General features: G+C 41.8%; 2 protein-coding genes and 2 pseudogenes across 3 annotated transcripts in view; 1 reads left to right on the top strand and 3 right to left on the bottom strand.

Annotated features, from left to right (window-relative positions):
- The window catches only part of Pdk3 (pyruvate dehydrogenase kinase 3), a 64,989-nt gene extending 57,953 nt beyond the window's left edge, over positions 1-7,036 (top strand). Inside the window, exons 11-13 of one of the 2 annotated variants that reach the window (XM_051142380.1) lie at positions 1,104-1,243; positions 3,229-3,302; positions 6,045-7,036. In XM_051142380.1, the coding sequence (XP_050998337.1) occupies positions 1,104-1,243; positions 3,229-3,302; positions 6,045-6,055 (225 nt within the window). In that variant the 3' untranslated portion in view covers positions 6,056-7,036. The remainder of the gene's footprint in view (positions 1-1,103; positions 1,244-3,228; positions 3,303-6,044) is intronic. The other variant, XM_051142381.1, reaches the window with a different exon arrangement.
- A 16,904-nt stretch (positions 7,037-23,940) lies between these two features.
- Pcyt1b (phosphate cytidylyltransferase 1B, choline) lies at positions 23,941-95,219 on the bottom strand. The gene is made up of 8 exons (XM_051142382.1): positions 94,962-95,219; positions 68,484-68,583; positions 61,694-61,810; positions 49,242-49,393; positions 46,842-46,920; positions 41,427-41,569; positions 37,705-37,893; positions 23,941-25,902 (listed from the first exon to the last, which is right to left on the bottom strand). The coding sequence occupies exons 1-8, from the start codon at positions 95,076-95,078 to the stop codon at positions 25,690-25,692; spliced, it is 1,110 nt and encodes a 369-aa protein (XP_050998339.1). The 5' UTR covers positions 95,079-95,219; the 3' UTR covers positions 23,941-25,689.
- Positions 79,335-79,746, bottom strand: LOC127185811 (60S ribosomal protein L32-like; annotated as a pseudogene).
- An 8,568-nt stretch (positions 95,220-103,787) lies between the features above and the next one.
- Positions 103,788-104,223, bottom strand: LOC127185812 (NADH dehydrogenase [ubiquinone] 1 alpha subcomplex subunit 6-like; annotated as a pseudogene).
- Between the last annotated feature and the right edge of the window lie 30,759 nt (positions 104,224-134,982).

The raw sequence follows: 134,982 nt of genomic DNA, 5'->3' as shown, positions 1-134,982 counted from the left end.
AAAATCTAACAAAGGAGCTGAACGTGGCAGTACATACCTTTAATTAAGCCTAGCACTTGGAATGCAGGGGCAGGCTAGCCTGGTCTGTGTAGAAAGTTCCAGGCCAGCCAGGGGATACATAGTGAGACCCCTACTTAAAGACTAGCAACAACAAAAACCTGTAGGAGATTTGGCTCTGTATTTATAAATAGGTTTAAAAATATAATCTGAAAGACATTTCAGCAGCTTAGTCTTCTTTCTTTTTTCAACATTTATTTATTTTATGTATAGTAGTGCTCTATCTGCATATACACTTGCACGCCAGAAGAGGGCATCAGATCACATCATAGATGGTTGTGAGCCACCATGCGGTTGCCGGGAATTGAACTCAGGACCTCTGGAAGAGCAGATGGTGCACCATTGAGCCATCTCTCCAGCCCTTACTTTTCTTTCATAACTTTGAAATGTATCTTGCAGAGCTTTCCACAGCGATTCATGTAGAACTGGCTCATTCCTTTTAACTGAGGCATAGTTTATTACTAGAAATGATATCACAGTTTTACTAGTTATTTAGATGTCAGCATATCTCAGTGATGGAGCCTGTTTGCTTGTTTTGGGGATGGAGCCCAGAGGCTCCTGCATGATACTAAACATGCTGTCTACCCCTAAGCTATATTCCCAACCCATAAATGATGTGATATTTAATAGCATTTGATGGTAAATGTTTATAAATCTGGTATGAATGAGATATTATTTCTTCTGGGGCTCTTTTAGGGAAGCAATTGCCTCTGGAACATGCTCCGGAAAATGCTTGATCTTAACACATACTGTCAAAACAATATTGAGTATCTCAAAGCAGTATTAACTGAATTATAATCTATTCTGTTCCTGTCATATTGTTTCAGTATTGAATCTGAGTGAGTGAGCGAGCGAGCAAAAGACTTCACTCATTTACAAAGGGTTCAGGATATTTTTCCTGGTCAGTCTAAGTAAATCTGCAAAATAAATTTTAATATTTCAAAAATAAACATATAGTTACTGGTGTTTAAAGGAGTAAAATCTGTGAGCTTCATGTGAGATCAATCCTGTCCTAGACCTTTGATGGATATATTTTTTTGTAACAGGCCCTTTCAAGTGAGTCCTTTGAGAGGCTGCCAGTCTTCAATAAGTCTGCATGGCGCCATTATAAGACCACTCCTGAGGCTGATGACTGGAGTAATCCCAGCAGTGAACCAAGGGATGCATCAAAATACAAGGCTAAACAGTAAGAAACCACTTTGATTTCCATTATAAAATATCTAATTTGTCTCCAGAAAGTACCAGGCAGACAATTGAACCATATTTTACATCATACATTCTCTGTTGGTTTTATCACTGGAAAAGCAAAGTGATCCTTAGAGAAAGATTGGAGAAAGACTTTTATGCTGAAAAGAACAAGAGTTGGGTGGCTAGAATTATCTTTTAAATGAAATTCCCTCTGTCCTAGGGATCCTTGCACTTTGGAGGTATTGACAGTGGACAGGGGCATACTCTACTGTGAATGTTGTTTTAAAACAATTAAGTTTTCTGTTTATTGTCAATCTTAGAAAGTGACAGAAAATTGTTGTGAGTTAAAACTGAAATAACGACACTAAAATAATCAAAATGTAGTTAATTTACACAGTGAAACATTTAGTCTTTGAAAAGAATGAAATTCTGATGCATGCTTCAATGTAGATGGATCTTGAAATAATTATTTGATGTGGAACAGGCCATACTTCAAAGGCACCAAAAAATGCTCTTCCATTTTTATGAGATATCTAGAGCAATGATTTCGGAGAGTCAGGGTAGAAGGATGGATGCCAATGCTTCGGGGGGGGGGTAGAGCAAGACATTGTTTTTTGTTTTTAAGATTTATTAAGTATCCAGTGTTTTGCCTACATGTCAGAAGATGGCACCACATCTCATTATAGATGGTTGTGAGCCACCATGTGGTTGCTGGGAATTGTACTCAGGACCTTTGGAAGAATAGGCAGTGATCTTAACCTCTGAGCCATCTCTCTAACCCAAGGAATTGTTAATGAATACAAACTTTCTATTTGTGATGATGAGAAAGTTCTTGATATAGGTAATGGTGATGCATATGCAGTAAGTTCTATATAATGGATAGTTGATCACAGTAAATCACCAACAATGAAAAGTTGTTACTCAAAGAACAGCTATCACTATTTTATGTTAGTAAGGATAATCTAGTCTTTGGTTTCCAATTTTTCAGTTAAAAGTGATCTTTTCTTAATTTGTGTGTTACAAAAACAAACAACGAAAAAATCTAGGAAACAATAAATGAAAAATAGGCGGGGTTACCAGGTGGTGGCGGCGCACACCTTTAATCCCAGCACTTGGGAGGCAGAGGCAGGTGAATCTCAGAGTTTGAGGCCAGCCTGGTCTACAAAGTGAGTTCCAGGACAGCTAGAACTATACGAAACCTTGTCTTGTGTGAAAAAGAAAGAAAGAAAAGAAAATTCCTGAAGTTGCCAAACTGGGATCCATTCCAGGACCACGTGACATATCTGGATAGTATGGATGGTCTCATGTTGTTTTTAATATAGAGACTGCTGTGGTTAAAAGACCATGTCAGAAAATATCCCTGCTCCTCTGAAGTATCATTTAGTTTGTTCCTTATTCCCATATAGCCAGAAATCAGATGTTGTTATAAAGGCTCTGAGTGGAGCTTTTTAATGTTTTTTTTTTCTGAATACTCCAACAGTACCATTGCAGAATTATATGTTTAGACTCGTGATTTCTGCTTGATCCATTGTTGGTGATGGTACACGTAGGCCATAATTTAGGTGATGGTTGCTTCCTCTATGGCAGTGGTTCTCAGCCTTCCTAATGCTGCTACCCTTTAATACAGTTCCTTATGTTGTGGTGACCCCCCAGCCATACAGTTATTTTTGTTGTTACTTCATGGCTATATTTTGCTACTGTTAGGAAACATAATATGAATATCAGTGTTTTCTGGTGGTCTGAGGTGACCCCTGTGAAAGGCTCATTCAACGCTTCTGGGTTGCACCTCATGGTTTGAGAACTATTGCCTTAAAGGCTGGGACATAAGTTTCTTGCCTTGTGTTTTTGAGCATTGTAGATTTAAGAATATTTTATTGTTTTATACATTATACTCAGCACTTTTTATTGAAGAATAACATATAGTAGGAATGTCTACAAATCTAAAGTCTATGGCTTAACAAATATTTACATCTCTATTTCCAGTACCCTGGAAGACTCCTTTATAGCCAGATTGTTCTCCTCTCTCTACTATAGATGTTTTCTGACCATCACCAGAGGTATTTTTTTTAAAGCAGAACAAAAAACACCTGTAAATATGCACTCTTGTCATCTTTGCCCACTGAAATCCATTCGTGATATTGTATGTAGCAGTCACTATCCTTTCTGTTGTTTAAATTGGGACACTTGGATATAAGGTTTATTTTGAGCTTGATTTTTCTGTGTTCTATTGACAAAAGTACATTAATTTTGGAAGGCCGTCCTACTTTCTTGCCCAACATGATATCCTAAGCTTATCTTTTACCCTCTATGCCGCTGTCATGGAATCAGCCACATTATAGTTCTTTTTAACAGATATGAGAGAGCCTCATCTTGAAGGGTAGGGGTGTTCATTAGACCTCTTCTAAGCCCTTTTCCTGGACAGAGGTTCTGAACATTCGCATATATGTGTATATGTATATACCTATATACATAAATTCATATTGATAGTTCATTTTATTTTAACATTATTTCACCCTGATATGTTTTCTTATATATATATATATTCATTTCATATATGTATATATGAAATGTGTATACACACACAAAGTTTTCTTATATAGTTCTTAACATACAAACCTTGATTCTTAGGATCTTTAACAGAACAGAACAGAAACATTTATGGGCAAATACCCTTTATATAGCTTTGCAATTTTATACCAGAAAGTGAATGCTGGTGTTTTCTAATGAGTGGATAAAGGATAAAATACATCTGTACTGCTGTTTAATCTTTCCTACAGAAATACATGGTAGATCTTCATATAACTCATCCTTTTTTTAAAGAAATTTATTTACTTATTTATTCACTTTACACCCTGATAGTAGCCCCATCCCTCCTCACCTCCCAGCCCCACCCTCCCCTCCTCTCCCTCTCTCCCCTCCCTGTTCCTCAGAAGAGAGGAGCTCCCCTTCCCATCCACCCCAACTCATCAAGTCCTATCAGGAATGAGCATGTCCTCTTCCCCTATGGCCTGGAGAGGCAGTCCCACCAGAGGGAAGTAATTGAAAGTCTGGCATGAGAGTCTAGTGAGAAAGTTGGAGGTGGGAGAAAAAAAGGACCTGGAGGGGACAGGAGCTCCACAAGAAGACCAACAGAGCTAACTAACCGGGGCCTAGAGGGGCCTGTGGAGACTCAAGCACCAACCAAGGACCATGTGTGGACTGGTCGTAAGTCCTACACATAGCTGTAGCTAATAGGCAGCTCAGGCTTCATGTGGGTCCTCTAGTAGGGGAGTGAGGCCTGTCTCTGCCATGGACTCTCATGCAACTCATGTTAAAACATAAAATTTAAAGGAGATTAGGTCATTCACCGTCAGTCATATGATAGTAGCAGGAAAGTTATCTCTGTTGTCCCCACAGTAGGTGATTTTTCCCAGGGAAGAGTTGTGCTCTGAAAGCTACACAAGGCTTATTTGCCTCATTCTCTTGGACACACACATGCACTCACGCATTTCCCATTCTTACCTAGTGGTAAACTGATTAGCTTGAAATCCTAGATCAGATCAGTTTCCTACAAACTCATTTTCAGTCTGTATGTAAGTCAAATATCTTGTTAGACATCAATGTGGCCAGTAATTCAAACTGTTACTCAGCTATGTAGAGTGCTTTGGAGAGCACCAAGCATCTTTAATAAGAGTCATTTAGAGTGTTGAATGATGGTTTTAACTGAAAGCTTTTTTCAAAGCTTTTTTGTTTGTTTGTTTTTCAAGACAGGGTCTCTCTGTGTAGCCTTGGCTGTCCTGGGTTCACTTTGTAGACCAGGCTGGCCTCCAACTCACAGAGATCCGCCTGCGTCTGCCTCCCAAGTGCTGGGATCAAAGGCATGTGCCACCACTGCTCTGCTCAAAGCTGTTTCTAGTTGGGCATAGTGGTGTTAGCCTTTAATCCCAGCACGTGGGAGGTGGAGGCAGATGCATCTTTGTCTTTGAAGCTACCCTGGTCTACATAGCAGATTCCAGGACAGGTAGAGTTACATAGTGAGATCCATAGTAACTAGCTTAACATATTTTATGCCAATTAAGGATTGGTCCTAATTTCCAGCATGTTCTTTTCAAACACATTTTAGCAAAAATGAAATCCTAAATAGTTAACTCAGCAATTTAAAATTGTTAAGCTCTACAAATAGAATAAAGGTTAAACACCCGGGGAAGGATCTCAGGAAAGAAGTAGAGTAGGAAAGTCAGTACTTATATGGAAAGAGGTCGAAAACTGTATTCTTTAGCTAGTTTTTAAAGTAGCAGTTTTATTGAGATATAATTCATACACCATACAATTTGTTCTTTTGAAGTATACAGTTAAGTTGTTTGGGGTATATTCAAAGTTTGCAACCCTTGCCACTGCTCTAAATTGAGACTTTCTCAGGCAAAGAAGAAATCTCATATGCATTAAGTCACTTTATAGTTATAATTGATTTGGGGAGACTTTTTAAAAACAAGGTCTCTCTACATAACCCTTGCTGTCCTGGAACTCACTATGTTATACCAGGCTTTCTTCTAACTCAACTAAAATCCACCTACCTCTACCTCCTGAATGCAGGGATTAAAGGGATGTGCCACCTTACCCAGCTTCTAATCAAATTTTTAATTGTGAATAAAGAACTGTTACAAAGTAACAGAATGCCACTTTTTCTATAGTGACTATAGAAAATAATCCTGAGTTACGGTAGAGGTTTTGAAATCGTTAATATAAATGTTCTGAGTACATTTTGGTTAAATTAGAGGAGGCTATACTCATGAGCTCTCTATGGATTCTTTTCTTCATAGGGACAAGATGAAGACTAATAGAACATTTTAGGAAAGGAGTGCTGTGATCGTCTCTGAAGAAAGATTATCTTCTGCAAGTCAACCAGAGACCTTTATTTCCACCTACTCTTATCCGTGACACTATTGTTATTCGCAGTGCTTGAATATGTTGCTTCCTTTAATTGACTCACTGTTTCAATGGAACCCTTCCTGTAGTTACTCCAGTCATACCTTTCACTAAAGTTGTAACCTGAGCAATTTGTCATGGTGTCTTGCTGTGGCATCATTAGCACCCGTCGCAAAAGAGCACAGAACCTCCTTAGCACTCTTGAATCCTATACTCTACCTTGTTAGGGAGTTTGGTGTCTGAAGTCTGCCCAGGGTTCTGAGCTCTTCTCATTCCAGATACAGCAGCAGATCTTACTGCTGCTCTTTGTGACCAAAGCTCTAGCTAGGGCCTGGGGAGTCTGGAAGTGGAAGGCATCAGTGGAACACATCCTGAATATTCATTCCCCGGTTCTTCCTGTCCCTGTCCCCTTCATTCTCTGACTTAGACTGTTGCGCCTTCCAGCTGACTGTATTGTCATGGTGAGGTGTGGTACTTTGATGTTAGAACCTATTCATCTGTAATAATTGGGCTTTAAGGTTCATTTGCATACTTCTGTTCCATTGATAAAAGCGCTCTAAAAGTTGTCTTAGAATTTCTTACTTAACACCTTGGTTTGAATTTTTTTTAAGTGAAAAACTACTTTCTAGTCAATATTAGACTTGTAAAGAAAGAGTGGGAAGTACAGGTGTGTGTTTCCGTGAAAGCTTCACTAACCTCATACTGTCTCTTTGCCATATGAAATTCCTCTTGTAGTCATCTTAGGACCTGGAATTCTGTTCATATATGATGTACTTGACTCACTATAACACAGATTGTCACATTATTTTTTTAAAATGTTATAGATTTTGATAACTTTCATTGTCATTGCTTTTGCCAGTTTTAAAACTGTCCACTCAATCTGATTTTTTTTGTTCATTTGGTTTTTGGTTTTTTTGTTGTTTGTTTGTTTGTTTTTGCAACATAGTTTCTCTGTATAGCCTTGGCCATCCTGAGACTCACTCTGTAGACCAGGCTGCCCTCCAACTCAAAAGTGCTGGGATTACAGACACACACCACCATGCCCAGCTCTCAATCTGATTTTTCTATTTCCTCTTGCTGAAAGTTAGTAGGAATTAGCAGAGAGCTTGTGGTAAGGAAAGAAATTGTGTGCTAGTTATCCTTCATAAGAGAGGCTTTCTGTGAGTCTTGATTCAAGGCAGGCCCTAGCTTCTCCAGTTCCCTGCTGTGTGTGTGTCTCCCTCTTCACTGTACCTTTTCACATACATATCATCCACTCTGACATTGGTGTCATTTACTGTGTAGAAATGTTTCTATCTACTTCAATCCTGAATCCACATTTAGAAGTTTTAGTTTGTAGCCAAGCAGGCTGGTACCCACCTGAAATCTCAGTACTCCAGATGCTGAGGCAGAAGGATCATGATCATAGCCTGAGCTATGTAACAAGACTCCTCTCAAAAAAAAAAAGTTTTAACTTTAATTATCACTACTCCTCTATCATTTCTGCTGTAGCATTGTCATCTTCCCCACTGCCACCCCAGTGAAGGTTCTGCGTCAGAGGCCTACTCTGGTTAGCTACACTTGGCTCGGTTGTAACTGTATGAATCCAACAGCATCTGATTTTCTTCGTTTCCTTATGTTGCCTGACTTTCTGGTGTCTCCTTTTGTCTTAAAAAGACCTCATTACAGGGCTGACAACGTAATGAGTCAAACATGAAGAATGTTGATTAACTTCAAAGAGATTGATGAGAGACTCATTGACAACAGGTCTAAGTCAGTATCCTGAAGGGCAGGCTATATGACTATTTTCTTGTGATGGAAAAGCTGTGACAATAATGTTCCTTTAAGTTTAAAGATCCAGTCTGCCTTATAAACACCAGCTAGTATGTCCACATCTTCTAAGTCTCAGACTCCAGCCATCTCCCTTTACAGTTGCAAGTTTGACGACAGGAGAAAGGAAGCCACAGGTTCGTACTGTGGCGTCTGTTGCCTTGCTTCCACACTTGTTTGCATTGTTTGAGGGTTGCCCATTGATTGCCACACTGCCACAACGAATGCCACATAAGGATTGGTTATGATATAGAAAAACCTTGTCATATTCATTGTCTTTTTGAAAACAAGCATCTGTTTAACTTTCTTAAGGATTTAATCTACAGTCCTCTTAATATTCTTGGGCTTGCCTCATGTCCATCTGAGCCTGGTGCATTCCAGCTGCTCCTGTCTTTGTGTCATCAATAATAAGAGTTTCAGGAACATCCTGCATTGTCAAAGTTTACTCTCCCCTTGACTGGAACGTTTATGTGTCCTTTGTGCTGATGGTGCATGGCCCTCTCTGCTTAAGCATGTCTCATGAGCGAGCGCTTTAGAAATTTCAACAGATATTACAAATTGATATTGAGCACTTTTCAGCTGAATTTATCCCCACTCCTCTGTAATGGCCTTCAATTTAGACTCTTGTTCTAGTTTAAGTAGTATTTGTTAGCCAAGTATACGATTTGAAACAGTACCTGGCACACGGTAGGTACTTAATATGTATTTGTTGACTCAAAGGATGAAACCTAATAGAAGTTGACAATGGCTGATGTGCAAACATCTAAGTTCTTCAGATATTGCTGACTTCAAATTGGTAATGATTCATGTCAAGAACTGTGGCAGTGCTGAATTTCTTTTAATAATGCTAAGAGATGGTTTTAAAATACAGAGCAGTAACAGGAATTAGAAGTGGATCTGTATGAGCCGTCTGATTCTGTCTCTGAATATCTAGCTTTGGATTCATAATACAAGGGCTTCTTTCTATCTGGTGATATGGTCTTATAGCCGCCTTAGAGATTCCAAAGAACTGAACATTCAGCACCCTGTACAATCCTTACAATGCCAGGAGGAGGACTGTACAAAATATTTTTTTCATGTGAATTCCAAAGCACTTAATGGCTTGCCAAGGAGACATGGAAAGTGAGTGGCAGAACCAAAGTCCATGCTTGGGTCTTCCTGTTCCTGGGCCCTTGCTCTGAACAATATGTCATATGGTTAGAATGATCTCTTAAGTGGAATTTCTTGGCCGTATTAACCCTCAATGATAATCCATAAATCAAATGTTTTCTGCAGTGCAAGACAGACTCAGGAAAGGTTTTCTTTGGTGTACTTCCATTCTGTTAGAGAAGACAAGTGGACTAGGCAGCTTTTTGCCTTGTAAAATAGAACTTTGGACTAGCATAGGTCATGACTAGAGTTTATATTTAAATGAGATCAGTGCTTGCTGCCAGCCTTTTTGTACAAAAAGTCTACATTTGGAAGTTGATGGTTTTGTGTTTTGGTGGACTCAACTATACCTTCAATTAGATGTTCTTGCAACTCTTTCTATTGCCATGACTTAGAATAATAGCTCAGTGGCTGTCAGAACCATGGGTCACATTCTTTCCCCTAGATCTTTAGAGACTTTATTGTCTATATCTGCTGGTGCCCCAAGTCAATGAGGACAGATGGGTTTTCTTTCAGTTTTGTAGACAACCTGCTTGCTTGGCATGGTTGCATGTTTATCCTTGATATTTTGTAACTTCATTTCAGTATAGCTCAGGATTGGTAGTTGTCTGTTGGCTTTTCCTGGCCCACAGTGAGCTTTAGCAAGTCCAATATTAGACCTTATTACATTTTGTATCATTTTGTACTGTCCTTCAGAAATTTATTTCTCTATCAGCTTTGTGTTATCCATCTTCCACATTTATCTTTATGGCTATCATCTCCTTGACTTCTTTCATGTGGAATTGTTCCGCCCTTGAGTCTTATTCCCCATCCCTCATTTCACCAACTTGCTTTCTACTGTTTTTTCTAGTCCTTGTAGCTTGCTTTCATTTCTGTCATGGCTTTATTTTTTAATTTACTTCTCTCGGCTCATTATGTTATTATTCTCTGATGCCTTATTTATTTGAAGACTAAGCCTTTTGGTCTAAATTTATGGTTTCTGAAATCATTCTTTTTCCAGAATGCATTCGTGTATCTTTTGCTTAGTATGTCAGGCACACATCTGGAGTCCATGGTACAGGATTGTGGCTTTTATTAATTTCATTATAGATGATTTTTGCTCAGTTTTTGGACATGTGTGCTGGCCAGGGGGGATAGAACACTTACACAAATGTGTATTTATTCTGCCGTCTTTCCCAGTGGTCCAGATGCTTAAACATTGACTTTAAAGATAATGTCCTTCATAATCTATATGTTAGTAAACAGAAGGAACCAATATTGCCAGCAGGAGAGTGCCATTAACTGTTTAATCAATACAGGATTTTTGTTTGCTGTTCTGGGTGAAAAGATAACTTTTAACTCGAGTTCCTGTTGTCACACTGATTAGAGATATCAGTACCTTCTGGTTTGAAAATAGGGGACATGTGAAATGTTAATGAACTTGACATGTTATCAGCCACTGACAGTGATTAATTAGTTAATTAAATATGGTAGAATACTTCAAACTAGGGCATAATCAGCTGTCAAGAGAAGTATAAGCTTGTTTTATTAGCAGTTTGTAGACATTATCGCTGAGGGTGTTGACCATTCTAAGAGCTTCACTGTGACATGTTTTCTTTCTTTGTAGTCAACAATTTTAAAATGAGGTTCATTAAGAAGGAGAAAATTCTGCTGATCCTGATGTAACTTTGTAATCCTAGCATGCGGGAGGTGAAAACAGGAGCAAGATGTAAGGCTAGCCTAGGCTACATAGTGTGAACCTTTGTGAAAGGAGAGTAGAGGAGAAGGAAACGAGAGAAGGGAAAAGAAAAGGAAGAACTAAGAGTGAAGAAGGGAGGGAGGGATATAAGGAAAGAGGCGTGGAGTCTTCATTGTGCCTTATTCTTGTTATTTACGAATACACATTCAAATCAGTTGTAGGTCTGGGACATAGCATAGAGGAACATGAGATAATGTTTTAAAAGTGTATTTGCAGGTAGATCATGAGGCAAAAGCTTATTTGGGATGCTTGTAGGATCAAAACTTCCTTGCGTTTGCAGCCAGAACATTCTAGTTGGCAGCCAACAGTGAATGGCATCACCTTCAGCGTTCATATAATGATCAAGGACCACAGTTGGTAGCTGTGCAGTGCCCTGAGGCCAGTCTTTGCCGCAGGTTGTATTGGTGTGAACTAGGTGATTGAATATAGGTTTTCCTCAACTAAGGAAAACTGGAAGTGAAGGTGGCAGATACAGGAGTCGTGGGAAGGAAGATGAAGTGCCGTCTTTGATTTCAATATATTATGTTACCACGTGCTAGAAACTATACTCACCGCTGGGCATGTGACAATGGTCAAAGCAGAGTGGTATCCCTGCCTCATGAACTTTCTGTTCTAGTACGAACAAGATAGAGTAATTTTGTGGTTCACTTGGGAAGCAAGTACTGTGGGGAAAATTAAAGACTTCATTTTCATAAGGGGTAGGGATAAAGGAAGTATTCATGAATTTGCAAGTTTCTCCTCTTAATCTATTGGCATGAATTGCGAGAGCCTGTCTTATGTGCTTGGCTCTTCACTGGGCTCTGCAGGATCCCTGCTGAGGTCCTTGTTCTACAGCTTCAATAGATAACGTGGTACTGGGCCGGAGAGGGTGGTCTGCTGAGAGGGGCCATGTGACAATCAAATCTCATGGAGTGATAAGGGCCTTAGTCATTTGATTCTTTGTAACAAAAGCTCACCACACATTCGGATACATCTTTTTAGGCGTTCAGAAACTATCATTTAAGGACCAGTGAGATGGCTGAGCTGGTAAAGGTGCTAGCCCCCAAGACTGATGACTTGAGTTCAGTTTCCATGTCCTGCGTGGTAGAAGGAAAGAACCAACTGCTGCAAGTTGTCCACTACCGCACATGTGCTGTGCTGCATGCACACTCTCGGACTAAGTAAAGGTAGTAGTGTTTTCATCAACAGTTTAGAAGTGTGTGGAGAATGAGGCTAGAGTTACAGTTCCTGCTTGTCAGAAGGAGACCCTGTTTAACACTTGAAATCCTTTCAGAGCTTGGGGGAAGGGAGCATCCAGGAAGGCTTCCCTCTGAAGCATACCAGTCGATATCAGCTGTATTAGCTTGCCAAAATGAAGGCAGCACTCCAGCCACTGAAGTCTAGAGAGACCTCCCCTTCTATGTTTCTGTCTTGTCTCTGAAGTATCTCCGTGATACAATTTGAAGTGGCCAGAATTTTGAAGTGGCTATTACTTCATGTACGGTGCACACAGCTTCCTGGCAAGTTTCACTTTCCCTCAGAGGGACTCTTAGAGCCACAGGCAGACTGGACCTTCTCCATACCCACCTCCCTGACTACTTGGGGCAGATCTGAGTGACTCAGCAGTGGGAACTTTAACTGATTGGAGAAAGGGGGGTTGTGTTTAATAGTGTCTGTAGGTAGATCCAATTTCTCACCCTTTACACTGCCCGCTTTTACAGAAGCAAATCACATTGGAGCATCAGGACTGAACGTCTGCAAACATTTGATAGTTATATACCTGCATTAAAGAAAATCACCCCCTAATTAAGTCAAGATATCTTGTATGTGTGTTTTACTCTACAAAAAAATTACCCACATTGCAGAATTAACCTCAGTTCTCAACATGCTTGCTCCTAATTGTGGGTGACTACAGGTACAGTTCCAACCAATTCAAAGTTGGTGGCATCAGCCTGTGATGGAAGTCTATTTGCAAGTCCCTTGGAAGTGAAAAGAAATACAACTTGATGTGTGGACTCTGGTCCAGTTAGGACTATGGGGTTTTTGCAGAGACTTTTAAAAAAGACTAGACAGTTGAGATAAATCTGTGGAGGAGCAGATCTGGAATGGGTACAGTAGAAAAAGGAGTATGAACTTAACTTGAAAAATACTTCTATAAATCTTTCAGTGACATTTGGATTAATCAAGCATAATTAAATGTAGTTAGGTTTTTGTCAGATTGTAGTTCAAAATAATATTCATCTATGGAGAGGGTAATATATTCTGTAGAAATTTTATTAAGCATTTTACTTAAGCAAACAGTAAGGAGAACAAAATCAGCCTCAGGAAGGTTAATTACTTAAAAAACACGGAGTATAGTAGATTATGTAAATCATTTTCATTTTGAATACCATGGCTTGAGCTTTAATTTACATAGAGAGGTATTTTGGACTTGTTTTTTACATTCTATTTTTCAAAAGTACCAAATTACACTTGCATTCTTTAAAAGTTCTAATCACTCCAGGCGCCCATTAAGCTTGCTCTAACTTTTTCCTATTATAGTTTGCAAAAATGAATTACACTTTCCTTCCAATGAATTCTCTTAGGATTCCAGCTCGTTTGTGGAAATGATGAGAAAGAACTATGTTTTTATTTCTTTACCCAACAGTGGCTTTGAGTGAAGTATCAGGGGAGAGTGTATGCAAGCATTCACCCAGACGTGCCTTTGTAGCAAGTGTTCATTTAAAAGAAAAAAATAAGATAAAATGTAGATCAAATTGGGTTTTAGGTGTTATTTCTTCTTGAGTAGAGACTTTTCTCTCACCTTGCCCATCTCAGGGAACAGGCTCCAGTAATATCTAGAACTGTTCGGTTCACATATGGTACTTGTCTAAATTTCACAGTGAGATTTTCAAAGGTGTTGTCATCCCAGCAATAGAAGCTTACCCAGGAAGCCCAAACTTGTCCTTTTCGCAAGAAGTGATGCCCAAATTTCCTTTGTGTAGGACAGAGACAGAGGTCTAATGCCCTCTGAGATTTTCATAGAAACCCCCTGCACTTTGGTTCTGTTTAGTCATTTGTTTAGTGTCTTTTTAGTGAAGAGTCTGTGTTTCTTTGGAACTGGCTTCTTTCGAGATGGTGAGCTTTCATTTAAAAGAACATCTCATTAAGTATTTCTGACTTCCTTTAAAAATGTCCTGCTGATTTAAATGCCCTGGATAACTTTTGTAAATGTCAAAGATTCCATATCTTTGGTAACTAAGAAATGCTGGCCCTGCAGTTTGCTCAGTAAAGAGATACCGAAATCTGGCAGGTGGGGCTGGTCTAAATGCTCTCCAGTTCAATTTAACATCACAAATTGATTGAAAATGGCACAGTTCCAACAGAATTCATATTAGTATCAGCACTGCTTCACATTACCTTTGGATTCTTGAGAGAAAAAAAAATGCAATGTTAACATTCAGTGTGAACTTCTCTTTTGGATATTGACACATGCTAGTCACAAGGAAATTGTGAAAAATAACTGTGATGACAAGTCAATGACAGTTGCCATTTAGCCATGCTGCATGTCATGTCCAGAAAGAATGTGTAAAATGAGTTAGGACAAGTATCAAATGTGATATTGTTTACATTGTGGAATCTCTTTTCATAGTTTCCATTTTATCTTTGTCATTTGAACTATGTTGAGATGCCTCAATCTTTATTTTAATTAAAAAGCATATATTTTTAGGAAGAACTGACTTATGCCTTTATCTTAAATGTTGAGCTTAATATCCCAAATGTTGAATTAAGATGCTTGAGCATAGTGACAACTGAAGCCTGTAACTATAGGGACATGAGAAGACTTGAGACTGCCTGCCACTAAAGAGGGACCAGGCTGGCTCTTGCAGCCTCACTTGGCAAGTCCTTTCTGGAGGCAGAATTTCCCAACCATTTACCCAGCATGCAAAAGAAAGTAGAAGGCCCAACAATAGGCCCTGTATCTGTTCCCTTTCCTGTGGGTGTTTATATAACTTCCTGGGGGAAACATCACAAAGTCATTTGGTTTCTTTTTACATCAGAAAGTTCTTCTTACAACTGACACATGATTTAGGCCAATGCACATCATTTTGAGACTAGTAAGTGTATTTTGACTCAGGTGGAAAGCAAAGGCAAAGCTTACAATCCGTAAAGCAATTGTAAGATGTGCTTAAGGACCACTGAACACTTCCCTGCCGTGTATGGAGGCCTGCCTTCCACCCCTAGCATTGAAAACAGGAAAGAAAGTGCTATGAGTTATATTACATGTTGCAGGAATTGGATCCTATTGTTTCCACAGTTTCCCTTCTGCTCATTGTTACAAATGCTTCTTTCTTAATGCTGTACTCAGAATTAGAGCTCGAATTGTGCTTGAGTTAGGCCTGGACAATGGCACTCTTAGAAGAAAGAGATTACTAACCCTAATCTCTGCTGAATTTGTGGTTTAACATTATTTGAAATCATAACTGCTGCTTAAGGTTTATAAACAGAGCGTTTGCTGTTCCAAGTTCCCACCCAAGTGCTTGCCGTGGAACTGTTTTCCATACTCAGAACACAACCTTGGAACGCCTAGGAGATGCTTGAACTGTGCAAGAGGCGCGTGAGGGAAAGGTTCAATGCTTTACCAAGGTCTCTTTGTAACTCCTTGACTTATTAGTGTTGTCTAAATGGAATAATTGCTGCTTTGATAAGAGACAAATATTAGCTTATACATGAACTAAATGTTCATTGCAGCGTTTGCACCCATAGGTACAGGTCTGACCTGATTCACTCTGTGCCTCGGTTGACTTTGTTACGGTAATGAATGTACACACATGTCCTCAGTTCCCGAGCAACCTTGTGCTTTGTAGAATGAAGCTTAGCCCCCATACGCTATGCTGTCATGAATGAAGAATGACTAGATGGGGTCATTTGTCACTCTGTGTTCCACGGAGAGAAGTGTGTTGTGACTGTTGGAAAAACACAACGGAGACGTGTGGCTTGGACCACACTCGTGAGTTGCTGAGCAATCTGTTGTTTGTCATAACCAGACCAATCCTGCCGCACACGGGCAATTCTGTACCCTGGAAACCAGAACAATAAAATGGCAGTTGTTATTCACAGCTCATTAGTGTGCTGTTTTCTCTGCTCTCTGTGGTCTGTATTCTCATCACTCTCACGTAGATAAACTTTGCCTTCTGTTTCTGAAATGTAATACATAAGCAGCAGGAAGCTCCTTGCAAGTTGCCTAGGATGCACAAGGACACTGACAAGTTCTTTTGATTGATAAAGGGAAAATCAACTCTGGGTTCTCTGGAGCAGAGAACATTGAAATCACACTTTAGGGACTATACATCCTGCTGGTAAAACACAGGAAATGCATAGCCGTAAACTGTTCCCATGACATCTTTCTAAATACGGTCCATGTTTGGGATAAAGTGGACCATATAATGTCCATTCAGGACACTTAAGTGAAAGGAACACGATTGTGTTGTAGACTGAGTAAATAGGTATAAACTTGATTGTTCTCGGCAAACCACCTACACCAGAACTATCTTGACTCTCTGGGCTCTTTTGACTCAGGTACCTGGGGTTAAGGTTCAGAAATATTAATAAATGCTTCAGGAGGATGATTTTAGAAGCATAAATTTAGGAGCTTCTGTAGGTGGCTTGGAGGCTTCAATTAAAGGGTCATTTGTTTTTGTGGTGTCTTTTGGAAAGTGGCAGGAGCCATACCACTGCCCCAAAATATATTTAGGTGCAATCTTGGGCTTCCTAGATAAAAAGATGGATTCTTTATTTTACTTAGCTGTATGTCACTCGTACTAAGGATTCAGTAGTAAAGGGGCGTTGTTTTCAAATTTATTTTGAAAGCCACATAGCCACTTGACTATTCATCTCTGGAAAGCAAAGGTCTCGAAAATTGTAGGCAAACTTTGTAGTTGATTCACGATTTATTACTAGTTCCGTTAACTGAGCTTTGTTTCCTCTATAAATCTATTTGTATTCATGTGTTCTCAGGCCCTTACCAAGCTGGATGTTTTGTGATACTTTAAAAAAAAAACCCAAATCCTAAGAGATTAGTAATCAACTATTCAGGCCAGGAATGGTGGGATGTGTGCTAATCCCAGCACTTGGTAAGGGCACGAGGATCAAGAGTTGAAGGTCATCCTCAGTTATATAGTGAGTTCAAGGTCAGCCTGAGCTGCATGGAATTCTATCTCAAACCACCAAAAAAAAAAGCCAGCCACTTTGACGTTGCCAGTTTTGCCTTAAGATTATATAACTCTTAGAAGTGAGTTTTGGTTTTAGGATTTTCCATCTATATTTTACCAACCAGTGACCCGTTGTACTAGGACGCATTCATGACTTGGACACTGCATTCTCATGGCTGCTGCCCCTGTCTTGGTTTGGAATTCATAAAAGTAAGTATAGTCCAGATTCTCAAAGAGACTCTTCCGCAGGAGACTATCCTCCAGGAAGCTGCTGCAGCACTTTACACTGCGATGTGCTGGGTTTTTTTTCCCTTGTCCTTCGTTTCCAGATCCTCCCCAAATGACTTCATAATGCATGCTCACCAGTGGTTATCTGCCGAAAATGGTTTCAGATGCTCACTTCATAACAACACATAGATCAACACTTTGATCACATGAATACATCATAAAGCAATGTGTAGAAGGCGTTGCCCTCTGCGAACAGTTCCTATAAACTACCCCCACCACTCAAACTCTGCATTGATGCTATTCTATCTATGCCTGTGCTGTCAGCTGTGTCGACACTGGCCACCTCAACAGCTCAAATGTGGTTAGTGCAACTGAAGAGCTTTTTTGAATTTAAATTATTTTTAAAAAGTAGCCACCTATGGCTAGTGGCAACGAAGACCCATCTACAGCCTTTTCTTCTGTTGGATTTTTAGAAACCCATTAAGCTCTTATTTTCACTGGCCTAGGTGTTTGGTGGCAACTGTCATTTCCAAATGTTCATCTGTCCTTTGCTTCCCTGAGCACTGATGACATCATCAGAATAACAGTCTGTCTGGATCAGGAAATAACAAAATAATACTTGATTTTTTTTCCCCCTTGTCGTCCTGCAGCAGAATGCGACTCATCCTTGCTCCCCCTGCCACAGATCTGGCTCCTCTGCAAAGCAGCTCCAGCCAGGCTCCCAGTGTTCTCTGAGATGAAGTGTTACTGTGGCCACAGGCTCCTGGCCTGGTTCCCTGTCAGAATCTCCGAGGCCTAGCCCTTACTCCAGGCTCACTTAGGAGACTCTCAAGTGCTGCACACACTGACAATGCACAATATAAAGTGGCCGTTGAGAATGGCTAGAATGTTCGCAGCAAACCCACCTCTCCGGCACAGCAACGTTACTGATGCTCTGTTTAACAGGTAATTGGACAGCTAAAAAGGAGAAAGGGTGTTGTCAGCTTGGGCTTTGTGCTTTGCTGCTTCCTTTTGCACAAAAAACTCTTAAGGTAGACTAACATTACTCAGTTACTATTCCCTGGCATCTTATCGAAACAGAAGTTTTGGTCCTCAATAAAAATAAACTTGTTAGTACTAGATGTTGAAGCTTTCAGCGATATTTTTAAAGGTTTACTTTTTATATTTATGTATATGTGTCTGAGTGTGTGCCATATGTGCAGATTCCCAAGGAGGCCAGAAGAGGGCATCAGAGCCCCTTTAGCTGCAGTTACAGGTAGCTATGAGCCACCTAATGTGGTTGCTGAGAACCAAACCAGCCCTTTGGAAGACCACCAAGTGCAATTAAGTACTGAGCCCTCTCTCCAGCTCCATAACAATTCTTTTAACAGCTTAATTAGCTGGTGTCATGTTTTCTAAAGTTAGGGATAACTATTGTTACCTTAGCACAATAATTGGAATGGAGCTTCCTATATGAAAACTGCTCTTCCTAAAACCAGTAATGAAATAATAATTTATAAAGATAAATGAATATCCTGTTATTCCATTAAGGAAGCCTTTCAGGCACTCTGTGATTTAAAAAAAAAAATCTAGGATGAGATCTAGGATGGGCATTTCATCCATAAAAGAAACTTTGGTCAATTCTTAGAGCTGCCTAGGTATACTTGCCAAGGTCCTCAAGGTCGTCAATAACTTTTGGGGCTCTTTGTAGCCTTTCTGCTATTTATGGGCCTAGATGTGAGATAATATTGCCAGTCTCCTTTTTCCAACAGTCTCAAAGAATGGTTTCAAGTAAGAAGTGTTTTTAAAATTTAGTTTTTGTATTTTCCTCCACTCTGAGTGAGAACTGGAAATCTTTGTACTCTACAGTTAGAGTACTCTATCCCAAAGAGATTAATAAAATTGGTGAGTTGGTATGATAGTTCTAAAATTTTACTCAATAGGATCAGAGTAGATTTTCATATGTTTGTTTTGAGACAGGTTCTTGCCATGCAGCTAAAGCTGGCCTGGTGCTGGCCTGATGGCCCAGACTGGCCTCAGATTTGTGGCAATATATCTGCCATCCTCCTATCTACTTGGATTACAGAAGTGCATAAATCAAAAGTTTCGTGGCTCCAAACACGGACTTCTCCTTAACAGCTCATTAAGAATTAAAAGTAAGGACAGAAGGGAGAGATGGAACTTAACCTGACAAACCATGCACAAAGATTGTATGTCCTAGGGCTTTTGTGTCCTCAACATGTAGTGACCCACTCAAATGTTTACTGACAACTTCTTGCTTGGCTAAGACATCTCCCATTATACCTGTCCCATTCACTCTTCCTTGTGGACATCAAGATTCAAGAAACATTGAATTATGCAAGGTCATCACTAGTAGTGAGAGCTAATAAATAAATAATCACTCTGCTTATTGTTTCTAACCAGCCAAAAGATTCACTAGTTAACAGGCATGGTAATGCCTGTTTGTAATCCCAACTCTTGAGAAAGGTAGAAAGATTGTGAGTTCAAGGCCACCACTTCTAGGTATTTATTATGTGGTTTCTTAAACAATTTGTTCACTGGCTATACTTTGATTAGCTATACGCAAATTGTACATACTATTGAAAAGTGTCACTGGATAGTGGTGGTGCACACCTTTAATCCCAGCAGTCAAGAGGCAGAGGCAGGCGGATTTCTGTAAGTTCAAAGCCAGCCTGGTCTACAGATCAAATTGCAGAACAGCCAGGGATACACAGAGAAACCCTGTCTCAAAAAAAAAAAAAAAAAAAAAAAAAAAAAAAAAACAAGACAAAACAACAACATCAACAAAAAGAAAACCAAAAGTTCCACTTTGGCTATCTGAATATTTTGTGTTGTCTCTTAAATATTCAACTTTAATAGCCAATACACATCCAGTGTAAAAGATGTGTGTATATAAATATTTTTGATGATGTACATCAGTTTTATGACAGAATAGAATGTGCTGGTTTTCCCTTAAGAACTTGTCTGAGGTATCATAGAAGTCTAAAAGAAACCAAGAACTTACTTAAATACAGCCTGCCAAGAATTTATATGATCTGTGTGGTAAATCCGAGTACTGTGGCCTATTTTAAAATTCCTTCCCTTACTGACTATATCCCTTGCTTTATTTTAGATCATATGCTAATGTTAACTGCAGTCATTTCACAGAGCTAACCAGCTCCAGATGGAGTTAATCAGAGCTTCTGAATTGAATGGGACAATGGCATGCATAAAACTCTTAGAACAGCCACAGCTCCTTTCAGTGTTGACACTTGGAATCATGATTTAGTGTCTCTGCCTCCATCTATGTGCCTCCAGTTGAATAAAGATGGAAAAGTAGTCGAATTGGCCACTTGCCAAAATCTAGCTATACTTGAGAAACATTCTATTTTCAGTTTTTGAGGAGCCGCCATACTGATTTCCATAGTGGTTGTACCAGTTTATATTCCCAGCCAACAGTGAAGAAAGGTTCTCATTTCCCTACCTCCTCACCAGCATTTGTTATTTGTTTTCTTAATGGTAGCCATTCTTACTGAAGTGAAGTGGCCTCTCAGAGAAGTTTTAACTTGCGTTTCTCTGGTGGCTAAAGATCTTAGACACATTTAGTAGCCATGTGTGTTTATTTTGAGAACTGTCCAGTTAATTCACTAGCCCATTAATTGACTGAATGATTAGGGTTTTGGTGTTTGATTTTTTTAGTTCTCTCTCAAAAGACAAACACCACGTGTTCTTTTTCATATGCAGAACCTATATTTAATTTTACATATGTATGTGTGTGTAATGTGTGTATATGGAGACCAGAGGTTGACATTGGGTGTCTTCTTCAATTGTTTTTCACCTTATTTTTTGAGTCGGGATCTCTCATTGGTCATGGAGCTCATACGGGGGGAGGGGGAAGAGATATAAAAGGGAGAGGAGAAATAAGAAACTGAATGGAATATATGGGACATAAAAGCAGAAGAACAGAATAGTTGGAAAGAAGATAGGCGAGCAGGGGAAAGGAGACAATAAGGACAACATAGAATCACACATATGTATAGAATTGCCATATAAGAAGCTAGAGATTGCACACTAGAATCCATGTTAAACAACAAAAAAGCAGATGTAGTGCACACATGTAGTTCAGCACTGGGGAGGTAAGGACAGGCAGCCTAGCTTACTGGTATGATCCAGACCAGAGCAGTGATTGACCCAGCCTCTAAAAACAATATGGATGACACCTGAGAAAAACACCAAAATTAACCTCAAGCATCCACATGCACACACACACACACACACACACACACACACACACACACACACACACACGTGTGCACATACATACAAATGAACACTCTACACACAAAACAAATGCTATGACATCCATTTATGCTAACTTTAGACATTAAAGAAAAATAGCAAGATAATAAAGGTAGATGGAGCCCAGGGGCCTTTTATCTCAATGCTGCAAATGTGGAAGCGAGATCACCGATGCTGCTGCCTGTGGGGGTCTCAGGAGGCCTACTTTGTGAGAAGTAAGCCCTTTCTCCTGGTCAACATGGTAGCTTGCAGAAACCCTGGGCACAGTGCAGGCTACCTTGCAAGTCCACAGTGCTTTATTGGCAAAGGAGATCTCAGAAGTTACTGCCTCAAAGCCCCATGTGTCTTATGAGAACGAACACTCAAGCTAGAGAAGTGACATTGTTGATCGAGTCCCAAGAGAAAGCAGGTGGTAAGACATAGAATTCGATCCTGGTCTCCTCTCAGCTGAGTCTGTTCCTAACTATCTTGTAAATAAAGATGTGGGTCATCTGGCAACCCCAACACTTGGCTGCATTCAGCAGACAGCAAGTGCTGTCTTCCAGCAGTTCTTCCAAGGGCTGCAGCCACAGCTGGGCAGGCGGTGGCCCAGGACAATTGCTACAAGCACGGTCAGCTTGAACTCCCAGATAGGAACACAGCAACACACAATATAACAGGACAACCAAATTGTGACTCTGCGTCCCTTTATTTATAAACAAGTTGGGAATACTGTGGTCCATTTGGGACAGGGGAAGAGGGTTTAGGGGTGTCAGGAGGAGGGGAGGGGTGGTTCCAGTAGTTTGCACTATTCAGCACCAGAGCAGATGCTTGGGCATAAGGTCCTTCTTGAATCCAGATGAGTCATCGTCTTATGTGGACAGCAGAATTTTAAGTAGATATGCTGTTCTTATGGCTTTGTCCCCAGACACACTGCAGTGACACAACAGAAAACTACAGAAGAGGAGAAGTCAAAAATATCTGATGACCTCGCTCATTATTCCCTCCCTCCCTCCCTTCCTTCCTCATCAGATGGTTAGGACAGGACTGGTGCTAAGCGGATGCCTGAAAACCAGGCTCATCTGTGGGGTAGGACTGAACATTAAAGTAAGTCCTGAAGATGGAGGGAAAATAAACTGTTCTTCCTGTAGCCACACCCACCAGGGTAACTGCAGTATCTAGGTGGCAGCCTAGGTTGTAGAGTAGCTTAGTCTCCTTCCCCCATAGCACGTCAGAAGCCAGACTGTCTGTCACAGGACTGGTTTGCCTTTGCTTCTGGGATATCCTGACAGTGAAATTTCTTGACAGAAATGGGCCAGCCATTCAGTGTTACTATCACATTACAACAGCACCCGTGTTGTTCATGTGAAGGGAGTCAGCACTTGGTTTCAAGGGGTATGGGAATTGCTAATATACCAACGAAGCCCGAGAAGCTGGGCTCCCACCTCCTGCACGGGGGTCCACTAGTCATGGATGTATACAATAGGCAGCCTTCATCCTTCACTTGTTAGGGGCCTAGTGGTGCCTGGAGGGAAAGTAGAAAATACAAATCCTCCCACACTCACCAATCAGTCTCATTTTCTTCTATCTTCCATTCCCAACCTACCCCATACCCTAAGTTGTTTCTTTCCCTTTCTGGAGCAAAAAAGAATATTTTTCCTTCCTTCCTGTCATTTTTTTTCTTACTTCTCCAAGCTTCTGGCATTCTTAATGCTCTCATTTGATCCTTAACTTGCTCTTGACCATGAGAGTTGACTGCACAACCCAAATAAGGTGCAACCCCAGCTCCTCCTGTGGATGGGAGAGATGAAATAGGGTAAGGGCTGGGAAAGACTGAGAGATGGGCAAGAAGGGCCAAAGGGTAGCAGAATTCTCCCCATTTCTTTGTGGAAGACTTGCGGCTTTAGGAAGGTGAGGAGACACTGTTGGAAACTGAGGAGGAGATTTAAAGCCACTCATGAGTTGTTTGTACCTGAAACGATTCAGGTTCTGCTCAGTTCGCATCATTCACAGCTACAGCGCACTCTCTGATAAGTCATGTATGTGGCACCTGTCAGTATGGTGTGTAGGGCCTGCAAGATTATAATTACCTGATACATCAACCCTGCACTCTCTGCCTCAGAGCAAGACTTGGGTAAAAGTGGACCTGTCTGCCCTGGCTCATGGAGTCAGAGCTTTTAAAAAAGGCTTCCTCAGGAGAGTTTCCATATATGCAACCTGAAGTGGCTGAAGACAGTAGATTTCCTTTTAGCTTTCTTTCCTCCCTCTAGGACCCTCTATTCTCCTCTTCTCCATTTGCTCAGTTGATGTTCCTGTCCCTTCACTGCCACAAGTGTCACATGGCTGAAATGGAAGGCATACATGCACAATTTGTCCTGGGTGCATGGTAGGAGGCTGAGGCCAAGCAGACACAATGGAAGAATGGAAGCCCTTGCCTCTGGAGACCGATGCTCTGAGAGGGCCTGGACTATGAAAAGACCTTCTCCTCACAGGTCGTGTTCCCAGCAATCCCCTGTCTTTCATGAGCACTTTAAGAGTTCTGGACAAAGTATCAGGAACCAGGAAGTTTCAAGCTGACTTCGCCTCACGGTTTTGTTTTGCAACAGTCACCACTGATCTTCGGGTGATGAGGGAGGTAGTTCAACTCCAGCACAAAGGGCAAAGACAGAATGCCTTTCTTCATCAGTTGCCCCCGCCCCAGAAGGCTTGTTCCCAATGCCTCTGCCTCTGCAACCAGAGGTGCTAGGCTCTGCACATCAGTTGCAGGTTCAGTCAAGCCTCACTCACTGCTGCCTATCTTTAGCAGAATAATCGGAAAATTCTATTTCCACCTTGACTGGACCTGTTCCTTCCTGCATGTGATTAGGGAACAGTGGTCCCAAATAGTTATACAGTCATCTGAGAGTCCCCATTGCATTCAGAGAAGCTAGGGCCAGAAATAACTTCCATGTTTCTTAGACCAGTCAGAGGATTGAGCCCTCAATTGTTTGCAAGACTTCAGAGCATCCCTTTACCCAAAACGTCACGGGTGAAGAACAACAGGAGTTTTCTGGGACAAAACATTTCTACAGGGATCTAACAGTTGATTGAACTTTTGACAAAGTGCCCAAGTCATGAGGGAACCAGATGGTTCTTGAGATCAAGCATTTCAGCAGGGTATCGGGCGGGGGCAGAGCAAGAGAGGAGTATATACTCAGACACCACCACCATATATTTATATTGCATATGGTATACACCCTGGGGTGGCATATTTGGAGGATACATAGAACAGATACGTGCAGGTAGCACCCCCTATCGGTATACTAAGTGTTTGTTACATCGAACTGTTGAGGACTATGAACTGTGGTGTGGTCAGAAAGGGAAAGAGCCATTCTTTAAGAAGCTCCAGGAGACAATTCTCATCTTCCACATGTGGAGCCAAAGCAAAGAAGCTCCTGCTTGGGTTGGTTATTTCTTTTTAGACAAGGTAAGTTTCCTTGTTGCGATTCCCATCAACTCAGGTAATTTCTGGAAAACAGTGTCATCATGCCAGCCATGAAAAAAAAAAAAAGTACAGCCAGAAGCATGCCAGGCCTTAGGTGGCCTTGACCTAACTGTCCTTTGAACAAGAGGTTCACACTTTTCTGTGCAGCCAAAGCGAAACTGCATCTGAGTCAGGGTCCTGGAATGGGAAGGAGTTGATGCAGGCCACCATCAGTCCTTAGTGGCTGAGTGGAGAGGGCTGGAATGTGTCTTTCATTTGCTCATTTTGGAAGCACTTGGCCACCTCAGTTGGAAGGGAATTCATTCTGGAGAGCTTGGGTGATAGGAGGCAACGTGCAAGGCTCTTAGAGGGCTGGAGATAGCAGGATGAGGCAGCAGCCACTTCCTCAGGTGGTTTGTTTGATATGGATGGATGTTTGGACCAAAGCAGAAGTCACCACACTTCATGGAGTACTCTAGACCTTTCCATAGCAGGGCTAAAGTGGGGTGATTCTAGGATGCTAAGAAGGTTTGCGTGGGTTTTCAGGTTGGAAACCTCCATGCCGAGCCCGGGCCAGGCTGGTTGGAGAAGGAAGAGGAGCTGGCCCCAGTACCTTCCCATGGCAGAACTCCCATCTCCCCACGGAGCTGCAGCTGTCAACACCACCCAGGTATCCCGGGACCCCATCCCGTCCTGTGTGGAGTGCCCTTGTTGGCCAGGCACCTTTACTTCTCATCCTCATCCCCCTCACTCATGCTGCTGATGGAGGCTGAGGCTGCTTTGGGGGAAGATGGGGGAGAGGTCTTGTTGGGGAGCCATGAGAAGGTGGGAGATGGGGAGCGAGAAGGGGACCGGCTCCGGGTCGGGCTGCTCACGGGACTCTGCTTCGGAGATAAGGCCTGGAGCATCCGGCTACTCCTCTCCTGGAACATTTGCTTCTAAAGAGATTGAGAGAAGATATCTGTTAGCACAGCAACTCGGGGTGCGGCTTAAGGAAAGGAAGTGCAGGATGGAGAACTGCTTCACCAGAACACCTGCTTGCTCCTGCAGACTTGACATTTCGTGTCGTCAAAGGCTGGCGTGGGGGGGGGGGCGTATTGAGTGAAATCTGGGGCCAGGGGCTGGAGAGATGGCTCAGAGGTTAAGGGCACTGACGGCTCTTCCAGGGGTCCTGAGTTCAATTTCCAGCAACCACATGGTGGCTCACAACCATCTATAATGTGATCTGATGCCCTCTTCTGGCCTGCAGGTGTATATGCAGGCAGAGCACTGTATACATACATAATAAACAAACAAACAAACAAACAAACAAATAAATAAATCTTTTTTTAAAACAAAAAAGAAAGAAATCTCGGGCCAGGAAAAAGTTTACACCTACGGTTATAATCCTTACTGATAAATGAGACTTTGCTCTTCTTTTACCTGTACAATTTAACCGCCAAAGTAGCAATGTTGTAAGCAGTGGTAGGGACTTGTAAAATTAAATGAAAACCTTTCTCCTCATGAATGTGAGGAGATATCACACAACAAGCAAAGCATGCGGTGCAGTAACTAGAAATGTGATCTATGAGGAAAAAAAGGCGAGAGAAGATGCCAAAGCAGGCATGGTGGCTCACACCTGTGTGCCAGCACTTGGGAGGCAGGAGGAGTTTGAGACAAGCCTAGGGCTACAAGAGACTATCTTTTAAAAAAATAATGTTACCTCATTGGGGCACTGGGCTACAACTACTAACGGTTTCCCATGGAAGGCCTCACTGAGGAAATGCTAGCTGAGCAAAGATCTGGGAGATGAGGGAGAGACCACCCCACCCATGGAAATCAGTGGAAAGCTGACCCCAGACAGACAGGCCTAAGAAGACAGCAAGCTGTGTGTCGGGAAGAGCAAGCTGACCATGAAGCTGGAGTGGGGTCGGATGTGTGGAGAGCATGAGGAGGAGAGAGTTGGATGGAGATCACCGGAGAGGTAGCAGGTGGCTGTCATGGAGGCTCTTGGCAGCCATGGTGGGAACTCTATATTTTCCCCTCTATGGAGATCCACTCAGGCATGTTTAAAGGGACAGGGGACTGGAGCAAGGTGAGAGAGCTAGAGGAGAGGGGAGAGTGGGTGGCCTGGGGGAGGGCAACCAGAGAAATGGTGTAGGGGATTGATTCACATAGGACCTTCTCTGGGCGTGGGGCGGGCGGGGTGGGAGAGAAGAGAAACTTCTGGAGAGTTGTAAGCACAAGAATAATACAATTTGCTTTTTTCTTTTCCAATGACCTCTCTAGCTACTGTGCTGGGAAGAAACTTATCATGAAGAGTGTGGACACAGGGAGATTACTGAGGAGCCCATCACGGCAAGAGTCTAAGGTTATGATGATGCCTGGCTCAGAGTGATGGCTGTGAAGATGACAAGGAAGAAATGCCGAGCACTTCTCTCCCACATTTAAATTAAGGTCTTACAAACTCTCTGTTGTGTGCGGTTCTACGAGCTTGACAAGCAGACATAGTTGTGTGACTCCCACCACGCTCTAAGCATAGGAGACTTCATCAGCTCTCAAATGGCCCTTTGTCATCGCCTCTTATCCCAGACTCTAACTAGAGATCTGTTTTCTGTCCCTTCGGTTTTTACATTTACCAGAATGGCATTAAAATGGAACCCTACAGAATATGGTCTAGTTGTAGAGCCAACAGGACTCACTGACAGATGGGGTGTGTGGCACACAAGGGGGAAGGTGTCAAGTGACTCTAGTTTCTAGCTGGCAATGCCATTTGCTGGGTTAAAGAAGACTGTGGGAGAGGATGGTTTAGTAATAAAATTGGATTTTTTCTGGGCTTTTTGGGGGGAGGGGGAGGGAGTCTTTTGTTTGGCTTTTTGAGGCAGGGTTTCATATAGCCCAGGCTGGCCTCAAACTCACTAGATAATTGAAGCTGGCTTTGGATTTCTGATCTCCAGTCCCTTTGCTGAAAGTACAGGTGTGTGCCTCTTTTAGTCTTTGAGACTTCAAGCATGGGGCTCTCCCCGCCCCCAGATTCAGAGGAAGATCTTGTCCCAAAATAAAAAAGAAAGGGAGAGGGAGATAAAGAATGGGGAGAGTGGGGAGTGGGTGAAAGGGTGGGAGAAAAGAAGAGGAAAGAGGAAAGGCTTAGGGTATACGTACAATGACCTGAACATGGCCATCCTCACTAGTAATCACAGGATTAGAATGAGCCACTTTATATAAACACCTTGCTCTAGTTAACGCAGCAAAGCAGCCAGGGAAGACCCACTTCACTAGATGAGATTGCTAAAGTTGCCTTAAATTGTAATGGTTAGTATGGATGAGGGTACAGGACAGGGGTCACGGTTCTGTTACTGCTGGGAGGACGACAAGACACAGCACTAAGAGCAAAAGCTTCTTTTTCCCTGAGGAATTAGAGGTGTAAGTAAATATTTATGAGCACAGCTGTTCTAGTGTTGTAACAGATAAAACGGTAAGCCTCTAAAATAAGTTAGAGAAATATTATAGAACTCCAAGGAGATACACTAAGCAGCTACCAAACAGGTGCTTTAATTCTTTTTCCTTTTATCTGATGTGTGTGCAGCTCATGACCAGCTGGTGCCTGAGGAGGTCAGAAGAGGGCTACAGATCCTCTGGAACTGGAATCTGGAGGTACAGATGGGGATGGCTGTGAGCCACCAGGTGGGTGCTGGGTCCTCTGCCAGAGTAACAAGTGCTCTTAACTTTTGAGACATTTCTCCAGGCATGAAAACAATTTCTTAAGGAATACTTAATAACATGAAAAATGATCTTGAATTTCAAATTTATTTTAGGATTGTATGGTCGTCATGACTTCAGCATTATAATTCTATGCAAAAAAAATGGTTTTTTTTTTTTGTTTTTTGTTTTTTGTTTTTCGAGACAGGGTTTCTCTATGTTATCTTGGCCATTCTGGACTCGCTTTTGTAGACCAGGCTGGCCTCGAACTCACAGCGATCTGCCTGCCTCTGCCTCCTGAGTGCTGGGATTAAAGGCGTGTGCCACCACGTCCAGCTAGAAGAAATGTATGTAGTGCTGCTGAAGATCTGTTCAAGAGAACTGCACGTGGGCTTTTCGTCTCCTTTTAGTCTTTGTGTGTGTGTGTGTGTGTGTGTGTGTGTGTGTGTGTGTGTGTGTGTGTTTTATTGGAACCCAGAGCCTCACACATGTGAGGCAAGTAATCTATCACTAATCTTTAGCTCCAGCTCCCCTTATGTTTTGAGACAGGGCTTCCCTGTGTAGCTTTGACTGTCCTGGAACTCACTCTATAGACCAGACTGGTCTTAACAGAGATCTACCTGCCTCTGCCTCCCAAATGCTGAGATTACAGGCATGTGCGAAGACACCTGGCTTGTTTTTGTTTTGTTTTGTGGCATGGTCTTTCTAATTTGCCCAGGCTGCCCTTGAACGTGTGATCCTCTTATCTTGCTCTGTCAAGTAGCTGGGATCATTAATACTGTGCTGCCAGGCCTATCCAGGCAATGCCTTCTAGTAGTTCTGTAATGAGCGCACTCAGCCTTCCATGTGTGGTACTTCCACATCTGTGGGGTCAACTGTCTGCAGATTAAATGGCATTTACATTGAACGTATACAGACTTTTTCTAGCAATTATTTCCTGAGCAATGCCTAATCCATAGTATTTACATCCTACTAGCTAGAACAGGTCGTCAGGATCATTTCAAGTTTACAGGGGTATGTGTGTGGTTTTGTGCCAACACTGTGCCGTTCTATATAAGGGTCTTACAGTTTCACAGGTTTTGGTGTCTGAAGGAAGCCTTGGACTGATCCCCAGCAGATACAAAGGGATAGCTACTGTGTGTTGGTTTTGCCTTCATAAAACATATTATGATAGGAAGAAAGAAACTCAAATAGCCAGGATGGGGAGACCAGGCGGGCTTTTCAATGGTGACATAGCTAGGGAAGCGTTAGGACCCGAAGCACATCACTAAGTCCTCCGTGCGAGCATGTTCCTTCCTCGGCCCTAGTCTATTGCTTTTTAGAGCCGAAAGTTTCCTCTGGAAAACATCATAGAGAAACCTTGCTGATCACTGAGCTTCTTCCCAGATTGAAAATTCCACCTGTCTACAAATACAGCAATTATTTACCTTCCATTAAGAGCACTGATAATTCTGCCAAAAGACAGCCAACCCCCGTGAAATCAAACAGAAAAAAAAGAGGTGCAGTACAACAGCATTACCTGAGATTAAGCCCATTTATGAGACAAAATCAAATGCCAAAAGGATTGGGTAGCCTATTATTAACAGTAACATTAAAAAAAATCCTTGAACTTCTAGCAGGCACTTTAAAATATGTGTTTTTATTACTATAATCTTTCAGCATATTTTTAGTGGCAGCCATTAGCCCTCCTGCTGTTAATGGATTGTCAGCATTTCCATTAGAAGCCCACTTTCTAAGAAATCTACATCTTGTCTATTCTAGTTTGAATCAAGCTCATAACTTGAGAATATTCTGCCTAAAAGGAGGAAAGAACCTGAATCTTTAAGGATAAACAATGGTGTCACACTTCACAACATGTGCTACCTATGCGAAGGCAGCCAGGCCTGCACTTGCGGGTTCTCAGATCTGTTTCTGCTGGACTTTCCAGGGTGGTTCCACTATAAAGGAGCTGCACTGAATCCAGTCAGGAGACAGTTTGTAATGAGCTTCCTGGGAAGAAAAGCACTTTAGAAGTATAACAAATAATGAAGACCATGGCATGACATTTTCAAAGAGAAAAGGTATTTAAATTCAATCTTTTATTGTATTAAGAGGTTTCCATTTAGAAAGTTTTCCCCAAGAAAAGAATCCCGTTTATAGTCCTGTCCATGTGAAAGTAATTTTCTGTGTCCCTCCTACAAAGTTTTCCCTTTTAAGAAGTATTTAACATCTAGTGGGGCAGCGAATATCTTGATGAATGCCTTTAAAGGCTTTCATGTTTTCTATATATCCTGGCACATGCGCTAAAATGGAGTGGGGGAAAAAAAGTCTAATATGATGTAGTTTAGATGCCTGATAAAGAAGATGAAACCAAGAACAGGAGAGTTGGTGTTTCATTCTGGCCAGATTGATAACCACCATTATTATTAACATCAACTAACACTCCACTGTGGCTGCCATGGTCTTGGTGCCAGGCTCTGTTATGAGGACATGGCTACAAACCCATTTAATCCTCCTGACAACCCTAGGAGGCAGCTACGCTTACTTCTTTCTTACAGATGAGACATAGGGATGCAGAAGAACTTGACAAGTGGGCTGGGACCTGGCCAGGCAGGGCACGGCAGGGCTGGGACAGGGGCTAGTGACAGTCATGGAACACTGGACCAGCTCATATAAGGCACTGAGTATAGCTTTAGAGAAGGAACTGGCAAAAGGAAACACTCCTGAAACAACAATTACAACAACAAAAGAACTGGCCCAAGGCCACACAGCTAAGAAATGAGTCCATGCTCCTGAGTGCCTCTCCTGTAATTAGGCACTTTCAGGGTTAAAGGCTTTAAAGGTTTACTTACACTTTACTTGAATATTTACTTAAATAAATATATATACATATATATGTATGTATATGTCTGTCTATCTGTATGTATATATATATGTATACATACATACATACATACATACAAGAGCTTCAAGTAGAAAGGCTGGGAATACAGCTCACCAGGAAAGCACATGCTAGGTTCTGGCTCATTCCCCACCACTGCAAAAAGGAAAATGTTTCCAATATAAAATCTAGTTCAGACGCACAAACTTCGAGGACCAATTTATAAACAAAAGAAGTAGATTTTGGCAAAGGTGTGGAGAAAGTAGAACCCTTGTGCACTGTTGATGGGGATGTAAAACAGTAGAGCTGCTGTGGAGAGTGGTGTAAGGGTTTCGTGGCATGTGAAACACAGAGTCACTGTATGATCCAGTGTGTTTCTATGTGTACACCCAAGAAAACGGAAAGTGGGCCTGGAGAAATGGCTCAGTGGTTAAAGACACACACCATTCTTTCAGAGGACCCAAGTTCAAATCCCAGCACCCACAAGGCAGCTAACAACTGTCTGTAACTCCGAGATCTGACATTCTCACATAAACATACATGCAGACATGACACCAATGCACACAAAATAAAGGTAAATAAACTTTTAAAAAGAAAGAAAACTGAAAGTGGGGACTCAAACAGCTATGTACACAACACCAAAAGGTTCATAGCACAATTATTCACAATTGCCAAAAGTGGCAACAACCCAAATATTCATCAACAGAGAGATGGATAGAGCAAATATGGTGTTACACAGAGGAATATTACTCAGCCTTTAAAAGCTGCAACAACATGGGCTGTGAATATATTAAGTATAATATGTCAGACACAAAGACACAAGGACAAATGCTCTATGAGTCAGTGTATATGGGGTACCTGGAATAATCAATCAACTACAGAGAGAAAGGAGGGTGTTGCTCAGCAGCCTATGTGTAGGAAGTTTATGTTTATAAGGCACAGTATCTATTTGGTATGGTGGGAAAGTTCTGGAGATAGAGGTGGTGATGCTTACATACTGATGTGAATGCACTCAATGCCATTGTTTGCTTGAGCATGGTTAAAAAGGGGCTGGCAGTGTACCTCAGTGGTAGAGCACTTTTGTATGCATGAGGCCCTGGTTTTGATAGTCAGGCCTGAAAATAAAACATTAAATTTATGATATACATAAGCACATATGCCACAGTTTAAAAAAAAAAAACAGCAGTGGATCTTGTATTATATAAATGCCCCACCCCCAAATCAGTCCCACAGCCTTTAACAAATAAACAACATAATTGCATGTGACAAATGACACATGTGTATTTAGTTGGCATGGGACCTCTTTGACTGGTCAGGGACAAGAGAATAAATGTGGTCTAAACGTGATAAGCGTGGTCTAAGATGAACTAAAAACTTGCATTGGCTTAAGTTCTTTGTCTTTGGGTGTTCAAGAAAAGAGCCCATGTTTGGTAAAATAAAATACTCATTTCATTCTAAACAGGAGAGAATTGTGTTCTCAGAGTCAGTGAAGGAGTGCAGTGGCAGATCATTTAAAATGATACAGCTCATAACACTATCCTGTGGTGGAGGTGCTAATATTTCAATAGAATGTTTCTGCTCTGTGAATTCAGATGCTTCAAACAAACATAACAGGGCTGCTGTAAGAAGACCAATACCCAAAGCAAACCCCGCATGCAGGCTGAACTTCCCCTAACCCAGAACCCTTCACTAACTGCCATTTTGGAGACAAACAAAATAAGTGGCTGAGCTTCAAAGTTAAGCTCGAGTAGAGCTCTGCTTTTGAGACAATGTGCCATTTAGAGATCATACTCACAAGGAATGGTAATGCTGAGTCTTTGTCTGGAAGGTGTTACTGTTTGCATCTGGACCATTTGCCCAGGAGCTGGTGTGTTACTGGTTTGTTCTTTCCCACCACTCTAGTGGGAGGATGGCCAGAAACTTACAAGGGAGAGTCCAAATGAGGAGTTCTCATTGTTGTAGCTGAGCCCTGTCCCCTTTTCTCTCCCCTGGCTTCCTTCCCTTAGGCGCCATGTGGTGAGTGGTTTCCTTGCACATTCTTCCACCATGATGTACTACCCTACCACAAGCCCCAAAGCAGCAGAGCTAAAAAGCCTCCCAAACAGTGAGCCCAAAGAATTTCAACTTCAATATTCCTGTCCCTATCTTGTTCTTTCTCCCATAAAGAAAACTTTGTTTACTACACACTACTAAGCACAAATATACATGCTGCAGTTGTTAAAGATAGCTAAACTACTACCATGTGTGAACCTGAGGTTAAGATATATAATTTGTATAATTTATTATTAATTCTAAAGAGTTCGTGTACATTAAATGAAACTCACTTCAGTAGTGCGCATGAATAAACTTGTCTTCTTAAGTAACCTTAGATATTTTGTTACAATAATGTAAAGCTGATTAACACCAAAAGCTTCTTTTTGCCATTGGGTTATATTATAGGAAGAATTAATTAATAGTAGTTAAATTAAATAAAGTGATATGAGTTTTAAAAACTGATTTGTGTCCTAATATCCCCATTACTCAGACTGCATAAGCTGGAACTGGAAAATCTATTATAGCGGTTAAGAAATATATAGGTTGCTGGCTTCAAATTCCTAAAAGACACTGTGGTAGACAACCTCCAAGAGAGCCTCCTAGGGCCCCATTCCTGCTATCATCCTGCTATCATTGTGTAGTGTCCTCCCACAATAGATAAGGAGCAAATATTTCTTGCGCCCATCTCAGCATCTTAAGTGAATCAGGTGGGCAGGGGGCAGAGGAAGCAGGGAAAATGATATGGCCACGGAGAACTAGCAAATCAAACACTTCCTAAACGAAATACAAACACCAAGAAAACCAAGCCAGTCTATTTGTGTTGTGACAGGTTCTCACTCTGTAGCCCAGACTTACATAGCACAGGCTGGCTTGGTATTCATTGTAAAGTTCTGTCTCTTGGATTCGAGCCACTAAACACTAAATTGCATCCAGTGACACAGGCAAAGGAAGACTGTATACGGAGAGTTTAGGTCTCACCATGTCCTTTGAAGATGGAAGGAAGGTCTGTAAATACCTATGAGTATGGTATTGCTCATAACCTTTCCTTTATGCATTCACTCAGTGGGGAAGCATTTGTGTGGAGTACCCACTATATGCAGATGAAGCCACACACCACTCTTGCTATAGCAAAATTTGGACCTTAAGTCTTTCTATTCTATGCCTTTCTGAGTCTGGTTATTTGAATCGGTACTGTACTTGCTAGTAATGCCAATCCCCTGTTTTAAGAAATGAGTTCCAGTCACAAATCCACAAATAAAGAATTATTATAATAATAGCATATTCATGAAAAGCAAATTACTTATCTTGGCGTTTAACATCCTTGTAACTATTCCTGTACTTTTAATGTCAACAGGAAAAAAGTAACGTCTAAGTCTGGCTGATACAGTAAATTAATGTTAATAACAGTTTTGACACTAATAGCAAGTTTTAAAAAGAAAAACCTCCAGTCTCTATGCTGAGTTTCATTCCTTAAAAATCACCTCTACTTGCTGTCACCAGACTCTGTAAGAACAATTCCAGCTACTATTTTGCCTTTGCTGGGAGCCAGAAAAGGCTGGGGGTCTGAGGTGTCTATGAAATGGTATCCTTTCCCCGCCTTCGGGGTGGAGAAGACGTCCACCTGGTGAGTTACGACCTGAGGGCTTCCAGCACAGTCACATTTCTGAGGCACAGTAAGCAAATGAGCTGCCACACCGCTCCATTAAAAACCACTCGCTGTTTCTTCAGAGCCGAACAATTGTGAAGATGCAAAGTACTAAGGCACACACTGGATCAAAAGGACGAGTTCAGAATTTATATATGGAAGATCAGAGAACAGGATGTTCACTTTGTCTGTCTTTGTGTTCTTCCATAGCACTGTGCATAGACAAGAACATTAATAAATGGGCCATGAATTAAATCATCTGAGCTGAAAATGAACAAAAAAGTGAAAAGGAGTCCAGGGTCTGGTTTCCGCTCTCTTGCCAGTCCTCCCTGGAAATTCTTTAATGGTTCGATTAGCCCCTTTCCTTTCAAACTCAGCCTACAGACAGAAAACATAGTTGGCTTGTAACGCTGTCTGTAACACATTAGAGGCCGCTAGACTTAAAGCATCTCCTCCAACTCTCCGGAACACTGTTCTTTTTCTATCCTAATTGAGTGTTTTACTCTTAGATAATCCTATAACAAATGAGCTCAAATGAGCAGTGGCAGTAGTGACAACCCATCAATAAAATAATTAAGTAGAAGTGGATTTCCTTAGAGACGTCTCATATCATAATAGGAAATCTTGGCTATTTAAGATTAAGGAAACCAAATGGAATCATTTCTCTTTGATTTTAAAAAGAAAGTTAATTTGGGGCTGGAAAGCCCTAGCAACCTGTCTCATCTCTCTGCGCTTAGATCTGGGCTAGAGCGCAGTGCAGGATGGCTGGCTTGTTTCGCGGATGCTGCCGTTCAAACTCCAGTCCTCATGCTTTATGCATCAAGCACTCTTATCTGCTAAGACAAGGGAGGTTGCTGGGGCTTTCCAGATCCCATCTCAGCCAAGAAACCAGGGGCACCATGCTCAGGGAGAAACTCTGGTTCAAAGGAATAGGTGGTTGGGGGTGGGGTGACAAAGGAAGACATGTGACACCTTTTTCTGGTCTCTGCACACAGACATCCATTTCGCATATAGGTACCTACACATATGAAAACATATACAGCATTTCTTTAATAAACAAAAAGAAAAGTCATTTAAAGACTTCTATTTCACAAAACCCTTCTCAACTCTTCTAATAGTATTGATTATTTAATTAAAAGAGGGCATGCACTATTGTGGCTTCTAGACTTTTCCTTTTCCACCATTATCAATCACATTGTCTAAAGAATTTAGGTGAGGGGAAAAAAATGTGCCTTTGCTTTCTTGGCTCATGGTCTTTGTCCCTTAAGATTCTGGGAACCTATACCAACAACTACATGCCAAAAGGGGGGAAAGGGAAGATCAAGGTTTAACTGGCATAGTTACAAGGCAAAGTTCTGCTGCTTCTCTTTCTTCCCGGTGATAGAGTTCCTGACAACACAACATGGTGGGGCACCTCCACTCTTCTGCATTCTCCTGATGTGCAGCACTGGGCCCCATGCACAGTAACTACTGCCTACTCCATTAGAGCAGGCAGGACTATCCCAGGAGACCTTCAACTCAGGACTGTGGACATGAATGAGAACATGGGGAGGGTCCAAGAGTCTAGCCATTCCCTCTTGCACCCCCATGCATCCCCGTGTATCCCCTGCTAACTGTAATTCTGCCCTAGGTGCCTGTGGTCTTGAGAGCTGCTAGAATATATAAAGTACGGAAGGCTAACTGAAAGGGAACTCTACCTATTCCTATTCCAGTCTGCCCTGGGGCTTTTGCTGATATGCATGTTTTGAAGTCATTCACACGCCTGTTAGTAACTCCTCACTCATAATAGCAAAGTCATCGTGTCACCAAGTTAGAATTCAGTGAAATCATTACTTTGGTCTGTCATAGGGTTAGTAGAAGTTTGTTCATGTCTCTCTAGGGAAAAATAATGCAACACTTCCCTAAACCCTTGTCCCCCTATTGGGTTGACTCATCCAGCCTTTATATGAGGGGAGATGCCTAGTCTTATTGCAACTTGATATACCATGTTTGATTGATACCTCTGGGAGGTCTGCCCTTTTCTGAAGGGAAATGGAGGAGAAATGGATGGGGAGAAGGTAGAGCAGAGGGCCTGGGAGGAGAAGAAGGGGGCAAACTGCTGTTTGAATTTAATATAGGGGAGAAGAATAAATTTAAAAATTTTACATTTAAAATAAAAAAAAACCCACAAAAACCTTGGACTTGACTTCCACCACAGGTGCCATGTTACATTGACTCCCAATGCTAAGCTTCACATCACCCCCAACTATGAGACCAACATCTGCAATACCAGATACTCAAAAGTAACTGAATGGCTTCCAAGTCCTAGAAACAGAAACAGAGAAAACCCCACACTGTGTGCCATTTGGTACCATACTGAGGAATGAATGAGTAATTGAATAAGGACATGGGCTTGGAGTGACTTGAGATGATGTCCAAGCATAGGCCACTGGATAAGGGATATATCTTTGAGTAGCAACTTCATAAAAGAAATTCAAGCTGAAAATGCCTGCCATTGCGATGCCAATTGGTATAACTACATACCCATGCACCATCTGGCCCAAACAGTTCCAGGAAGTTGCCAATGAATTCTCTTGATTTTTCTTCCCACTTCTGAATTAGGTCATGACTCTTTTCTTCTACTCTGTTAACAAATTCTTTTGATCTTTCCTCTACATTCTTGACCTTTTCTTTCATCTTGTCCACCTGGTTCTGGAAACGGTACTTCTTCTCCTAGTTAAAATTGACAAGAGAATAGATTGATTGAGGAGAACATCAGAGAGGCTTGTCTGTATTTGTTCTATTTTATATCAATTTGGGTTTGCTCCTAATGTAAACAGTAGATGTTGGAGCCAGGAGAGATGGCTCAGAGGTTAAGAGCACTGACTGTTCTTCCAGAAGTCCTGAGTTCAATTCCCAGCAACCACATGGTGGCTCACAACCATCTATAATGTGGTCTGGTGCCCTCTTCTGGTGTACAGGCGTACATGCAGGCAGAACCTTGTAAATATAATAAACAAATCTTTAAAAAAAAATCAGTAGACGTCATTATTTCCTAAGGGCTAGACTGATGGGAGGGCATATATCTTGCACATCAATCTCTTTGGATATATAAAGGGAACTATAAACATTGTACTATATTCAATCTATTCAATGTCTACAAGTTGAAATCATATGAGAACAGAATGTAAAATATGCAGATCTACCTTTTGTTGAACAAATACCCTTACTCTTCTGGAACTTAGATCAAAGGATGCATTGTGTATATAATGGCTGTGCAGAGTCTGCTTGAAAATTCTGTTTTACTGAGGTAGTATTAAAACCAATACAGTTTATATTAACAGGTCTACTGACTGGGCTTAGGACCTATGTCTCATGCTAAAACTGTCTTTGCTATTTTTTCATGAGGGTAATTAAGCTGCTTTGGTTTCCTTGGACATAAAGAACACTTTTATAGCCTGACATGGTGGCACAAGCCTTTAATCCCACCACTTGGGAGGCAGAGACAAGTTGTGAGTTCCAGGCCAGCCTCATCTACAAAGCCAGGACAGCCAAGGCTACACAGAGAAACCCTGTCTTGAAAAACTAAAAAGAAAAAAACAAGAATGCTGTTATTTTGATTGCTTGTTTTCTTATACAATGGTGTTGTCTACCTATGTTACAGGAAGCCATATTCTGTTGGGTAAATCACAAGTCACCTCTTAGCCTCTGTTTTCTCATCAATAAGATGGGTGTGATAATCCGTACCTCACAGGGTTCTTAGGACAATCAGGTAAGGTCATGTGTGCAAGGGTATGGCTCAAAGCCTGCCATTTGCTCCAGATGTTGTTATTTGTGTTGTTGTAAAGCACTAAAGACATTTATCTGCATTCCCTAATAAACACGTTATCTAAACAGTGAAAATAATATCACACAAAGGGTCTTCCCTTTTGAACTCTCAATACAGTCTCTAAAGGAGTCATAAGATATATTGTTTTTCCTTACTATGTGGAATCAAGCTAATTTTATACTTTAGAATTTTGTAAAATACCTCAAATATTAAAGAACTAGGTCAAGATTCCCTCATTTCAACATTCCAAAACCATGTTGCAACCTCAGGGCGAGCTCGGCTGTGAGCTGTGTGTGTTGCTTCTGAGCTATAGAAATCATCCACGTGTGCTACAGGAAGGCACTGTGTCTTCCGTCATTTACAGGGTGGTCTGAGGTGAGCTGTTTAACGTTCTAGGCCTCTGGTTTCTCCCCTGTAAATTGGATAGTGTCATTATACCTACCCTAGTAGGCTTGTCACAAGTATTAAGTGAGATAATCCAGTCAAAACACTTAGATGGCTATCTGCTTGGCTCTAGATAAGTATTAGCTGTTGTTTCTATATCCTGCTCATCCACATTTTGTTCAGCACTGGAAATGGCTATTTTGTTTAGTACTCAGTGACAGCATATAACAGAAGAGTGAGCACTGGGCCGGGAGTCACGAGATTTGGAGGGGTACTGCCACCTCCATCTCTCCCTCGATGTCCCTTGGCCTTGTCTACTCTCTGGGCTCCGTTTTCCTTTATGTCAGAGTCAAGGGACACGGATTGGATGACTGGTCCTCATCAGGTCTCTGCCACTTCTGAGCTTCTGTGATTCATTTCCACGCCCATCCAACATGTTCAATTTCCTCTCAGAGCTGCAGCAGGCTTGTTGTCAGAGAAAGGCAGTAAGCACACCCCCACTGTCCTCACGGTTCCCTGAGCTAAGTGGCTTATCTAAAGACCATTTAAAGAGAGTGAGCAATAACTTTTGGAAATGGCTTGCTATGCTTGGATGGTTGACTGAATTCAATTTAAAAGAACAGACAGTTTAATTTATTGAAATAACCAGGGCTTTATTCTCTCTAAGATACCAAATCATCACGTTGGCTGAATTCTTTTCAGCCACATGTTCGGGTGCCACTCGAACCCAGCATTTTCCATTTTGTTGCCTGGCTTATATGAAGTTAGAGGGGCCTGAATCCCACCACTCCCTGCTTTATCAGGACAATGAGTAATCACTGTCTTACAATTAATGAGCCCCTCCTATTTTGAAGGTACCAATGATCAGTTGTATAAGATGCTGGATAATTAAAGCTGTGCATAATTATAAATGCCTACTTTTGTAGACAAATCACCCTTTGAAAATACAGTATCTATTTGGGGGCTGGAATTCTGTATGCATGGAGAGTGTTTGTTTGGATCAAAATCATCGGCTCCTTGGAAGCCTGGTAACCCCAGTTGTCCAGACTCACTAACATCACCCCCAACCATCCGGCTACTCTCTTTGCCTTGTAACAGCTTGTTTTGCTTGTTTTAAAGATTGTTTTAACAGTGCTCTATTATTAAACTAACAGCAGCTCTGTGGGAACAATAAGGTAGAAATACAAAAGGAAGCCAAAGGCTTCAGGCTTTATTTAAGCAGCTGTAATTTCTCTGGACAATAAAAAAACGGCTGTTAAGGTTTCTAATGAGCATCTGTAAGGCCTTAATAAAATGAAAATTGTAAAACGTTAAAACAAGAAAGCATTTTCTCTGGGTTTAGCATCTCATTGCTTCCGCCCGCCTTCCTTTCTTTTGAGAAGACGACACTTGCCTTTCCCAAGGGGCAGATGTTCCAGAAACCCTTTGCCACCTCTGAAAACTAAAGAGGGGGTTTGGGGTCAGGGGAGGGAAGTGAGGAAGCTCCATTATAAACTGTGAGGCTGCCTATGCTCCTTGGTTGACTCATGTTACCTCTTTGGAGCCTGTCTCCTCATTTGTAAATATATACATCATTCCTGGCCCAGGTGTGCTGGTACATGCCTGTAAACCCAGCACTTGGGAAGCTAAAGCAGGAGGGTCATGCTTCTGAGGCCAGCCTGGGCAATACAAGGAAGCCCTCTCTCCAAAACTAAAGCACTGTCGGGTGTGGTGGCGCACGCCTTTAATCCCAGCACTCAGGAGGCAGAGGCAAGTGGACCACTGTGAGTTCGAGGCCAGCCTGGTCTACAAAGTGAATCCAGGACAGCCAAGGCTACACAGAGAAACCTTGTCTCGAAAACCAAACCAAAACAAAACAAAGCAAAAAACAAAAAACAAACAAACAAAAAAAACAAAACAAAAAACAAAAACCTAAAGCACACCACTAGGTTTTTAATGTGGATCAAATGAGACAACAATAAGGATCATTAAGAGAACTGCACAATGCACAGTAAACTACCGCCATGATGGTGTAATATGGTGGCCCTCGGGGTGCACAGGAAGGCACACTTACATTTATAAAGCTGACATTTAGTTCCTTGGCTGTGTACCCTCTCTGGAGATTGCGCCGGGCATATACATCATAATCACGGACAATTCTGGTGATGATGTCTGATGTTGAGATGCCTTCTGTTCTTTGTGTTGGAACAAACATGCCTGTTTAAGGAAGAATAAAATGATAATGGTTAGATTACCTGAGTCAGCCTATTTCCTTTAATGATTTTTTTTTCTGGACAAAACTGGAGTTTCTGGGGCAAGAGAGGCTTTCTTTTTCTGGCCCCAGCTGACTCTTCCAGCCTCAGTACTATACACGCCCTTTACCATAACAGTGCATAGCCATCATGCCAGGTTTGGCCCAAGAGACACCATCTACTCACCTGGCTCCTGACATTTGCTCATGCTCAGCTCTTCCTTTCTATTGTGGGTACCCATCTCCTGCCCCCCATTATCCACAGAGTTCTTCCTCACCCTCAATGTTCCACCTTCAAGATTGTACCTCTCTGAAGTCTCTCCTGGTGTCAACAAGAGAATCTTCAGCATTTTGGACAGCAAGATATCTTTAGTTAACAAAACCAAATGTCTGATACCAGTCACTGCATGGAAATAGACATGTGTTTGCGTATTTTTTATGTTTTTTTTTTAATTTTGGTTTTTAAAATAGAAATGGACATTTTGAATGCAGGTATGCCTTAGTTGTCTTTGTACCATCTGTACCCAGATCAGTACACATGGAAGACGATCAATAAATGCAAAGTGAATGCATAAGAGAATGAATGATAACAACTAAGTTGATGAAAGAGTCAGAATGAGGGGGCTGGAGAGATGGCTCAGGGCTTAAGAGCACCTTCTGCTCTTTCAAAGGTCCTGAGTTCAATTCCCAGCAACCACATAGTGGCTTACAACCACCTGTAATGAGATCTGGTGCCCTCTTGTGGTGGGCAGGCACACATGTGGACAGAATACTGTATAAATAATAAAATAAATCTTTTTTTAAAAAAAGTCAGGATGAGTCAGATCACAGCAACTTTGTCTCTCTGGACATCTGCCTTCCATTGTCCCATAGGAAGAGATGATGAAGAATGCTGTCTCTGCTATCTCTAGCTAAGGATATGTGTGTAGTGTGCTAGATGGTTCTGTCGCCTCTAAGAACAGTCTACTCTATGCAGTGCTTTCACCACTTTCATCTGGAATATGTGGAAAAGAGTAAAAATAAACAAGTACAAGGGTACCAAGTTCCAATGGTTCTATTAGATGGTCTTAAGGCCTTCAAAGACTGTTGGCATTTACCAGCAGCACAGGCTATAAAGGAATCACAGATGCCAATACAGTACGAACTGGCTTCATGCTCAGAATTCTGCTGTCAACCAAAATGATGTATCCGCAGTTGAGATCTTTGTAGCCCATAGCATTCCAAGCACATAGAGGCATCCTGTATCCACAGCACAGTAAAGCCTAAGGACAAGGGTACTGTATTCTCAGTTTACAGCAAGTCACTCAGGCCTCTGAAGGCTACTTGAACTTAATTTCCTTCAACTAAAAAGTTACTAGACAAAGTGATCTGGGCACATTTGGGCCACTTTTCTACCCCGTAGTGTCTATATCCAATCAATGTATATAACAAACCTGCTCCTCAAATGCTTCCCTAATTCAACCACTTTTCTCTATCTTTATCAAAACCTAAACTCCTTTGTTCAGGAGCCTCAAAAATCAGTCCTTAGTGATGTCGTAATGTATGTACATGTATGCACACACACCCATGAATTTAGGTACCCAGGAAGGCCAAAAGAAGGTATCCGATCCTGGAGCTGCACTTACAAGCAGTTATGAGCTGACTGGCACGGATGTTAGTAACTGCACCTTTGCAAGAACAGTGTGCACTCTTTAACCACTAAGCCATCTCTCCAGCTCTAGAGATGGCATTTTTGTCCCCTTTAACACACATGGCAAGATCCTTCTAGAAGTCATCCTTCTAAATGCAAGTCACATGCCTGCTCATTCCCCTTCGTTGACTTTCCACTGTGTTGAGAGTAAAGCCTTTTGTTTCTGCCACAGCCTGTACAGTCCCCTCCCTGCACTTCCTTCTAATCTTAGTCTCATCTCCTAGCTTCTCCTCACTCTTGGCCAAAGCTGCTGTACTGTACAAGGGCTGGGATTCTCTTGCTTATAGTCTATGAAGCTGGGCCTAGGCCTAGCAACACTGGGCTTCTTTGGTGTCCTAAAACTGTCAGCTCTCCTCCTCTGGGTCTGTCACAATCTATGTCTGTTTAACTCTTGGTCACCTGCTGGGTTTCTGGTTTAATGTCAAGGAAATTAAGTCTTGACTCCCAAAGCAGTTCTTTCTATTTGTCAGCCTCACCACTCTTTTCCTTCCAATATTGCAAGGTCTTTGGTGGAAGCGTTCCATTAGCACCTGTCTTTCTTGCCTATGATCTGTATGAGAGACAAGGCCACACCCTTCTTGTTTTCTTCTACAGTCTCAGCACCAGGTACAGGCAGGAGCTATCAGAATATTTGCTGAATGAACAACAAGATGAGTATTGATGCTCAACATCCTTGCAAATCCAAGTCTCTCTCAGTTTTTCTGTCTCGCTGCCCCGAAGTGTCCCTTTGGGACCTTTAAAAAACATATCACACGCACATTCAGCAGCAGGGTGGCACTGCTGATCTTAGAGACAGAGCATCTGACTGTGGTCCATGACTCAGAAAGCAGAGTTGGGGCTCTGGCCACTAGGTCTGAAACTTCTTTGATCATCTTCTAGAAGGGTAAAACCAAACACAAAATACCAAGTGGAAGGCAGAAAATGCAAACACACATGGATGCAAAGATAACTCCAACTAGACCAAGCTCGGGAGCAGGGCTGTGGTAGGTGGTGGGCTTCTGCGTGAACCCAAATCAGCTGGTCTGGGACAGCATGTTTACCTTAATTGGAACGGTTGAAAATTTTCTGGTGAAAAATCCATCCCATCTTTCTTTGGGATTGATGAAATGTGAAGGTTCTTTACTTACTAACTGATTTTAGCAAGTCACTTTGACGGGGGACATGAGCTTGCCCTGTCTGAAGTCAGAGACTTAGATCTCTGTGGCTGAGTAACTGAAAGCAGATTTGGGATTAGGGGGATTTGCTTTGGCTCCTTGAGAGGTAGGTCTCTGAAAGAAGCCAAGCCCTCTGCTGACATAATGAGGCACCCAGCTTCCTCCAAATCCTAATTATTGCTCTGCTAAAAATATTCAGTAATGAGCATGATCAGAGAACCTTTTTTATCATGCTTTTCAGAATTGCAGCGTTTGGTTATGGAGCTATTTTAAGAAGCAGCAAAGCACATGTTAATAAAGCAACTTTCAACAGTAGTAGACACTATCAGAATGGTAATGAGTACCATGGACCTTACAGTCTGTCTCCTCTCAGTTCTATCTTTCCATCCAGCTTTCCTCAAGGATTTTGACACGCAGTTCTGACAGAGCAGGATGTTGTGCAGCTTAATTTATATTCATGATATATCTGGCTTCATCTAAAGTGATTTTTTTTTCACTTTCCAAATAAACCATAGCGTATAAAAGCTGCACGTGGGCGCTCAGGTCATTTCTGAGAGTCTTCCACAGGGGACCGCTCTGTGGCTTTCTCTATACACACGCCAAGTAGATCTTTACAGTGACTCTTCCTCCTAATAAGGAATCAGTCGAGCAGAGTCATGGACCATAAGGAAGGATCTCTGTGCCAAAGGAAGCACATATCCTTAGTCTTAGGCCTGAGCTCCCAGGGAAAATGAAATGCTGCCAGACTCTGTTTCAGGAAGTGAATTGGGGTGAAGGGTCACATGAGTAAGTTGCCCGTGTTCCATTGTATGGGCCCATGGGCAGCAATAATTGGGTGCAGTAGAATATATGTACATGCATGGAGGTAGACGGTGAGAGTATTAGGAGGCTTTGAAAGGCTGTAGAAAGAATCTGGGTTAGCCATGATCAAGTTATATTGTATACATGTATGAAGCCCTCAAGGAATAAATTTCTTTTTTTTATAAATTTCTTAAAAGAGACAACTGCCCTGCCCTTGAATTTGGGTTGACGTCAATGACTTGCTTATACTTAAAAGGTCATACAAATGATAGTGTGTGGCTGTCAAGGCTAAGCCACAGGAATCCTTATGGCATCTGTTAAATTTCCTTGCTCTCTAGGTAGTGGCTCCCAGTTTTCATGCTATGAGAAGTCCAGGCAACATGGAGACAATCCACTGGTGTCTCAGTGGCAAACACACTTCTGGCTTACAGCTAATAACCAAAGCTAAGCACTAAGTATATACTAGCAGAGCCCCAGCACTTCCGAGGACTGCAGCTCCTGTCAGTATCCAGCTATAACAATTTGAAAGAGTCAAGCAAAAACCCTCAGCCTATGGTAGAATGCTTGCCTAGCATACGGGATGCTCTATGTTCAATCCATAGTACTACATTAAAAACAAATCAAAACAAAAACCAGGCATGGTAGCATATGCCATGCCTTTAATCCAGTCCTTGAGAAGCAAGGACAGGCCATCTCTGTGAGTTCCAGCCAAATGTTGAGTGATTTCTAGGCCACTCAGAACTACAAAGTAAGTCTGTTGAAAAAAAAAGTATTAAAGACCACTCACCCAGTAAGGAAACTACTACCAGATATATGTCCAAGGCAGCTAAGGAATTCTGGAGCAACAATACAGTTAACCTTGTGTTTCCTGGCTGGACCCTAACCCATGGTCTACCTCTCTGCTGCTGTTTTTAGGGAAGGAAGAGTTGGCTTACAGCTTAGACCTTAAGAAAGTTCTTCTGGATAAGTGTTTCAAGTTGATAATGAGGAGATATGATAGATACTGATTTACATTCAGAATTTTAGACTCACCAAGATAGGAAAGATGTTTTCTTCAAGGCTGCCAAATACAAATAGCCAAAATACTATGAATGTAACATTGATATAATTATTTATTGTGTCATGGTTCTTCTTTCTATATGTAGTTTATTGTATATATGTGTAATAATATAAATGTATATGTAAAAAATATTTAATACAAAAAATGTTTTAAAATATTTAAAATGTTTAAAATGTTTTAAAAAGGAAAGTTCTCATACCCATCATGACGTAACTCACACACCAAGCTGGTTTTTTTTTTCATTCTCCTCTGCACAGTGTTTCTCAGCCTCTCTGCTGCACCTTTCCAAGTTGGAAATGTGAGATTTCTTTTCTTTGAACTCCTTACAAGCAAGGGTGTGACTGAAAAGTGTCAGGCCCCCAGTTCTTACCCAGTTTTCCTGAGCTCTAAGGGAGCTCTTGCAAAAAGGATGGTACAGACATGGCTCCCGGGACAGTAGCTATTCCAACACTGCAGATATACATGTTGCAGGCCTAGAGCAGCTATCATCTTATGCTTGGCTGTGTGCTGTGGTGGACAGGAAAATGCCTCACCTGCTTCCTTTATATGCTTATAAACATCATCAGAACCAGCAGAGGAATACGGAATGTCATCATGAGCCACAAAGTCGATCTAGTGAAGAAGGAGAAAAAGGACATTACCACTGGCAGGGAGGGGCAGGTTTATAGATTTGAAAGGGACTGCTGACTCCTCCGTTCTCCACTCCAGTGCTTTTTAACATAGAGCAGTTGTAGAGTGCTGTCTGCTGGGCATAGCAGCCATTAACCATCGTCATTAGAGCACCTATGACTACTTGCAAGGGCCCCTCAAGATCAGCCTCACAGAAGGCGGCCCCGCCATCTCGGTTATGATACCAATGCATCTGAACTTCCTCTCCAAACCATCCCTCCGTCAGTCGAGCTGTCCTCCTGGCATAGTTAATCTTTATTTTTAGCCTGATACGAGTTAGACTCGCCATAGCAACACATCCCTGGGACATGTCTGGTGGGGCGGGGGTGGCGGTGAGGCTTTAGCTTAGTTTAAGTGAGTGGGGAGGCCGGCCCACCCTGAATGTGGGTAGCACCACGCCATGGGCTTGGCTCCTGGATCAATAAAAAGGAGGAAGTGAGCTAAACACAAGCTTTCATTGCTCTGGGCTCCCTGACTCTGGACGCCATGTGATCAGCTGCCTCTTGTTTCTGCTTCTACGTATTTATTATCATGATGAACTGTATCCCCGGGAACACACGAAATGAGCCCTCCCGTCTTTCCTCAAGTTGTTTTGGTAAAGCGTTTTGTCACAATAATGAGACGAGTAAGTTCTCTGCCTTGTTGAACAATTTTCCTCTGATCTTCATGCTTGCTAATCTTCACCGGTTTGCTAGTACACCAGGTAAACACTCCTTGCACGGCGTTTAAAGCCTTTTACATTGAGCCTTCATTCTACCTCAAGAAGTGGCCTAGACGAGTGGTTTAATTTGCCAGGGTATCAGTCCTACTTACAAGTTATAAAACTCATAAGCTGGATTCCTCAACCTCAATTTCGGTGACAATAGGGACTGAATAATTGTGTGTGTGTGTGTGTGTGTGTGTGTGTGTGTGTGTGTGTGTGTGTGTGTGTGTGCCCTGTGCATTGGAAGACATTGAGCAGCATCTCATCCCTCCACCCACTAGATGTCAGTGGCATCCCCTAGCTACAACAACCACAATGTTTCCAGACATTGTCCTTTGTGGTGCAAATTCAGCAAAGAATTGCTGGATTAGGGGATATGTAACAGTGCTTAAAAAAAGAAACTAGTACATTGGAAATACTCAATACATATTTTATGATTGTTGTTATTAATTCTATCCTCCGTACTTAAACTTAGTTCTCCCTGTTCAATGCAAAGTAATGATAACTCAGGGTAGCCATGACACTGAACTCATTTTCTATAATAGCTAAGTCCTTAGCATAGAGCTGAGCATATGGTAAGTAATAAGTGGCATTTATCATTGTCATTATTAGTATCCCCTAAAATGCCTGTCGTATATGGAATATACAATATATGCTAAGTAAAAAAAGTATGATTACTGGTAGTAAATCATATTGTAGTTTTTCCTCTTTTCTTTTCATTCTCACCAGGAAATTGTCTCCTCTGCTATTACCCATGCACATTTATCAGTGTTCTCTATTCTCTTCTGCGCTGCGAATTTAAAAATAGAAAAGAAAATTCTTAGAACAGCTTAATCTTATTTTTTTGTCCTGCTTATAAAAGGAAAGAATAGCTCCTAGAGTGGGGCTGGTAGGGAGATACAAAGAACATAATTTGATGCAGATCAAAAGAATGTCTCATGTTTTCAACTAATAAAACTCTTATGTCAGTAAGAATCTCAGAGTCACAAAATCATAGATATAAAGTTCTTCCCTTAAAGCCTCACCCCTGACCTTCCAGATAAGATGTGGGTTCATTTGTTCCATGCCTAAGGATGCTTGTGAGTCTGCAAGTACGCAACAATGATACTGGTGGCAGTAGAAACAACAACATCCTTGGAGATCTTGCCATGGTCCAACCTGCTTTCTACAGGTTTTACTTGGATTCTTTCATTAGCTCCATAAAAATGGTCCTACAATGGCCCCACAAGGGGGACAGCAGTATCATCCAATATCATAGATGAAACAACTGAGTCCAGTGTGGTTAAGAATCTTGCCGTTGCTTGGTTCTCTCTACTTAGAAGATGAGAGAGACGGCATTCAGACCTGGCTAGCCCAGTTCGAATACCTGCCCTCAAAGCAAGAAGGCAGAGGTCCTTAACTTTGGGCAAAAGAAAGGTGTTACACCAAGTGATACCACGTGTCAGCCCCTAAAGCTTCCCCTTTTAGAAAGTGGAAGAGTATCAGTGTTCTGCAGTCTCTCAGCTACAGAGCCAGAGTCCCCAGTCCTGTTACAGGGAGAATGTGGGAGAAAGAGAGGTACCTTGTGTTTTTCCAGAAACTCTGGCGTGAGAGTCCATGGTGCATCTCTGATGACTTCATCCACGTAGCGACAGTGTCTGAGGGCTTCATATCGCTCTGCCTCATTCATCACAGTGAAACCTTTGAATTTGTGAGTGAGGTCATCACTGCAAACTGAAACAGGCAAAGGTATTAAACATTGTTGCCACCCACCCTTTGGTAGACCTGGCTTCTTCAGCAAGATGAAAGGAGGGCAGTCTCACTAGGTACCTGGCATTACTGAACTTGGTTGTTTACAGGAATAAAGAATGATGAGAGGAAAGCAAACCTAAATCCACCAGGAACTTAGTTTCCTTTCACTGTTAACTATAGCCGCATTCTCTTTTATCAAATTTATTCTATATACTAATGTTACTTTCCTTTTTTTTTTTTTTTTCATCCTTCTAGCTCACGCTTTGGTGAATGTTACTATTCAGAAATGAAATGACCATATGAAACCAGATGAGGAGACAAAAGAAAAAGAGAATAACAAAGAGGCCTGCATTGCGTATGGCTAGACTAATCAATAACAATTCCAATTCTTTCACATAATCATTGCACTTAGTAACCCAATTAGTATGTGTATGTATGTATACATACATACACACACACACACATATACAGAGAGAGGGGAGATAGTTATTCCCTGGGTAGCGATACAATGACTATATATTAGGCTATACAATGAAGAGGTGAGAGTTATAAAATACAAGATCTGGCCAGACATGGTGGCGCACGCCTTTAATCCCAGCACTCGGGAAGCAGAGGCAGGTGGATCGCTGTGAGTTCGAGGCCAGCCTGGTCTACAAAAGTGAGTCCAGGATAGCCAGGACTGTTACACAGAGAAACCTTGTCTCAAAAATAAAATAAAATAAAAAATAAATAGATAAATAAATAAATTACAAGATCTGATCCAACAGAGTTCAACCTTCCTACAACTTCCAGTCCTTTCCAGATCTCAGATTCTAAAGCCCTTAACTGGGAATGGGAATTTCCTTTACCCCAATCTGAGAAAGAAATGAGGTTTTCATTTTTTGAAGATTCACTAAAAAATATGCTTTAAAATGAACTAAGCAAAAATTGTACTTACTTGCCTATGTTTTGGTTGGCTAAGGCAGATTTCCTAATGTTCCCTATGTGCCAGGAAGAAAGGTCACAATAAGTAAAGTGTTTATTTACCCAAGTCCTGCTGAGCAACTTGCTGAAACTGGTCAGAGCTGCCCTCACTCCTTGCAATGAGATTTTTTTCCCCTTTGAAACATTGCATACACCTAGTAAATTCTCTGATCTCAAAGGTGGAAGATGGGATTTACAGACAAACTGTCCTCTTTTTTTTTTTTTCTGGAACTAAATCATGTTCTATATCCTGGACCAAATTTGCCCATACGTAAGTGTAGCCCACTGCCATATTCGGCATCTCCAAAAAAAATCCCTTCACACATCTAATATCCAAGTCATCACCAAAATTTCTGGCTCTACCTTCAAAGGAGGAAGAAGGCCACTTCTGCAAATCCTCCTTTGGCTTTGGTGCTCTTGATAAAAGGCTATGAAGTTTCAGACTGGAGGAATATGCTTAGTGATGTAGTGTATTGCATAGTGACCACTTAATGCTAAAGCTTGGTCTACTTTAAAATTGCTAAAATAGACTCTAAACACTCTTGCGAAGAAATGAAATCAGTAAGGTGATGGCTATGTTATCATATGTACATAATTACTATATAATTACCTTGATTTCTATCATGTATATGTAGATCAAAACATCAAATTGTACCTAATAAATATCACAATTATTGTGTCAATGATAGTCATGTGTCACCTAATAACAAGTTTTGAGAAAATCATTGCTAGCTGATCTCGTGACTGTGTAAACACTGACACATGCATTTATACAAACGTAGATGGTATGGGTCAATAACTAGATGTTGCCTTGGTGCAATCAAGAGGCACAGTAAACACAAGATGCAAGGGCTGCTGCCCATGTAAGATTGAACAACATTTTAAAGTAAGCTATTTAAATAAGTAGGTATACTCTAAATTAACAATAGAAAATATAGTGTAGCCAGGGTTTGGTGGCACATAGCTATAATCCCAGCACTAGGAAGACTGAGGCAAGATCATGTGATTAAGGCCAGCCTGGAATGCATAATGAAAACCTATCTCAAACACACAAAAAATATAATATAGCAAATAATTAAGCCAGTAAGATCTTTGTTTCTTATGATATGATACAATACTTATTGAGTATTGTGTACTGCAAATGATTGTATAAACTGTATGTTTTTGAGATGAGCACTCACCGCATAGCCCAGGTTGACCTTTAACTTGAGATCCTCTTGCCTCAACCTTTCAAGTGTTGGTATTATAGGTGTGCACCACCATGGCTGGTGTGGGTGTTTCATTTTTTGATGAGCAGTACCTAGCCCATAGTAGGTTCTTAAAAGATTTGGTGAATGAATTAATGGTGTCCGATGCTTAAAGATGCTCAATGAATGTTGATTAGCATTTTAAATACATAAATAAAATAAGCTTCTATTGCAAGCACATTTTGACAACATATATGCACAAGATTAAGACTCTCTAGACACACACACACACACACACACACACACACACACTGACATACACACACTGACATACACACATATACAAACCTATATTGCTCCTGTATATTTATATCTTCTATAAATACTTCCTGAGATTCTTTCTATTGTAGCCGTTTCAATTATGAAAACACCAACTGACCCACCGAGGAGCTTGTTAAATAGAAAAATGTCTGAGTCAGACATAGTGGTGCACGCCTCTAGGCCTAGACCTCTGGAGACTGAGGCAGGAGGATCTATATGAGTTCCAGGCCAGCCTGGGATGCATAGTGAGTTCTAGTCCAGCTAGGGCTATCCAGTGAGACCCTGTCTCAAAAGAAGTGTTTGATCACTTACTTATTCCACATTAACTCACCAAGCTCCTTTGGCTCCTGTTGCCATTTCTATTTTTAAGATTGCACGGGAGTCAGTGTCAGCCTAGCAGACCCACTTTGTTTCAGTCACTTACAGTATCGAAACCATGGTACAACCTAGAGAGCTGTATAGCTGCGTGTGCAGCAGAGAAAGTAATGCAGAAGCAGGTAGCACATGTATTACCTGTGTCACCGCATGCTTCTTTCTCAGTGTGGGGGATTTTACAGCCCTTTCAATCAAACGGGACAAGCAATTTGTATATTATCAATGTTTTTAATGTAAATAAGAAAGCCGGAGCCGGGTGTGGTGGTGCACGCCTTTAATCCCAGCACTCGGGAGGCAGAGGCAGGTGGATTGCTGTGAGTTTGAGGCCAGCCTGGTCTACAAAGTGAGTCCAGGACAGCCAAGGCTACACAGAGAAACCCTGTCTCGAAAAACCAAAAAAAAAAAAAAAAAAAAGAAAAGAAAAGAAAAGAAAGAAAGCCGGCTGGAGAGATGGCTCAGAGGTTAAGAGCACTGGCTGCTCTTCCAAAGGCCCTGAGTTCAATTCCCAGCAACCACATGGTGGCTCACAGCCATCTGTAATGAGATCTGGTGTCCTCTTCCGGCCTGCAGCAGAACACTGCAAACATAATAAAGAAATAAATCTTTAAAAAAGAAAGAGAGAAAAGAAAGGAAAGCTAAACTTCACCTGGACTGAAAGCTGGTCTATAATGGCTGTGTGTGTTGTAGCATATTGTCATAGTTGCATGTGTCATGGAGTATTCCATATCTGGTCAGGATAACCTAGAGGCAACAATTTTTTACATTGTAAAATAAGTTGATAAAACAAAAAAGAAAATCCATGGTGTGTGTGTGTGTGTGTGTGTGTGTGTGTGTGTGTGTCCACATGTACTCTGCTCTTGGAGGTTTTGATTCAGTGGGTCCCTGGTGGGGTCCACACAGCTCTGTCTTTGACAAGCTTTATGGGTTATTCTGATGCTTACAGTATTTACGACTCTCCTGAGGCATAATATGAACAACTTGAGGAAAGAGACCAGCACGCCTCTAAATCATCCATAATGGTCAGAGGCAGCACAGGGTGTGGAGGGCAGGCAGTAGGGCCACAATGACTATGTATCGATCCACTGATTGTGTCAGCTTCTGACTCCATAAACAGGAACCATTTATGGACCACACTATTCTGTTTTAAAACAGATCTAGGATTGCTTAGATGGTCTTTTAGGACTTTGAAAAATCATATTGAATAGAAATGGATTTCAGATCTGTCAATTTCCTACGTCAGACAGCACAAAACTAGGTCCATCCCATATCCTTGCCCCCTTTGAACCTGTACCTGAGCATTTTCATATGACTTTTTACATGATCACAAGATAATGGCCCCCCCCCGATAGACCACAAAGAAACCAAACATTCTGTTTACAGCAATACATGACTCTTTTCATACTCCAGAAGTGACCTCAAGAAGCAGCTGAACATGCTGACCCACATTGTCTGAACATTAATTACGCCCAAAGCAGCCTTGTTGTTCTTGGCAAATGCACTCTGACAACCAGATGGAGAACTCCAAGCAGTGGTATTCCACGGATGAGTTCATTGCACTCTCTGGGAGCTCCTGCTGCAGCTAACCTACCCTGGCAGCTCACTGTGCTCAACGCGGAGCACCCTGCAGGACAGAGAAAATAGCATAGGACTTGAATTTTGGACCCCGAAAGACTCAGATTCCTTTTGTGTGTGATTTTTGGTTTTTGGTTTTTGGAGACTGGGTTTCTCTGTGTAGTCTTGGCTGTCCTGGACTCGCTGTGTAGACCAGGCTGGCCTCAAACTCACAGCAAGCTGCCTGCCTCTGCCTCCCAGAGTGCTGGGATTAAAGGTGTGCGCCACCACCACTGCTGCCACTGCTGTAGCCACTGCCACCACAACTTGGCAAAGACTTGGATTCTAATCCCAGCTCTGTTCCTCTTTTACTGGGAAAGTTGTCCAGACTCTAATTATCTGGCCTTTAAAATAGGATGAAATTTTGAGAATTCAATTTGATGATCCACACAAGCAGAGAGCAAGGCTCTAAAATATTAGCTACTTATTAACAATAATAGTAATATAGAACCATTGGTGGAAATATTCCTTTGGGTTTTGTACTATGTTTCCCTTGCCCTATCTCCAATTGTTTGTCCAAGGCTCTTGCTACAAACTTCTTGTAGAAGTGCTAATGATTAAGATGCTGATACACATTGCTTTTCTGGCTAGAGCTCCTTGGCGGACTTGTATAAGGGAGAAGATAACAAAAGAAAAGATTCCATCAAGCGGTGGGCAAAAGGCCAAGCATCTATGGAAACCACAAGCAGCGGGGCTAGTGGCAGAACCTTAAGAGAGATGAAGGATGAACATCTCTAATAATTGGTGCTCAAATCTGGCTGCAGACCTCAAGTGCCTCATCTGAGAACGGTACAATGAGGTCACCCTCTGCTAGTAATTATGCAGCACTGGATGAAGAGGGCAGTGTAGAATGCGAGCTGGGCTGAAGACTAGGAAACCCCTCTCCTGCTTTTAGAGACTGCAGAATGACAGCAAAATAAGGACTAAGGTTGACTCCCCCATCTGCCACACAAAGTGGAATCTTAGAAGAATATGGCTTTTTTTTTTTTAAGAATTGTTTTCATTGTTGTTTATATTTCCATGGTACGGGGGGGGGGGATGAAATCTGGAGCCTCCTGTATAATAGACAAACAAGTACTTTGCCACTGACCTATACCCTCAGCTGTAGAGGAATACTTCATTTAATTAATAAAAATACAATAGTGCATAAACCCAAGTTTGTGAAGTAATATTTACATCTACTGTACTAGAAGTTACCATCATAGTAGTACTAGGACTACATTTATTGTTTTATTCTGTTCTCTTGCTTTGAGGTGGAGATAGGTATTTGGTGAGACTTAAATCCTTCAAAAAATAGGCTTAAAAGAAATCCTCTTTGTTGTAACATTTTATTTATTTATTTTTTATTAATTTATTCTTGTTACATCTCAATGGTTATCCCCTCCCTTGTATCTTCCCATTCCTCCCTCCCTCCCCTTTTCCCCTTATTCCCCTCCCCTATGACTGTGACTGAGGGGGACCTCCTCCCCCTGTATATGCTCATAGGGTATCAAGTCTCTTCTTGGTAGCCTGCTATCCTTCCTCTGAGTGCCATCAGGTCTCCTCATTCAGGGGACGTGGTCAAATATGGGGCACCAGAGTTCGTGTGAAAGTCAGACCCCACTCTGCACTCCACTGTGGAGACTGTCCTGCCCACTGGCTAGATCTGGGGAGGGGTGTTGTAACATTTTAAATTATTGAGCTGCACCTTAATATGGAAATGGATTGGGGGGGTTGAGACAGGGTTTCTCTGTGTAGCCTTGGGCTACCCCAGACTCACTTTATAGACCAGGCTGGCCTAGAACTCATAGAGATCCACCTGCCTCTGCCTCTTGTGTGCTGGGATTAAAGGTATGCGCCACCACGCCCGGATTGAAATGGGTTCTTAAAAATACTTTGTAAGTGGATAGTATTCTCAGTTCATTAAGATGCTGACAACATTATAAGATTGTACAGGAAAAAATTCAAATCATCACTGGTTGCATGCTTAAAAATCATACATGCAAGTATTGTAATCAAAATGTAAATATGTAACTGTCAGTTACTAAAACTGAAAAGTAAACCACAGCATTTCTAGTTTCTGGTCCTCTAATGAACTATTTCTAGAGGCCAGTGAAATGGCTTAGCAGGCAAAAGCACTTGCAGACAAGCCTGATGACCAGAGTTTAATCCCTGAGATCTAAATGGTAGGAGAGAATTGAATTCTACAAGTAATCCTCTGACTGTCACACATGTACCATGGAGCATGCACGCACTCACGCACAGATGCACTGCGCGCACTTGCACGCACACGCGCATGCTCGCGCTTGTGCACACACATACACACACACACACACACACACCAAAACAAACAAATAATTTCCAAAGACTTCCACCAAGTACCTGTGCATGTACTTGGATCAACAACAGTGGTTTTGTGAATGAAACCTTAGCTCAGCAGCACCCAGAGGAATTCCCACAATAAATCTACCAGTAGATGTAATCAGTGTAACACATCCTTTCAACTCACCACAAGCATTTTTATTTGTTCGCACATAAACTGAGAGTCAGCCATTCCACCAACAAGACAAAATAACTTTTCCTTAAATATGTCCTAACTCTCCTCAGGTTAGAGCTGTCTGCTGTTAAGTTGGTTTGTCGCACTCTGAAAAGATAATCTAAGACAAAGATCTCCTCATACTGAGAACAAACACATAGCCCCAAGGGCATGCAGAGGCAGCTCGGTGGGTGCTTGAGAACAGGGAGCTTTAAAGGTACCAATGTCCAGAACCTCAACTCCTAACAGTGCAATTTCCTAAAATTAATATGCAGAGAAGGTCCTTATATCTGAAACTGCCCTCATCGCAATTTCCGAAAGAAGTCCCATCCAAACCTCAGGGTGGTGGATTGCAAAGGGTGAGGGGTGACGACAAACCTTAAAGACTGTTCAGAGCATCCTGAACCTATCGAGCAGTGGTCCTCAACCTTCCTAATGCTGGGACCCTTTAATGCAGTTCCTCGGGTTGTGGTGACTCCCAACCAGAACATTATTTTCGTTGCTACTTCATAACTGTCATTTTGCTACCGTTATGAATCATAATGTAAGCATCTGATATGCAGGGTATCTCTCATATGCGACCCCTGTGAGAGGGTATTTACTCTCCCCAAGGGGGTCGTGACATACAGGTTGAGAACCGCTGCTATGGTGCCTCCTGGTCTTTCCCTCCCTTTTCTGTTCCAAGTGAAAGCTGGTGTTAGGAACCAAACAGAACAGAATGGAGAATGATGCAAATTTTGGCCTAACAATTTTGCTTCTGCTTCTCTCATCTATTACCAGAGAACACATGGATATTGCGGGGCAAGGTTCAGGAATTCAAAGCAAAAAGAGCACTGGAAAGAAATATTGAATGTGAAAAATAGCTTTTTCATGTAGTTAAGGGTAAGCATTTTTCTAGCTATTCTCAACACTCATATTGAATCCTAAAAATGGCTTTTCTCTTGTCGTTAAGAGTAAGCATTTTTTCCAGCTATTCACTTCAAAATCACTTTAATAAGCCAAAGCTGTATAGGCTGCTACGGCTGCATCTCAAAAATGTATCTGGAATATTTTCCAGAATTATAAAATTTTTAAGATACACTGGAATAAAGACATGGGTAAAACATTTACATTATTTTTACATGCATCACACTATATTTTACATGCATTCTTTTAAAGAAAGTTAAAAAGTATTTTATAAATTCCCATCATAAAATATTTCATTTACAAATAGGCCTTATCCCATTTTATCTTCTAAAATGTTTATTTTCTACCTCCTCATGGTAAAAGAAAAAAATTAAGTTACCTACAAATGATTTTGAGTAATAGGCCTCTTTCTCTCTTTAAATACATAGGAAACTTTTAATCATGGCACCTAATAAAGATAATTGAGTTATTTCTAAGTTTTACATTTGATTTTATGGAATTATTCCTGAAATCCAAACACTACAATTTGATACACACATACACATGCACAAATATTTTAAAAAACAAGTAACATGCCTTTTATTTTATTTCTTATTTATTTTTTTATGAAACAGAGCTCCTCTGTGTAGTGTGTAGCCTTGGTTGTCCTGGAATTCACTTTGTAGAACAGGCTGTCCTCTACCTCAGAGATCCTCCTGCTTCTGCCTCCTCAGTGCTGAGATTAAAGGTGTGCACCACCATGCCTACCTCAGAATAGCATGCCTTTTAAAAACATATTTCTCATGTGAGACCCTGTCTCAAATGGGGGGATGGCTCAGCAGTTAAGAGCAAGTACTTCTCTTGTAGAAGACCCGAGTTTGGTTTCCAGCACCCTCATCAGGTGGCTTATAAGCCGGCTCACAGCCACCTGTAATTTCAGTTCTAGGGAGATGCAACGCCTTTGGACTCCACGGGCACAAAAAGTGTACTCACATGCACAGATGCCCCACCAACCCACATAATTAAAAACAATAAAATAATTATTTTAATTCCTATTTCTCTTCTTATAAATACCCTATAATTTTATCTGTGAATTGTATCACATTGCAACAAATTAAGTATGAGAGCTCATTGTCTTGTTTATAACATTTGTTGGATTTGACTAGCTTTACTTTATATAATATGTTTTATAATCATTTCTCAGTATTTTTATAAGCTTTATGGAATATATTAATATAGTTGAATTAAAAGCCATCATGTTGGTCTCCAGGTTTTTAGTAAATCTGACAATAAGGACTCATTTTTACCAATTAGAGTAAAAAGGTATATTCTGCAAATTCAGTAGGCTAAAATCTCAGCCTCAACACTTTGTTTTTAAAAAAATGCTTTAAAAGTAAGTGCCAAATTTTTTTCCAGAAATTGTTAGACTGGCAATGGTGTAACACAATTTACCAATACTTCCATTTCCCGTCTCTTTTAGCGAGTATCTGCTTGAATAAGTTGCTTTCAAGTAAAGTAGCAAGGGTGATAATTAAGAGCCATTTGATAAGTCTTGATAAAAACCTTTTGTTATAATTTCCCAGAAAGGGAAAGAACAAATGATTCTAAAAGCTTAGTAACAAATCTCTTTGCAGGTCAGACCATCTCCAATCCTTTCTTTGCAAAATATCTTATCAGACTGCCACTTGACAAACAAATAAGATTGCTTTAACGGCAATAATAATAAATTGTTTTTGTGAGTTAGTGCCAATAATTCAGAGAGAATTTAAGGAATTGAGTGATAGCACTTTAACTAACTCTTTCCTTTCCTACCTCTATGTTTGTGTGAACAAATATTCCAGGGCTTAACAAAGCAACATAAACAAATCACCGCTACACCTTGCCTCTATCTGGCAATAAGTTATGCTCACCCACAGGCACATCCATACATAAGAGTATCCCTATTCAAGCCTGGCATGGTGGCGCACACCTTTAATCCCAGCACTCGGGGAGGCAGAGGCAGGCAGATCGCTGTGAGTTCGAGGCCAGCCTGGACTACAAAGGGAGTCCAGCACAGCCAAAGCTACACAGAGAAACCCTGTCTCAACCCTCCCCCAAAAGAGTATCCCTATTCATCTTATTAAAAGAGATCAAATTTATTTTATGTTTAATAATAACTTATCAAAATGCATAATGTGGTACTTGTTTGTGTCCAGATTTACACACATATCTCTTTTAGGGACCATGACAGAGGCAACTAAAAGATTTGCAAGTTATAAAGTATCACACTAGGAAAAATTATAGGTAAGAACAAATTTGAAGAAAAAAAGGGAAATTTATAAAATATTTGCAAAAATTAAAGGGGTTTGTTTTATAATCTGTAAATATATACTGGTACATTTCAAAGTTTTTGGATGCATTTCAGTGGAGGCATTTAAGAGACTGAGAAACAGTGTTTAATTAAATTAATTAATTTAATTGTTTTGGGATAGGCAATGTTTCTTGGATAGCTCAAACTGGCTTGGAACTTGCACATAGCCCAGGCTAGCCTCAAACACAGGATTCTCCTACCTTAGCCTCCCAAGTTCTGGGATTACAGTTGCATATCAGCATATGTGAGTACAATTTTGTTTTAAAATTTCAGTGTGAGAACCCCTGGTGTGGCATATTAAAAAGCTTAAATGTCACCATACCTTTGTGAGAAAAAAAGTGAAAGGAAGAAATAAGTGAAAAATCAACAAGGTTTCATAGATTTAGCAAAGAAATGAAGACAGAGGGCAAACTGCTACTAAAAGGAAGAAGAGAAGAGAAAAATGGGACAGAGAGACAGAAAGAAGGAGAAGAAGTGGAAAGGAAGAGGGAGGGAGGGAGAGAGGGAGGGAGGGAGAGAGAATATGAATGTATATATATATCACAACTCACTGAACCAGAAATCCACAGAAGGAAGCCTCCAAAGGTGCCAGTGGCAGCAGAATATACAATGACAACTTGCTGAGGCTTGTGTGGACCCATGTGAGAGTTTAAAATCCTGGGCCACATAGTTAATAGTGACCCACCCATGGCACACCATCTATGAGCTCAGCTCACCCAGCTAACTGAAGCCCACATGCTGCAGAGGTCATCCCAGGGCCCCGGGAGCACAGAAGAATCCTGATGGCAGTGCATACTCTGGAGATGGGACCAGGACAGAGAAATGAACACAAAATTGTTTCACTTTTGGGTCCCTTCATATGACTTGCCTAGTAGTTAGCCACTGCTTTTCCTTCCCATCTTGTCCTCAAAGAATGCCATCTAATAGTCACCATGCCTAGTACCCTTAGCAAAATCTGCAAGTTTCCCTCTGAGATTTCCAGAAAAGAGGTTTTTTAATACTTGTGTAATACAACACAATACACGATACTGGAATGTCCTGGCTGTCCATTTTTTTCCCTCTTGGCGATCTCAAGGCTTATAGTGCCTAGTCCAATGACATATCACGGAGACTGATCACAGTGGGTGGCTATGAAAGTAATCTCAATGAATGGATGTACTGCTTCCAGAGCTACAGAAGTGACATGCAGGTCTCCACAGTCAACTCCTACATTTTCATCAAAATAGAGTGGGTATGCCTTCCAGAGGAGGAAAATGTCAGTCTACATCAAACCATGTTTCTCTTTCCATACTCTTAAGAAGTAAGTCAGCTCCTTCACTGTGAACCGAGATGGCCTGGATGTATACATCTCCCTTTTTCTTTCTTTCTTTCTTTCTTTCTTTCTTTCTTTCTTTCTTTCTTTCTTTCTTTCTTTCTTTCTTTCTTATGTAACAGCCTTGGCTGTCCTGGACTCACTTTGTAGACCAGACTGGCCCTGAACTCACAGCAATCCTCCTGCCTCTGCCTCTCTGAGTGCTGGGATTACAGGCATGTGCCACCATGCCAGGCTAAATCTCAATTTCTTTATCACACTCTACCCAGCTGTATAACCAATTAGGTCTGTCTTATTAGCATGGCACTGCCCTCAGTGCTACAGGTCACACACAAATAAATAGATACTGGCCTTGTGCACCACCAACCATCCTAAACCCCTTTTGTTCTCCATGATTTGAAATTAGAGTAATGTCTCTTTTTCTTCCATCCTCTAGAACACTTCGGAAACATAAATTTGATCATGTCACAAATAGCAGGAGAAAGGCATTAATGGAAAGTATGAGGTGGCTACCCTTGGTGGTGTCATTAATCTGTCTCTGGCTTTCTCTTTCTCTCTGGTGCGGTGCTACACAATGCCATGATGTGATTTCTCCTATGGTTTTAAATGTCACTTTAAATTTCAGGTAGTGAATGAGTGAGGTGGTATGGGCTGAACTGGAAACATTAGCAATGTCAGGTTTTATTGATGGACATCTGAAAGGGGTACTTTTCAGGAAGCACATTATAAGGGGGTTTCTGGACAAAGAAAATGCACTTCTTACCTCCTACCAACAAGTAGCTGTTGGGAAACAGTGTTTTTGCTTGCATAAGTGCCCTTGCGTGACCTGAGTGGAAGAGGTCAAATATTCCATCTGCATACACTCTCACAGGCCTGTCAACTGTGGAAGAAAGAGACATGGTTAGCACAACGGCCAAGGAAGATGCCCCATTACCTTCCATTAGAATAGTGTCATAAATTTACCTACAGAAGACCCAATAGCCACACACTATCAGTTTAACAGTTCATGAAATGGATTTTTAAAAAATAGAGTCTTCTAAAGGTATCAAAATACAAACAACAAAAACTTAAGATCAAAACACACAGTACTACCCAACAAGGAAGACAAATACAGAACACTGGGGTTTCTCTTTACTCCAGACACAGTCCAAATTCCTGAACCAGTGAAATCTACCTGTTGCTGGGGAAACTGAGGTTATCTTTTAGAGTTCTTCATCTTGTTAATAAAGATTTTGGAAAGCCAAGCTTGAAGATCCACACCTGTAATCCCAGCACTAGAGGAGGCAGAGGCATGCAAATCACTATGAGTTCGAGGCCAGCCTGGTCTATAAAGTGAGTCTAGGACAGCCAAGGATACCCAGAGAAAACCTGTATTGAAAAAACAAAAAAAAAAATTAAGATTTATTTTTTATTATTATGTATACAGTGCTCTGTCTGCATGTACATCTGCAGGCCAGAAGAGGGCACCAGATGACATTACGGATGGTTGTGAGCCACCGTGTGGTTGCTGGGAATTGAATTTAGTACCTTTGGAAGAGCAGTCAGTGCACTTAACCTCTGAGCCATCTCTCCAGCCCATGTTTGTTTGTTTGTTTTTAGAAACGGACTTGGAAGGAGACCTGAGGACAATTTTAAGCATTTAAGTAAAAAGTAGAGTTTAGGTGAAAGTCCTGCCAGTCACCAGAAAGACAGATGGAGAAATAGCCATGCCTTTTAAGTTAGTCTTGGAATAGAAATAGATTATTAAGGAAGGGGAAAAATCACTCTCAGGGGCCAGCTGTGGTGGTGCACACCTTTAATCCCAGCACTTGGGAGGCAGAGGCAGGCAGATCTCAGTGAGTTCGAGGCCAGCCTGGTCTACAAAGTGAGTCCAGGACAGCCAAGGCTACACAGAGAAACCCTGTCTCAAAAAACAAACAAACAAAAAACATCACTCTCAAGAATGGCATTGAAGGCCGGGTGTGATGGTGCATGCCTTTAATCCCAGCACTCAGAAGGCAGAGGCAGGCGGTCCAATATGAGTTCGAGGCTAGACTGGTCTACAAGCGAGTCCAGGACAGCCAAGGCTGTTACACAAAGAAACTTGTCTTGAAAAAAAACAAAACAAACAACAAACAAACAGAAAGAATGGTAGTGAAGGTGCACGCCTGTAATCCCAGCACTCGGAGAGGCAAAGGCAGGCAGAGCTCTGTGTGTTTTTTAGGTCCCCCTCCCATTTGTGCCCAAGCACTTTGTTTCATACAGGCTCTGTTGCTTAGATGATCGCGGGTGAGAACGGGCTTCCAGACTTCCTCTGCAATCTCTCTTTTTTCATGTTAAGGTTTTTTTTGGGGGGAGCGTGGCGGTTTGAGACAGAGATTCTCTATGTAACCTTGGCTGTCCTGGACTCCCTTTGTAGACCAGGCTAGGCTTGAACTCACAGCGATCCACCTGCCTCCGCCTCCCGAGTGCTGGGATTAAAGGGATGCACCACCACGCCCGGCCTCATGTTAAGTTCTATAAATCGGATCTTACTATGTAGTCCTAGCCATTCTGAAACTCACTCTGTAGACCAGGCTGGCCTTTCTTGAACTCACAGAGATCTGCCTGCCTCCACCTCCCCAAGTGCTGGCACAAAGGCTAGTGCTACCATACACGGCTACATGTTTATTTGGATATAGCATTTAAAATTTTTACTCTTCATCACATACTTGGGTGGGATAACAAAGAAAGACAGTGGTGCTTTGGTGTCTACTCAGTGCTCAGATTGTTCATTTTCCTTCCCAGTTCCAAAGTTCATTGGTGGCTGAAATGAGCTGTGATGAGGATGGCTTTGTTTGTTTGTTTGTTTCTGTTTTTAAAATATTTTATTTATTTATTTTATATATGAGTGCTCTATATGCATGTACAGCTGCAGGCCAGAAGAGGGCATCAGATCACATTATAGATGGTTGTGAGCCACCATGTAGTTTCTGGGAATTGAACTCAAGACCCCTGGAAGAACAGTCAGTGTGCTCTTAACCGCTGAGACATCTCTCAGCCCTTCCTGTGATGGGGATGCTTTTACTCCACGAATAGGTAGATGCTAGGAAGCAAGGTCATGTCACCTTGGAAGGAGAAGGCAGTCAGTGTTATCAATTTTGTTTACAGGGTTGGAGCTTTTCAGCATTTTAGTCCTTTCTAGTCCTTCAGGAGGCTATTGCTGAGCCAGACTAAAGACCCATTTCCTTCTAATCAGAAGGGCATGCGGAGTGGCTGGGTTTCATCAATGTAGTGTATGAAATGGTCACAAAATGGAGGAAGAGATTGTTGTTCTTGGTATCTCCATCCTGATAGAGAAGAACTAGGAGGAGGAGAGGAGGAAGAGGAAAAAGAGGAAGAGGAGGAAGAGAATGAGACAGAGGGAGGGAGGGAGAGAAAGGTGGGGGATGAGAACATGTATGCATGATATGGTATGTATCTGGAAATCAGAGGATAGCTTTCAGAAAGCAGTTTACTCCTAGTGGGTTTCGGGGCTCAAAGTCGGTCATCATGTCAGGGAAGCAAATATTTTTACCCACTGAGCCACCTCACTAGCTTGTTGATTTTCTTTATAAACCTAAGAATCTTATTGACTTCTAAAATTCATAGATGTATTTTATTAATGATATAAAATGAAATATTAAGGGGAGGAGATATGGCCTCAAAGGCATAAGGGCCGGAGTTCAAACTTCAACATCTCACGCCAAAATAACACAGGGAACTGAAAACAAAAGAAACAATTGTAAACGTCAATTAAATGATTTAGGATTTAGATTTAAAATCATGATTAGCTATTGACATAAACCAACCTCATTAATTTAGAACATAAAGAAATACTACATTAATAAATTCAGATGGTACAAGCTTGCTAATAAATTAAATTTCTGCAATAAAAAATCTGGAGATTTTATGTCAGATTGAGAACTGCAACTATTTTCAATTATATACTATTTTGAACAAACAAAATTGCTTTCCCAGGATTATACTGTATTCTAAATAAGGCGCAGTAAACAGCAAATGCTCTGAAATAACAAACTGTCTAATGAGGGATCTCGGATTTCAATGCTCTTATTCAATTGCAATTCAATTGAGGAAATTTTGTTTTAAGATATAAATCCCACAAGAAAGCAGATGGCAGTTTTGTGGAAGTTTTTGTTAATGATTCAGAGGTGATCAGGATAAATGAATTCAGGAAGCAGAGAGGAAGAAAAGTAAAGAAAGACGACATAATTACTGGGGAAAAGGCCATTTAGTAAATTTGAAGCCTATCTGTAGAGTTGATTTTGCAGTCGGATCACTTTTTAAAATTGTAATGTGTCAGCAAGTTCCAAGCAGGGAAAACTCCTACAGGGCCCAAAGAAAAAAGAAGAACCTGGTTTCCTGGTCTCTTCAGGGGGTGGGGGAGAGGGAGAAAGGAAAGGGCGGGGGGGGGGGGGGGGAGGGATGGGCAGGGAGAGAGCCTGTGGATTGGCAGAAAGTTGAAAATGGAGCAAATGATTACAATCAAAGTATTGTTTATCTGCTGTATTCACACACCTTCCAGCCTTCGGCTCAGGGTCTGAGCATGTTTTCACTTAGCCACAAGGCCAGCTGAGGACAGCACTTTACAGGGGAGGCCCTTGTGCTGGCTAAAGGAAGGGTCTGAGGCAAACGAGACTTGTAGCTCTACCCAGTTAGGACACCAGTTCTCTAGTCTTCTGGGATTGTTCAAAGATCAAATGAGATAGAGGACAGGACAGCCCACCGAGTAGGTGCAATATTAACTTCTACAGGGAGTTAAGGTCCTTTTCTTCCTTACTTCGGGTCAGTTCTGTTTCCCACACGACCACCTTGTTTTTCCATTTGGATCTTCCTCTCTCGCCCTGCTGCCCACTCCCACCCCAGTGCACAAATTGAAGACTTGGTTCCCAGGTACTAGCTCTGTTGGAAGATGGTGGGATCAGGGAGGTGAGGCCTAACTAACTTCCCTCCTCCTAAGTCAAGTGTCTTATCATGGTGGTATTTCTTTTTTAAAGATTTATTTATTTTTATGTGAGTGCTCTATCTGCATATACACCTGCAGGCCAGAAGAGAGCATCAGATCACATTATAGATGGCTGTGAGCCACCATGTGGTTGCTGGGAATTGAACTCAGGACCTCTAGAGGGGCAGACAGTGCTCTTAACCTCTGAGCCATCTCTCCAGCCCTATCATGGTGATATTTCTATCACCCGATACACATCCAGTTTTCATTTAGAAGCTCTTGACTTTATTGTTGGGCCACTATTTCTCAGTATGTAGTTTCCAACCACTACCTTAAGGATCATCCAGGCTGTTTATTAAAAATGGAGATGGCCATCCTCCATTCTTGGTCTGAGGGCAGAGGAATGAGGGAGACTAGGGAAGCTCTTTCTTTAAGAATTATTTTTCAAATATTTATTTTTATTATAGGTGTATTGGGTGCACCTGTTTGTCCGTATGTGCACATGCCCATGAAGGCCAGAAGGGAGCAGCAGGTCCCCTGGAATGGGAGTTACAAAACGTTTAGAGCTGCCATCTGGATGCTGGGAATTGAACCTGGGTCCTTTGCAAGGGTAGCCAGTGCTAATGACTGCTGAGCTAGCCCTCTAGCCCCTCCATGTGAGTCCTTACACACTTAAGGATAAAAACAAGTTCTCTAAGATACCTCTCCAGGCCTCATGTTGCCTTTCTCACAAGAAGTATATAAAAGTGGCTGAAGAGATGACTCAGTGGTTAGGAGCACTGGCTGCTCTTTTAGAGGACCCAGGTTCAAATCCCAGCATCCACACCCAGCTCACAACTGTCTGCAACTCTGAATCCAGAGCATCTCTCACTCTCACATAGACATGTATTCAGGAAAAACACCACTCTACATGAAAATAAATAAATCTTTAAAAAAAAGAGAGAGGTACACGAAAAAGTAACTCTCCTTACCCCTTCCTCACTTTGCTCCCAATGAATCAGTGACCTCAACACTTTCGAGAGGTGTTCATACAGAGGAAAAAGAGTGCTGTGGTTTAGAGGGCCAAGCTCTACAACATTCTGGAGTGAGAGCCCAGCTTTGCTATTCAGCAGGAGTTTCCAGAGCAGCAGCAGTACCTGGGAGATTGCCAAGGGTTACAGCTTCTTGGGTCCCAGCCCGTGTGAACAGAATCAGATACTCCAGTGCGGAGACCCAAGACATGTGTATGTCCACAAGCCCTCCTGGTGATTCTGATGCAGGCTTCAATGTAAGATGCTCTGCCACTTGCTGGCTGAAGGACTGTGTGCAGCTTTGCCACCTCTCTAAGCCTTCATTTCTTTATGTGTGAAATACTGAAGGTACTGACCATGTTGAGTTGTGAGAGCAAAATGGCAGGATACACATAAACACCTTAGCACCTTGTACACATTTAATAAATGCCGATTACAATTAGTTAACACACAGTCCCTAATCCTGTAGAGTCCTTCAGATCTGGGTTGTTTGGGTATTGCATTGGCAGTGGCAGCTCACTCTGTCTTTGCAATCATAAATGCCTTAAAGCTTAACTCACACCAGTCTTATTTTTCACTCCATCCTAACCAGCTGGAATGATCCTCATTTACCCTCAGACTCTGTGCTTTCCTGCAATGTTCGTATTTTACCCTCCCAGGATAACTTGTTGTTTTCTATAGCCATAGTCCAAAACATCTCCCAAAAGAACCAGCTAAAATTCTGCACCCTCCCTTAAATCTTGCCCGACCACTCCAGGATACATGAATGTGCCATTCTCTGAACTGTCACTTATCATCAGTGTTGTACATGTATACATGTGCCCGTGGCTTTTAGTTCATATCTAATAGTCTTGTAGCTTTAATTATCATGAACTCCCTTGGGAAGCAGAAATGGCGTTTTATAGTTCCTTTTATAGTTCTCTTCCCCACTGGTCTTCTGATATAGGCTAAAGGGATGGATGGAGGAATACACTTCTAGAACAGAACCCAGTCTTTTTAGGGCTCGCTTAAAATATAAAAATGAAGACATTTCAGAATAGTTACAATTATAGTGGCTTAGTTCATCAACACCTTGAAAAATGGTAGTTATAACAGACTCCACCTGTCACAAAAGCCACGTGGAGCAAGAGGTTGTCCCTGTTCTGCAAATGAGAAGAGGAATCTAGATCTTTTCATGAGTTGCGAGAGTCTGTAGACCTAGCAAACGCAGAGCTTGGGCTTAAGCATCTATATTCTCCTGCATTTTCCCTTGGCCACTTTGATTTGGATAAGTTATTGCTGTTTTGATTTATTTTTATTTTTTAATAGAGTCTCTGACTCTGCAGCCCAGGCTGTCCTGGAACAACCCATGCTGTCCTTAGATTCACAGTGGTCCTCCTGGTTCAGCCTCCTGGGAGCTGAGATTACAGTTGCAAGCCACCTTACTCATCTGGTGCTCGCCGTCCGCCATTTGAATGTGTCTTCTCGCACTGTGCTAGAATCTCAAAATTCCACCCTGAAAGCGAGCACTGCTCACATGTTTTGTGAGACTTCAGATGTCATGACAAAGCCCATTTGAGAAATGAGAACAACAGCCTCACCTGGTGTTCCTAAACGAGCCTGTGCAATGGTCAGTTTTTCATGAGGTGCTTGGCACTGGCAGCTGGACTCATCGGCAAATGGGGCTGGTGCTGTCAGGGTCTAGAAAGGAAAAAAAAGAAGGGAAATACCTTTTCATAAACATTTTTTTTTTCAGCGCCATCATCCTCCCTTGAAGTTTCCTGTTTGGTAAACAGGTTCAACTAAGAAGAATATAGCAGGCCTTGGTGGCTCACACCTGTAGTCCCAGTGCTCAAGTAGAGAGGCCCAAGGCAGGAGGATCACAGTGAGTTCCAGGCCAGCCTGAGCTGTGGAGGGAGTTCTTCAATGTTCCACAATCTGAAGCCTCAGAGACTGAGACCCAAGGGACTAGGGGGAAGAAGAATATATTTGCTGGGCCTGCCAAAGCAATATTGTGCTCCTAAAAGAAACCTTTGTCACAGTCCCTTCCCCCTCCCGTTTAACTGATGCATCAGGAATATTAAGAGCTAGTCAGGCATGGTGGCTCACACATGTCATCCCAACATTCAGGAGGCTGAGACAGGATGATGGAGAGTTCAAGGCCAGCCTGAGCTATATAGTAAGACCCTGTCTTAAAAGCTAAGAACAAATTAAATTAAAAAAGAAAAAATAATAGATCTGTACAGTGCCTACCATATGACAGGTGTTGGATGAGATGCGCTGGGGCTGCCATCTCTTTTTGGCTTCCCAACACACCATGCTGCATACATATTCCTATCTTTCCATAGGACACCATCATACTATGCCTATTTCACAGAAAAGGCAACCGAGGCTCCATAGGATTAAGAAATATGCTAAGTCATGCCCTTGGGAAAATCATAATGCCCAACTTGGAGCATTTCCCAACCAACAAGGGCAGTCTTCAGATATTTAGACTCACCCACACCCGGGACACTCGGCTGAAAGGAACCTCATATTCGGAAGCGTGGCACGACATCTCCTGTAATACACACACACACACACACACACACACACACACACACACACACACACACACACCAGGCTGGCCAATCACAAATGCTGACGTCTCTTCAATGCAAAGGCCAAGGCTGATATCTGCACCCGGAGAGAGCCTAAAAGCACAGCAATTCTGGCGGGCTGCAGATAACTGCTCCTGTGGTAGCTCCCCCAGCTACCCAATGGCTAGAGGCCCCGCCCCAGGCAGCTTGGGCTGAGGCTCTGGGGAACGCTGTGAGAAAGATGTAGTCACTTGGAAGCCTGCCCAGGAAGTGGCCCTGCATTTTTTAGTCAGCCTCTTAAAATGAAAAGCTCACTCTCTCCAGACAGAGGAAGACAAAGCGGGCGGTGTTTTTGTAAACAGGGCAATCCAGAGCTGTCCATTTGCAGTCTTTGAGCTATGTCATTAGCACAGTCACTGCTTCATCATCTTCATGGTTTTAAAGCTAAGGTTCACTAGTCACCGTAAACATTGCTCACAGTGCTGCATGAATTGCTTATTAGAGATGGAGACAGGTGGCATTCCTTAACTTGGGAAGATTTGACAGAGGAAGGATCTAGACATTGGAACAGGGGGTGCAATTTACTTCTATCATTCATTTATTCATATTTCTTCAGTCACTCACTATTCATTCAAATCTGTCAGGTGCTATACTAAAATCTGAGGCTAACTGCAGGGATAAAACTAGCTATCCCAATCCTTGGCTTTTTCTTTTTTTTTTTTTTTAAAGTCAGGGCCTCATTATATATCCCAAGCTGACCTTGAACTCAGAATTCTTCTGCCTTGTCCTCCTGAGTGCTGGGCTAGCAGGCATGCGCCATCATGCCCGGAAGTTAGTCTCTGCTCTTGAGGAGACCATGTTCTCCAAGACACTGACAAGAACCAAACCCAAACAGCCAAAACACTATGAATGTAACATTTATATAATTCCTGATTGTGTCATGGTTCTTCTTGCTATAGGTAGTTTATTGTGTGTGTGTAAAACATATATATATGTATATATATACACATATATATGTAAAACAATTATTTTAAAGGACCAAACCTCGCCCTGATCCTGTGCTGTAGCCCCGCTCAGTACCTTCCACTCTGAGGCACGGATCCTGCTGCACTTTTGTTTGGAGAGATCTCCTAGTTGTTGCCCGAGACTCCCACAACTCTCAGGGCTCTGGCAACAAACCAAGACTCAGGAAAAAGAACTGGGAAACATGACTCCATTTTTTGTTTCATTTTGTTTTAAGGTGATTTTGTGGGCTCTAGTAGACCAGAGAAACATATAGTGTGGCAAAGGGGTGCCTGCCATCTGTGTGTGTAAAACTCCTGTTCAAATCTCCTTTGTAGCACATAATGCGTGTACACTTTAATTAGGCTCTCCTGGTTTAAAACACTCACTAAAGTTAGCTCAAGGGCTGGAGGATTTATTTTAAGGCAGAGAAAATGGAGAAAGAGGAAACGGGCAGAGTGTGGTCGCAGCATGCCAAGTGTTCTGCCCCAACCTGGCTGTTGACAGCATGTGCTTCCTTCTGCTCCGTTCCCATCCCCCAGCATCCTTCTACCACAGTCAAGTCACTGCTTGCTTGCCACTCCCCACAGCTTCAGCTTGTATGTGGCTGCTCCACATGACTTTCTCAATCCTCCCCTCACAAGCTGCCCATGAGGCTGTTTCCTTTGTTTGCTTGCTTGTTTGTATGGAGACAAGGTCTTGTCAGGTATCCCAGTCTGACCTTGAACTCATACTCTTCCTCAGTGGTAGAGTTTGCCTAGCACACACAAGTCACTGTGTACTATCCCTAGTAACACACGCGCGCGCACATACGCGCGCGCACGAGAGAGAGTCATAGAGAAGAATCTGTCTAAGCTCACGTTTTCAAATCAGGACACAACCAGAATTGGTTCAGGTTGTGTCAGGTGCATTTTGGGGTCCAACAGCGGTGGCAGGAAAAATCGTGGGTGGCTCAATGTTGGAACTAGCTATACATGTGGGCGAGAGTTATTTAATTTTGTGTGTTCCTAGAAGCAAGTTCTTTACTGTATCTGGATTCAGTCTCATCTGTAAAAGGGGTAACTATCTTGCAGGACTGTTGTGACAAGCAGAGATTATATGTATGCTCTACTTACTACCCAATACAGTATACCTACAATTGTTAGCCTTACTCATTACATCACACAGAGCACTACGTATTTTTGTATAATGATAGATAATGCCGTTCTCCATAAAACAAGAAAAATGCTTGTGCATAAGAGTGTTTTTATGTGTGTGTGCACTCGTGTACACATGTCAGTGTGTAAATAAGCCTCATATGTGTGGGTAGCCACAGAAGCCAGAAGAGGGCAGCCACTGCCCTGCAGCTGGAGTTACAGGCAGTTGTGAGACTCCTTTCACAAGTACTGAAAACCAAACCTAGGTCTCCTAGAAGAGGAGCAAGTGCTCTTAACTGCTGAGCCACCTCTCCAGACCCAAATGAGAATATCTTACATTTGTGATTCATTGTTTTGCTGTTGTGATTGTGGGTTTTTTTTAAAGATAGTGTCTTACTATCATGCTAGCCCAGGTTAGCTGTAACTTGCTATAAATCCCAGGCTAACCTGAAATTCATAAACCTCTTGCTTTAGTCTTCATGTTTGGATTATGTGTGTATGGCACCATACACAGCCTTTTCATGTATGTGTATATATGAACAGCTAATCTTTATCAAATAGTCTAAAACAAATGACTATTTACAAATATTTAATGTACTAGTCACAAATCCTATTAGACATCTTCCATAAGGAAGATGTATTAAGAGGGTATGAAAGCTAGCATTTAAAACAGACAGAAAATGTTAAAATAACATTTACTGAAAGACAAAGGTAGTTTATGTGTACTGGGCATTTTGCTATTGATTCTTATGACCCAGAAGTAAGGAAATGGGAAAACTGAAGAGCTAGAGAGCAGACAGGATTCCTAAGGGCATGCGTGTGCTTGTGTGTGCAGCATGTATACAAGTAACCGGGGTTGGCATGGACAGGGGTTATCTTCTGTAATATATGAGATAACTATGTTTGGAACAGACACAATGCAAAAGCAAACAAGCCAGAGCCCTGATTTCCAGAAGATTTCCTTTCAAAGTGATGCAGAATAAACCTTGGGTTAAGAATTAAACACTACTGAGCTGGGCGTAGTGGTCCACGCCTTTAATCCCAGCACTTGGGAGGCAGAGGCAGGCAGATAGCTGTGAGTTTGAGGCCAGCCTGGTCTACAAAGTGAGTCCAGGACAGCCAAGACTACACAGAGAAACCCTGTCTTTGTAGACCAGGCTGGCCTCGAACTCAGAGAGATCCACCTGCCTCTGCTTCCTGAGTGTCTGCCTCTCAAGTGTCTGTGTCTGCCTCTCAAGTGCTGGGAATAAAAGTGTGCGCCTACGCCACCACCACCCAGCTCAAAGGCCCATTCTTTTCAACATGCAAATCCTAGAAATCAAGTGAGTAGAAGAGAAGGGGGTCATCAGAACCATAAATCACACCTCCCTAGAGAACCATAATCCAAATTCAAAGTTGGAGAGGCACAACAGAATATCCAGAAGAGTGAGGGTTTGCAAAAGATAAGAAGCCTTGGCCAGGGGCCGGGCATGGTGGCACACACCTTTAATCCCAACACTTGAGACGCAGACACAAATGCATCACTGTGAGTTCGAGGCCAGCCTGGTCTACAATGTGAGTCCAGGACAGCCAGGGCTACACAGAGAGACCCTATCTCCAAAAAAAAATCAAAAAGAAGAAGGAGGAGGAGAAGAAGGAGGAGGAGGAGGAGAAGCAGCAGCCCTGGCCCAGTGCCCTGTACTTCACATGTACATGTGCTTTGCACGACAACTGATTAGGTTCTAGGCCACAGGAAAAGTCCTCCTGCTTAATTTAAGATTTCAGGCCAGGCGTGGTGGTGCACGTCTTTAATCTCAGCACTCAGGAGGCAGAGGCAGGCAGATCGCTGTGAGTTCGAGGCCAGGGTGGTCTACAAAGTGAGTCCAGGACAGCCAAGGCTATGCAGAGAAACCCTGTCTCAAAAAACCAAAAGAAAAAATTTTTTTCAGAACACCCAATCAGCTTGTAAAATAGGCTTCCTATTTATCACATGTTACAGTTATATAAACTGTACCACAGTGCAGTACAAAATCCATACTCCCAAAAGGCTTTGTAAAGGGAAAGGCATTGTATATTGGACGTTGCTTTTATAGAATCTCTTTGACTGAGAATTGTCAAATATTTACCTAAAACAAAGCCTGTTAGGTAGCCAGGCAAGAGGAGCATACTCAAGAGACTGAGGCAGGAAGCTCATTAATTCCCAGCCAGAGTAGGCCACATAGGAGTTCAAAGGCAGCGTAGGCTACATAGCAGTACTTGTGCAAGTGCAAGCAGGTGCAATATGCACATACACCTATAGCACATACCTGCACACACACACACACACACACACACACACACACACACACACACACACATACAAATGCATGCATGTGCAAACAGAGAGCTATTAGGGACTACATAAAATGTATGACACATTTATTACTTGAGTGCAAAACAATGACACATAGCACCTGTACTTATGCACTGTGCATCACTAACTGACAACAACTAGACTGATCAGATTGAGAACCACAAATCATGAATTTAAGAAAGGCATCATAAAAAATTCTATTTCTCTGTCAGGCAGTTGGTGGTGCACACCTTTAATCCCAGCACTTGGGAGGCAGAGGCAGGCGGATTTCTGTGAGTTCAAGGTCAGCATGATCTACAGAGTGAGTTCCAGGACAGCCAAGCCTACACAGAAAAACCTTGTCTCGAAAACCCAACCCCTCAAAAATTCTTTCTAGTGCCTGAACATAATTTTAAGTCCAGATTTCATTTACGATCATAACATTTTTGTCTTTTTGAAGATAGAAAAAAAAAACTAACAGTTGATGATAGGTCTGACACAAGTCACTAGAATCTTGAATCGTGCCATTGATTATGCAGAATCTCACACCATACAGCTGGTATGGAAGTCTTACCAGCAGAATTCCATGGAACATAGTCAACATCAAGAAGTATCCATTTTCACGCTGGGCGTGGTGGTGCACGCCTTTAATCCCAGCACAAGGGAGGCAGAGGCAGGCAAATCACTGTGAGTTCGAGGTCAGCCTGGTCTACAAAGCTAGTCCAGGAAAGCCAAGGTTTCTCTGTGTAGTCCTGGCTATCCTGAACTCACTTTGCAGACCAGGCTGGCCTCAAACTCAGCGATCCACATGCCTCTGCCTCCCAAGTGCTGGTATTAAAGGTGTGCACCACCACATCTGGTTCACATGTGTCTATTTTGTTTGTTTTTCGAGACAGGGTCTCTCTGTGTTAGCCTTGGCTGGCTTGGACTCTCAGTGTAGATCAGGCTGGCCTCAAACTCACAGCAATCCACTTGCCTCTGCCTCCCGAGTACTGGTATTAAATGCATGCGCCACCACACCCGGCTACACGTGGCTATTTAAACTAATTTAATACTTAAAGTGAAACAAAATATAAAACAGAATCTCACTCATGCTAGCCACATTTGAAGTATTCAGCAACCACATATGGCCAATAGGTCTACTGGGCAGCACAGATAGAGAACATTCCTGCCGTCATAGAAAGTCTACTTACTCTAGAAGAATAAACATCAGACACTTAATTACCTCTTTGGAGAGAAGATATATGAGTTATTTTACTTTGTTCTTATAATGAGAACACACTTGTGTAATTTGCATAATGGAAAAGTAAATTTAAAGAACTATTTCTTGTTCTATGATTTCAGAGTTGCAGAAAATTTAATCAAGACTTGGTTGTCCTGAATATTGAGGGCAGGTTTTATGGAAAAGAAAAGCTATTCAGCTATTATCTGTAAAATAGCTGATATAATTCCTATGTATAAGGAAGTTTTGGAACTCAGTAAGATTTTGAGGTCATATCAGAGGCTATAACAGACAAAAAAAAAAAAAAAAAAAAAAAAAAAAAAAAAAAAAAAAGCCCTGTCCTCAACCCTGAAAATTAATGACAAATAACAAAAAGAATGTAAACTGTAGTGTGTTAAGCAGTAATTGCATGCTATGTAAAATAAATAAATAAATAAATAAGGTGAGGAAAGGTAATAGGGAGCTCAAGAATAAATGTGATAGAAAGACAATTGGCAGGTCTGTAATCTCAGCTACTCAGAAGGCTGAAGTTCAAGACCTGCCTAGGCTACAGAGTTCAAGGCTAGCCTGGGCCATTGAGTGCAACCCTGTCTCTAAATAAAAGTAAAAAGAGGCTTCAGACATACCTCAATGGTAGTGTCTGCCTAGAATGGGGGAGAGCTTAGATTCAATTCCCAGTAGAAAAGGAGGAGAAAAGAAGAATAAAGCAGGCAAGAATTATCTGACCTTTTTGTTTAAGTATGTGGTGAGTGAGTGAGTGTGTGTGTGTGTGTGTGTGTGTGTGTGTGTGTGTGTGTGTGTACATACGGCTTTTTAAAAACACAGATGCTGGATTCAAACCTCAGCTTCTCATGCTTACTGCAAGCCCTTTTTCCAAGTGAATCTACTCTCTGGTTTTTGTTCTCTTTTTGAAACAAAATGTTATATAGTCCAGGCTGGCTTTGAACTCACTATCTGGTGGTGGTCTGAGCTCTTGATTCTCTTTCCTTAGTCTTTCCTATGTTGGGATTACAGGCATGCACCACTACACCTGCCTTTAACAGGACCTTAACAGATATGTTGAAAACAAACTGTTAAAAGATCTAAGATAGAAAACAAAAACAAAACACCGCAAAACACCGCAGTAGAGGTAATGAGACATCAGATTTTACTTAGAGTTTACATAAGTAAAAGTTGGAATAAATTGGATAGAAAGTATGAGAGAATGAAGAGCTAGGATAGTTCCAGACTAACTGGGCAGAAGAACTGGAACACCGGGGTTACCATTCTCTGGAGGAGAACAGCACTAGAAGAGGAAGTCAGGTAGGAAGGATGGAAAGATTTGGCTTCTGTTCTCAGTCCCTCACTTTGACATTCCTGTTAGATCTCCAAGCAGGGAATGCCTGTATTTACAAATCTGAAATTTGGGAGAGAGGACTGAGCTGACAATAGGAGTCTAGACAATGACAATAGCAATAGACAATAGACAATAGCAATAGCAATAGCAATAGCAATAGACAATAAGCAACTTAAAACAATTGGAAGAGCTGGGTGTGGTGGCGCAGGCCTTTAATCCCGGCAGAGGCAGAGGCAGGCAAATAACTGTGAGTTCAAGGCCAGCCTGGTCTACAAAGTGAGTCCAGGACAGCCAAGGCTACACAGAGAACAGAGAGACACTGTCTCAGAAAAACAAACAAACAAACAAACAAAGAAAACAATTGGAAGAAATTCCTGGTATAACATGTAAAAGCATGAAGGCAGATAGAAGAGAGGTCCAAGTTGTCAAATGAAGAGACACTACATTTGTAGACAGTCTTTCTCCACCATGATGAAAACTCCAAGAAAGCAAGGACTTGGTCTGCCATCTTTGTTGCTATAGCTCCATTCCCCAAGGCTGTACCTGACAGAGTAGGTCCTTAATAAACACTAGTTGGATGGTAACTGGAGAAAGTGATTGTTGATAAGGACAGAAATAGGTATTAAACCCAGGAAGGAAATACACATATTGACAGTGTGCTATGAATGTCTCTTATCATCATAGTATATATTTCAAAAAACTAGGGAAGGTTAAGAGAAGAAACCAAGTCTCCAATAGTTCTGTTTTCCAGAGTCAATGGTTGATAATACTTTTTAAGTTTAGTTTCAGCCTTTCTGATATGCCATGTATACATACTAACAACTTTCAGAGATTACTGCATAAGCCCCCTTTTCACCCAACACATCATGACTATCTTATATCATTTAACCTCATTAATTTGGAAGACAATAAAATATTACACTGACTAAGAGAATGATAAATAGAGCCAGAAAGGTAGCTCAGTGTTTAAAAATTCATATCTGCTCTTGCAGAGTCCAGCTCTCCCAGCACCCTTATCAAGCAGCTCACAACAGCCTATAGCTCTAGCTGCAGCAAATTTGATACCATCTTCTAAATTCTGTAGGCACCCGCACACCCATACATAAATATGTGCATATACACATAATTGAAAATAAAATAAATCTTTAAAAAAGAAAAATCATAAATAGTTCCCTATTGTTAAATGTTAATTTTAAAATATTTTTTTAATAAAAGTAACATTCTAAACATAATTCTGAATCTCTTATTACTTTTTTTGAATAGATGCCTAGGAGCTAAATTACTTAGATCGAGGTATAAACATTTTAAGGATAAACATTTGAAGAATGTTTTAACATATATAGGTAAATTACCATCCACAAAAGCAGAATCATTTACACTCACATTACAATGTATGAAAAGTGCCTATCTTGTTGCCATTGTCTCTGGCATTAAGTATTATCTTTGTCAATTTTATAGACCAAAAATGGCATCATGCTGTTTCAATTTGCATTATTTTGATTACAAGAAAGATCGACCGCTTTTCAAATGTTTATTAGCCATTTGTATTTTCTTCTGAGAATACTCTGTCCTTTACCCACTTTTCTATTGTTGGGAATAAGTAGGTTGAAGCTGTTTAAAAGGAAAACAATATAGCACAGTTAAAAAGTTACCTGAAATATCTTTTAAAAACGCATTTGCAACTTTATTTAGATTCGCCTTGTAAGAACTCCATTAAGGGAAAGGAAAAAAAAAACCCACACACAATTATTTCATTGCAGTCATCTGGACGTGAGAGGGCGGTTGTAGTTATAAACTGGCAGTGACTGTGCATTCACGTACAAGAGCTGCACAAAAATCAAGCCAGATAAAGCCCAAGCATGAACTGGATCAGGGAGGGATCACAACGTCCCACCACTACCTGACGAACTATTGGCAGTGTATAGTTGCCAGGATAAGGGGAGTTCATTTTCTTAGGGGATGAAGCACCTCAGAGGATGCCCATGCTCCAATAAATGCTCCTACACTCATGTCCAAACAGGCAGCACTAAGTGGACTCGGGACTTAAAGATAGAAAAGCACATGAAGTTGAGAAGGAAACATGCTAAAGAGGTAGAGGAGAGATTGGAGAAGAGGGAATAGCTAATGGAGATGGGTCTGATAGTTTACTTTTTTAAAACATAAAAATTAGGCCGGTATATGTCATGATGCATGACTTTAATCCACAACACTTTTGAGAGGCAAAGGCAGGTATAGATCTGTGAGTCTGCACCAGCTTGCGCTACATAGAGAGTTCCAGGACAGCCGAGGATACAGAGTAAGACCTCATCTCAAAAACAAAAGAAAGCAAAAAACACAAATTAAAAAAACAGTTGGGTGGCAGTAGCACACACCTTTAATCCCAGCACTCTGGACAGACAGATGGATCTCTGTGAGTTTGAGGTCAACCTGGTCTACAGAGCAAGTTCCAGAACAGCCAGAATTACAAAGAGAAACTCTGTCTCAAAAAAACAAAACAAACAAAATTGTCTAAGCATCTGCATGTAAATCAGACTAGTAATTAGTGCTCCTTTAGAGATCAGGGGTGGGAAAGTGTATTCTGCCCTGGTATGTGGGCTGTCTTAAAACACTGACCACCTATAAACTACAAGTCCCTCTCATGTTGCTTTGGAACACACAATGGTGATTTTTAAATAGTGTGAAGAGTCCCAGAACTGAACCTGAAATTACATTTCACTGATTAGGAAATATTGGTTTCCTCCCCTCAAAATTTAATGGTTTCAAGATTAGGGTGTGCCTCTCAGTAAATTTTGTCTTTTTTTTTTTTTTCAAGATGGCAGTTTTTGTGGTTTTATTTAAACACAAATAAAACACGCACTCAAGCCATTCACTCATTTTCTTCGTTGCGCAGCCTGGCGTTGGGATTGGTGACTCTGACGGCCAGCTGTGCTGCTCTTTCTACGATGGTTTTTCAGTTCTTGGAGGAAACATTGTGAGCAATCTCAGCACAGTAGGATTTGTTGCACATCAGCAGCACTTCCAGCTCCTTGGCATTGTGGACCAGAACCTTCCGAAAGCCGCTAGGCAGCATGTGCTTGGTCTTCTTGCTGCTCCCATAACCAATGCTGGGCATCAGAATCTGGCCCTTGAATCTTCTCCACACCCTGTTGTCGATACTTCTGGGTTTCCGCCAGTTTCGCTTAATTTTGACATATCGGTCTGACTGGTTGGTGCCTGATGAACTTCTTGGTCCTCTTTTTGATGATCTTGGGCTTCACCAGAGGCGAGAGGGCAGCCATGATGCTGCAAAAGAGATGGCAGCCACCTAGTAGGTAGAGCCGAGGAAGAAGCTAAACCTTATCTTATAATCAGTGCCTCCTCTGCGACAGAAGTGCAGCTTACAGTTAACAGATCTTAGCTTCGTGGCATTAATAGGCACTGGTAGTAAGAATCTTCACCTGAGCCGGGCGCAGTGGCACACGCCTGTAATCGGAGCACTCAGGAGGCAGAGGCAGGTGGATCGCTGTGAGTTCGAGACCAGCCTGGTCTACAAAGCAAGTCCAGGACATGCGAGACTACACAGAGAAACATTGTTTTTAAAAACCAGAAAGAAAAAAAGAATCTTTACCTGGAGGTGAGAAATTTCTTACACTAAGTTGTGTTTTCTTAGGTGGTTGAACTTTAAAGAGCTTATGACCCACATCAGCCATATATTGTATTCCTACCTCACTACCTTCTCCCAAAATCTTAAAGTGGCATTTAAAAAGTAAAAAGTGGCCATTTGAAACTTGCTTTATTTGTGAGAGGAAGGAAACAGGTGAGTTTTTGAGTAGCCCCTGGGGAAGGGATCAGGGTGAAGCTCGGTGATGGAATGCTTACCCAGCAAGTGCAAGCCTGCGGGTTCTATCTCTAAACACCAGAAGATAAGATCAGAGTGCAGTGAGCACACGGAGTGCAGGAGTGCATGCTGTGTTCATCAGCACTTTAGAGAACGTGGACTACAGAAAGGGCGTTAACTCTCAGCGGTCCAAGCAACAAGGAGCAGAAAGGTAGCATTGTTCTTATGTTTAAGAAAAAGGTGGGTGCTGGGCGGCAGTGGCGCACACCTTTATTCCCAGCACTCGAGAGGCAGAGGCAGGCTGATCTCTGTGAGTTCGAGGCCAGCCTGGTCTACAAAGTGAGTCCAGGACAGCCAGGGCTACACAGAGAGACCCTATCTCAAAAATCAAAACAAAACAAAACAGAACAAAAGATGAAGACAGCTTTGTTTGGAAGGTTTGCCTTCATAGCGTTCTCCATGCAAGGCAGAGTCCCAGAGCCAAAGAAAAGGCAGCTAAAAAGAGCATTTCTATAAGGAACGAAAACACACAGTCTGCAAATGCAGCTCGCTCCCATTACCACGGCACTCAAGGGCAAGATCTGGAATGTGAAGACCACTGACTGGTTCCTTATGTGCAAAGTAGAAGACAGTGCAGCGGACAGTGCCTCTTGCACTTCTATTTATACTTACTTTTCATGTCAGTAATCAAGAAAGGCAGCATCACTAATATCTAATTCTAACATATGGATTTACGCTGGCACTCCAGCTCTGTCATGGTAAAGTATATAATGACATCCTAAAGGTAGAGTACAAATGGGGTGGCCTGACCCAGGCTTTGAACTAGCCTTTGTAGACTATATTATCTAATTTTAACTAAACAGATCAGTTAGTGGCTTAAAACATTTCCTGCAATAAAGGGCTGGAGAAATGGGTTAGTGGTTAAAAACCCATACTGCTCTTGCAGAGGACCTGAATTTTCTCTGGAACCCACAACCAGGCAGCTCAAAACTGTCCATATATCTCCAGCTCCAGGAGGACACCCATACCTCTGACCTCTGAAGGCATCCACACTCATGTGCACATACCTCTACATATACACGTACACATAAATAAAAAAATAATAATGAGGAGTCTTTCAAAAAAAACATTTCTTGCAACAAAGTAGGGAAACAAAGAACTCTGGATGAAGCACTGAGAGTTGCATGGAAGAGTTGGGGCATAGAAGGAACCAGAGGATTCAAGAACCCTATAAAGAGACCACCAAGGCCAGCGGATCTGGACCCAGAGGGCCCTGCACAAACTGATGCACCAACCAAGGACAATGCATACAGAGAACCTAGACCATCTGTTCAGATGTAGCCAGTGGACAGCTCATGCTCCATGGTGGTGAGGAGAATGGGGACTGCCTCTGACTCGAACTCTGGTGCACAGTGATTTTGATGGCTGCCCCTTAGCGGGGCAGGCGGCCTAGAGGGTACACAGAGGAAGGGGAGGCAGGCTATCCTGATGAGACCTGATAGCTGTGGTCAGAAGGTGGGGGAGCCCCCCTCCATCAGAGGTCTAGGGGAAGGAGGGAGGGAGGGTAGGAATGGGAAGATAAGAAAGATGGGATGTAATGTGACTAAATTATAATAAATTTTAATAATTTAAAAATAGGGAAACAAGAATAATAGCAGCACGGGTAAACACCAAGAAAATGGCAGAGCTGGGGTTGGGGATGCAGCTCAGTTGGCGGAGTGCTTCTCTAACTTATACAAAGCCATGAGTTTGATTCCCAGCATCACACAAAACCAGACTCCATGTCACATGCCGAAAATCACAGGACTGGGAAGGCACAGGAAAGAGGATCAGAAATTCAAGGTCATCCTTGGCTGTGTAGCGAGTTGGAGGTCAGTCTGGAATATAGTAGGCCCTGTCTGTTTTGTTTTGTTTATTTAGACAGGGTTTCTCTGTGTAGCCTTGCCTGTCCTGGACTTGTTTTGTAGACCAGAGTGGTCTCAAACTCACAGAGTAGACCCTGTCTTTAAAAAGAAAAATGAACCATTGGGCATGCTGGCGCATGCCTATAATCCCAGCACTTGGGAAGCACAGGCAAGCTGATCTCTGTGAGTTCAAAGACAGCCTGGTCCACAAATCAAATCCAGGATAGCCACAGCTACACAGAGAAACCCTGTCTCAAACTTCCCCCCAAAGCTCACAAACAAACAAAATGAGATAAACCAACAACAAACAATGCTCTACAGAAGAGGAAGAGAAGGAAAGGGAAGAAGAGCTGACACGTCTATTACCCATTCTGCATCAGCCACATGATGAGGCACAACCAATGATGACTTAACCTCATCTCACAAGAAGACAGCTGAAATAAAAGTTATTATACAGAGGACTGTGAGAAATGCCAAGATGTTCCAGTTTGAGGGTATATCATACCTCAAGATATCAGCTAACGGAGGCAGTATAAAGCTACTGGAACTATCATGGTTCTCTAAAATGAAGCATTCAGAACATGAAGACATGTTTTTGCTGGGCATGGATGGTGTACACATTTAATTCCAGCACTCAGGAGGCAGAGGCAGGCAGATTGCTGTGAGTTTGAGGCCAGCCTGGTCTACAAAGCAAGTCCAGGACAGCCAAGGCTACACAGGGAAACCCTGTCTCAAAAATCCAAAAACAAAAAATAAAACAAGTCATGTTTTTAAGTTTCATGTTTTGAATCATGGAATACTCAACCCAGCACTGTAAAAAATATTGTCATGTGTAATGATAAATATTTAGAAGTATTTTTTTCAGTTTCTTGTAGTTTGAGAGAGAGAGAGAGAGAGAGAGAGAGAGAGAGAGAGAGAGAGAGAGAGAGAGAAAGAGAGAGAGAGAGAGAACCAACTCTGTTCTTCCTGACACAGTAAAATGAGTAACTCTAACATGTAGGAGAAATAAAACAATGTCAAACTAAAAATGTATTCTTTTGTCAGAAAATATGTTTAGAAGACATATAGAAACATTGCTGAGGATTGGAAGAAACAAGCATTAGAACAAATTATGTAGTGTGGGAGGCTTGCTATGCAGTCAGATTGAGTACAGCTATTTCTAACATGTCTCAGCTTGAAGTATGTACATAATTGTCTTTTGATAATGATTGGGTTTTTCGGAGCAATGGACAAATGTGCTCCAAAGGTATACTCTGAAAAAATATGTGACTTCTTTAACCAAAACTGATTTATTATCGATGGGAAAATGATGCATTTATCAATGAGGTGACAGTGTTGTCTTTGCACTTCAACTTTCCCATCTATATGAGAAATATTCTGCCTTCTTTATGGGATCTTCCTCTATTAGGCCTCAAAATACTGCTCCCAGGGTCCTATCCTGGGAGAGTGTGGGGTGAAGAAGACTAATTTAACCAGAATTTATGTAGCAATAGGCGGATGGGGAGGATTGGGTAGCCTTAACAGCAGCTCTTTTTTTTTCCAGACAGGGTTTCTCTGTGTAGCCTTGGCTGTCCTGGACTAACTTTGTAGACCAAGCTGGCCTCGAACTCAGAGAGATCCACCTGCCTCTGCCTCCCCAGAGTGCTGGGAATAAAGGCACCACTGCCTGGCTAACAACAGCTTTTTTGTCTTTCCCTCTAAACCCTGGCTGTGCACAGCATCCTGATCAAGTCACTACCCTTTTGTCATGCATCCCACACCCCTCCATCTCCCTAGCTTCTTGTGTCATTGGAGAGCTCTGCCTATCTTACTTTGTATTTTGTGGAAAGGAAACTATGCAGTACACATCATTTCATATCTGAATTGGGAGGTTTAGCTACATTCTTGTGGCTGGTTGTCTGTTCTTTATTCTCATTGCCATATAGATATACTACAACTTATTTACCCAGTCCTCGTTTACTGAGCATTTAGGTAAAACATACTATAGTGTTGTTTGGGTGTGGCCATCTGTATAAGTTTCTTTGGAGAAGAATTACTGGGTCAAAAGTCTTTCCTTTGAGACTAGGATGTGGTTCAGTTGTAGACTACATGCCTAACACGAAAAGCCCAGAGTTCAATCCCCAGCAGTAGGAAAAATAGTACTTATTTTGAATTTCTAATTTTACCACAAAAGACCTAGATATCAGCTTTGTTTCCCAGTCCTAAAGTTTAAAATTATGACACGGGAGGGCTAAAGACAGCATTTCTCAATGCGCAGTCACACACATATTGCTTCTGAATCCTCTGGGGCTTGAGCAGGTAACTCATGGCTCACTGGGTTGAAAACGTATATGGTTTAGAAGTCAGACTGATCTAATTTGAAATCTCTGTTTAATTGGTTAGTATCTAATGTTTGGGGTTTTTTTCTTGATTTTCTTATAATGTGAGGAATGAGTCTGTGGCCTGTTTGTATGTGTTTAACACATATAGAACATTCAACACAGTGCCCAGTACAGTGTGACCATGAATGGCTGTACCATTTCTCCATCACCTACAGAGAAAAATGAGTAAGACCTCCAGCCTGGAACCAGTATAGAACAATTACCTTGTAACTAAACAATTTGGAGCTACAATACAATTTGTTATTATGTGACTGTGCCTGCAGTCTCTATTAGGCATTCGGCATACTAGAGATGAAGCATAGAAACCTGTGTGTCCTAGGAATGGGCTTTCAACATCATTCGCTTGGCAATAAGCTCTACACATCAGTCACAATGTTGCTATTAACCTATTATTGCTGTTGTTATTTTTCTTAAATGCCCATTTAAATAACCCTCAGCGTCCTTTTACACTGATGTCAGGTTCAGCATGTGTGAATTATGGAGTGGAAAACAAAAACCCCAAGTCAAAGGCTTTGGCTGGAGGGAGGAGTTATATGAAAATGAATCCTGCTCAATAGGCTAGCCCTGTGTGGCCCTGCACATTATTACATAGGCTTACACTACCAGGGCTCACTGCTTTAGTTTCTAATCACTGTGTTTTCAAGTCCGCCTTCAAGATCATTGAGTGCTAAACTGTCTTCCCCCAAGCAGGGTCAGCTTCTCCAGCCTCCCTTACAGCCCAGTTCATGCTGGGATAAAGAGGAAGGTAGGACTGTTAAAACAATAATACTATGGTCTGAGGCCAGCAACGGGTAATCAGACCCTAGCAAGGTAGAGGCTGTTACCTGGGAGATTATTGGAAGAAAATAGGCCTGGCTTGCAATGACTTACTTCATTCCTACTTTCCTTCCTTTCTCCTTTTCATTCTGCCCCCTGTGATCAGATGGAATAATTCTTTTTCTATGTTTATTTTCCTAAGAGTCACTGAGAAGCTTTGCTCAGGCACTAGCTACAGACACAGGAGCTTCCAGACTGTTGCTTTTCTCTTTCCTAGATTTTAAGCCCAAGCATTGAGCATAGATGGACACCATCTGTTAAGAAAACTCCTCTAATTCAACTCGATACTACCATGCCTTGAAGAAAGCCAATGTTTCAAACATCAGTATTATGAAACAGGTAAATTAGGAGGCTATTGTTCACATGAGGAAAAGATTCAACATAGCTTTCTTTAAACAATGAATAAAATATAACAGATACAATTTGGAATACATTCAATCCTTTGAGGAGGCATCTGAGACAAAAACAAAAAACAAACCAGAAGTCAGAAGAAGGGGTTTATACAACATTAATGGAAAATTTCAAAGTACTCTGTGAACATTTCTTACGCATATTTAGCCAGTATGTCTTACCACAACATCATTCAACCTGTCTTGTCCCCAAATGGATCAAATGAAACAGAAGCAAGGAGTGGCAGAGCCCTGACTTTTGACTGGAGCAGCAGCAGGTTGAACAGACACATACTGCAGTGGATCATACTCCATGGCAAACAGTCACCTGTTTTCCTCATTTTGGGTGGTAGAATTGAAATATAGAAGGAACATGATTTGCTTAAATCCACACAATGATTTCAGGACAAAACTGTGACTGAATAACACAGCAGGGCTCAGTGAATTCAGCTTCACCAGACCCGAAGCCCTTTCACTGTGGGGCCTGTCCAGTTCCCTCTAGGTTCATCTTGGTGGCAGCTGATGCAATGATCCAGAGGCCACAAAGGACCCGGTTTGTTTGTTCTTGTCAATCTGCCTTATCAAGAACCAGCATATCCTCTCCGTCTGTCTCTGATTCTTTGTCTCTGTCTCTGTCTTTCTCTGCCTCTGCCTCTGTCTCTTTCTCTGTGTGAGTGTGTGTATGTGTGTGTGTGTGCGCGCGCGCACACGCGTGCGTGTATATGTGTAGAGGTCAAAGGTTGATTTCAGGTGTCCAACTTAATCATTCTCTACTTTGTTTTTGTTTTTTGAGACAGAGTCTCTCTCTGAGCCTAGAGTCTGTTGATTTGGCTAGATTGGCAGGACAGCAAGCCCCAGAGAGTCTCTTCTCACTCCACAGAGCTGGGATCACAGGCTTGTGCCTCTATGCCTAGTCTGGATGAAACACAGCTCTTCTTGCTTGCGTGGTATTTTACCACGTGAACTCTCTCTCTCTGTCCAGCCGTTTCTACCTCTTCTTATTCCCAGTCTGACAACCTCTGAAAAACATTCTGTGACAGGACCCAACATCCCAGCATCCTTCTGCACCTGCCAGAATCAAGCCACTACTGCTTTCCCTCCCCCTTTACAGACAGTGTTAGAAGCTATCAGATAAGAGGGAGCTTCAGCTTTCTCTCTTCCTTCTTATAACTTCATTGAACCGAAGCTCACACAGCTTTACCAAAACATAACCACTGACTATCTGCCAAATCCAATCAGAAACTTTTCCTTCTGTCTTCTCACCTCATTTGATCTTTCTGCTGACTCTGGATGTTCCCTCTGGGAGCTCACCCTCTCCTTGGTACCCTGATCTCTCAGTCATTTGAGAACTACATTTCTTTTCCCTGTCCACAATCCATCCTTTCTTGGCTCTTTGAGTGTCTTCCTTGGGATTCTGTCCTGGAAAGATTTGAGGATAAACGTTGATTAATTTAGCCTAATTTCATGTGTAGACAGGTAAGAATTAGGAATAGTCTAATAGATTTCATAAGAGCTCTTCTGTTCTTCGCCCCCCCCCCACCCCCAGGAAGACAGTAAGATGCTTTAGTGTACATTGAGTCTGTGCTGGTTAGTTTTATGTCAGCTCTACACAAGCAAGAGTCATCTGAGAAGAGGGAACCTTAATTGAGAAAATGCTTTCCAAAGATTGGGCCATGTGGCAAGTCTGTGCAGTATCTTCTTGATTGATGATTGTCGTGGGGAGGCCCAGTTCATTTTCTTAATTAGTGATTGATTGGGGAGGGTTCATCTCGTTGTAGATTGGGACTGCTTTAACTAGTGGTCCTGGGTTCTTTAAGAAAGCAAGTTGAGCAAGCCAAGGAAAGCAAACTAATATGCAGCACTCCTCCATGGCCTTGCCATCAGCTCCTGCCTCCGGGCTCCTGCCTTGGCTTCCTGTAACAGGCTTTGAGTTGGGATATGTAAGCCAAATAAGTCCTTTCCTCCCCAAGTTGCTTGTGGCCATGGTGTTTCATCACAGCAATAGTGACTCTGACTAAGACAGATTCCTAGAGTTAGCCTTGTCACAGGATTGTTTCGGGGTGACTAATAACTGGTTTTGGTAAGATTGTCTTTGTATTACATGAGGGGTTTTGTTGCTGTTTTTTTAATAGTTGTGTTATATACGCCCAGGTTAGCCTCACACTTGTCTGTCTTAACTAGGGTTTCTATTGCTGTGATAAGACATCATGAGCAAAAAACAACTTAGGGAGGAAAGGGTTTATTTCAGTTTCCAGTTCCACATCACACTCTATCCCTGAGGGAAGTCAGGGTAGAAACTCACACAGGAAAGGAACCTGGAGGCAGCAGCAAATGCAGAGGCTATGGAGGAGTGCTGCTTACTGGCTTGCTTAACCTGCTTTCTTAAAGTTCCCAGAACCACCAGCCCAGGGGTATCACCACAGTGAGCCAGGCCCTTCCATATCAATCAACAATAAAGAAAATGCACTACAGATTGCCTATAGGCTTATATCTGTTTTTTGAGACAGGTCTCTCTATGTAGCCTGGTTGCCTTGTAACTCATTAATGTAGATCAGGATGGTCTCAAACTCATGGGACATACACCTTCCTCTGCTTCCCAAGCGCTGGGATTTAAAGGTACATGCTACCAAGCTTATACCAAGGCAAATCTTTTGGAGGCATTTCTCAACTGAGAGTCCCTCTCGCCAAATGACTTTAATTTGTGTCAAGTTGGCACAAATCTAGCCAGAACACCATCTTAGCCTCCAAGTGCTGGTATTACAGTAACAAGCCACCTACCATTAGTATTATCCCAAGGCATCTTTGCTAATAATTATTTCAATCCACTTCCTTCTAAATCCAGAAGGTGAGCGACTTTCCCTGTCATCCATTTGACATCCACCTCTTCCAGGTTGTTTCGGCAATCTCTACCTTCAGTTCAAAAGTCTCTCCTGAGTGCCACAAACACTAACTAGATAATCTTGTTGTTGTTGTTGTTTTGTCTATCGAGACAATGTTTCTCTGTTACATGGAGCCCTGGCTGTCCTGGACTCTCTGTGTAGACCAGGCTGGCCTTGTATTCACAGAGATCTATCTGCCTGCCTCTGTGTCCCAAGTGCTGGGACTAAAGGCTTGCGCCACAGGCGCCCTACTAACGAGATAATCTTAAATAGAAGTCCCCCACGGTACCTTCTTACAGGAACCACACCCACTCACTGGAGCCTGGAAAACTAGCCTTCCTTTTGTTGTTGTTGTTTTTTTCAAGACAGGGTTTCTCTGTGGTAGCCTTGGCTATCCTAGACTCATTTTGCAGACCAGGCTGGCCTCAGATTCAGAGAGATCCACCCGCCCCTGCCTCCCAAGTGCTGGGATGAAAGGTGTGCGCCACCACTACCCAAATAAACTAGCTTTCCTTGACCCTGCCCCATTCTCAGACTAAATTACCAAACCTGTCGCATTTGCCTTTTTGATACCTCCCAAGTTTGTCCAGTTTTCTTTCCCCCATTTACCCCGTAACCTCAAACTCATTAACTCTCATCTGGATTACTGATATAGCCTACTAACTGAAAGAGAGTAGGTTAACATAGAAAATACAAGAATATAAAATAGGAGGTGCATGTATGTGTGCATTGAACGCTGAAGCTTTCTCTTTTTTGGCAGTACTAGGTGTTAAACCTAGGTGCCCTACTACTGAGCTACAGTCCCAAGCCTACATGAACTGTACACTATAAAAAATACTTATCATTGTGGATACTCAGAGCTCATCATGAATTGGACTGTGCAAAAAGATGCCTGAGTTTCCTCTAAAGCCATATATGGCCACTGAGCACTTGAAACTCTATTCTGAATTAAGATATATTTTAAGTGTAATATATATACATGATTTTAGACTTTGTATGAAAAAAATACAGTAGAAAATGGCCTAGTGGGTAAGAGTACTTGTCACCCAAGCTTGATAGCCTGAGTTCAGATCCCCAGAACCAACGTGAATGCTAGATGTGGTAGCACATATCTGTAATCACATGTGCCATCTTATGCACCTTCACACACAAACATGTACACACATACATCATGGGTGCATGTGCATGTACACGCATATGCATGCACACACACACATAATAGTTGTATATGGCTGGAATGTTGACATAATATTCCTGATATGTGGCATTAAATAAGATACACCGTTATAATTGTTTTCACTTTTTTAAGCTGTGGCTGTTAGATAATTTTAGATTACATACATGGCTTCAATTCTATTTCCCTTGGATAGCACTGTCCTAAGGGCCATTTAAAGAAATCCTGAAAAATAGACTGATCCTAGCATGTGTGTGTGTGTATGTGTATGCATGTGTGAGGGTACACATGTGTAGGTGTGAAGGACAGACATTACCTGAGTTGTCCTCAATTGCTCTCAGTGTTGTAGTTTGAGATAGAGTCCTTCTTACTGAACCTGAAAACCACCAGTTCAGCTAGACCGACTGGCCAGCAAGATCCTCCTGTCTCCATCTTCTCAGGACTGGGATTATAGGTGTGTGCCACCACCATGGCTGGCTTTTATATGAGTGCTAGGAATCCAACTCAGATTTTCATGTTTACCAACTGAGTCATTTCTCTAGCTCCAGACTGATCCTCTTCTTGTCCCAAAACAGTCAAGGCTTAAAAATTAGAATCTTTCCCTCAAATGGTGGGACTTGTCTTAACTTGGGGATAGGGTTAACAGAGACTTCCCTGCTGGGAAGTACTTCTGCTCAATGGATAAAATATGGCTTTGAAGAAAGCCCAATATATTAAAGTCACACTTACAAAAACGTTCTCTTGCCAGGCGTCGTGGTGCAAGCCTTTAATCTCAGTACTCAGGAGGCTGTGATTTCGAGGCCAGCCTGGTCTACAAAGGGAGTCCAGGACAGCCAAGGCTACACAAAGAAACCCTGTCTCAAAAAAACAACAAAACAAAACGGAAAAAACCAAAAAGGTTCTCTTAAAGGATTTCAGCATCCTGGCACACATTAACATACCAGACTACTGCCTTCTATTAAGTTGAAATGGTCTTTAAAGGTGGGGGACTGTAGAGTCAGATCTTTTATTTCTCCCCACATCACCTGGTATATTGCTGTATTTAGAACTTGTTACCCTTTAGCTGCCTATGAATCTGCTTGGTAAGGGACTGAGTTTTCTCTCAGTTACTTCCTAATGTCCTGTATCATTGGATGCTTTAAATCCCCTAAATTGTCTGAATGATGACCTATGCACCCTTTTGATTTCTGTATTTCCAAACACCAAAATAAAGCTAAACACTGATCTTTTATTTGACTTAAGCTTTTTTCCATAAGGAGTTTAGCATTAGACAAATAGGTGTTTGGAAGACGAGTGCAATAAATAAATTAACTGATTCCATATGTAATACACCTATTATCAATGTGTGGATGTTGCATTTGGATATGGTCTAGCAGGAAGATGCCTAAAAATAACCTTGCGCAGAATTCTAGTTGGTCACTGTAAATACCCAAGGAATCTTATGTTCATTTTTTCTTTTGCACCAATACAGCACATTAAAAGCATCTTCCTTTTAAAATGCATGCTGCTTTAAGTGGCTACATAGATGATGATATTAATAAAGGAAATATACCAATAACTAGAAAACCAGTCATCTTTTTGAGTACCAATGGGTGAGTATCTACATCCCAAATGACATAATGCACCTTCTGCAAGACAGCAGTCTCTTGGCACTGCACAACTCTGAAGTAAAACCTGAAATGAACTCCTGCTAACGTGGCATATTGAACCAGCCCATTTTGATTTCCAAGGCCTTCTAAGTTGATCGGTGCCACATCCATCTTCATGCAAGGGTCTATCATAGGCTAGAATTACAGCTTCCTTCTGACAACAGAATGTACTCCTAGAAGAACTTGACCAAGGTCATTAAGTAAATCCTCAAGCAGGCAGCTTTGAGGACAGCTGGTCCTTGTCAGGAAGGGTTTATAGAGACCCTGCTGGTCCCAGGGGATTAGTCTAGGCATGGCAGAAGGCTGGGGAGATTTGAGGACAGTCCATGTCTGCAAGGAATGCTGCTCCCTCAGGAGTTAGGTTTCCAAGGAGGGTTGTTACATCATATTATTCAAGGCCATTTAGTTTTCCTTCTTCACATCCAAGCTTCTGAGTCACCTTGCATCATATTTAAGCAGGAAACATTAAGAAACAACCAGTCAAGAGTAAAGCTCATAATAATGAAAAGTTCTAGGGACATCTCCAACTAGATACCATGGTAATAAAGGCAATAAGGTCACACTCCTAAAACAGAGACTACCATAAAAGTGAAATGATTTTCAGTGATTACTTTTATAATTTCTTCAGTGGTGCTACTTTATTCTATTTCGACCTCTCCTTCTGTATTTTTTTTTTTTTTCTGCAACGTAGAATAAAACAGCTGGGAAGACTGTTTTTCCCTTCAGAAAAATCTCACCTTGAAGTATGATTCAATAGCATCAATAGCATTATCGATTTGCACCTAAAATATAGGTTGCTTTAAAGCCTTGTTTATTCAGGAAATGCCAGCTTTTGTCTTCCTTTCAAGATCTCACATCAGAGCTGGCATCTCAGTATTGGGGTTTCAGTCCTAAGCGGGCCTCTCTCAAATCCTTCATGCACTTTACAGAGTTACTTATGCAACTCACACCCTGTTGATGGCTGTATCATCGGTGACCCACATATGATTAGGGGTGATTAGCTTGGGTGAATGGAGAAACACAGATTTTATAGCATTTGAATGATGGAATTATTATTGGGGGGGGGTTGGTTTTTCGAGACAGGGTCTTTCTGTGCTAGCCTTGGATGTCCTGGACTTACTTTGTAGATGGGGCTAGCCTTGAACTCACAGCAATCCACCTGCCTCTGCCTCCAGAGTGCTGAGATTAAAGGCGTGCACCACCATGCCCAGCTTGAATGATGAAATTATTAGTAATGCTTCATGAGCAACAGAAACAAACAAACAAACAAACAAACAAAAAACCCCCACAAAATGGTAACTTCACATTTTCCTGTACCACTCCTCTTCATCAAAAACACTTTATTAAGTAGTTAGCATGTGCCTTCATTATTGAAGTAAAAGGCAAAGAAAAGTTAGCTATAATAAATAAATCAAAATTTAGAACATAACCACGTCTACAGTGATCAAAGTTTGCTCCTAAGGAAAAAAAGTTGCTTCACAAAATTTAGTTTAAGCTGGTATTTAAACAAAGCCAATTTCAGCAGCCCCTGGAAACTAAAGTAGATAAAAAACAATGATTTCAACAGTTCAGTTTCGGTACACAGCTTTCATACCTCTGCTGTACTTGTATCACCCCCTCCCCCCTCCAAAAAGATAGGAAGAAACTGCATCTCACTTGGAAAGTGTGTTTTACAGGCACTGCTTGCACTGCTCAGGTCTATTGTTCTGGGCTTAGTGCCTAGCTGTGGCCCTTCAAAGCGATCTTTAAGGAGTTACTTGGTTTCTCTGAAGGAAGTATGGAAGGTGAAGGTGAGGCACTGCTGGTTTGGGTTCCTGTCAGTTACCACCTGAGAGAAGCTGTCAACAGTGAAAGTGAAAAAGCAGACTGAACTTACTCCCTTCTTTGGGTTACCTCTACACACCTCTCTCAAGCCAATCAAGCCAGGGGCAAAGTAGCTAAAAGGTGAAAGGGAAAAAAAAAAGAAGAAAATAAAACTGGGGCTGGAAACTGCCTTTCTTTCTATTGCCCTATCTCTTTGTCCAAACATGTTTTCAAGTTTGTGGATTGCGTTTACATAAATAATATATATATTCTGGGAGATTTTGTAACACACCTTTAGAGGTCAATTTTTTTCCATTGCTAAACCATGATTGCTTTAGTGGCTCCCAGGAATCCTTTAATAACCAACTCATCAGGACAGTGTACATGACATAAGTGCACAGATGACACATAAGGTATGCCATTCAGTCACTGGCTAAAGGGCTAAGAAGCAGTTAATATTAAACTACCCTAAAAAACATGCTTCAGAACATGGACACTGCACTAATACAACTCCCCCTGCTTCCTGATTTCAGAAACTTGAACCAAGCCTGCCTTCAAACCCTTACTAAGAAACAACAGTTCAATAATGGGTTAACATTGAAATTTGTAAACCCAAGTTATATGGGGACTCACAGAAAGTTCTATACCAAAAAAATATATTTTTAAAAAAACTGTCTCCCTAGTGTCAAACTGCACAGCCAATCAAAACACTTTTAACTTGGGAGAAATCCCTGAAGAAAGGATAACTCTAGTGTGTGTCTTAGATTTGGGGTTCAAGGAGCAGTCTCCCCAAGTTCTATAGGACTTCAAGCCACAGGAAACCCACCACCCATTTGATGTGTTTTTAATTCCTTGGGCCACTCTGCTGAAGTGGTTGAGAAGAAAGTTCCCTGTTTACTTAAGGGATCAGAACCAGTGTCAGAGAAGCTGATCAATGGGAGAGGCAGTAACTGAGAGAGGGACGCTCCAGTACGGTGTTCCCATACTCTCATTCTTAAAGGCACGCATCCCCATTCTAAATAAGTGTAGCATCTCCAGGTTGCCATTGCCTGACTAGAAAACCTTCAGCACCCTCCCCAAAAGGTTCACACTTCATTTTAAATGCACCTTATTTCTATATGTATCCTCAAGGGACTATTTATCTATTTTGAAAATATCAAAGGAATGAGGGAGTTTTGTTTTCATATAGTTTTCCGTTTTTTCCAATATGGGCATTAGGTATTAAAATAGAATGAAGAAGAAAGAAAGAGAAAGGAAAACAAAACAAAACAAACAAACAAAAACCCAGATCATTCCTGAGCTAGAATTTAGAACTTCACCAGGGAAGCAGTCCAAGGTTTGTGAAGAAGAAAACCATTATAGGATTTTTTTTTAACCTCTAGATGACAATGCACCTAAAAGGGGGGAAAAGGTTATTCTCTCTCCTCCCAAAGCACAAAAAACACAACATATCCCGAGCAGCCCGTTTCCTACCCAGCCAATACAATAATTCTTTGTAAGCTGAGAACTGTGGCCGGTATAGGAGCTAAGCATAAACAGCTGAGAAGGATTAGGCTGCAGCTCCATTGCCATTTACATGAAATCCTGTAAGCATCGTTTTTTTCATCGCTGGCTGCAGGCACAGAAGGAACTCTTTTGTGCCATAGCCACGCATACATTTCCATCCTTTGTCTTTACTTACCAGTCGAGGCTGTGGGCATGTGTGCTCTATTTCCTCCATGGTTTCTGAGGGAGGCTCATTGGAAAGGGATTTTGGGATACCTGTTTCTGACTCAGCATCAGTGGTAAGTACTGGCATGGCCAGTGAATGCTCCCTCCAGCTCTACACCCTCTGGGAGTCTCCTCCCAGGCAAAGAATGTTTTCTTTGTCACGTATTTTTCTCTTCCCTACCCATCCCCCTCCTTCTTCCCTTCGTTTTGTCTTCCCTGGGGGGAAGTAAAGAGGTTACCCCCCCCATACACACACCACCCCTTTCTTTCTCGGAGAAGCCCAGAGGCAGGGCCTCAGTTTATCACTATAACAACCAGACAGCACTGGAGCGTCTGGTGCGGATACAGTATCCTCATTTGCATGGAGCGCGCTGGTTGGTTACTGTCATCATAGTACCACTCCACCTGGGAGCGGCCGGGGCCCATTGGCTGGCCTGCCTTACCCACGGGGCCTGAACTTGCTGCTTTGTTTTTTGTATTTAATTCACTGGTGAAAGTCCCTGTCTGTGCCTGGTAAGGGCTCCCTGCACTTCCTAGATAAGATAAAGCTGTTTCCTGCGGTGTCTCAGACGCCTCGCGAAAGAGCATAGCTGTAAAGGACCATGTCCCTGGCATGAATGATGATGCAGTTGTAGTCAGAATATTTGCTAACTACGAACCACTCTGAAGACAGGGCCACTTTAAAGCCCCAAATCACTGGGGCAATTGGCAGCTGGCCTCTGAGGACTTGTCCCCTGACTTTCTGTGGGCACCTGAGTGTTCACCTTCTGGACTGCATAAAAGAGGAACAGTGGCAGATGCCTAAGGCCTGTTGTAACCCTGGAGTCTGTCCCTGGGGCTGCTGCAGGAGGAACTTTGAAGGAAGTAGGTTGTCTTTGACAGCCTGTCTCCCAGGTCTGACTGCCCTCTCCATCCCTTAGCGCATCTTTCCTCCTTAGTCTTACTGCCATCTGTTGTACCGTACACTTATCTAACATGCCTATAGTATAGGGCCTATACTCTAATATTTTATCAGTGCTAGGTCCCATTTCCTAGGCTCTCATCCAAGTGCTCATGGCAATCTGAGGAAAAAAACCAAAATCATGTGCCTTAGTGTTTACATTCTCCTGGAGCATCAGGGTAAGAGGAGCATTCTGAAGACACACGTTCAAAGGAAAGAACTTGCCAAGCTGTTTGTTCTAGTGAAATGCCATGCCTAATATTAGTAAGGAATAAAGTCACTAGTATTTATTAAGCACAGGTGCAGTGCCAAGTACTTTACTTAGATCTTCCTTGCTCTTCATAAGAACCCAAAACAGATCCTATTATTATCCTCACTTTATAAGTAAGGAAATTGCAACTTAGAGTAATTGCTTAGGGTCTCAAAGTTCATAAGCAATAGAGCTGGTGCTTGAATAATGTAGGGTGGGGAGCAGGAATGCAGCAAGTACAGCAGAAGAGGAACTAAGGAAGAATCCACTTAAGACTAGCACTTGTGCTTCTAAATCTTTCATTTTTGTCTCTAACCACGCTTTTCATCCAAGTGTGGTCTCAGACCAGCAGTGCTAACATCGGAAGCACCACTGGGGAATGTTTTAAAAATGAAAAGTATTGGTCCCCCGCTGGGCGTGGTGGCGCACGCCTTTAAGCCCAGCACTCGGGAGGCAGAGGCAGGTGGATTGCTGTGAGTTTGAGGCCAGCCTGGTCTACAAAGGGAGTCCAGGACGGCCAAGGCTACACAGAGAAACCCTGTCTCAAAAAACAACAACAAAAAAGAAAGAAAGAAAGTACTTGTCAATTTAAGTCAGGATGGTAACATCACTTGGCAATATATTACCTAGAGAGTTCTAGGGCTTAAAAGAATTCTAAGAGAGCTGGGTGAGAGTGCATACAGCTGTAATCCCAGCACTTGGGAGGCAGAAGCAGGTGGATCTTTGTGAGTTCGAGGCCAGCCTGGTCTATAAAGTGAGTCCAGGACATCCAGGGCTACACAGAGAAGCCCTGTCTTGATAAAACAACAACAATTCCCAGCAACTTGAGAAGGGTCCTCTCCTTATTCTACCTGCCCTTCTAGAAGCCCAAATCACAGGTTTCGCTTTACTTAGTTGGCCAACATGAAAGAAGCAAACCCTGTACTACATTTAAAAATATTTAAAGATTTATTTATTTAATGTATATGGATACCTTGTCTACATTACACCTACACACCAGCAAAGTGGCATCAGACAGTTGTGAGCTACCATGTGGTTGCTGGGAATTGAACTCAGGACCTTTGGAAGAGCAGTGAATGCTCTTAACCACTGAGCCATCTCTCCAGCCACTGCTGCCACCATCACCACCACCACCACCACCACCATCCCCGCCCCAATTTTTTAAAAATCACTTTATTGTAAAGAACTCACAAACTAGATTAAGGCTGCCACTCAAAATGGTTAGAATAGTCGGTCTAGTGAAGTTCCTTTAAACTTAGTTAAAAGCTCCTTTCCAGCTGACAGGATCAGTCTCAGACCCTGGGCAGCAAATGTAACAGCATTCAGGGACCTGGCCAACATTTCAGCCTTTTAACTCCCTGTTGCTGTCCCACTGTCAGCAGGGAACAGTCAAAGACTGATTTCTCCACCCCTTGTCCATTTACAAAAGGCTGAAATGGTGTGCTCTAGGCCCGGGACAAACAGCTCCAGATTCTCCCAGCATTCCTCAGTCCCTATCTGCTGCAGGACATGGCTGACATACCCTGCCCTTTACCCTGAGCTATTCAGGACAGAGCTTTTCCTTCCCCTTCACCTTGTCATCTGGACATTTCTCTCTGTCTTTTCCCCTTACATGACAGCCAAAAGTTGCTTCCAATGAACCTACTTTATATACCTTAACTTACCTTATATGAAAAACAATGTCCTCATTTTTTCCCCCGAGACAGGGTTTCTCTGCGTAGCTATGGCTGTCCTGGACTCACTTTGTAGATGAGGCTGGCCTCCAACTCACAGCAATCCGCCTGCCTCTGCCTCCTGAGTCCTGGGATTAAAGGTGTGTACCACCACACCCGACCTCATTTTTTAATTATAGGAAATAGAAGGAATGTTAAGATTCTGCCCCGGTCTGCCTGTTTGTGATGTCATTGCCTACCTGCCACAGGGCGTGGCCATACCCAGGATTATATAAAAGCACAGACCCCCCCACCTCTTCTCTTTCTCTCTCTCTCTCTCTCGCTCTCTCTCCCCCACACACACCTCTCCCTCCTCCTTTCTTTTCCTCTGTCTTTGTCTCTCTGGGGTACCGCTCCCCCCTTCCTTTCTCTCCCTATACTCATTTAATAAAATGCTCATATAATAAAATAAATAAGTAAATAAATAATAAAATTTCCTTTCTACCTATGGTACATGGTGTGAGAATACCACTGTCATTCATACTTTTGATATTTTTCATCTGGATTTTTATTTTATTTATTTATTTATTTATTTATTTATTTATTTATTTGCCTTAGGAAAGTGTTTCTCAAACTGTTGTGTCCTGAGGAGCAACAGCAACACTCATGGCAACTCGTCAGACATTCTCACCCATCCCTGACCTGCTGAATGAGGTCTGGTTGGTTCTTTTGTTTTGTTTTTCGAGACATGTGACTCGCGTTACCGTCTCGCCAGCAAGAACGACGCTGCACACACAGGATCCTTCTGCAGTAAAGCTTTAATGCGTCTTAAGAGGGAGAGCATAAGCTTACGACAAGTAAAATGGAGACCCCAAACAGCAGAAACCCATCCCTTATATAGGAAACTGTTCTCCACTTAGGATGTGTCAGTCCCTGATTGGCTGTTACTCATCAGGCGATATGACGCCACGGGAGAGGCAGAGCACAACAAGTGGAAAGTTCCTTCGCACATGCGCAGATTACTTGTTTTACCAGTTTGGGACACAGTATGACAGCGCCATCTTGTAATGGCGAATGTGAGTGCGGCCTCTCACAGAGACAGGGTTTCCCTGTGTAGCCTTGGCTGTCCTGGACCAGACTGGCCTCAAACTCATAGGGATCCACTTGCCTCTGCCTTCCTGAGTGTTGGAATTACAGGTGTGTACCACCACACCCGGCAAGCACGTCACCCTTTTTGTAGTGCTTTCACCTATTAAATGATATCACTGTAGCCCAAAATTTAATATTGAAAATTTTCGAATGAATAAACAGATTCAGAGTGACTAGGTGACTTAGCCAACATTACATAATAAATGATAAAAATCCAGATTTCCTGAATCAAAATTGAACATTCCTTTCTCTTGGCTAAACTGGTTCACTGTTCACTATAACTAGATTTACTTTATTTAAAAAAATTATTGGGTGGATCAGATATGTCTCTTCATCCATTGTATCCTTTACTCCTTTTCTACTGAAATCATAAAACAAGAAGCACCCTTCACTTTGATTCGTATAGCTCATTTCAAATCTGTATAATCATGATCTGAACTTATAGGTGCTCACATTTACTTATGCCAGAAAAATCAAGCATTTTGGTTAAGAATGAGGTTGATACAAGACCAAGATCCATCATGTTCTGGGAGGGGGTGAGAAAATATAACAGAGCTTCAAAACTTTTTTGTAAGAGAAAAAAGTTCAGGAAGATAGGAGTAAAGTGCTTTGTTTCATTCTTAAATGTATTTTCTTCTTTTCTTTTTTTGTTTGTTTTTGGGGGGTTGTTGTTGTTGAGACAGGGTTTCCTCTGTGTAGCCTTGTGTTTCTCTGTGTAGCCTTGGCTGTCCTAGACTGGCTTTGTAGACCAGGCTGGCCTCGAACTCACAGAGATCAACCTGCCTCTGCCTCCCAAGTGCTGGGATTACAGGCATGTGCCACCACCACCCAACCTATTTTCTTCTTTTTAAAATTTCTGTAGTAACCAATAAAGATTTAGCTTTCACTCATTTGTTTGACCAAAATGCACTGATTCTGAGCACGGCTTTGTGGCACTAAGGAGCAACTGCATTACCTAACACATCAAACCTACTGTAAAAGGAAAATGTGGCTGAAAAACTCTGATCTAACATCTTATATCTAAAATAAACAGGCTGGCCAGCAGGCTCAATAGGAAAAGACACTGATAAACTGAGTTTGATCCATGGGTCCCACATGGTGTAAGGAAAGAGCCAACTCACACAAGCTGTCCTCTGACTTCCACACTCATGGTATAGCAAGTGCGTCACAGACAGATACATGCACACACACACACACAAACCACACAAATAAATATAATTTTAAAAAAATTATTTAAGAAAACCTAGCCTGGTGTGGTGGCGCATGCCTTTAATCCCAGCGCATGGGTGGCAGAGGCAGGTAGATCACTGTGAGTTCCAGACCAGCCTCATCTACAAAGCAAGTCCAGGACAGCCAAGGCTACACAGAGAAACCCTGTCTTGAAAAACAAACAAACAGACAAACAAACAAAAAACTCTGTGAGTTAGAGGCCAGCCTAGTCTACAAAGAGAATCCAGGACAGCCAGGGCTGTGTTACACAGAGAAACCTTGTCTCAAAAAAAACAAAAAAACAAAAAAAACAAAAAACAAACAAAAAAAAAAATAAAGAAAACTCAAATATTAGATACTCCAAAGTCTTAGCACCAAAAGGGACATACAGCAGAGAATTAATGACTGTATCTATGTTTAAGTAATTCTTGAAAACAAATATGTTTTCTCAAAATACAATGCATTTATCTAAATACTGATGATTAAACTCAGTAGAAACATGATATATTTTGTTTTGATATTGTAAAGCAGATATAACAGGCATTTGGGGCAGATTTTAGAACTGCCATTAGCTGTAAAAAATCATTCTTACTGACATTAGCAGCTGTTAGTCAGTAAAGAATTATTGTTGCTATCACTTGGTGGTATTTATAAACACTTTTATATTCTAAGTGCTTTACAATCACTTATTGTCTAATTAATATCTAATCATCTGTTTACAAGTAATAATCACACATGTAGTGCAATTTAATCAAAACTCCAAGTGCCACTGCCATCACATTCAGGATGCTGTGTAAATTTTGGTCCCTTCCTGATGGAATTTGAGTCTAACATGTAATTGAAATACATAATGCTATAGCCCAAAATGGAGAAAATTTCCCCACTTGGATTTGAGCATACTTTAAGTATAAAACTTTTGCATTCTAAATCCACTGAGTGAATGTCAGTGGACAAGTAAAACTCTAGGTAGTTTTCTACACTTAATAGCTTAATTTCATATTATCTATGAAATTTTCATTTGCTTAACCCACAACATCAGATGGTAGTTTCAATAAGCATTCAAAGCCAGACAGAAGCTTACTGCAACTAGTCACAGTTTCAGTGATTTTAATGAAAACCAAATGTACCCAAAGTGAGTGAAAGACATTTGAGGTGTTAATTCAACCAGGTTCAAGTCTAGACAAAGCAACAACTGATATGTTTGCCTGCTAGTCTTCATTATTCACCATAAATGGTTATACACTGTCTCCCTTCTGTATCACATATTTTCTGTTTTTTAAGATGTATTTATTTATTATGTACACAGTCCTCTGCCTGCATGTACGCCTGCAGGCCAGAAGAGGGCACCAGATCTCATCATAAATGGTTGTGAGCCACTGTATGGTTGCAGGGAATTGAACTCAGGTCATTTGGAAGACCAGCCAGTGCTCTTAATCTCTGAGCCATCTCTCCAGCCCTTTGTTTTGTTTTGTTTTTAAATTTTATTTATTATTATGTATACAGAGTTCTGTCTGCATGTACACCTGCATGTCAGAAGATGGCACCAGATCTCATTATAGATGGCTGTGAGCCACCATCTGGTTGCTGGGAATTGAACTCAGGACCTCTGGAAGAGCAGCCATTGCTCTTAAGTTCTGAGCCATCTCTCTAGCCCCTCACATGTTATTCTGTATGCAATCACAGAACCATGCAAGGATTGAAGTACACAAATGATATGCACAATAATCTAGTTTTTCCAAATCCAGGGAGTTTTTTTATTAAGTAGAATTGTTAAGTTGGAGTACTTGTCTTTTTGGAGACTTTTAATGTGTATTTTTGACACTATTACCAAATTATTCCCCCAAATGTTTAATCATATCTACAGTTTCTTTTCTTTTCTCATTGTTCTCTCTCTCTCTCTCTCTCTCTCTCTCTCTCTCTCTCTCTCTCTCTCTCTCTCTCTCTCTTGTTTGTTTTGTTTTTGTTTTTTGAGACAAGGTTTCTCTGTGTAGCCTTGGCTGTTCTAGATTCCCCTTGTAGACCAGGCTGGCCTTGAACTCACAGTGATCTGCCTGCCTCTGCCTGCCGAGTGCTGGGATTAAAGGCATAAACCACCACACCAGAGTAGTTTCTTTTCTTATTATTTTTTTCTGCTTTTTGGGTTTTTTGGTTTGTTTGTTTGTTTTTTTTTTTTTTCAAAACAAGATTTCTCTGTGGAGCCTTGGCTGTCCTGGACTCACTTTGTAGATCAGGCTGGCCTCAAACTCACCAATAATAGACCTGCCTCTGCTTTTCCAAGTTCTGGGATTACCACTGCACCTCGCTATAGCTACATTTTTTTTAATATATCTACTTAAACAGCTGTCTCCCTTGGCTAGTATCTACCATAAGCAGTTCTAGTCTTTCTTACAAAAAAAAGAGGGTCTCGCTGTGCAGTCCAAGTACTAACTCATTAGCCTGTAGGCATTCTGACTCTACTTCATGGTTCGGCTCCTTTTTGCTGTTTCAACAGATCCCGTTTCCCAATCCTGTAGTACATACTGCAAGGTCCTCAGGGTTTTCCCAGAAGGCATTCAAGTGTGACACAGATGAGTCTATCAAGCAAATAAGCAATCAAGACCAGATGCTAGGATACATGTATTCATTCAAAGGTAACGGAGAGTAGGGTCTCATAATTACTAAGTATTGAAACTACTTGCAACGCATTCTGAATATCTCGATATAAGATATTCAGGCCAGGCTCCTGCTAAGGAATGTGTGGCAGGAAGACTAACAGAGCAACAGCTCCCAAAGATGTCTGGCCCCTTCCTCAGAAGCTGGCACTCCATTACCCTACTCTCCATTAGGTACAGGGGCTATGGCCCGTGTGCTGATAACAAGCAGTACTTGGAGACACTAAATGAGTTCGCCCAGATCTCAGAGCTTGTGCAAAATTATGTTTCAAATTCAGAGCCAGCAGTGGCACTTCAAAGGCGCGGTTCACTGTACACTGCTTCAGTAGCTCAGCCTTTGCAATGTTCTGATCAGTTTGCTCTCTTTCCATAGCCTCCGTGTTGAAAGCTTTTAATTTCATTTGGATGACATTTAATGCTACAAATTGACCAGATAAAAGCTTTTATTAAACCCTACATATCTCCTGTTTTACTCAGTCAGAGGATGTCAGTGTGGAACGCCATCAGGAAACACACAGTGAAGATGATCCCCTGGCTCGGGGTGCAGGCCAGTCTCAATGGTACAGCACTTGCTGAGCATGTGCTAGCGTCTGAGCTCTATCCACAACCAAAAAGCCTTCATATCTCCCACAAATCTTTCAGAAAGTAGCCTTGCCATCACCACAACTCAAGTTGCTCTGCTGTATGGTCTGAATTCATTAGGTCCTCTTCTCTGTGAGTGGCATGTAGATCTCCAAAAGATAACAATTGGTACTGGATAAAAAAATTATCTTTGCCAAGCCTCACCAGTATGCCAAATATCCTTTTCTTAAAAAAAAAAAAAAAAAAAGAGTTCAACACTCCACTGTCTTAAGCTCATTCCTGAGGTTTTGCATCATTTTTGTTTCACTCCATGTGGTTCTTTTGGTGGCTATTCTTTTTTTTTTTCTTCCATAAAGCAACAATCAATGAGTTTATTTCTACTCTAATTAAATATTAATATGCATCTTCCCATTGGGTGACCTCATGGGTCATGGCCAATACAAAACTTGGACAGGAAATCCTTTGGCCTTGGTGTTTCTGTTTCATGGAAGAACCTCATAATGTGTGTCTTCTGCTTCCATATCTCAATGGTTTCCTGGAGCTCCATCTTCCTCTTAATGACCCCACAGACCACCCTGGGGTCTGTGGCATGGGCATTCTTCATGAACATCTCGGACTTTATCCCGTCCCTGCTTTACGGTGGTATCCAGCTGGAATGAGTGCACGGTGTTCAGCACCTCCCAATACCGAGCTCGGTCGAGCTCGTGCACCCTCCACTTGGCCTCCTTCAGGTTGTGACAGAAAATGGCCTTTACTGAGGTACCGGCGGCAGCAGCCCAGAGAAGGCCACTAGCTGCCATCTTTTCCAAGTTGGTGGCTATTCTTGGTTGTCAATTTGACTATATTTGCAATCAACTAAAACCCAAATGGCAGGGCACTTAATTAAATCATTTGAAGTGGGAAGACCCACTTTTAATCTCTATCTTTTTGGTGGGAAGACACATTTTTTAATGCAGGTCTTTGAGGTGGGGAGATTGATCTTTAATCTGGGCCACACCTTCTGCTGGCAGCCTACACAAAGGACACGAAAGAAAAAAGCTTGCTCTCTCTTTGCCTTCTTGTTCTTGTTCTTGCTAGAAAGTTCATTCCTTCACTGGCATTAGAGCTTACTTCTTCTGGATTCTGACATATACTGAAGACCAGCTGAGATATCCAGCCTCATGGACTGAACAACCACTGGATTTTTAGACCACCTGTTATTAGATGACAGCCATTGTTGGACTAGCTGGACTGCAGCTCATAAGCCATTCTAATAAATCCCATATATATATGTGTATATATATATACATACATATATATACATATATATTCATTATATAAGTTCTATTCCTCAAGAAAACCCTGATTAATAGTTTTCAACCTTGATTATAAAGAGAATTACTTGGAGAGTTTTCAATATCACTGAAGCTTGGTTTTTATGCCCTAGAGATTCTGGTCTAATAGACTTGGAGCATAACATTGCTCAACTGTAGTTTCTATACTTAAAGCTATAGCAAGAAGGTTGCTGCAGGTTTGAGTCTAGTCTGGCCTACACTGTGATTTCCAGGAGAGCCTGGGATATAAAGTAAGATCTTATTTCTAAACAAAACCGGCGAGCCGGGCGTGGTGGCGCACGCCTTTAATCCCAGCACTCGGGAGGCAGAGGCAGGCGGATCACTGTGAGTTCGAGGCCAGCCTGGCCTACAAAGCGAGTCCAGGACAGCCAAGGCTACACAGAGAAACCCTGTCTTGAAAAACAAAAAAACAAACAAACAAAACCGGCATAAACGTAAACATTTTTTACATTTATTTTGTGTGCATTTGTATGTGTGTATACTCACACATACTGTGTCACCATGCATATGTGGATGTGAAATTGGTTCTCTCTTTTCATCAGGTAGATTCCTAGAACTGAATTCAGGTTTTACTCAGGTTGACAGTCTTAGTGGCAAGTACTTGGCCCTCTATGCCTTTACCCTCATTATTAAATATTTTTCCCAAGAATCCTCATTATGTTTGCTTTGTGAGAAAATCAATATTATTGTATGTGTTCCCAAAAGCTCTCTCTATAAAAACTTTCAATAGGCCCCAAAGTAATAATTTTAAACACTTAGCCTACTGAAGTGTTAGGAGAGGCTATGTAAAATGACTCACTAACCATGAGTACAGTAAATGTAAGGAAGCCAATGGTTCTTCTGCCAAAGCCCATTCTTGCTATAAACAATTTTTCCCCATTGGGTAAGTAAATAAGCAAGCATGGAATAAACATAGCATCAAGGAAGAGTAAACCTTTATTCCTGCAAAATAATTTGAATACATTTACTATCATTCAACCATAGGAACGTGAAGGAAAGAAAACCTATCATTGCTCCACACACTTTGAGACTGAGTCATTTGAAATTCCCATCATGGCGACTCATGTAGGTGACTCACGAAAAGCAGAGATTCTAAATCAGTAGACCTGTCAATTTGAATTTTATCCAACTTCCCAGAGGTTCAGCAACAGTGTTGCAAACAATTATGAAAATATAGTAAATAGGGAGAGCCATCAGGTGAAACTGCACCAATAACAATACTCCTGAATATAATATATCAATCTTTTAAAAAAGCATTGATTTATTATGTATAGTGTTCTGCCTGCATATGCCTGCACACCAGAAGAGGGCATCAGATGGTACAACCACCATGTGGTTTCTGGGAATTGAACTCAGGACCTTTGGAAGAGCAGTCAGTGCTCTTAACCTGAGCCATGTTGCCAGCCCCCAATATATGAATCATGTTAAAATGATAGAAGTTGTCAAAAGAACTCAGGATCCAAATTGAAGAGACTTCTGCGTGGTGGGTGCACACCATTAATCCACGGCAGAGGCACGCAGATCTCTGTGAGTTTGAGGCCAAGACAGCCAAGGCTAACACAGAGAAACACTGTCTCAAAAAAAAAAGTTCAAAGTTATCCTCAACTACATAGTCTATTTGCAGCTAGCCTGGACTATATGAGACCCTGTCACACACACACACAAAATCAAGCCAACCAAAACCTCACTTGTCTGTATTGGAGGGTACTAGATATTTTAAAGTTAGGAATTAGAAAAAGAATCAAGGGTTGTTGTTGTTTTTGGGTTTTGGGTTTTTTTGTTTTGTTTTGTTGTTGCTGTTGTTGTTTATGGTTTTTCAACACAGGCTTTCTCTGTGTAGCCTTGTCTGTCCTGGACTCACTTTGTAGACCAGACTGGCCTGGAACTCACAGAGATCTGCCTGCTGGGATTAAAGACATGCGCCGCCACCACCACCTGGCTGGATCAAGTATTATCTTTTCTGGTACAAACTTCTCCTACCTAAACTGTCTGCCAGAGTCATAATATAAGGAGGAAGAGTGTCTCATCTTAAAGTGACTACTGAAAGCCTTTGACCCAAAATTTACCCTGCCTACAGGACATACAGGGATAAAGATGGAGCAGAGATTGAGGGAATGGCCAACCAATAGCTGGCCTGCCTTGGAGAGAGCCAACCCCTGACACTATTAATGATACATTGCTTATGCTTGCAGATAGGAACCTAGCATAGCTGTTCTCTGAGAGTCCTCACCCAGAAGGATCAAACAGATGCTGAGACTCACAGCCAAACATTAGGTAGCGCTCAGAGAGTCCTGAGGAAGAGTCAGGAGGAGAATAGAAGGTCCCAGAGGGTACCAGAACTCCTCAAGAAGACCAACAGTCAACTAACCTAGGCCCATAAGGCCTCACAGAGACTGAACCACCAGCCAAAGATCATACATGAGCTGGACTTAGGTCCTCTACACATATGTAACCGATGTTCAGCTTGGTCTTCATGAGGGTCCCTTAGCAAGTAGAGCAGGGTTATCTCTGACATGGACTCTGATGCCTGCTTTGGATCACTTTCCCCTAACTGGGCTGACTTGTCAGGCCTCAGTGGAAGAAGATGCTTTTAGTGCTGATGTGACTTGATGTGTGGGGTTGGGGGAAGAGGATGGGAGAGGGACTGGGTGGAGAGGAGGGAGGGGGCTGCAAATGGGATGTAAAATGAATAAATACATTTAAGTTTTTAAAATAACTACTAAAGAAGGCAGTGAATTTGCTCTGCCTGTTCCCCCGATCTGCTTCCTCATCGCTAATGAATGATTGAATCTAGACATTGAGCAGTAACCATGGATAACATGACAGACTCCAACTGCTCTGTGTTTCTGAACCATCTATAAAATAGTCTTCCAAGGAAATAGAACCCCACTTTGACCACTCCTCTTGATCTCAGAGCACTTTACAGGAAACACAGAGGCAATAAACAAGTACGTTAGCACTACAGGAATGCAATCAGCAAAGTCCAGGCTGTAAAAATGTCCAAAGAATAAGCTTTGCTTCTTTAGCTAAACAATTGTAAGAAATCCATTGCTTACATAAAGTCCATAAGATACCAGTCAATTTAGAGTACAGTCTTTGTACTTCAAATTCAAACACTAAAGGAGAGCTGGCATGGTGGCACTTGCACTTGGGAAGGCAGAGACAGGCAGATCTCTGTGACTTCAAGGCCAACCTGGTCTACAAAGTGAGTCCAGGAGTCCAGGACAGCCAAGGCTTCACAGAGAAAACCTGACTAAGAAAACACAAACCACTAAAATATGATATCATGGGAGGCAGAGGCAGGAGGATCTCTGTGAGTTCTAGGTCAGCCTTGTCTACAGAAATAGTTCCAGTACAGCCAGAGCTGTTACACAGAGAAACCTTGTCTTGAAAAACAAATATATACCAAGTAGGCTTCATTCCAGGCATGCAGGGATGGTTTAATATACGGAAATCCATCAATGTAATCCACCATATAAACAAACTGAAAATAAAAAACCACATGATCATCTCCTTGGATGCAGAGAAAGCATTTGATAAAATTCAACACCCGTTCATGTTTAAAGTTTTAGAGAGATCGGGGATACAAGGCACTTTCCTCAACATAATAAAGGCTATATACAGCAAGCCAATAGCCAAAATCAAAGTAAATGGTGAGATACTCAAGGAAATTCCTCTAAAATCGGGAACAAGGCAAGGCTGCCCACTCTCTCCATATCTCTTCAATATAGTACTCGAAGTTCTAGCCAGAGCAATAAGACAACAAAAGGAGATCAAGAGTATCCAAATGGGAAAGGAGGAAGTCAAATTATCCCTCTTTGCAGATGATATGATAGTGTACATAAGTGACCCTCAAAACTCCACCAGAGAACTCCTAAAGCTGATAAACACCTTCAGCAAATTGGCTGGATGCAAAATTAACTCAAAAAAGTCTGTAGCCTTCCTATATACAAATGACAAGCTTGCAGAGGAAGAAATTAGGAAAACCACACCCTTCACATTAGCCACAAGCAATATAAAATATCTAGGAGTTACCCTAACTAAGCAAGTGAAGGACTTGTATGAAAAAAATTTCAAAACTCTGAAGAAAGAGATTGAAGATGACCTGAGAAGATGGCATGATCTTCCTTGCTCATGGATCGGGAGAATTAACATAGTAAAAATGGCCATCCTACCAAAAGCAATCTACAGATTCAATGCAATCCCTATCAAAATAACTACACAATTTTTTAAAGACATTGAAAGTTCAATTCTGAACTTCATATGGAAAAACAAAAAACCCAGAATAGCTAAAACAATCTTGTACAATAAAAGGTGCTCCGGAAGAATCTCCATACCTGATCTCAAACTGTACTATAAAGCAATAGTAATTAAAACAGCATGGTACTGGCACAGCAACAGGCTGGTTGATCAGTGGAATTGAATCGAAGACCCAGATATGAATCCACACACATATGGTCACTTGATTTTTGACAAAGAAGCCAAATCCATTCAATGGAAAAAGGATAGCATCTTCAACAAATGGTGCTGGTCTAACTGGAGGTCTATGTGTAAAAAAATGAAACCGGACCCATATTTGTCACCTTGCACAAAACTCAAATCCAAGTGGATTAAAGACCTCAACATAAAACCAGAGACACTAAGCCACTTAGAAGAAAAAGTGGGAAAGAGCCTGGAACATATTGGCACAGGAGACAACTTCCTGAACAGAACACCAACGGCCCAGGCCTTAATGTCAACCATTAATAAATGGGACCTCATGAGGCTGAGAAGCTTCTGTAAGGCAGGAGACACTGTCAAGAGAACAAAGCGACAGCCTACAGACTGGGAAAAAATCTTCACCAACCCTACATCTGACAAAGGTCTAATATCCAAAATATATAAAGAACTCAAGAAATTAAACAACACCAAACTGAATAACCCAATTGAGAAATGGGGCTTGGAACTAAACAGAGAATTCTCAACAGAGGAGTATCAAATGGCTGAGAAACACTTAAAGAAATGCTCAACCTCCTTAGTCATCAGGGAAATGCAAATCAAAACAACTCTGAGATTCCATCTTACACCCATCAGAATGGCTATGATCAAAAATTCAAGCGACACCACATGCTGGCGAGGATGTGGGGAGAGAGGAACACTCCTTCATTGCTGGTGGGAATGCAAACTAGTACAGCCACTTTGGAAATCTATCTGGTGTTATCTCAGAAAAATGGGAATAGGGCTTCCTCAAGACCCAGCTATTCCACTCCTTGGAATATACCCAGAAGATGCTCCAGCACACAACAAGAACATTTGCTCAACCATGTTCATAGCAGCCTTATTCATAATAGCCAGAACATGGAAACAGCCTAAGTGTCCCTCAGTAGAAGAGTGGATAAAGAAACTGTGGTACATATACACTATGGAATACTACTCAGCTATTAAAAACAAGGAATTCCCAAAATTTGTGGATAAATGGATTGAGCTAGAAATGATCATAATGAGTGAGTTAACCCAGAAGCAGAAAGAATCAAATGGTATATACTCACTTATATCTGCATACTAGCCCAAGGGGCATGTCCCACAAAAGCCTTCACTTACCAGGAAACTGGGACAGAGGGGAAGGCATCCTATTGGGACTCTAAATGAGAGACGCATGGGAGAACAGCAAAATAAAAGGATCCAGAGGGTCCTAGAAATCTACAAGTAGAACAATATGATAGGCAGATTTGGGCCCAGGGGTCCCGCTCAAACTAAGGCACCAGCCAAGGACAATACAGGAGGTAAACTTTAAACCCCTTCCCAGATCTAGCCAATGGTCAGAATATTCTCCACAGTTGAGTGGAGAGTGTGATACGACTTTCTCACGTACTCTGGTGCCTCACATTTGACCATGTCCCCTGGAGGGGGAGACCTGGTGGCACGCAGAGGAAGGACAGCAAGTAGCCAAGAAGAGACTTGATACCCTATGAGAATATATAGGGGGACGTAATCCCCCTCAGGAACAGTCATAGGGGAGGGGAATAATGGGAAAATGGTGGGGGGGAGGAATGGGAGGATACAAGGGATGGGATAAACATTGCGGTGTAACAAGAATAAATTAATAAAAAAAAATAAATTAAAAAAAAGATGTATATGTAAATCTCATCATTAGATAAACCTCAGTTGTATAGGCTATGAAGAAATAAATTGTATGGAACAACAACAACAACAAAAAAGAAAAACAAATATATATATATAATATCATTTATGTGACAACTAGAAATTGGAATAATTTCTGGATGGTATGAAGACTTTTAAAGTTTTTTATTAGGTGTTGTTTTTATTCTATTTGTGTTTCCAAAACTTTTAGAAATATGTACTGAAGTGTTTGCCTCTGTATAATGTGTGGATGTGAAAAGTGGATTAAACACTACTAGATCAGTGGTTTTCAGTTGGATGAAGTTTTCCCCCTGGAAAAGTTTAGTGATGTCTAGACACCTTTCTGTCAACTTGGAGGATAGTGCTACTGGTATCTAGTGAATGACAATATGGATGTTACTGAGCATATGGAGAGGTCCTTGTCTACTGTGCCGTTAAGCCCTTGGATCACATAGAGGTCTAGCTTATATGAATACTGATCTTGGGCTCTTCCTGGCTGGGAGCCTGGGAGCAGGATGAGGAGTTGCCTTCAGGCTATCTCCCGCTGAGCTCCTTATCTCTCTTTAAACCATCTGCTGTCCCAAGGTGATTTCAAATCACGTCCTCCTTTCTTTTGGGTACTGGGCTTTTTGTTTTGTCTCAGTATAGAGCTACAAAAAACAAATCACATAGTTTCAATCTTAACTGGGTCAAGTCATCTGGCCCATTTTGTTTCGGCATTATCTTTTCTCCGGTGGGAGACAAGGATTATGGAAAGTCAATGATCCCAGCCGTGGTTTCTTTTGCTGGCTATGTAAGTAATAAGTCCTCTGAATGTAAAAGTGACTCCTTGTACTCTTACCCGGTCAAATCAGCCAGACCTTGGCCTAGCTTTTGGGGTGTGCCTGTATATGACAATTAGCCCACCCTCCATGTTGATAATGGACATGTTGGGAATCCCCTGACCAAGCGGGATGGGCTATGTGTTAATCATCTTGAACAAGGTGGGGGGTACATGCACACACTATAAATGGGAATACACAGCCTTATCTAAATCTATTTAAGTTTGAACCTTTTCCTGAACAAAAACATATTTAAACCAATAAGTTGTTGGGCAGGAGAAATGGCTAAGCAGTTATAAGCACTACCTGCTTTTTCAGAGGTCCCTGATTTGGTTCCCAGCACCCACATGGCAGTGTTCAAGTGCTTGTAACACTAGTTTCAGTTCCAGGAGATCTAATGCCCTCTTCTGCCCTCTGCAGGCACCAGGCCGTGGCGTGTATACATATGTGTAGTCACTCACACATACACATACAATAAAAATAAATCTCACAGGAGTCCCTTTGCTTTATTAAGTATGGAGCACTCAAAATGCATGTGTCCAGGCAATATGTATACACACAAAAAGGCTGCTGCCAGGCTCTACTACTAAGTTCCAAAATTCCTGTTCTTGAGCACATCTCTTAACCTCTGTAAGCTTCAATTTCCTCAAAATCAAATGAAGTCAACAATGCCTTGTGGGGGCGGGCTGTTGCTTGCAGTGATTAGTAATCGGCTGAGGGTGTAGTAGAGTGCCTTAAATGAATCCCCTACTACATTTTCTGTTCTTTTTGTCTGATGTTTCCCAGTACAGACACGCAAAGAGCCATTCTTTTGTTGTCTGGACCCAGTCTCTTTCTTTTCAAATAATTCCATGGAAAGTATAGATGACCCTGGGATGAAATGGTTTGTTTTGAGCCTCCAGAACAGCAAACCCTAGAAGGCCCCAGGGAATGGAGAGTGAGAAGGAAGGTACTAATTATTTCAGTAGGTGACAGGTCAATGATTTTGCCCTAGATGGGACATTTAACAATTTCAGGAGACAGTTGTGATTGACACAACTTGGTGGAGAGGCTTACTACTGGCATTCCATGCTTAGAAACCTGGTCTCCTTTTAAGCATCCTACCATGTAGAAGTCAATCCTTGCAATGCAGAATTATCTAGTCTCATGTATCAGTAGCAGTAACGGTGAGAAACTCGGGCTTAAAGTAATGAACCGTCTTTGATGAAGCTTTTCCTTAGTAATTAACTTTGCCTTTCTTTGTTCCTCTTAACCAATACGAGCAGGTTATTAGAGTCATGCTCAGGAGAAATCTTTCAAAAATGTAATTACCTTAGCTTGGTGGCCTTAAATTGTTATTCAATTTCTTTATGAGAAAAAAAATCTGAGTAGTGTTCTGATTTTATTGCCTTTCAGTTTCTTTCTTTCTTTCTTTCTTCCCCAAGACAGGGTCTCTCTGTGTAGCCTTGGCTGTCCTGGACTCACTTTGTAGACCAGGCTGCCCTCGAACTCACAGAGATCTGCCTGCCTCCACCTGGGATTACAGACATGTGCCACCACATCCGGCTTTCAGTTGCCATCTTTGACAAAGGTATAGCAGCTGCAACACACACACACACACACACACACACACACACACACAAATAAATTAAGGACTAAGTGCTGCTTTCTGAATAAAACATCTTGAAGTTCTTTATTCCTTGTTATCTCACTAGTCTCCCTTCCCAAATGCCCAGTAGTTAGTTCTTTCTCATAGGCAGGAAACCCTTATCCTGTCACAAAGACAGGACAGCCAAGGCTACCCAGAGAAACCCTGTCTCCAAAAACAAAAAACAAGAAAACAAACAACCAAACAAAAAATACTAGTATAAAAGAAAGAAGCAGAGCTGGGCTTTGTGGCATACGCCTTTAATCCCAGCACTCAGGAGACAGATGGGTTGCTGTGAGTTCAAGGCCAGCCTGGTCTACAAATTGAGCCCAGGGCAGCCAGGGCTACACAGAGAAACCCTGTCTCAAACAAAAACAAAAGAAAGGAAGGAAGGAAGAAGCAAACATGATGCAGTCTTCCATTTGATTCATATATTCTGTTTGGAAAATCAGAGTCCACCAGAGCATGTGGGATTTTTTGAATTTTTGAAACAGGGTTTCTCTGTGTAACAGCTCTGTCTGTCCTGGAACTCACTCTGTAGTCCAAGATGGCCTCGAACTCACGGAGATTTGCCTGCCTCTGCCTCCCAAGTCCCAAGACACATGCCACCACTGCCCAGCGCAAGTGGGATCTTGAAAGACTTGTTCCTCAATTAACAGGTAGCCATGTAACCCCTGTGTTGTAGAAGCTGTATGCTGGAGCCCTTCCAGGGTTTCCTTAGTTGTAAAGGGAAAATTAGGGATTTTGGAAGCCGTTCTTGAACTGGTCAAAATGTCAGGGCGAAAGTATTCTTTGCTACCAATATACTGTATGTTCCAAATGAAGAGAGCACAATCAGCAGTGTGAAATGATTTACATAGAATTTAGAAACAGCAAAAGGGTTACTAGAAATAAGTAGGCTAACCACATTATTCTCTACAAGGGCACCTTAGGGGATCCCTATTTTAATGAATAAATAAAAATGATGTGTAATTATCATATCAATTGCTTGCAACTAAGAGAGTGCTTCTGGAGTTATTTGATAGTGCTTAAAAATCTTTGGTCTCTGAAGTGCATTTAACAATCTCCTTGACTCTTATCTATATTATTAATTTGCAGATCAAAGTTAACTAGGCACTATGCAAATGAGCAGACTTCAAATGAATGAGATTTTAATGTAAATTTTAAAATCCATATTACTTGTAACAGAACTGCAACATATTTTCAGAACTTGGGGCAACATATCTAAAAGAAGACTAAGGTTTAAAGCCTTTAATAGAACTTTCTATGATTATGGAATATTCTATAATTGCATTGTTCAAATAAAGGTAGTCTCACGAGCTATATGTAGTAGTTACTGAGCACGTGAGAAGTGGCTAGTGCAGCTGAGGAATTGAATTGTAATTTATATTTAATTAAATTAAATGTAAATAGTGAGAGCTGGAGAGATGGCTTAGGGGTTAAGAGCCAACATGTATTGCTCTTGCAGAAGGCCTTGGTTTAGTTCCCAGCACCTATATGGTGGCTCACAACCATCTATAGCTCCAATTCCAGCTGAGTTGATGCCTCTTCTGACCTCTGTGGGCTCCTGCACTCATATGCTACACATACATACATCAAATACATACACATACACATAAAATTAAAATAAATACATTTAAATAGTTATGTATAACTAGTAGCTGGCTGCCTTGTTTATTCATTCACTTGTTTATTTATTCACCTTACATCCTGATTGTAGTCCCCTCTCTTATCTCCTCCTAGTCCCACCCTCCCTCCTTCAATCTCCTTCCCCCCTCCCATCAGAAATGGGGGACTCTCCTCCCCTATGATCTGACCCCAGCCTATAAAGTCTCATCTGGACTGCCTGCATCCTCTTCCTCTTCCTTTGTAGCCTGGCAAGGCTGCCCTGCCAGGGAGAAGTGATCAATGAATGGACAATAGAGTCCATGTCAGAGGTATCCCCTACTCCCCATATTATGGGACCCACAAGGAGACTGTGCTACCTATCAACTACATCTGAGCAGGGGGTCTAGGTCCTCATCATGGTCCACCAGGTCCTTCTATCCCCCAACTCTTCCATAAGACTCCCTGTGCTCCACTGAAAAGTTTGTGAGTCTCAGCATCTGCTTGGATCCCCTGCTGGGTGGAGTCTTTCAGAGAACCTCTATGGTAGGCTCCAGTCCTGTTCCCTCTCTTCAACCGCTTCTGGTGTCTATTCTATTTTGGTAGGGTAGTTTTTGTTTGTTGGGGTTTGGGGTTTTTTGTTTTTGTTTTTGTTCCCTGCCCCAGACAGGTTTTCTCTGAGTATCCCTGACTGTCCTGGAACTCCTTGTAGACCAGGCTGCCCTCAAACTCATAGATCTGTCTGCCTCTGCCTCCCAAGTGCTGGGATTAAAGGTGTGCACCACTAACACTAGGCCTTTTTTTTTTTTTTTTTCAATTAGAAATTGGATCCTAGGATCCAGTTCTCCCTTTACTATCTTGGACAATTTACTTAACTTCTAGGAGTTTCTGTGTTCTCACTTAAAATGAGGATATAAATAGCATACACCTCAGAAATTTGGTAAGAGCCTCTGTGGTGAGGCCTACCTATAGTCCCAGCCCTTGTGAGGCAGAGACAAAGGGATTGTGAGTTTGAGTTAATCCTAAGACTTGCATCAAAACAAACAAACAAAAACAACAACAACAACAACAACAAAAACCCCAAAACAAAACACACACACAAACAAGCTGGGCATGGTGGCCTTTAATCCCAGCACTAGGGAAGCAGAGGCAGGTGGATTGCTATAAGTTCCAGGCCAGCCTGGTCTACAAAGTGAATCTAGGACAGCCAGTGCTACACAGAGAAATCCTGTCCTGGAAAAAAAGAAAGAAAGAAACCAAAATAAAGCTAGGTGTGGTAGCATACACCTTTAATCCCAGCACTTGGGAGGTAGAGGCAGGCAGATCACTGTGAGTTCAAAGTCAGCCTGGAAAACCAAAAAAAAAAAAAAAAAGAAAAAGAAAAGAAAAAAATTAATTAATTTTAAAAAAGAGAGACTTGCATCAAAAAAGATCAAGACCTTAAGACATTTCCACTCGAAAAAGCGATCACTTTAGAGGATATGAACATTTTGTTCAATCCTTTTTCCAGTATCCCCAGATTCTCTGGACATCCTTTTTGGCCTAGAGTTACCTACATTTCTTTATAACTGAATTTACTTTTTATTCTGCATTTTGGGTTGAATGTGGGCGTTGAACCCAGAGTGTCATGTATGTTAAGCATACACCCTACACTCGGCTACAAGGCCAGCCCCAACTTTTATTTTTATTTTTGGTTTTGGTTCTTCAAGACAGGGTCTCTCTGTGTAGCCTTGGCTGTCCTGGATACACTTTCATAGACCAGGCTGGCCTCGAACTCACAGAGATCCACCTGCCTTTGCATCCCGAGGGCTGGGATTAAAGGTGTGTGCCACTACCGCCCAGATTATTTTTCCTTTTTTAATGAGATTTTTTTTTTTTTTTTTTTTTCTATGCAGCTCAGGCTGGCCTTGAACCTGAAATCCTCCTGCTTTAGTCTCCTGAATACGGAGATTAACAGCATGAGATGCCACCATAATAATTTCACTGACTATTTCTAGAAAATGAGTTTTTTCCTCTTGTCTAAATCTATCCAGGGATCTTATTTTTTTGGGGGGGGTGAGTTTTGAGACAGGGTTTCTATGTGTATGTGGCCCTGGCTGTCCTGGACTCACTTTGTAGACCGGACTGGCCTTGAGCTCACAGGGATCTACCTGTTGCTGCCTCTCTGATTGCTGGGGTTAAAGGCATGTGCCACCATGCCGGCTCTATCCCGGGATTTTCCAAAACTTATAAGAGGAAGGAGAAACAAACATTAGCTACATATTGTTTCTGCTTTTTAAAAATCCCTTCAGGATGGAGAGGCTATTACTTTCACCTTCAGTGTGAATACAACATGGGTCCCTCACACTCAAATACATAAGAGTTTATTTTTCAACCAATTTTGATATTTAAAGAAGCAAAAACAAAGAAGAAAGCATTGGCATTACCTTGTGTGGGAATTTGGGAGTGCAGCTGTCCTTGTCCATGGTGCACTTCTGGTGTCCCACTATGTTTGTTTCCAACTTTCTTTCATCTCTATGGTCTTCTCCCCTTACAAGTTCTTTGGAGTCTCAGGGAAAATTTTTTGTGGCTCTAGACTTATAGGAGACACTTGACTAACAGGTCAAGGCCTCTTGATACGCCCAGTGCTGACAGATAAGCTCCCGAGGACTGGGAGTGCCTAGTTTATTGGATAAGCAGAGATTCAAGTTGTCCTCTGCCTTTGCTTAATTTGATTTGCCACAAGCATCCTCTTGTCCCCTCTGGGCTGTTGTTCATGGACACTTGCTGTGCTCTGGACTGGCGCTCTGATGGCTGTTGTATGGGGACAGGCAGGTTGTGGTGAAAGCTGAAGTTGTGAAAAAGGCCATTGTCTGATCTTCCCTGGCCTTCCCTGGAGCTATGGCAACAAATTCCGTTGGTGAATTAACTATGTCATTGTGTGCTGGCTCAACTGGTTATGCTTCTGGAATGACAAACATTTTCTTTCTTTTTTCCACTCCGAAAATTAAAAAGTGCCCAAAACCTTGAAGTGTTGATATACAATACAGCAAAATCTTTCTTTCTTTAAACAGGAAAATAAAGCATTTAAATATACTTTAATTGACTCTAATAAGCATTTTTATCTTTTGTAAGTAGTGATCCTCTTACCAGCTTCTAAGTAAGCACTGCCAATAATGATTTTATGCATTCTAGCAATGTGAAGTCTTCCTAACTTGTGTTAAGGTAATGTCCCACACCCCAGCCCCCAGGCACTCAGTGCATGGAAAGAACTGGCTTGGGCCAGTTGGAGGAAAGGGTTTTGTTAAGATGTGATTGTACCAAAGCACTATGGGAATTTTGGCTGCTGACTCTTACCTCTCTCAATTCAGGATGAAAACAGTTATTCTGAGTCCGCCTCAGGCTAAGTAATGATGTCTTCAGTTCCATCCGAAGAGGAAAGCTCTTAGTAGCTGCCCCTATATTCTCATTTCTAGAACAGTACTCCTGCTGGATCTGGCATGAATTTGTCTTGTACCCTCTCTGGGTCACAAGCTAGTTGCCAGTTGAGTTCTGTTAGGAAAGTCTCCACGATTTCCTAGTATGAAGAGTGCCAGCCTGGTCACTGGAATCACATTCCTGGGATTCTCCTCCCATTAACACCCAGGATTTGAGCTGACACAAAAAGAATTTATAGATTTGGAAGGCAAGACTGAAACAAGAAACATTGTCATGCAAAGGTGGAAGTGATGGCAGCTGCCAGCTTATTCTTGTTCTTCTCCCTGTGGCTAGGTCTTCTTTCCAACTGTCCCCCCCCCGCCCCTCCTCTCTCTCTAGTTTTTTGAGACATGGTTTCTGTTGCACAGAGCCCTGGCTGTAGACCAGGCTGGCCTGGAACTCACAGAAATCCACCTGCCTCTGTCTCCTTTATTGCTGGGATTAAAGGCATGCACCACCATGCTGGCTAAACTGTTGACTCTTGATCAACAACAACCCTAGGCCCACAAAGGTAGGAGCACCTCCTAACAGGTGTCCTGACCTACTTCTCCCTTCTCTGCCACGGCGGGATGTGCTGGGCTTTCTCAGACTAATGATGGTTACCTTCTTTCATCCATCTATGGCCTCCTAGGCTTCTACTCACTGCCCCTCTCTCAATGATGCTAGGACTAGTTTCTATGATACATTCATTTCTCCACAGTACATTCTGCGTTCATGACTGAACTCAGCCTGATTTACTTTTTGCCAAGCAATTTGAGGACTGTTAAGAGAGAGGCATGGTGGTGCACTCCTTTAATCTCAGCACTCGGGAGGCAGAGGCAGGCAGATCACTGTGAGTTCAAGGCCAGCCTGGTCTACAAACTGAGCCCAGGATAGCCAAGGCTACACAGAGAAACTCTGTCTCTGAAAAACCCAAAACAAAACCAAACCAAAACAAAAGAGATAAAGAGAGAATCCACAGTGTGGCAGTTTACGGGCCAATAGAGAGAATGCGAGTAGAACTTGGCTTTAAAATCATCAGAGAAGTTGAAGAAAATCAGATGTAAGACCCTTTCTCTGGGTCAAGTAGCCCTATTTGCTGAGCCTCGTGTGTTCTCTCAGTCTGCAGGGAGACTTTGCAGTCACTGGCCCTCAGAAAAAATGGAATCAGTATGTCAAAGTATGTCAGTGCCACCACAAGAGACACATACCCACACATAAGGGACAAGTATCCTCTGTTAGGCCTGGAGGTTGCTAAGGAGGGATGGTTAACTAGTCCAGCAATTCACCTTCTTAGTACCTCACCAGTGAGCAGGGAATACTCAGGATCCTGTTGAAGGATATTTCTTTGACTCTCATTCTCTGAGGCATCCATGGGTTAAGAGGATGGAGTACATATCTGGAGACCCCCATCCCCCTTTCACAATTCTCTGGAGTTATCTTTTCATGTGTCCTAAACTTCTTCTAGGGACAGGTGGATCACTGTGAGTTCCAGGCCAGCCTGGTCTACAAAGTGAGTCCAGGACAGCCAAGGCTACACAGAGAAACCCTGTCGCGAAAAACAAACAAACAAAAACAAAAACAAAAAAAACCAATAAGCCAAAGAACCTGCTAGCTCAGCTAATGACCCAGGAGGAAAAGGCCTGCTAACTTACCCAACAGCCCAGGAGGAAAAAGCCAAAAAGCTAAAGAGCTCCTTCTCCACGCTGCCTTAAATGCCCTTTTCTCAAAGTCCTTTCTTTTGCTCGGTGGTGGTGGTGTCTGCCTTTAATCCCAGCACTCGGGAGGCAGAGACAGGGGATCGATGTGAGTTTGAGGCCAGCCTGGTCTATAAAGGGAGTTCAGGGCAGCCAAGGCTACACAGAAAGACCTTGTCTTGAAAAACCAAAAAAAAAAAAAAAAAAAAAAAAAAAAAAGTAAATCAAAGTCACTCTTTTCTACTTAATCCCTGTCAGCTAGTTTCTTGCTCTGCCTCTTGGCCCAGGGTTAACTTTATTAAATCCTATGTACAAAAAGTTCTTGGATTAAAGGTGTATGCTAGGGCTGCCTATACTTTAATCACCTGCTTACAATAAACAGAAAATTCTTGGATTAAATGTGTGTTAGGGCTGAACCACATCAAATAAAAATCAGTTTTTTTAAAAAGATATATTTGTTTATTATTTATTATTTATGTTATATTCAGCCTGCAGGCCAGAAGAGGGCACCAGATCACATTATAGATGGTTGTGAGCCACCATGTGGTTGCTGGAAATTGAACTTGGTACCTTTGGAAGAGCAGCCAGTGCTCTTAACCTCTGAGCCATCTCTCCAGGCTAAGAAACAGATTTTTGCAGTTCACAATGGACTCAAATATCTTGCAACAGCTAGAAGTATTCAAATCATCTAAATCATTGTGGAAATGAATGAGTTGGCATTTTCTTATTGTTTTAATTATAGCTAATCATAGGTAGTGTGTCAATTTCATCACCTCTGCATATATAAACAATACTATTTTCACATTTTAAGTAATCAAGAGCTAGACTCTGTACTAAAGTGTAATAACTTACTCTATACCCAGGATAGTTTTTGGCATAGTAGTTGCTTTACTTATTTATTTGAAGTGAGGGAAGATCTGCCCCTGGGCCTTGGGCATACCAGAGAGGCTATCAGTGAGCTAAACTCTCAGCTTTAAAAATGATTATAAAATAAATAAGAGTCTATGGAACATTTTTTTTAAACTGACCCTCATAATTTTCCATGTGTCTGGCAGCTAATAAGGCTGTAGAAAATTGTTTGTTTGTGACTTTATCTGAGGCTGCTTTGGGGATCCTGACTCCTAGAGAAACCAAGGGGAAAAATGAAAAAGTGGGAGACTGCTTGGTCATGGGGGCAAGTCGCTACCTTTTTTTTTTAATCTCCTGATATTCTATAATTAGCTCTTAAGACTTATTAAATGAAACACAAATTATAGATCATGTGTTTCCAAAGTCTGAACTAGAATTTCTATCCACATGATGTCAAGATCTATCCAAGTTGAAGAGTAGGGTATATTTGTTTATATTGGATTTTTAAATGTCAGTTTTTAAACAAATTAAGATTTCTTCACTTACCAGGAAACTGGGACAGAGGGGAGGACATCCTGTTGGGACTCTAGATGAGAGAAGCATGGGAGAATAGCAAAGTAGAAGGGTCCAGAGGGTCCTAGAAACCTACAAGAAGAACATTATGATAGGCAGATTTGGGCCCAGGAGTCCTGCTCAAACTATGGCACCAGCCAAGGACAATACAGGCCATAAACTTCAAGCCCCTACCCAGATCTAGTCAATGGACAGGACATTCTCCACAGTTGAGTGGAAAGTGGGGTATGACTTTCACACGTACTCTGGTGCCTCATATTTGACCATGCCCCCTGGATGGGGAGACCTGGTGGCACTCAGAGGAAGGACAGCAGGTTACCAAGAAGAGACTTGATGCCCTATGAGCATATACAGGGGGAGGAAGTCCCCCTCAGGAACAGTCATAGGGGAGGAGAGTAAGGGGAAAATGGGAGGGAGGGAGAAATGGGAGGATACAAGGGATGGGATAACAATTGAGATGTAATATGAATAAATTTGGGGAATTCCTTGTTTTTAATAGCTGAGTAGTATTCCATAGTGTATATGTACCACAGTTTCTTTATCCATTCTTCTACTGATGGACACTTAGGCTGTTTCCATGATCTGAAATTTTTTTGCCTACACATATAATATCTTTGAAGCAATGATGACTAAAAACTTTCCCAGTAACAATAATGTAACAGTTACAAAACATGAATCTGGGAAGCTTAGAAGACACCACCGATACTCATACCAGACCTGAAAACACCCCCAGGAATATCATATTCAAGCACTGAACATCTGGTTTTTGTCTAGTTGGTTGATTGGCTGGTTTGGTTTTGAGATGATATTTCAGGTAGCCCAGGCTATCCTTGGGCTTACTTACATACAGACTTCTAGCCTCAGCCTCCTGAGGAATTTGCCAGTTCACCATGTCTGAGTAGAATCTTGAAGGAAGACTTACCAGGTTGAAAAACTTCAGTTACAGAAAAACAACAATTGGAATTATAGCCCACTTATCAAAAAGCATAGGAGATGAAAAACAAGACAAAAGCAAAACAAAAATCTTTAAACTGTTGAAAGGAAAGACCCACTAACAAGAGTTCTATAGCTAGTGAAGTTAACTAGCCCAGAGAAAGGAAGAACATGTGTTGGTGCACTTTTTAACTCTATTTTATTTTTGTTTCTTTTTGTTTGTTTGTTTTTGAGACAATGTCTCTGTGTAGCCTTGGCTGTCCTGGACTCGCTTTGTAGACCAGGCTGGCCTGGAACTCATAGCGATCCACCCGCCTCTGCCTCCCCAGTCCTGGAATTAAAGGCATGCGCAACCACCACCCAACTTAATTTGGTTTCTTATACCTTTCCCTCCCTCCACCAACCCCCTTCCCCAACACTAGGTAGGAGTGAAAGAAGGTTAATGAAGAAAGGTGGCAGAATTCTCTTTAGCTACTTTTGGCTGAATAGGGTCTCTGTGTTGGTTGCAGAGAATCCCAAGTCTCCCAAATAGAAATCTCTGGATAAAGTTCAGTGTGGTGACTCACATCTGTGACCCCATAGGTTTAGGAGGCTGAGGCAGGAGAATGAAGGTAAAATTGAGACTATTCTAGGCTACATAGTAAATTCCAGGACAGTCTGTTCTACAGAGTGAGAAACAGTCCTTAAAAAAGAAAAAGGGAAAGAAAAAAATCTCTGTGTAAATGGCAAATCTATTGCCTCTTTGAGAACTGCCCTTAAAAATAAAACACAGACTAAAGTTGACATAAGGAGTTGACAGATAAAGCAGCCACCGAATACACACCCTGACTGCCATTCTCTCGTAAGCATGAAGAGTTGGCAGCTGTGCTTGCCTTAAAACCTGGCAACATTGGAGCCCAATCCTGACCCTCAAGACATGAAAACAAGCATCTGCACCTTTTTTCTGCCCCACAGAACAATGGCCTCATGTCTCTTCATCATTTGCTTCTTTAAACTATATTAATTGAGTCCCTGCATCCCACGTAACTGGCACTAACATTAAAGGAGCGGCAGGGTGGGAGGGTGACAGATATAGTTCCTGGGACAGTGCTACTATAGTAGTAACAAGAACTTCATACTCCAATTTGAGCCTCAGTAAAGACAAACGAGTTAGTCCGGGGTTAAAAGAGACAGGTGAGGAGATTTTATTGAGGAAACAGTACTGGGACAATATATTGACTTGGGTCTGGTTCCACCTTGAACAGTCATATTTCTCTGGGCAAGTCATTTGATTCTTAGTTTCTTTGTTCATATGCAAAACAGGGCAACTGAATTAGAACGACCTGAGCACAAAGGTAAGAAACGCTTGTACCAACAGTAGTTATCTGGTGTTGTTTTGTGCTATCATTACCTCTCTCAAACAGTGAGTGGACCCCACCCCTTTTGGTTTTTCAACACAGGGTCTTTCTGTGTTAGCCCTGGCTGTCCTGGACTCACTTTGTAGACCAGCCTGGCCTCGAACTCATAGCGACCCGCCTGCCTCTGCCTCCCAAGTGCTGGGATTAAAAGCATATGCTACTGCATCTTTTTTTGTTTTGTTTTGGTGTTTTTGGAGACAGGGTTTTTCTGTGTAGCCTTGGCTGTCCTAGACTTGCTTTGTAGGCCTGGCTGGCCTCGGACTCAGAGATCTACCTGCCTCTGCCTCCGAGTGCTGGGATTAAAGGTCTATGCCACCACACCCGGCCTTTGATTGTGTTCTTATGCTGGTGTCTAGTCATCTGCATTTGGGAAAATTGTAGTTCTAGGTGCTGATATCTGTCTTTCTTTGTTTTTGTTGAGTAGGTGTTTTGTTCCTTAGTTTCTGTTGCCCTCTTTGGTTCTTAGGAGAGTATGGTGGCTATGTGTTGCCTTGTAGGAAATTCTTCTGGGATCCTGATAGGTGTGGCCACTTAGGATTCCAGGTAAAATGTGTTTCTAGAGCTAGGCGTAGTGGCATACACTTTTAGTTCCAGAACTCCAGAGACGGAGGTAGGCAGATCTCTGTGAGTTCAAGGCCAGCCTGGTCTACAAAGAGAGTTCCAGGACAGCCTGGAGTGTTTTTAGGTGTTGGTAGCTGACACTTAGGATAGGGGATGGGCTAGGAGGTGGGGTTTAGAGCATTAATAGGAGGGAGGAATACAAGAAGTGCCATCAGGATTTGCTTAGTTCCCTGGCAATGGGGGAAAAGAGTGAGAAGAGGTGGTCTGCTATAGAGTTGGGAATGAGCCTGGAGGATTAGACTTGGAGGAATGGAGGAAGAAGTGAGATATGCAGTTAGCGTACCTGTTTTTCTGGCTGGAGTGGCCTGTGGATTCCCGGAGAGTGACAGCTGGCTTTGGAGTCTGGGATAAAGCAATGAGGAAGGGGAACGAAGTTAGGAGGGAAAGAGCTGTGGGATCCACTGGAGATGGAGGCAAGGGGGAAGGGGGGGCTGCAGCACATGATCATGAGACTGGGAGATTGGATTTGGAGGAGTAAGGGAGAGGTGAAAATCTGCTCTTAGCTTAATTGCTTCCCTGGCTAGAGGCTCACCTTTCTTTTCCTTCACATTATTGTGGATATGTACTGATTCTGTGTGTGTGTGTGTGTGTGTGTGTGTGTGTGTGTGTGTGTGTGTGTGTGTGTGTATGTGTGTGTATGTATTTAAAGCTTAGTTGCCTGAATTTTGTTATTTAGATTTTATAATCTTTTGTGTAACTTTGCTTTAATGATACAGCAAAACTGTTATGTCAGATATCAAAGATTTTCATTATTCCTAATGCTGTTTAAATCCTGTCCATCTATTTCATATCAAAAGATGGGGACCCTTAGCAATTGCTAAATTTTTCATCACTTTAGATAATTACCATATTTAAATGATTATTCTCTGGTAGGAAATTAAATGTTGCTTACAATGCTTTCTTGCTTTTTTTCCCTTTTATATGTGGCATTCAAATAACTTCTTATTTTATGCATGATTTTTAAAAAATAAATCTGCAAAAGCCCAAAAAGCAATAAAGACTTTTTCAGACAAATAAAAACAGAAAGAAATCCATCATCAGCCTACTCCTACAAGAAATGTTAACAGAATTTAGGCATAAGGAAAATAGGGTAGCTCAGAAACTGGGATATGCATTAAAAAGAAGCATATCAGATTAACAGATTAAGATAAAATACATTTTTCTACTTTTCTTACTCCTGGCTGATCTACAGCAATCATTTAAAGCAACACAGTGACTATGTAGTAGCTAACTATAGAATAAGAATAAGTGAAATGAATGGCTCCAATGTACTGAGGCAAGGTGACAACACTCACCTTAAAGGTACCTGGCATTTGCCCTGATGAGATGGCTTATCACGTAAAGGTGCTTGTTGTCAAGTCTGACAACCTGCATTACTTCCTTAGGATCTACAAGGTGGAAGGAGAGAATTAATTCCTAATTTTCCTCTGTCCTCCATATGCAAGGCGGGACACATCACATATTCATACACATGCACCTGTGCACACACACATGCACGAAAGCACACATGCATGCACAGTAAATAAATAAATGCAGTATTTAAAGTATTTTATTAATTCATCACAAATTTCATAGTTTTGATTATATTCATCCTCCATTCCTGTCCTAATGCTTCCCATTTGCACCCCCATCTCTTTTTTTATTTAATTAATTTATTCAGATTACAACTCAATTGTTATCCCATCACTTGTATCTTCCCATTCCTCCCTCCCTCCCGCTTTCACCCTATTCCCCTCCCCTATGACTGTGACGGAGGGGGACCTCCTCCCCCACTATATGGTCATAGACTATCAAGTCTCATATTGGTAGCCTGCTTCTTCTTTCTTTGAGTGCCATCAGGCCTCCCCATCAAGGCAAGGTGGTCAAATATGGAACACCAGAGTCCATGTCAGAGTCAGTCCCCGCTCTCCACATAACTGTGGAGAATGCCCTGTCCATTGCCTAGATCAGAGTAGGGGCTCAAGGTTTACTACTTGGTTAGTGCAGTAGTTTGAGCAAACCCCTCTGGGTCCTGATCTACCCGTCAAGATGTTCTTCTTATGGGTTTCTGGGATCCTCTGAGTCCTTCTGTTTCCCCATCTCCTATATTTCTGTTACATAGAGTCTCAGTAGGATGTCCTCACATCTATCCCAATCTCCTGGTAGGTGAAGACTTTCGTGGGACATGCCTTTTGGGCTAGTGCCCATCTATAAGTGAGTATATACCATGTGAGTCTGCTTCTGGGTTAACTCACTCAGTAGGATCATTTTTAGCTCCATCTATTTGTCTACAAATTTCAGGATTTCCTTGTTTTGTTTTTTGTTTTTTGTTTTTTGTTTTTTTTTTGAGACAGGGTTTCTCTGTGTAGCCTTGGCCATTCTGGACTCACTTTGTAGACCAGGCTGGCCTCGAACACACACTGATCCACCTGCCTCTGCCTCCTAAGTGCTGGGTTTAAAGGCGTGCACCACCACGCCCGGCTGATTTCCTTGTTTTGTTTTGCTTTGCCGAGACAGGGTTTCTCTGTGTAGCCTTGGCCATCCTGGACTCACTTTGTAGACCAGGCTGGCCTCAAACACACACCGATCCGCCTGCCTCTGCCTCCCGAGTGCTGGGATTAAAGGTGTGCGCCACCACGCCGGGCTGATTTCCTTGATTTTAGTAGCTGAGTAGTATTCCATAGTGTATATGTACCACAGTTTCTTTATCCATTCTTCAACTGAGGGACACTTAGGCTGTTTCCATTTTCTGGCTATTATGGATAAGGCTGCTATGAACATGGTTGAGCATATGTCCCTGTTGTGTGCTGGAGCATCTTCTGGGTATATTCCAAGGAGTGGAATAGCTGGGTCTTGAGGAAGCCCTATTCCCAGTTTTCTGAGAAAGCGCCAGATAGATTTCAAAAGTGGTTGAACAAGTTTCCATTCCCACCAGCAATGAAAGGGTGTTCCTCTTTCGCCACATCCACACTAGCATGTGGTTTCACTTGAGTTTTTGATCTTAGCGATTCTGATGGGTGTAAGATAGAATCTCAGAGACGTTTTGATTTGCGTTTCTCCGATGACTAAGGACATTGAGCATTTCTTTAAGTGTTTCTCAGCCATTCGATATTCCTCTGTTGAGAATTCTCTGTTTAGTTCTGAGCTCCATTTCTCTATTGGGTTATTTGGTTTGGTGGTGTTTAATTTCTTGAGTTCTTTATATAGTTTGTCAGATGTAGGGTTGGTGAAGATTTTTTTCCCAGTCTGTAGGCTGTCGCTTTGTTCTCTTGACAGTGTCTCCTGCCTTACAGAAGCTTCTCAGCCTCATGAGGTCCCTTTATTAATTGTTGACATTAAGGCCTGGGCTGTTGGTGTTCTGTTCAGGAAGTTGTCCCCTGTGCCAGTATGTTCCAGGCCACTTTTTCTTCTAACTGACTTAGTGTCTCTGGTTTTATGTTGAGGTCTTTAATCCACTTGGACTTGAGTTTTGTGCATGGTGGCAAATATGGATCTAATTGTATTTTACTACATGTAGACCTCCAGTTAGACCAGCACCATTTGTTGAAGATGCTATCCTTTTTCCATTGAATACATTTGGCTTCTTTGTCAAAAATCAAGTGACCATATGTGTGAGGATTCATTTCTGGGTCTTCGATTCAGTTCCATTGATCAACCAGCTTATTGCTGTGCCAGTACCATGCTGTTTTAATTACTGTTGCTCTATAGCACAGCTTGAGACCAGGAATGGAGATTCCTCTGGAGGATCTTTTACTGTATAGAATTGTTTTAGTTATTCTGGGTTTTTTGTTTTTCCATATGAAGTTGAGAATTGATCTTTCAATGTCTTTAACATATTGTATAGATATTTTGATAGGGATTGCATTGAATCTGTAAATTGCTTTCAGTAAGATGGCCATTTTTACTATATGAATTCTCCCAATCCATGAACAAGGGAGATCCTTCCATCTTCTGATGTCACCTTCAATCTCTTTCTTCAGGATTTAGTTTTTTTCAAACAAGTCCTTCACTTGCTTGGTTAGAGTTACTCCTAGATATTTTATATTGCTTGTGGCTATCGTGAAGGGTGTAGTTTTCCTAATTTCTTCCTCTGTGTGTTTGTCATTTGTATATAGGAAGGCTACTGACTTTTTGAGATAATTTTGTATCCAGCCAATTTGGTGAAGGCATTTATCAGCTGTAGGAGTTCTCTGGTGGAATTTTGGGGGTCACTTAGTACACTATCATATCATCTGCATATAGGGATGATTTGACTTCCTCCTTTCCCATTTGGATCCCCATGATCTACTTTTGTTGTCTTATGGCTCTGGCTAGAACTTTAAGAACTATATTGAGAAGATATGGGGAAAGTGCACAACCTTGTCTCGTCCCCAATTTTAGAGGAACTTCCTTGAGTATCTCTCCATTTAATTTGATGTTGGCTATTGGCTTGCTGTATATAGCTTTTATTATGTTTAGGTATGTGCCTTGTATTCCTGATCTCTCCAAAACTTTAAACATGAATGGGTGTTGGATTTTGTCAAATTCTTTTTCTACATCTAAGGAGATGATCATATGGGTTTTTTCTTTCAGTTTGTTTATATGGTGGATTACATTGATAGATTTCTGTACATTAAACCATCCCTGCATGCCTGGAATCAAGCCTACGTGGTCATGGTGAATGATATCTTTGATGTGTTCTTGTTCTTTGATATGTTCTTGTAATCGTTTTGTAAGTATTTTATTGAGTATATTTGCATCAACGTTCATAAGAGAAATTGGTCTGAAATTCTTTTTTTTTTTGTTGGGTCTTTGTGGGGTTTAGGTATCAACGTAACTGTGGCCTCATAGAATAAATTTGATAATGTTCCACCCATTTCTGTCTTTTGGAGTAGCTTGAAGAGTATCAGTCTTAGCTCTTCTTTGAAGGTCTGGTAGAATTCTGCCATGAAACCATCTGGTGCTGGGCTTTTTTTGGTTGGGAGACTATCAGTGATTGCTTCTATTTCTATAGGAGAAATAGAACAATTTAATTTGTTTATATAATCTTGATTCAATTTTGGCAAGTGGAATTGATCAAGAAAATTGTTCGTTTCCCTTAGATTTTCAAATTTAGTGGCATATATGCCTTTAAAGTAGGATCTTATGATTCTTTGTATTTCTTCAGTGTCTGTTGTTATGTCTCCCTTTTCATTTCTGATTTTGTTGATTTGGATAGTGTCTCTCTGCTTTTTAGTTAGTTTGGCTAACGGTTTGTCTATCTTGTTGATTTTCTCAAAGAACCAGCTCCTGGTTTTGTTGATTCTTTGAATTGTTCTCTTTGTTTCTAATGTATTGATTTCAGCCCTGAGTGTGATTATTTCCAGACGTCTACTCCTCTTGAATGTTTCTGTTTCTTTTTTTTTCCTAGAGCTTCCAGATATGTCCTTAATTTGCTTGTGTGGGATGTTTCCAACTTCTTTATAAAGACACTTAGTGCTATATATGTTCCTCTTAGCACTGCTTTCAATGTGTCCCACAAATTTGGATATGTTATTCCTTCATTTTCATTGACTTTCAGGAAGTCCTTAATTTCTTTCTTTATTTCTTCCCTGACCCAGGTGTCAGGGAAGTAGAGAGTTGTTTAGTTTCCGTGTGTGTAGGCTTTTTGTTATTTCTGTTGTTGTTGAATTGCAGCCTAAGACCATGGTGATCTGATAGGATACAAGGTATTATTTCAATCCTCTTGTATCTATTGAGGCTTGCTTTGTGACCTACGATGTGATCAATTTTGGAGAAGGTTCCATGGGGTGCAGAGAAGAAGGTGTATTCTTTCTTGTTTGGGTGAAAGGTTCTATAGATATCTGTCAGATCCATTTGACCCATGGCATTGATTAATGATGTTATTTCTCAGCTTAGTTTCTCTTTCAATGACTTATCCTTCAGTGAGAGTGGGGTGTTGAAGTCTCCCACTATTATTGTGTGGGGATCAATGTGTGGCTTAAGCTTTGTTAATAATTCTTTTACAAATGTGGGTGCTCTTGTATTGGGAGCATAGATATTCAGAATTGTAATGTCATCCTTGTTGATTTTACCTTTGATGAGTATGAAGTGTCCTTCCTCATCCCTTTTGATTAGTTTTGGTTGACGCCGAGCAGTGGTGGCACGTGCCTTTAATCCCAGCACTTGGGAGGCAAAGGCTGGCGGATTGCTGTGAGTTCAAGGCCAGCCTGGTCTACAAAGTGAGTCTAGGACAGCCAAGGCTACACAGAGAAACCCTGTCTCGAAAAACCAAAAAAATTTTTTTTTGGTTGAAAGTCTATTTTATTAGATATTAAAATGCCTAAACCAGCTTACTTCTTGTGATGGTTTGCTTGGAATATTTTTTCTAGCCTTTTACCCTGAGGTAATGTCTGTCCTTGTGAGTGAGATGTGTTTCTTGAATGCAGAAGAATGTTGGATCTTGTTTATGCATTCATTCACTTAGTCTGTTGGAGAATTGAGACCATTGATGTTGAGAGATATTAATGACCAGTGACTGTTAAGTCTCTTAATTTTTGATGTTGGTTACAGTAGAGAGTTTGTGTGGTTGTGTTTTTGTGATGGAATAGTAATCTATTTCCTGTGTAGTTTTGGTTGTAGTTTATCCCTTTGCGGTGGAGTTTTCCTTCTAGTAACTTCTGTAAAGCCGGATTTGTGGATAAGTACTGTTTGAGATTCTTTTGTCATGGAATATTTTGTGTTCTCCATCAATGGTTATTGATAGTTTTGCTAGATACAGTAGTCTGGCCTGGAATCTGTGGTCTCTTAGGGCTTGCATGACCTCTGTTCAGGTCCTTCTGGCTTTTATGGTCACTGCTGAGAAGTCGGGTGTAATTCTGATAGGTTTACCATTGTCTGTTACTTTGCCTTTTTTCTTGCCACTTTTAATATTTTTCTTTATACTGTATATTTTTATTTTTATTATTATGTGGCAGGAAGATTTTATTTTCTGTCTATTCTATTTGGTGTTCTGTAGGCCTCTTGTATGTTTATATGCATCTCCTTCTTCAAATTAGAGAATTTTTATTCTATGATTTTGTTGAAGATATTTTCTGGGTCTTGGAGTCAGGTATCTTCTTTTCCTCAATGCCTATTATTCTCGCGTTGTGTCTTTTCATTGTGTCCTTGATTTCTTGGATGTTTTGTGTCAGGAATTTTTCAGATTTTGCATTTCTTTGATGGTTGTTTTGAGTTCTATGGTTGTATCTTCAAGTCCCGAGATTCGTTCCCCCATTTCTTGGATTCTGTTAGAGAAGGTCACCTCTGTGTGGCTTGCTTTCTTCTCTAAGGCCTTTTGACCCTGTGCATTTATAATAGTTTCCGTTTTCATCTTCACGTCCTGAACTGTTTAATTGATTTTCTTCATCTGTTTGTTTGTATTTTCCTGAAATTCTTCCAGTGCCTCTCTATAGGTCTCTTTTATGTCTTCAACCTGTTTGGTTGCATCTTCTTGCATTTGTTTACAGATTTTCATAATTTTTTCCATTATCTTCTTAATTACTAAGGATTTAAGGCCATTTTCTTGTATTTTGATTGTGCTTGGGTTCTCAGGGTTGCTTTCTTTGGGATAGCTAGGATCTGGAGATGGTGAAATATTTTGGATTTTGTTGTTTGTGTTCTTAGGCTGTTCTTTATTCATTTTGGTGTTTCTGATCCTGGGAGGTAGCTTCTGGTGTCCTTCACTGGTCATTGAGAGTGGACAGTTAGAGAGTGATTATAGGTTGCATGCCTTTGCCTGTGGGGATCAGGGAGTTCTTCCCTGGAACAGGCATGTGACCTGGTTTCCGCTCCTGGAGACTTTGCTCTACACCTTAGGCCCTGCACTGGGCCAGCAGAGGTAGGTATCTGCCTGGTCCCTTTCACATCACTGCTGTGATTCAGACTAGCTGTATTGGGGCCCAGACTGCAGTGGTGAGTGCTCTGGCTGGGCTAGTTGCTCCCAGTTGCCTGCACTTCTCCCTAGCCCTGCCACCAAGTCCCTGCCCGGATCGGACCCACTTAGTTGTGGCTACCTTTTAGACCAGAATATAGACACCTCAGAGATGTCCAGTTCATCCCAAGAGCATGGGAGATCCTGCTGGGCCTTGGCCCTGCTTGACCCTGGGCCAGGCCCATCTGTGCTCTGCACTGTGCAGGACCCCACTCACCTAGTGTCCTTTAATTCTAGCAGTCTATGGCTCCAGTCAGGTCCCTGGTCTCCGTGCAGTAGATCAGATACAGTGTGTGATAGGTGCCGCCATCTTGGAACTCCTCAAGGTCATTCCACACATTTTTCTTGCAGAGGACCAGAGTTTGATTCCCCACACCCACATCAGGCAACTCACACCTACCTGAAACTCCAGCTTTTGGGAGACAACACCACCCCTCTCTCTCTCTCTCTCTCTCTCTCTCTCTCTCTCTCTCTCTCTCTCTCTCTCTCTCACACACACACACACACACACACACACACACATGCACACACACACAGTTATACAAATACACAAATAACAAAAACTAAAGAACAACTGGAGTTGAACCACTTTTCTTGAGTTGAGGATGGTGACATAAACCTATAAACTTAACACTGCTTAGGCAGAGGCAGGAGCATCATGACTTGTAGGCCAACCTCATCTATATAGCATGATCCTGTCTCAAAAACCAAACCAAACCAAATGAAAACAAACAAAAATATTTTGTTTGTAGTATATCACTTAATTCTCTTACTTCTCCCCTTGTTAGATTTCAAACATCCATGGTAATTTATCATAAAATTATTATTATTATTATTGTCTTGGTGTGGTGGCCCAGGCCTGAAGCCTCAGCTACTCAGGAGGCTGAGCCAGAGGGATTATGAGTTCATTGATTTCCTGGTTGAAGGCAGCATTGGCAAGTTATTGAGATGCTATTTCAAAATAAAAAGTTAGGGCCTGAGTGGTGGTGGAGGAGCTTATGTGGCTTTTCTCATCTTCAGAGATGTATAGATAGTTAACTGCTATTAGGGAGGGGCTCATGGTGTGTAATTCTCCCTGAGGATCTCTATGCAGTTAATGACTGCTCAGGGAGGGAGAGAAATTTCCTTAGTGGTGTAGCCAGTAGTGCTAGTAGTATCCAGAAAGATCTCTGAGTCTGAGGTCAGCTTGGTCTCCATAGCAAGTTCCAGGCCAGCCAAGATTACAGAATAAGACCCAGTCTTTAAAAACAGTGACAAGGAGGTAGGGTACATGTTAGTGATAAAGTGCTTGCCTGGAATCCAGAAGGCTCTATAATCAATACCCAGTACTGCAAACAAATGCAGAAACTAAGAAACATCTAATAGCTGACAACTCCATTTCTGATCTTTCTTTAATTTTGCTGAAAACAAAGACTTGAAATAACTTAACTTGAAAAGTAATGCAGTACTATGCCTTTAAGGTCTGCTACTTTCCATTTACTGGTGCCAGTGTGCACTGAATTTGAAATGTCCCCTTTTTAATATCCTATATATTTTACATTGGGGACACCTTCTAGTAAATTTAGAAAGGCCAACTTATGAAAGGGAGAGTAGATGTGAGAGCCTGTTCCTGTATCATGGATGTGCTTTGGGAAGGTTAGTTTTAGAAAAGTGTACATTGAGGGATTCCTTTCCATGTCCCAATCCCAAACTTCAGCATTTTTTTATTAACCACCCAACTTTAAATTAGGTAGATCAAGGCTTATCCAACAAGGAGAGTTGTAGTGAAAATGTGCTGGGCAGCAACCAGATCTTGGGGGCCAGTCATTAGCATTAGAATACTTGGCACCAATCCAACCCCCAACAAACCCCAAGGGCTGGGAAAATGGCCCAGGAGGTAGAAGCATTTGCTCTATATACATAAGGACTTGAATTCAAACCCCCAGCACCTGGAAGTAGCATGCCTGTAACCTAGCATTGTGGAGTGGTGACTGGTGAATCCCAAAGATTGCTGGCCAGTGAGCCTAGCTGAATTGGTTCTGGCCTATCAATGCAGGGATATGAACACAAACACCTGCACACTCACTTATATGCAGTCCCTTCTCCAACCACCCCCCCCACCCTGAGAAATGTCCAACCCTTTTCATCCCTGGCCTGTGAGATAAAGCATCAGGAGGAAGGCTGTCTGCAGTGCTCCAGGCTAGCTCTAGCTCAGTCTGGTGTCTGATGGACATTGTATTTGCTTGGCTGGCTCTTACTCCTGCAGGGCCCACTATTCCCTGTTTCCGGTATGCTCCTGTTATTTTCTTCTTCCCTCCTATCCCTCCTCCTTCCCAGCCCCTTCTTTTTCCCATTCCTTCCTTCCTTGCTCCATCAGAGATTCTCAGGGAAACATCATTTTCACATCAGATTGATTTTTATTTTCATCAACATCAAAGTACAGTGCAGTAAATAGTCAGCCTACACAGTTTGATGTTGCTCAGCTGCCAGACCTTCGAGCAGATTTCTAGGTCTCTGGTGGCATTCTGAGCCTATTGGCTTTCCAGGTCTTCCAGGTCACTTGTTGGAACACTAGAAAGGTCTAAGCTGCTGTGGTCTGGCTCCGTCTCAGTATCAGTAGCCATTTTGTCCATCATGAGGCGGTAGTGACCGAATAGTG

This window comes from Acomys russatus, chromosome X (assembly GCF_903995435.1).
Source record: "Acomys russatus chromosome X, mAcoRus1.1, whole genome shotgun sequence".
NCBI classification, from domain to species: domain Eukaryota; kingdom Metazoa; phylum Chordata; class Mammalia; order Rodentia; family Muridae; genus Acomys; species Acomys russatus.
This window is presented reverse-complemented; position numbering and strand designations above follow the sequence as displayed.

Coding starts and splice junctions, on each gene's coding strand:
- Pcyt1b (XM_051142382.1), bottom strand. CDS start 95,078: ATGCCAGTACTTACCACTGATGCTGAGTCAGAAACAGGTATCCCAAAA. Junction 68,584..94,961: donor CATGCCCACAGCCTCGACTG/GTAAGTAAAGAC, acceptor TTTCCTTTCTAG/ACCCTGACAGCACCAGCCCC. Junction 49,394..61,693: donor CAGCTACTTGTTGGTAGGAG/GTAAGAAGTGCA, acceptor TGCCTGTTTCAG/TTTGCAGTGATGACCTCACT.